Raw genomic sequence first — 144,179 nt, forward strand, 5'->3', positions numbered from 1 at the left:
AGTTCCTAGAGGCAGATAATATGAACATCTCCATTTCATAGGTGAAACTGAAGCACATCATCTAAAGATAATTACTGTTAGAAAATATTAGGTAATGGTGTCATTAGTGTGGGGTAAGGTGAGAGTTAAAAATAACATTCTAAGAAGAAATGAACATTGGAAATTGACTGTAAAAAAGGAAAACAGATTGCTTTTGTTTATGGGAAAATAAAGCAACTAGGGGCCAGGGATGAGAGAGGAGAAAATTAAGAAATACAATCCAAGGACAGAAGAACCACGAAAGTAAAATAGATCCCATACTAATCATTAAAATGAACGTGGCCTTGGAGCATAAAATAAACTGAACCAAGCCTAAAACAAATTAGTTTATGGGCAAGTAACATTCTGAATTTCCATACCAGCTTACTATATCTCTCTTTCAGAATTTATCACAGTCTATCTTGTATTACAGGTGACAATGCTATAATCTCCCCTACCAAATATTTAGTTCCCTGATAGCAGGAAATATCTGGTTCACCTTTTAGTACATATAGGACCTAGTATAGTTTTTTGATCAAGGCGTTGCTTTAAAATAAGCATTTATTAAATAAAGATGACAATCAAAACTCAATCATAGTACTGTATTTCAAAGTCACATTATTGAAATTTTCATGTTTATGACTTAAAAACATAAAATATGAAAGTGAAAATGTGGCCCAGTGCAGAGCAGAACGTCAAACTTGGGTCATCTGGTTCCAACTACAATTGGGAAGGTGGAAAGAGAAGTAAAGATTTTAAGGAAATATAAGACTCTCAGGTTCTACGAGAAGTAATCTTTTCAAAGACTTCAACTCACATCTGTTGGGTCAAAATAAAAACTGAACTTTAAATGAGGTCAGGTTGAAAAGAAGTACGGAAAATTGAAAGGGTCACTTTGTAATGTGGAAAAAGTTGGTCTGGATCATAAAATAGAATTAGCTGAATGCACATTTGAGTTTCTTGATTTTAAGATTGATTATATGATCATTGGGCGCCCTCTAGTGAATTAATTTTAAAAATTATTTTTGCCCTTGAAGCTGAAAAAAGATCTGAAGCTGAAAATCAACATTTTAATTACAAAAGAAACAGGATTATATTTTATATTATATTTGTTTTATCAAAAATTTTCAACCATAAAAGCAAAGAAACAAAATACAGCATTCTTTTAAAAAGTATATTCTACTCCCACTCCACCTCAAAAATGAAAGAACTACTAGGCTTATTAAATTAAATTTAATTTAAATTTGCTAATTCAATCAAAAACTAAAAAAACAAATCCCGTCCTTCATTTACTTAAAATAAAAGCAATCCTGGCAACAAAAGGAAAAATAAACAAGTGAAACTACATCAAACTGAAAAGCTACTGCACAGCAAAGGAAACTATTAACAAAATAAAAAGGCAACCTACCAAATGAGAGAAAATATTTGCAAATCATATATCTGATAAAGAGTTTATATCCAAAATGTACAAAAAACTCATATGACTCAACACCAGAAAAAGAAATCCAATTAAAAAATGGGCAGAGGACCTGAATAGGCATTTCTCCAAAGAGGAAATACAGATGGCCAACAGACATACAAAAAGATGCTCAACATCACTAGTCATCAGAGAAATGCAAATAAAAGCCACAATGAGATACCACCTCACTCCTGCCAGAACGGAAATCACAAATAAATCAATAAACAAGTATTGGTAAGGATGTGGAGAAGAGGGAACCCTTGTGCACTGTTGGTGGGATTGCAAATTGGTGCAGCCACTATGGAAAACAGTATGAAGATCCCTCAAAAAATTAAAAATAGAACTACCTTATGACCCAGCAATTCTACTCCTGAGTGTTTATCCAAAGAAATCCAAAACACTAATTTGAAAAAAGTATATGCACCCCTATGTTTATTGCAGCACTATTCACAATAGCCAAGATATGGAAACAGCCAAAATGCCCACCAAAAGACAACTGGAAGAGAAATTGTGGTACATTTACACAATGGAGTATTAGTTGGCCATAAAAAAAGAATGAAATATTACCATTTGCAACAACATGGATGGACCTAGAGGTCATTATGCTAAGTGAGTCAGACAGAGAAAGATAAATACTGCATGATATCACAATATTAAAAAAAAAAAAAAAAAGCTCATACAGAGAACAGATTGGTGGTTGCCAGAAACAGTGGGGGTGGGTAGAGAATGAGGGATCAAACCATATAAACTTCCATTTATAAATGTCATAGGGATGTAATGCACAGCATGATGACTGTTAAAAGTTGCTAACAAAGTTGCTGAAAGTTCTCACAAGAAAATTTGTAACTACGGTGGCAGACAGATGTTAATTACACATAATGTGATCATTTCACTATATATACAAATATCGAATCATTGTTGTACATCTGAAACTAATATACAGTTATATGTCAATTATACCTCAATTTTTAAAAAGAAAGAAAAGAATACAGATAAAAAAAGAAATCCTGGAATATTTTTGTTTGAATTTACTTGTTATCAGTTTTAAAGTGCTTGGGCAGTCTTATCTTTTTATTTTAATGTTTCATAGTAAAATGAAGTTTCTCATTGGAAAAAATTGGAAATAGCCAGGTAAGAAGTGTGCTTGATGAATCGGGGCAGAACGAACAAAGCTCCACTCGAACTTGTTTTTGAAAACTACTTGCAACCTTTCCTTAATAGTTGATTCAATTTGGGCTGTTTAAAAAACATAATTTCATACTTAAGAGAAAGGTTACAAAAATTGTACAAAGATTTCTGGAATATGCTTCCCTCAGATTTCCCAAATATTATCATTTTACTATATTTGTTATTTGCTTTATTCGCTCATATACATTTTTTTCTGAATTGTTTAAAAGTTCGGACATGATGTCCCTTTCAATACTTTATATATAACCACAGTACAAGGTTCAAAATCAGAAAATTAGCACTGATTATTATTATTATTTAATCTATATACTTTATTCATATCTCACCAGTTGTCCCAGTAATGTCCCCTTCAACGAGAAAATCCAAGATTAAGAGGTGGTCTCAGTAGCCATGTCTCTCTAGTCTCCCTTAAATTGCAACCTTCACTCAGTTTTTTTTTGCATTTCATAACTGGCATTTTAAGAGTGCAGGCATATCATTTTGTTGAATGTCCCTCAATTTGAGTTTGTCTGATGTTTTTTCATGGTTACATTCAGGTTATGCACCTTTAGCAGAAATGCAAAAGAAGTGATGCTAAGTTCTTCTCAATGCATTATACATACTATAGAGAAGCAGAGGCTGTCGATTGGTCTCATTACTGGCAATATTAACTTTAACTATTTGATCATTTCTCTACTATAAAGTTATTATTTTACTCTTTATAATGACTAAGTACACTGCAGGTAGATATTTTTAGATAATGTAAATAATCTGTTCTCTAAAAACTTTCACCAATATTTTTACAATCCATTGATGAGTCTTTCCTCAATCTCTTACTGTTATAGTGATTACCACTACTTCCATTATTCCCTTTACATTTATTAGTTGGCATTCTACAGTAACAAAGAGCTTTCCCCCTCCCCATTTGGTTGTTGTTTTATAATTTATATCAATAGGGACTCATGTATCTTACTTTATTCAATAGTTTATCATTTATCAGTCTTTTTCTTCATTGTCATGCTTAAACTGTCTCGGGTTGGCCAATGAGAGCTATTACAAGCTGGCTCCTGAGCTCTTTTGGTGTGCTCCATCATTCTCTGAGCACTTCCTGACTTTCTGGCACAACAGCTGTTCTAAGTGCATACTGTTATTTGCCTGCCCCAGCCTTGGGGGTGGGGGCGGTATGGTGCTTCTCCAGTGAGCTCTGCTTCCTTTGGTAGAGAATGGCAGTTAGAAAACAACATCTGGGCACTAAAGTGCCATTGTTCCTAGGGTGTCTCAACAGACAGAGCTGGAAAATAAATATATGTACATACGCACATGCACACAAATATAGATAGATATAGATTAGATGTTAGATAGATAGATTTTCCTTACTCTTTTTTTAAGAGACATATAGCATTCCATTGTGTGGTCTACCATAGTTTATTCAGTTACTGTTCTATGAATTGGTAGAATGTTCTCAATGTTTTTCAATTACACACAATGCATCAATGAATAACCTTGTGCATATGTATTTTTATGTAATGGAGGTAAGGTTGTATCCTCAGGGTAAATTCCTGGATGAAGGATTACTGGGTCAAAGAAAAATGCATATGTAATTACATTAGTTATTGCCAAACACCACTCCATAACGGGCGCACCAATTTGCATTCCTGCTAGCAATATATGAGAGTTTCTGTTTCCCCACAGCCTAACCATGAGAGTGTGTTGATAGATTTTTTTTTAATTTTTGCCAGTCATAGTAGTGAAAATGGCATTTCAATGTAGACTTAATTGGCATTTCTCTTATCATGAATGAGGTTGAACATCTTTTCATATGCTTACAGGCCACTGTTATATCTTTTTTGTGAACTGTCTGTTCATGTTTTTTTGACCACTTTACTGGGGTTTTCTGTCTTAAAAATAAAATTTAAATGCGTATTTTGGGGGCACATTCAAAATGCCAGACACAGTTTTAGGGGCTGCAGATAGAATGGTGAACGAAATCATTTGCAATATGTTTATTCAGCATAATTATATCTGAAATTAAAATACAAACAAGGTTTAAATTCTTGGTTGAGGACTGCTATGCAAGGTTGAAATAATTTCCAAAAAATCAAAATCCTATAGATCCATTCACATTACCCAAATATATTTTAAGTAAAGATCTACTTATAACTTCTCATAGAAATGCCAAAAGAATAATGTCAAGAAACTTAGCAATTGCTTTGGGCAACAATATGTTAGAAGGCTAGCAGAATCACAAAAAAGAAAACTTTCAAGAAAACATGGAAAAGAGTAACACGATTTTTTATTTTTTTTTTTATTTTCTTCTACAGTTATATATCTTCAGAATGATTCATTTAGCAGATGGGTCTGGACAGACAGGAGGTTTCTCTCAATGTGTAACACACTGCAGTTTTCCACAATGGTGGCATCAAGCTTTTTATAACTTTTTCACCTTCACCTGCCTCTTCATTATCCCTCTTCTCATCATGTTAATCTGCAATGCAAAAATCATCTTCACCCTGACCCACGTCCTTCATCAGGATCCCAACAGTATGTATTCCTTAGATTTGATGTCAATTGTGAGTAAACAGTTTTCAAACAACAATACTCAAAGCAATGTGGCGCTTACTATGTGCCAGATACTGTTCTAAGCAGTTTGTATATATTAACTCATTTAACATTAACAGTCACCCCAGGAAGGGATACTTTTATTATCTCTAATTTACAAATGAGGTAATTTTATATTTCCTGATGTTCTAAATTTGCATCATGGATTTAAAGATGAAAGGACAGTTACCCCACTTACCCAATATAAGCAATGGCAAATTGTTCCCATTGGGCCATCACAACACTATAATCAAACACCTGATTTCTAGAATCCAGCAAAGTACAACTTGTTAAATGGTAGCCAATATACTTGTTAAAGTTAAGCTGTTCTGTTTCACATCAAATACCTTATATCCATATAACATAACTATGCACATTTGTATGTATGTGTGTGTGTGTGTGTGTGTGTGTTGGATGTGTGAAATATTGTGCAATATGTAATTGACTATTCCATCTGAAACTTCACCAATGTAGTTGTGCCTTTTTTTGCTTCAGTAACCTGATGTATTCTCAAAAACTAAAATTTATGACTTTATAAAGTAAACAGGGTTACGTTGGCAGGATAACAAAGATGCAGAGAATTCGACTCAGCCCAACATCAGTCCACTCTCTTAAACTTATATTTAAAGAATTTGAGTATTCCCACATTTCAAATCCGGATTAGTTTGGTGGAAACTTAATTTTAAGAGCACTATCATGTTCAATATTTTCTATTTATTATATGACATATTGGAAAACTTAAAATATAAATGTGCTTTTCCAACAAATTATCATTATTAAAAACATTGGAAATTTGCTTCCATTATACTCATTAGGTTGAATTAGTATAGTGATTCTCTATTCCTTTCTGTCCGTTTTGGTTTTGTAATAAAATTGGTTTTTAACACTTACTCTTTTCTCTTTCTAACAGAAGTACAGCTGAATCAGTCTAAGAATAATATACCAAGAGCTCGGCTGAGGACCCTGAAGATGACAGTTGCATTTGCCACTTCATTTACTGTCTGCTGGACTCCCTACTATGTCCTAGGAATTTGGTATTGGTTTGATCCTGAAATGTTAAACAGGGTGTCAGATCCAGTAAATCACTTCTTCTTTCTCTTTGCTTTTTTAAATCCATGCTTTGATCCACTAATATATGGATATTTCTCTCTGTAATTGTTAGGCTATATAAAAAGTCTTGTAAAAAGAACAGGGTAATGAATTGCCCTATTTGGGAATAAACACAAAGTTTGCAGGATATTTACTTATAAACAAAGCAGAGGGTAAGGTTATGTTATCATCCTTACTCTTTTAAAAATCACATTGTCAGAGAATAAATTACAAAGAAAACTTCAGGAAAAATAATGAAATACTTCCCTTTAATCATAAGCTCTGAATTAATCGGTGCCTTTTCTGAGCTCCTTATATGAGTTTCTTATCACTTTCCTCTTGTGTAACAATATGTCAGTATTTAAAATAGCCATGGCCAAAGGCAAAATATGCCAAAAAGCAAGGTTAGGATACACTCACAGTGTTAATCTCAGCAATCCCTGAAGAGTTTTTCTCCAAAATGGCTTAGCAGCAATTATAATCTTATGCTATAATAATACATAGAGCATAGAGATAGTATTTCCCTTGCCCATAGATCTATGTTCCCTCCTCTGGCAAAAATAAAAAATAAAAATAAAAATAAATGCAACAAATCCATATTTTTCTGTGGTCCAAAAGCATTCTGATGTTTGGAGTATTCCGCAACCATCCTACATCTGCTCCATCAACCCGACAAGACTTATAAGTAGTTCTTCATCCCATTCCTTATAGGTATAGATTGTGAAGTGCCTCTGTATATAAAGGGGAGCTTTAGCGTGGTTCAGATATGGACAGGGGTTAGAATATTCCTCTAGGCTGTACAATCTATGGAGTTTGTGGTAATTCAGTGTAATAATAATAAAATTGTTTTAAAATACAATCAAGGAAAAACCTATACTTATTATGTTTTATACAAAACATACCCTCTGTTTTAACGAGGGATTTTTTTTCTATCTCCTGATCTAAATTCACAAACCACAAATCACGAAAAAGTAAACAGAAAATGAACCAAACGCAAAAGCTAAAAGATACTTGATATGTAAAAGGAATTCTGAAAAACACAGCTTGCATACATACATGTCAAAGACGACGGCAGAAGAAAAACTCTCTGTATATGTGTAACTAACACCTACTGATAATCACATTAAGTGCTATGATTTCCAAAATATGTCGCACAATACCACTTTTAATTCAGTCCTGTTTCTACCCATTCCATGAAAAAGGGGAGAGGATGAAAATAATGGTACTCTAATATCCATTAAATGAGAAAATCATATAAGGTATTTAAAAGAAATTCAACAATTTTTTAAAAATAGGTAAAATACTATTATATTCATCTGAGATATGTAGTGCCACTTAAAAGATGAAATGTAATTTCCAAATATTCCAGGGCATGTGGAATTGTGGAATATAATTGCTAATTAGAGTAACGGTAGGTCTTTCCTTATTTTTCTCTTCTCATTTCAGTTTTTCAGTGTTGTACTATGTGGTGTTTTTTCCCACATCCTACTAATCTTTCAATTCTGTCTCCATTGGTCCTGTTTCTATCATCATTTAGCTCCTTCCTTCTACTCTTTCATGCATATCTTGTTTTTTACTGAACTCATACCTATAGTTAACCAATCAATGCCCCAACTTTACAGTTGAATTGGACAAGGCTCATAATTTATAATGTACAAAAATGCTCAAAGTTAACTTAAAGGCATGTATATTTTATATTTCTGATAGATGAAACAGGAGTATAGATAAGTCATAACAAAACCAATCTTCTCCAAGTTTCTTTATCATATCCGTATTCCTAAACTGATAACAATCCTTATTTCTGGATTTAAAGGCAAAAATAACACACAAGATACAGTCTAAGGGCTATACTAAAATATGTGTTCAATGAACATATATCAGTTTGGCTTTTATATGTTCAATAAACTGTTCTAGTTAGATATGTTCTCCGGCATTTTTGATACATTAAGTAAAGGGCTATTCAAACTTGATACAGGGGTCTTTTATCTATGATCCATGCACAAAACTATATTTCAGTGCAACATTTTTTCTTCCATTCATATTTGTATTATTTTACACATTTAAAAACATTATTCTGAAGGGAGTTTATAGGCCAAACCGGACTGCCAAAGGATCCCCGTATCACAAGCAAAGGTTAAGAATCCCAATTCTTGTATATTTATAAGGAAATTCATTACAATAAAAATGTATAAGAATGTATTTATTTGTTTATATACATGCATAATAATGTTAATATTGAAACTACTGTTTCCATTTAATTATCTACAATTTTCAAACTTAGAAACTCTCTTAAGGCTCAATATGTAATGAAAAATTTTGCAAACATAAGTACATAATATGAATATTGTGGTCCATAAATTATAATATGCATATGGATATAATTAAACTAAAATTCATAGCCCAAGTGGTAAATGTGGCTTTTAAATTAAAAATATACACAACTCGACAGAGAGTATTTAATATTTGATATTCCAGTCATTTACTCTATTTCTGATCATAATAAAAGATGAGGATTCCTTGTAAAAAAGGATATATTCTGCAGAGTGAATCCAATATATAATAAAATTAAGATTTCTATCATTTAACATATAAAACTCGTTTAAAATTCTATTTACTCTTGCTACTCAATTTAGGAAAGAAATTTCTTGAACTAATGACAATGAATTGAAGAAAGATTGCACTAATTCAATTTTGGCCTAAGAAACAGATATAATAGCTGGAAAAAAAATACTGTGGGGGAGGGAAGTACCACAAACACTATCTTTTAGGCAGCATAAATCAGTGTAAGTAAGTTAGGAATTTCCTTAAATTGACCTGGTCTCAGAATTTATTTGGTCATCACAAAGAGATATTTGTGGGCAATTAAAATGTATTTAGAAGTTCATCTATCATATATTTAGCCTAGTTTCCAATGTTGAACCAATTAATTGAGCTTGTCTAATTACTATAAATTATGTCTATAGAAAACTAAATAAGGTTCAGTTTAATCACTATTTCAGATCAATTAATTTAAATGTTCAATTTAATTATTATAGTTATTAACTTTTAAAAATCAAGTTTAAAACAATTAGTCTAATTTTAAAAGTTATAGAATATATAAAGTGCATGCATAGGAACAACAGAATATATGTAAAATGTGTTAATATAGTTATCTTTCAGTGATAATTTTTAAAATTTTCTTTCTTGTGAATTCCTGTAATTCCAAATTTCCAAAATTAACATTTCTTTTGTAATAAGGAAAACATATAATAAATGTTATATGTGTTGGTGTTTGTATGACTTATTTTATGCATCATTGTTTCTATTAGAATGGTTTCTGCTGTAAAAGAAATATCAGACTAGAAGTGGCATTTTTTCATTTCATGTTACAGGAAGTATAGAAGTAAGCACGTAGAGTTTGTTAATACAGAACTTTGAGTTATTTTCTCTGCTTCTGCTAGGTTTTATTTTAGTGATTAGAAATTAGCTGTCACCGATTGGGAGTCTCAAAGGCAGAAAGAAAGGGTGGCTTCCCCTTGTGCACCTCTCTTTCCCATAATTTCAGCATTTCCTCTTCAATTGGCTAGAACACTTGACCATCCCTGAACACATGACCACCCTTAAACTAATAACTAGCAAAGGAGAAGGGGGTTACCTCAAATACTGTAAAGGTATGATTTATCTTGTGGAGGCAGTGTACAATTTCTCTAAACATTTAGCCACCTGATATAATAGTGGTACCTTGGTTTTTTAATGTAATCCATTCCGGAAGACCGTTCGAGTTCTGAAACATTCAAAAACCGAGGCGTGCTTTCCCCATAGAAAGTAATGCAAAATGGATTAATCCATTCCATACCTTTAAAATCAACCCCTACAACTGCAAATTTATCATGAATTTTACTATCTAATGATACTACAGATCCATAAAATTTACGGCGTTCGTAAACCAAAATGTTCATCAATGGAGACATTCAAAAACAGGTACTACTGCAACTGAAAAAAACTGTCGTTTTTTTCTCACTGTGTGTGTGTGTGTGTGTGTGTGTGTGTGTGTGTGTGTGAGAGAGAGAAAGAGAGAGAGAGAGAGAGAGAGAGAGAGAGAGAGAGCGCGCAGTACTTGCCACAATCATCAATTCTCAAAATAAATTGAGACTATGTATAGCACAAAGTTTAAGTTGTACATAATTTAAATACAAAGCATAAAGACTAAATATACTTCTTGGAACATAGTAATTGCACAGTAAATATAGCCCTAAAGGGAAAGAACAGATTTTATTGTTTTCCACAATCTAAATTCAAACATTTTAATCTCTAGTAGTTGGAATGTTCATTCGATGCATAGAGGGCAGCTCAATTACTGACTTTTTTTGGAAACCCTTGGTCCTTGTTTTTGGTTTGTTTGTCTGTTTTTATAATTATTCCACTGGGTAAGAAATTTGCATAACTTTTTAACATTCTGGCTATCACTTTAGATACAGAGAATAATTGTCCAGTAAACTAATAATTAAATATGTGGCAACCTGAAGCAGATTTCCCATGAAGCTAAGGAAACTTAACTTCAAAGCTTCTCCACTTACTCTGCCCCCTACTGAGGCCCTGGAAAAATAGTCTTTATATGGTCATGTTTTTATAAAATTCACAAAAGTAAAATATTACAATTAGTTAAGACTATCTCTTTCTACTTTTACTTCCTCTCTGTCATACTTCTCCTCTCAGATGAAGTGGTGTTGGAATGGCCATAAATATCTTTGTGATCCAGGCAAGGGACTATTGAATTAGGAATATATATTTATATTGAATCCAGTGGGATACTATGTGGTTCTTGGTCACTTTCATGAATAGTTAAGTCACTGCTAATCCTCACAGTAAGGTTCTAGACAAAGATCTAGATAAAATATTGCTATACCCCCCCCCCCCCGCCCTATATTGGCTTAGACAGGAAAGTATAGGGCTTCGGTCATATCATGATATGGTTGTGTCTAGACAGATGGTGTCAGAACTATGTGGGCAGTGGCGGGAAAGTAAGGTATACAATGTTCAGAACCTAGTCTATGGAAACTCTTCCAATCTTTAGCATATACACCCTAAAATGATTCCCAACAAGTCACACTCTTGTATAATTCTCTTTCTGAGTGCAGTTTGTTCAAGCCAACACCCAAGATTCATCCTCAATATGCCTCCCCAATGTCGTACATCCAATCCATCAACAAATCCAGTTGATTTAATCTGAAAAATATTTTCCAAATTTGTCCTTTCTCTACCTCCATTGTCATTCACCTAGTATAATCCATCATCACCTCTTTCAACCTGATTAGAGCCACAAACATCTTAGTAAATGTTTTTTGCTCTCCTGTTCTCCATCAAGCAACCAGAATGCTCTTTTTAAAATATAATTAAAATGTCACTCCCTTGCTGAATCCGTAATGACTCTCTACCACACTTAAAACAAAATCTAAATTTCTTACTTAGGTGTTATAGAGGTACTTTGAATAATCAATCCTGGCTTCAGGCTGAGGCTTTGAGACATTGCAAATGTAATGTTTTTTTCTTCTGGGAAAGGAAATGGAATTAATATAGTATCATAATAACAAACCTACACTGCAGTTTAGAGAATAGATGTGTGTGTGTGTGTGTGTGTGTGTGTGTGTGTAATATACATTTTTATTTTGAGTATTTATAATTTTGTATATATATTTACATACATGTACTAAGAGAAGTAAAATATGTAAAGCCCTGTAAAATTCTGTATGATATCTCTCTGTATGCATAAATAATAAAAGTTTGTTGTCTTAATGTTTCTATTAGGTAATGGAGGAAAGTATTACCTTTATCAGTTAGGATGCTTTAAACTACAAGAATGGGAAACAGAATAAAAAATGGAAGAACCTTCTTCAGTAATCTACCTATAAGACTATCTCTCAGTTTTATTATCCAGAATTGCCTAACATACCAGTGCCTAAACCAGTACACTGCAAGGAGACTGGGATTATGACTATTTCAGACCACTGATAATTCAGTATCTAGGGTTAGGGATAAATCCAGCTTCCCATGAAGCTCATGGCAGCGCTATATCTGAACAAAATTGTGATGCTATTAGCAAGAAAAAAGGGAGATCTACTCATAAGAAAAAAGGGGGGTACAATGTCTATCAAATTGCTTTCCAGCAACTTGAAATACTAAAGAGAAGTTGTGATTAGATGTCATCAATAACTATTTTTCCTTTCTAGTGGAAGTATTAAAAGTGATGGGGTATTTCCCTCTTTGAAACAATCACCACATCTATCCATGAAACATGGTAGCGGGCAAATGTATCATGAATTCCCTAAGACTTGGAAAGAGAACTGACTCTGGGTGGTAAGCACACAATGTGATATATAGATGATGTATTATAGAATTGTACACTTTAAACCTATGTAATTTTACTAACCATTGTCACCCCAATACATTTAATTTTTTTAAAAAATAAACAAAAATCACTAGCAGAGGGCTGAAGAGTCATGTAAGCAATTTGTTATTATTATTATTATTTAATATTATCTTTAGTTGATAATAATCTACAGACAAACTTTTGAGTTGCAGTCTAAAATTGTTATTTCACTGATTATTATAATAAAAACAGATACCCTATTTCTACCTTATTGGAGATGATGACCTGGACTCAGTGTCTAGTCCCACACCTTTGCTTCCCATCCCTACCATCTTGCGTTAAAGCCTCACGAACCGCACTGGTGATGCTACTGTACAGATTAAAAATACCTGCTAGTAGCTCACTGCCTGGAATATAAAATCCAGCCTCCCACCCAAAGCCAAATGATGAGAGCATTGTGAGAGATGACTCCTTCAACACCTTCTTTAGTGAGACTGGTATTGTCAAATATGTCCCCACAAGAATGTTTGTAGAGCTAGAACCAATTGTAAGTGATGAAGTTCGCCCTAGGATGCCATCACTGGCAAAAAAAAAGGTGTTAAAAATACCTGTGCCTCTAGGCACTACACCATTGAAAAGGAAATCACTCACCTAGTGTTAAACAGGATTCAGAAGCTAGCTGACCAAAGTACAGGTCTTCAGGCTGTTGGTTGGTTGTAAAACCAGTTTCTATTTTGCCTTTCCGCTGAGAGTTGTTATAGGAAGTGAGTTCTCCATTTATCCAGCTTCTTAGTTTTTCTTAGGTGTAGCTAAGGTCTTCAATTCCATCTTCTCTGCAGCACTCCAACTGTGCTGTTATATTAGATAATGGGGCCATCTGTAATATTTGTGTAGAAACCGTGATATCAAACAACCAGTACACAATAATCTTAACCATATTATCAACCAGAGTGTATGCGGAGTCAGATTTTATGGTACCTTGAATATCTATATGACAGTATTCCATACCAACTCTTATGCAGGGACTCTAGTCCCGCTCCCCGCACAAGAATACAGGATATGGTGAAGCCAAAAAGGAACAACAACGGAGCCATATACTGGTTCATGCCACTATATTCTCACTGGCGGCTGGGTTGGAGATACAGGAAGCGGGATCCACATGATCCACCATCCACCATCCATTTCTCTGCCAAACAACCCCCGTTGCTAGCTGCAATCCGCCATCCACTTGCTAGCCCCACTGCCAGCATAGCCACGGCAGTTATATTAGTGGCTAATGGCAAACCGGTAACAGCTGATGGCCACCCAGCCACAGCGGATGGCCATCTGATTACAGATTATGGCCATCTAATAACTGAGCCAGCACCTTTCCACGTGAGGCCGAGAGCCTGGAAACTACTCGCTGGGACTCTGTCCCCACTCCAACTTTTCTCTATAGCCATATCTACTTCACTCTGAACACATATCCCAGTTACCTTTGCTGGGGAAACTAACCACGGACATTGTAGTTCACATTCTGTGCTTTAACAGATATGCCAGGTGATTCTGGTGAGTGCTAAAGTTTGATGCTCCCTGGGCTAGAAGATCTGGCTGTCAAACCAAACAAAGATGAGGAAACAAGCCAAAGATGAGAAGGTAGATGATCTGAACATTGTTTCAGGCAAGAAGATCTAAAATGCAACAGCATAGTTTAGATGGCAACTGAGTTTGATGGTGAACAGTGACTGTGGCAGAACTGGGATCTCTGGAATAGGGCTCCGAATGTGCTCTTTCATAAAGGGACTGAGGTGCTTTTACCCTCGGTTAGGACACATCCTGATGAATTTACAGTATATATTCTAGAAAGCCATGAGGACTGGATGCCCCACTTAGGGATTTTCAGTTTTGTCATCTGTTTTCTATCATTATTAGCAGAAGGTAAAACTTGGGAGCATAATTTATTATATTTTATCTTTACTCACTGTTGCTTAAGTAGTTAAATCAAACAACAAAGTGTCTTGGAAATTATATTTCAATTGTTAATCTATGATACTTTGTCTTCTTATTGCTCTATAGGTAGTTTTTAAAAATACGTCAGGAAAATGGAGCATGCACATATTCTAATTCATAGTCCACTTAACAGGATATCACAGTAATCCCCCTTATCTACAGAAGATACGGTACAGGACTCCCATGATGCTTGAAACCACGAATAGTTCTGAACCATGTATATACTATGTTTATTCCTATACATACATACCTATTAATATAATAAAGTTTAAGCTACTCTTGTATTTTAGGGTCACTATTAAGTAAAAGATTATTTGAGCACAAGCACTGCACTACTGGGACAACTGATCTGATGGGTAGCAGATACAGCATGGATGTGCTGGAAAAGGGATGATTCACATCCACGGAGGGACAGAGCAGGACAGTGCTGGATTTCATCATGCTACTCAGAATGATGCACAATTTAAAATGTATGAATTGTTTATTTCTGGAATTTTCCATTTAATGTTTTCAGATCACCATTGACCACTGAAACAACAGAAAGCAAAATCACAGATGGGGAAGGGGCTACTGTATTCACATTTTGAAAAGGTTTATTTACTTCACAAAGGAATTTTCTTTGGGTTCTTCTAAATAGTTAGCTTGCTTTAAGGCAATTCAACTGTTACTGCAATACCTTTGGGCAAAGGAGCCCATCTCAACACTTAGGAAGTCAACTAATTTCCAACTAAGTTCTTGAAGGCCAGGCCTCAGGATTCAGTACTTCCTATTCTTTTTGATAGTCATGAAACAGTTGTTTCAGTTGTTGGGATCTGGGCATGATATATTAGAAAAATCCTCAATGAGAAAGAAAACTGGATCCTCGTCCTGGCTCTGCACCTACAATGATGTGAATTTATCCAAGACATTTAACCTCTTTGAGTCATCCTCTTTAAAACAATGGGGTTGTATATTTAGATGACTATTAAATATGTGTGCTAATAGCCAATAATTTAGGAGTATGAAGTAAAAAAAAATGCATGTAAATATGCTCTGTAATTATAAAACACAGTATAGATGTTGTGGGCAATCTTTCTAATTTGTGATGCAAACTGTTTGATTTACAGAAATCCAATATGCACTTAAATTTTCAGGAAGATATTCATTACAATGTACACCTATATAATAATAAAAATGGGGCAATTTTAAACGCATTGTGTTATCCTGGATTGAAACCAGAAAAGGAAAAAAAAGGTATTAGTGGGGACACCAGTGAAATCTGAATAATGTGAGTGGTTAATAGTATTGTACCAATATTATTATTAACTTTTATTTTGACAAATGTGTCATGTTTCGTAAGATGTTATCATTATGGCAAGCTGAGTGAAGGGTATAAAGAATTTCTCTGTCTTATCTTTTCAAGTTTTCTGTAAATCTTAATTTATTCCAAAATAAAGATTTTGAAATATAATTGTGCTATGCCTTTAGAATGTAACTATGCACTCATATATGCACTCATATGTGTGTGTGTGCGTGTGCGTGTGTGTGTGCTTGTGTGTGTGTATACATATATAGCACCGGAACAACAGAAATGAAGGAAGGAGACAGTTTATCTTTGACAGATCAAAGTGGAGAAGGGAAAGGAGCCAGGAAATCAAGCCCACATATTTTTAAACACTACACAAAAGCAATAGAACAAGGAGCTCTCTCTGAAGTTAGAAAAGTTTTCATGAAACCCATGAGAAAGAAAAAATGAATTTGAACTAAGAAAGTAAAAATCTGCTTTGCCATTAATCAGATATAGACAGTAGACACAGGTAAAATCAGCTGTAGTTAACAAAAAAATATTTTTCTCAAGAATATGCTATAAGGTGGCACAACTTCCCCCTCCACACACACACACACACACACTTAGAATAACTGAGAAAATATAGGGACTTGGGCCCATGGCGAAAGGAATGCTGGATGGACAGGAGGAACAGTGGATAAGCTGATCACAAGAAAGTCACCATACCATCACTCCTGAGACACACACACACACACACACACACACACACACAAAAGAAAAAGAGAGAAAAAGCAACAGCTGCTGATTATTTTCGCCCTACTAACTATTTAGTTATGCATAGATGAAACCACTGTTCCACATGCGCAGTTGATCAATGCTTAACGACTAGACTGCCTTCCCAAGATGGCGAAAATGAGCAGTCCGCCAAATCCTCCACAGTGCAGGCCTGAACATAGTTAGCAGGCAACATAGCAGGTAAAGAAAGCCCACCTTTTTCAAAAAGCCCACCACTTTCAAAAAGCCCACTTTCGCGTGGAAGCCACTTTATCCCCAGCTTATAAAAGCAGCCAAGCAAAGCCAGTCTCCTAGTTAGAATGTACTGCCTCCCTTGTGATTGAGTATAAACTTAATAAAATTAATCTGGAAATTTTTCTGGGGTTTCCTATCAATTTCTATCTTGGAAAACCCAAGAACTACAACATTGGTAACATAACTACTGCTTTTTTACTCACAGAGAACCCTTTTCTCTACAACCATAGACTATCAAAAACTTTCTCTTTGAAATCCCTTTATTAAGATCAAAATATCCGAGATGCTGCTTAAGATGGCAGAGTAAGTAAACACTGTGCTTACCTTCTCTCACGGCCACATCAAAATTAGGACTAAACTCACCATCATTGAGAATCGCATGAAATCTTGCAGAACTGAATGAAGCCCTATAACTAAGGACATGCAGAAGTAGCCACATGGAGAGTGGTAGGAGGGGCAGAGACTAGGAGGGGCAGAGACTGGTCCCACACCTGTGTGTGACCATTAAAAATCAGGGGGGATATCTCAGCTGTGGAGCTCCCCCCTGAGGAGCGAGGGTGCCCAGCCCCTCCCCAGCCCAGGGTTTCAGTGCCAGGGAGAAAAGACCCCATAATTTGTGGTCGTGAAAACCAGCAGAGATTGTGGCCGAGTAAGACACAGGGCAGCTGGAGTCCAGGTGCTCCTCCTAAAGGGACCATGCACAGACTTACTCACCAATGGCATCCTAGCTCTCAGCTCCAGCACTAGGGCAGCAGCTGGAGAGGTGACAGGGACATACGGGATGGGGAACTGAGTTGTCTGGCTGCAGAACAAGTGCTGGAGGGGTAGCTTTTCAACAAATGGAAAAGCTGGTGAAAACCACTATGTCTTTGTTGAGCCCTCCCCCTTCCCAGCGTGCAGAAGCAGGTGGCCACTTAGCTGAATCTCCATCCAGCTGACTAACGTTGTTCGTTCTCCACGACTGGTAATTCTGAGACCCTGCCCTACCCAACTTTCAGGTTGCTACCTAAGCCGCTTCCACTGGGTTTTTCATAAAAAGCTCCTGCTTTGGCTCATGCTGAAAGACTTTCCTACAGTTTCTCAAAGGTCTGAGGAACCCAGAAAGCAGTATCTGGCTTGAGCATGTCCTATATCTCTAGCAGCAGCCCTAAGCCCAGAACTAGCGGCAGCCGGTCTTGGTTCATGGCTTGGCCTCTTGAGGCACTTCCAAGCAGGACGCAGGCCGCAAACATTTTTGCATTTTTTTATGGCTGATGGGACAAGTGACCCCAGGTGGGACAAAGGCTGCAACTGAACTTGACCTGCAGCAGGTCACCTCCCACGTGGCTCTGGGGCTGGCATGCCAAGTAGCCAACTTTGAAAAGAGCTGGTGCATCGCCCAGCCGCCTCCAAGGATGACACACCCAAAGGGTGGATTGGGCAGGCACCAGAACCCTGCTGAGATAGATCCAATTCTGTAGGGTTAGCCCCTACACCACAACTCCTCCACTGTGGTCAAGAACAGTCCTCACAACCAATGAGCCCCAGGGTCAATCCTTACCAATGATGTGCAAACAGCAACCAAGGCTCAACTCTAAGGGGAGGGCACACACAACCCACACAAGGACACACCTGGAGTACGCAGCTCAGGTGACCAGGAAGACTGTGCCACTGAGCTCCACAGCACACCTGTTACATAAGGCCATACTACAAAGACTAGCAGTCCTACCTAATACATAAAAAAAAACACAGGGAGGCAGCCAAAATGGGGAGACAAAGAAACATGTCCCAAGTAAAAGAACAGAACAAACTACAGAAAAAGAACTAAACAAAAAGGAGACAAGCAATCTACCAGAAACAGAGTTCCAAACACTGGTTATAAGGATGCTCAATGATCTCAGGGACAACTTCAAAGAGATAGGAAACATAAAAATGGACATAGAAAACATTAAAAAGAACCAGTCAGAAATAAAGACTACAATGATGAAAATGAAGAATACATTACATGGAATCCGTAGTAGATTAGATGAAGCAGAGGATCAAATCAGCGATTTAGAAGACAAGGTAGCAGAACACACCCAATCAGAACACTAAATAAATAAATAAATAAATAAATAAATAAATAAAAATAAAGACTCCAAAAAGATGAGGATAGTTTAAGGGGCCTCCGGGACAACATCAAGTATACCAACATTTGCATCATAGGGTACCAGAAGGAGAAGAGAGAGAGCAAGGAATTGCAAACCTATTTGAAGAAATAATAATGGAAAACTTCCCTAACCTGGCAAAGGAAATAGATATACAAGCCCAGGAAGTGTAGAAAATCCCAAACAAGATGAACCCAAAGAGGCCCACACCAAGACACATCAGAAGTAAAATGACGAAGGTTAAAGACAAAGAGAGAATCTAAAAAGCAGCCAGAGAAAAGCAGTTGGTTACCTACAAAGGAGCTCCCATAAGTCTATCAGCTGTTTTCTCAACAGAAACTTTGCAGGCCAGAAGAGATTGGCAGGAAATATTTAAAGTGATGAAAAGCAAGGACCTACAACCAAGGTTATTCAACCCAACAAAGCTATCATTTAGAATTGAAGGATAGATAAAGAGCTTCCCAGACAAGAAAAATCTAAAGGTGTTCATCACCAGTAAACTAGTATTACAAGGAAACTTAGAGGGACATATTTAAGACAAAAATAATAATAATTAATTAATTAATTAATAAAACAAAATGGCAATAACTACATACCTATTAACAATTACTTTCAATGTAAATAAATTAAATGCGCCAATCAAAAGATGGGGGACTGTGTGGATAAGAGAATAAGACCCTTACAGACGCTGACTACAGAAACTTACTTCAGACCAAAAGACACACACAGACTGAAAGTAAAGGGATAGAAAAGTTATTTAATGAAAATAAAAATAAAAATAAACAAAACTGGGGTAGCAATACTTATACCAGAAAAAAAAGACTTTACAACAAAAGACAAAGAAGGACCCAGTAATCCCACTTCTGGGTGTTTATCCAAAGAAACCCAAATTGTGACTTCAAAGGGACGTGTTCATCCATGTTTATTTTGGCATTATTTACAGTAGCCAAGATATGAAGGCAACCTGGGTGTCCCTGAATGAATGTAGAGGTGGTACACATATACAATGGACTATTACTCAGCTGTAAAAAAGAATGAAATCTTGCCATCTGTGACAACATGGATGAACCTAGAGGGTATTGTCTGAGTGTAGTTAGACAGTGAAAGACAAATGTTATATGTTTTCACTTATAAGTGGAATCTAAAGAACAAAATAAGTGAAACAGAAACAAATTCATAGATACAGAGAATATTTTTATGGTTTCCAGATGGGAGGGGGTTTGAGGGTAGGTAAAAAAAGGGGAAGGGATTAAGAAGCACAAATTGATTTTTACACAGTTGTCCTGGGGGTGTAGGATATAGCATAGGGAGTATAGTAAATAATACTGTAATAACTACATATGGTGTCAGATGGGTACTAGATTTGTTGGAGTGATAGATGGTAGGGAGGTTGGGAGCAGGGTGAAAAAGGTGAAGGGATTAAGAAATACAAATTGGTAGTTATAAAATAGTCATGGGGATGCACAGCATAGGGAATATAATCAATAACGTGGTAATAACTATGTATAGTGCTGGGGGGGGGGTAGTAGTTAAGGCGATCACTTCTTCAATTATATAAATGTCTAACCACTATGCTGAACACCTGAAGTTAATATAAAATAATATTGAATGTCAACTATAATTGAAAAAGTCTAAAAGGGGAGAAAAGTTAATGGAGAATAAGAGGTTCAAAGTTTCAGGTATAAAACAAGTATGTCCTGAGGATGTAATATACAACGTAGGAAATACAGTCAGTAATATTGTGATAGCGTGGTACGGTGTCAGATTGTTGCTGGACTTATCATGGTGATCACTTCTTTAGCAGAGGGAATATAACCAATAATATGTTAATAACTATGTATAGTGCCAGGTGGGTACTGTTGAATAACTATGACATACACCTGAAACTAATATAATACTGTATGCTACCTATATTTTAATAAAAACCTTTAAAAAATTGAAATATCCCACTCTTGGCTAGAAGATCTAAGTAATTATGATGCAAAGAAATAGCCTCTACTTCCAATCCAGGGGCAGAACTTCAGAAAAGTGTTTGTGGAAACATCTATTTTAACCTTTTAGTTTTCAAGAAGAAAAGCATCCTGGGTCCATGTTGCAGTCCAGACCTAACGTAGACCCCTTTACATACAGCCTTGCTTCCTTTTGCGCCTATTAAAACATTTTAAAACTTCATTTTAATTCCTCCTAAACATTTGGTGAGGCAGTTCATGGTTCTTCTGGAATGTTGGAATACCTTGCAATGGGTAGAAACTGACTTTCTTGGGATACAGTTTTGTTCTTGGTGGACCTAGGCTTATTGGACTAGGAAGACTGCCTCACATTAAAAGTTCAGGAACATTAATGTCACATAAAAATGAGCAACCAAAAAGTATCAGGTTTATGTCCTATACAGTTATTATAAGAAAAAAAAGAGTAAGGAACATAACATCATCATTACAGATAATGAAAGTATGCCTGAAAGATGTGCCACAAAAACATATCAAAACTGTAAGTTACTATTTTGAAACTAGCTAAATTAGATTAAGAAAATGATACACAGTATGAAAGAACATGATTCGGAATCAGAAAACCTCAATTAACTCAATGAGGGATCCTTTCACAGTGTATACATATATCAAATCATCACATTGTACATGTTAAATATCTTAGTTTTGTCAATTATACTGCAATAAAGCTGGGAGAAATCAGAAAAACTCAGAAATGAGGTGACAGAAACAGGAAAATTAGTCACAGAAATAAACTAAAGGGAACACAAAAGCTAGTAAACACAATAGATTGATATTTTCTGTAAAGAAATCTTCTGTAAAGAATCCTTAGGTTGATGTTTCTCTAGTAGTTTTAGTTTTCTGACGATCATTCTCTAATAATTCTTTAGGAAGGGTTCATGGTAACAATAGTCTCATCAAATGTTGGTATCATATCAAGCATTGATAATAGTTTATACCCATTGTACATGAGAGTTGATTTGCTAGATATAAATTCCTTGGCCCACACTTTTTTCCTTGAGTATTCTAAATGTTATTCTATTTTCTTCTGTCAAAAATTTTCACTGTCAAAGTCTGGTGATATTCCAATTTTCTTTTCCATTTTACAAATGTGACAAAACATTAAAATCTGTTAAATCCAGGTATTTGTTATATTGTATGTTTGAAATTATTCACAACATATTTCATCAAATCTAAGATGACCTCCATTTTAAGAACATCATTGTTTTCTGTATTAATAAAACAAATGCATTCTAATTTCAGGGATGTTAAAATGTGAAGAAATGTGGGTCTTAGATGAAATACAGTATATTCATTTTATATTGCTGTATAACAAATTACCATAAACATAGTGGGTTAAAACCACATAAATTTATTAGCTCACGATTTTGCAGGTCAGAATTGGGGGCACAGCACAGCTGGGTTCTCTGCCCGGAGCCTCACAAGGTTGAAATCAATGTATCAGTCAATTGTGTTCTGATCTGGAGCTTGGGTTCTTCTTCCAAGCTCATAGAGGTTGTTCACCAAATTTAGTTCCTTGCAGCTGTAGGCCAAGGTCTCCATTTCCTTTTTGACTGCTAGCTGGGGGCGACTCTCAGCTCCTAGAGGCCATTCTCATTTGTTTCCATGCATTCTCTTCCCTCTTCAAAGCCAGCAAGGGAAAATCTCTCTCACATCAAATTCCCCTTCCAGGAAAAACCCAGTCTGTTTTAAAGGTAGAGTGGCAATATACAAATGAAAAAATAAATATACACCAGAAGGTGATACCGTGTTTCTCCGAAAGTAAGACCTAGCCAGACCATCGGCTCTAATGCGTCTTTTGGAGTAAAAATTAACATAAGACCTGATATTATATTAATTATATTATACCCAGTCTTATAGTAAAATAAGACCAGATCTTATATTAATTTCTGCTCCAAAAGACGCATTAGAGCTGATGGTCCAGCGAGGTCTAATTTTCGGGGAAACATGGTAGATGCTAAAAAAGAAAATAAAAGAAGTTTACACTTGCATTTCCTTCTGTCTAGAATACTCTTCTGCTAGAATATCTAGCAGGGCTCACACCATTTACATTTTGGCTCGAATGTCACTTTCTCAAAGAGCCTGTCTGTGACTATCAAAAATTGTCTTCCTCCTCATCCCCAAATCACTTCCGATCTCCTTGCCCGTTTTCAATTTCATTATATTTACTTTCTGAAATTATAATTTCATTCATTTTCCATTTTTTGGCTTCCCATATGAGACTGACAAAATCAGGGATCACTGTATGTCTATCGCCTGATTATTGTCTAATCATTAGCTCCTAGAGTTTAATAGGCAGTTAATATTTAGGAAGGAAAGAAATGAGGGGGCGAAATTGGAAGGAAATACAGAAATTGGCATTATCTGTGTGGTGGGACAAAGATATTCATATTTATTAACTTTAGAATAAAGAGTAAAGACAGGGACACACCTAGTGCTAGAGCAGAACCTTGAAAGAATGGGACATAGACCAAGGTCATTTTAGTGGTTATATAGAAAAGGTACACAACTGGATTGAGAAATCTGAAAGATGCCATAAGTGAACAGCATTGTTTCCAGGTATTTGGAGATGTATAATTTTGAAAAGAGAATGGAAAGGCACAAAGGATAATGCAGTTTTGCCTCGACCCTCTCTCTACACTAGAGGAAGAAGTTCTAATTAAGTAAAAACATCATGCATGGCAAAAGGACTATAATGTAAATATACAAAGTCAAAGCATATGCTATTTTTTTTAATCCTACACCTGTTTCTTCAAATAGTTATTTAGAATGAAAGACAAATCCTAATGTAATTGTGTCCCACTAACTTTTGTTTTCTAAGAAAGGTGAAAGGGCAGTCAATGGAAAGAGAATTAGATGAGAAGTTCCTAGAGATGTGTTCTGGTACTTAACCTGACAGTGAATAGCTCTGTGACCAGCTCTTTGACCTTGACCAAGTCACTTACACTGACTGGAAGTTCCTTTCCTCCACCCAAAAAGTGAAGAGGCAAACTGATGACATGTCATTTATAGCTCTAAATATCACATGATTCTATTAAACCTGTGACAGTGCCTGACATGTAGTATACGACCAAAATTACCTGTTAAACGTACGTCTTAAAATGAAATTTCAGATGGAAATCTGGAGCTATCTATTACTAGTCTTCGGTTATTTATTTACGAAATGAAGAGGTTTCCTCTTCTCGCTACAAAATTCAAGAATTTTGCTACGCAGCCCCATCATTTCGTTGGCCACTGGAATGCTCTGTGCTTCGCCGAAGAGCCAGAGTTGACCACGCATAACTTTACTGTTTTGATTTCACTTGCGGATCCGGGCCACACCAGTGCCGTTCACTGCAGCCACCTGCTGCAAAGCCCGCTCCGAGACCACACCCAAACCGGAAATCACGACGTCCCGGGGGTTGACGGGAAGGCGCGGCCAGCCTGCGCGCTCCCCCGGCCCGCCCCCTCCGGTGATGTCACTGCCCGCCCCTTGACCCCCGCGGTCCCGCCCCCTTCCCTGTACCCGGAGGCGGCGACTTCACTGGACCATGGAGAGATCTGAACCGGTGGTCGCACCTCAGCGGGAAGAGGCGTCCTGCTCTTCATGGGGAGCCGGCAGGTGAGAGGAAGCGTGTGGGAGCGAAGAAGCGAGGGATGGCGGGGACCCGGTCGCTAGCTTTCTGCTTTTCTCCCCGTCGGGCGGGTAGAGAGCTCTCGTGAGGCCGCGGGGCCAGGCAGAGCCGGCCCAGGGAGGCGAGGGGAGCGCGCGAAGTGGGTGTGGCGGCCTGGGCTCCGACCTGTGCGGCTCCCGGCTTCTCTGAGGAAAAAGTCCACTTCTCATCGGTTTCAGCGCTTTCTCAATTTCGGTCGGGGTCTGCCATCCTCCTTCCTCCCAGTTACCGGACGGGATGGGTGCCGGGGGGAGGGCTCCAGCCGAGAGTTCTGGCCCGGGTCCTTTGACGTGAGCTTTCCCAGACCTGGTGCCTAACACCTTCCCTCCTTTCGGTAAAATGAAAGCTAAAAGTTCTGTGCGTGATCCTCCATTGAATTTCTCTTTTGAAAACTATTACCAGAGGGAACTTGGTAATAATGAATCAGTGGCAGTCAGAACACCCTGAGGTCCTCTGTTGAGCACAGTTAAAAAAAAAAAAAAAAATTCAGGGAAAAGCAGCACGAGTTACTCATTCTTATTTCCCAGTTGGGGTTCTGGTTCTAAACGTCTTTTCCACTGCTGCAAAATTATGGGGTGGGTGGGATGTTCGTATAGTTCCTGTTTCAACACCTCATAATAAATAAAGGAGATGTTACATCCTGCCCATTACCAGAATACAGTATGCTAAAGGTGATGGATATGTGATTTTGAGCTAAAGTAAGACTTCCATAAACCTGTAACTTTTTCACCAGCTTCAGATTGAAAGGGATGATTTTTGTACCATGATATTGCCTGCTGTCGTCAACACTGCCGGATTCACTTGGGGAATATTATGCAGTACAGAGTCTCCCCTTATGTAAAGCGTTTTTGATTAACATACAGACCTTATTATAAAAAATGGTTTTTGAAACATTCCAGTAAGGCAGAACTTTCTGAAAAGTATACTCGTGACAGACATTTTAAGTGATATAGCTGAGTAGAATGTATCTCTTCTCATTTTTACTTATTAAGAGCTTTACCCACTAGGCTATTGTCTTCCATGCAGGGAAGACAGCAAGTGAAAGTACTAGGGGTAAGAAAATTGTGTGAGACGAAATTTTTTTATTTTCATATTTTGTTACAATGCCAAAACAGGGTATTATAGTGTATGCGTGTGCTTTTATTAGATAACTGATCTCTTAAACACAGCTATTTTCTGTTTTGCTTTCATGATTACAATCAGGAATATTTTTAATAGTTACCCATTTAATTGGCTAGAAGCTGGTATCATTTGAGCTACCATTCAGTGTTTGGTAAGATAAATGATAACATTTTGATTATATTTACAAGTTCTTTGGCTTGTATATCAATACGAGGCCTAGAAAACTGGATTCTAAAACTGAATTTCTTTCTATCACATTGTTTTTAGAATCCTGTAATTGATAATTAGAACTTCCCAGAACCTGAAATAGATTACCGTGTTTCCCCGAAAATAAGACCTAGCCAGACCATCAGCTCTAATGCATCCTTTGGAGCAAAAATTAATGTAAGACCTGGTGTTATATTATCTTATATAAGACCTGGTATTATATTATATTAGACCCAGTCTGATATATTAAATTAATATATTACATTAAAATAAGACTGGATCTTATATTAATGTTTGCTCCAAAAGACGTATTAGAGCTAATGGTCCGGCTAGATCTTATTTTTGGGGAAACACGATGTTACACTTTTATTAAGATGATATTGATGTTAACTGTCATGGTGGCTCAGGCCCAAATGCCTCTGGCTGATTCGTGTGCCAGGGAACCATCTCTGTTTCCCAGTGTTTATCGTATTAACATTTTTCTTTCTACGCCATGCTGTGGAGATATTGGGATGGGCTGCAGTAAATGATATATATCATTATAAGTATGTCTTGTCATACTAGTATGTTTAACTTTTTAATTTTTAAAACTCATTCAACATATTTTTGGGGTGTTTTTGATATGCCTAGTATGAGAGGCGGTAGGCAGTATTGAGTGTTGGTCCACAGCTAGACTGCTGAGGTTCAGATTCTGACTCTGCCATTTACCTGCCCTGTCTTCCAGCCGGTTATTTAACGTTTGTCACCCTCGTTTTTCCCCCCCTTTGTTCAGTGGAGATGGTAATAGTGCCTATATCATAAAGTTATTGTAAGGGTTAACTGAGTTATAACATCTAAAGCATTAAAACAATATGAGCATAGTGTTATTATTAAATGCTAGGTACTGTTTTAGGTATATGGAATACAATAGTGAATTTTTTTTTACAGTAATGAATTCTTAATGGATCATACATTCTATAGGGGAAAGCAGACAGTTAATACACAGTTAATGATAAGTGATTTGAAGAAAATACAGCAGGTGAAATATTATGATGGTTTGGCCTTAGATTATGCTGATTGAAATAGTGAGAAGTGATCAGATTTAAGATCTCTTTTGAAGAGCTAACAGGACCCAGAGATGGAGAAAATGAAGGAAAAAGTTAAGATCCCTAGATATTTGGGCCTGAGCAAGTACATGGTAGTACTTGCTTGGGCTTGTAATATTTGTGATACTAACTGAACATCAGAATATAGATACTGCTTTGGCAGATGTGTAAAAGCTGGAGGTTACAGGAAAGACCAAACATGGAGTAATAAGTTTAGATATTATCAGTATATTGGTAAATTCCAGGGACCAAATAAGATTATCTAGGAATACTGTATATTAGAGGTTTATGGGGCACTCCAACAAAATTGTTAAACTATAGATTCATCAGAATATATGTAGCAATGATAAAACAACACCTGAGAAAATAACCATGGGCTATAATTTTGCAGTACACACAGAAAGCATAGGCAATCAGTGAATTTAATTTTGACCTATTTTTAAAATCCTAGAAAAGTGGTGGATAGTAAAATATGTATCTGATTTGTAAAACCTCTCTTAGTAACTGGTGAATCTGATCCCATGTGTAATTGAATGTTACATTACAGGATGTGAATATTGAATAACCATACTTGCCCTTATAAATTGTGTTTTATTTTTTCAGTACAAATAAAAATTTGCCCATCATGTCAACAGAATCTGTGGAGATTGATGATGCATTATACAGGTAAGAACCTTATGGAAACTGACGTACTGTCCCCATTCTTTATTCTCAAATGATGGAGTAGTCTCTTTGAAGAAATACCATTAGGCCTATACAGAATTTTGTAAATATAGCCTAAGAGTTGCTCTCAAGTTAAAATTAGCGCTTCTGTGATTTTTTCTTTTTTTTTTTTTTTGACTATAGTCTGAAAGCTAGAATATTTAAATCTCAGTTGCTTTAGGTGCTATGACTAAATGATTTTGCTATCTACTACAAAATATATTTGTATTTTTGGACAGGAGTACTCTTCTTTTTGGACAGGAGTACATATTTATGTTCTTAATAGTGCAAGAATCTCATGAAAAGCAATCCATTTCACTTTATACAGTAGCATCTAGAGAATGTGTTTACTTCAGTGTAATCCCGTTAACATTGTGTGTTTGCACTGTATAAACAGTGGAGAAGTACTGTGTGATTGAAGAGCTGTGATTTGAATGGAATTTAGTGGAACTTTTTTAACCATACTTTTTCATGAAATCAAAATACTTTTTTCAAAATTAAAGAGAAATTAAAAACACATACATTCCTATCTCTCCTAAGACATTTTTGTAATATTTCAAGTTGTTTGTATGTAAGATAATATCATCTCAGTTTAAAAGTTTTTAGATTTTCTTTCATATAATCATGAAAAATAGATTTTATGTAGGTGGAATTTGGAAAAATAGGCTCATTATGTATTTTGAATTCCTCTATATTTTTTTTTAATGTGGGATGTAGAGTCATTTTTGAGTACTTTAGGAGGAGTTGATATGTTGATTTCAAATCTGTTTTGTGTTACACATTTGGAAAAAGTGGTAAAAGACTAAGTTAATTTTGCTTATGTAAAAATTATTTTATCATATGGTCTCCTGATTATAAATATACTTCAGAAGTCACCTTAAGTTTGGACTCTTATTCTGTAAGTTTGGACTCGTATTCTGTAATTATGATGTTCTTAATGTACTTTTGGTCATATTCTTTGATTAACAAATGGCAGCTCCTTGAGGTAGCATTGGCTAATTTTATTAATTATTTAGTTAAAATCCTGTGAAACTTTTATATCTCTCCAACTCTGTAATTGCTGATTAATAAACACAATTTTCAATAAACCAGAGATTAAATTTTCCTTTTTCAGTGCTATGCAAGTAGACTGCAATTTGCTTGACTGAAAGTTACAGAATGTAGCGGTTCAGATATTGCTGGATCATAAGGTAGTTCTATTTTTAATATTTTGAGGACTATCCATACTGGTTTCTATTGCATCTGGACCATTTTACATTCCCACCAACCGTGCACAAGGATTCCAGTTTCTCCAGATCCTCACCAACAGTTGTTATTTTCTGTGGGTTTTTGTTGTTTTATAATGGCCATCCTAACAGATGTGATATCTCATTGTAGTTTTGCATTTCTCTGATAATTAGTGATGTTGAGCACCTTTTCATATTTCTGTTGGCCATTTGTGTGTCATCTTTGAAGAACTCTATTTAAGTCCTTGCTCATTTTTTAATCAGGTTGTTTGGGGAATTTTTGTGGGGTTTTGTTGTTGTTGTTATTCAATTATAGCTTCTTATATATTTTGTTATTAACCCTTTATCAGATATATGGTTTGCAAATATTTTCTCCCATTCTGTAGTTTGCCTTTTCACTTTTTTTATCACTTCTTTTGCTACTCAGAAGCTTTTTAGTTTGAAGTAGCCCCACTTGTCTATTTTTGCTTTTGTTGCTTGTGCTTTTGGTGTCATAACCAGGAAATCCTTGCCAAAACCAATGTTAAGGAACTTTTCTTCTAGGAGTATTATAATTTTCTTCCAGGAGTATTATAGTTCAGGAGTTATGTTTAAGTCCTTAACCCATTTTGAGTTGATTTTGTGTGTAGTATAAGATAAAGTTCCAATTTCATCTTCTGCATGCAGATACCTAGTTTTCCCACCATTTGTTAGTACCTTTTCTCTGAATACACTGGCCATGCTAGACTATTTTCATAACAAACATAGTTTATACTTTTATGCCTCAGTTGTCTTCCTAGAGTTCCTTTTTGTGTCTCAAAAGTACCTTCTACTTAAGTTTAAAGAATCACTGAAATGTCTGTTCTGATACTTTACATGATTTACTTTTCCTCCTTTCTGCTCAGTCTAAAACACATTATTATTGTTGCTATTAAAGTACCTAAAAAAAAAAGTACTCATCATATTGTCTCAGTAGTATATTTTTACATATATGTTGACTCTGTCAAACTGTGAGTTTCTCAAACTTCAGGACTATGGCACATTGTCTAATGCTTAAAGATTCTCATTAAAAGATTATTGAATGACTAGAGCAAGACAGAGGGTTCAGATTGACTTGTGGTCTTGAACCCTAGATAGATGGCAGTTAAATGAATCGGCAGGAAACAAAACTAGAAGAATCAAAAGATATGACAGGAAAGTCTGAAAAGGGTCCATGTGGTACTTACATTAGGAGATACTGATATTAAAAAGGTATTTACATATTTCATCCTGAGGCAAAACAGTATCAGGGTAAGGTACAGTATTCCCCTCTACAGGAATATGGTAGGAGAAAGTACAGTAAGACAGTCTTACATCTGGAAAATTCTGATAACTGGAAGAATAGAAAAACAAAAGTTTCTCTTTTCTCTGGAATTGGCACATTTTGAGCAAATAAGCATGTTTTTAACAGACCAAATATACATAAATTCATTTTAACCTAAAAGTTAAAGAGGAAGTATAACTTTTTGGCATTTTATATGTTGATATTTGTAAGGTCAATCCTTTAAATATTGTTTATTTCCTACTAGATGCTGTAATTGAAATCTGATTAATATTTACTAGGTATACAAGTTTTCTCAAATACGAAAACTTAGTCTCAGGTTATAATTACTTCTAAACAGGCTTTCCTACAAAACTAAAACTCTCTAAAAATCTACAAGTCTTAAATATTGGTTAAGTTTCTAATATTTGTAAATATATCTAAATAGGAAATATTTTTAGAGCACTTTTAAGCAGTCTAGTTGAACAAAATGTCTTTCTGAATACATTTCACTTTTTTATTATTAGTGCTCAATCGTCACCTCATAATTACTGATCAACTAAATCTGAAATTGTTCTCAGAATCTAAAGTGTTTTTTTTGTTTGGGAGTGGGGGGACCACTTCTAACAGCATTCTGAGCCATGTCTCTTTACTGTTACATTTTTAGTACCTACAAATTTTTGAGTGAATTAGACCCAAGCCAATTCTGTAGGTCTGTCCATTTATTTCTTTCCCTCTGAGGATGTGTCTGAGCTTGCTGATCCCAAGTTTTATCTGAAGAAATGAATGAGTCCCAATTTAGGACTCCTGTCTTGATTTTGTAAACTATCCTTTGAACAAAGAACTCTTCACTGGAAGTAATTTGGGCTGATTCAGGTAATGATAAAATATGGTACTTGATACCTCTTTTTCTGTATTCTTTGCCCTAAATTCTTCTCTTCCTAATTCCTCATGTGTAAATGAGAATAATATGCCATAGCTTAAGAATATTATCTTAGTCTTAAAGATTCTATTTATAAAAACTGTTAATATAAAATAGTTTTTGGCATGAAATCTCACTCGGCACCATTGGATCCCTTTTTCTTCTTCTTCCTGTTCCCAAGCTTAATTAATTGCTCTCATACCCATTCAGTAACCTAAGCAAGAAACCTTGGTTTCATTTTAGATTTTTTTCCCTATTTGTCATCCTTCAAATTCAACTAATTTTTTTAATCCTTCCAGTTCTTTCTAAACAACTCCTAATTCCAATTCTTTCATTCCCTCTCTCTGCACTCATCATCTCTCATTTAACTATTGTAATATTCTCTTTTGTGATCTTTTTAGAGCTACTCTTATCTCTAACCCATCTTGCATACTTTACTCAAAGTATTCTTTTGACATTTATCTCAGAGCACATGACTTCTCAGTTTAAAAGTTTTTAAATTGTTCCCTATTGTCTGCATTGGTGAGGCCAAACTATATAATAAGCATTCAAGCCCCCTTTCGAATACAGCATAACATAGTGGCTGAGCATATAAACTTTGGTATGAGATCTGAATTTGAATCATCCTCCATCATTTATGAGTGTGATCTTAAGTTACTTAACCTCTTAAGTCTAACCTTTATATTCATTCATTTTTTTTCATAATTCATTCAAGAAATACTTAATGAGAAAAAGGTATACAAATTAATCATAAAGAAAAGGGCCTAAGAGCTCAATAATTTCTAGTTTTATTTACCATGTGTTATGGCGATACCTTTTTTTTCTTTTGGGGTATTAGTATTATTTATTTATTTGTTTGTTTGTTTGTTTGTTTGTTTTTAATTGAAGTTTATTGTGGTGACAGTTGTTAGTAAAGTTACATAGATTTCAGGTGTACAATTCTGTAATACATCATCTATATATCACATTGTGTGTTCACCACCCAGAGTCAGATCTCTTTCCATCACCATATATTTGATCTCCTTTACCCTTTTTAGCCTCCCTTGTTACTTCTTACCAGTTAACCCTCCAACATCATATTTTTTAGTCTTGTCAAACTTTATGTATATATTCTCAGGGATTTGATTTTGCCCTACTTATCAGCTTAATGCTAAGCTGTTGTTCAGTGGATTATGACAGAATATGTGAAAACTTTAGGTTTCAGAGACAAAAAATTTTGTTATTACATAGCAAGTAGTGTGACCATCAGCATGGTGCCCCCAAGTCCCATGGGGACAATGCCCTGGACTGTGATGGGTGCTTTGCATGAGTACATAGTATGCTTATGTCACAGCTGAGGAATACTGAATTTGGGGGACCCAGCGTTTTATGGCAAGCAGTAAAAAAGTTTGCTCTTTGTCTTAGAAAGAGACTTGCCTCATCCCTCAAGGTTATGTGCTACAAACACAACCCTGAGAAAAGACCCGAGTACCTGAGCAATCAGGACCTTCCTCGCTAGGCATATCTAAAAAGACCTGTTGGTGTGTGAAAGACCATGAAGTAATGTCTCCCAACAGAATACATATTTTTCACAATTTCATTGAGGTATTATTGGCATATAGTATACTGTACATATTTAATGTGTACAGTTAACATGTTTTCACATGTATATATATATATATATATATATATATATATACTCATTATATCATCACCACAATTTAGGTAATGAACACATCTATCACACCCAAACATTTTCTTTCTGCCCCTTTGTAATCCCTTCCTCCCGTCTCTCTCCAGCTACCATTTCCCAAGGCAACCAATCTTCTTTTTAATGGAATCATACAGCATTTACACTTTTTAAGGGGTCTGGCTTTTTTCACTCAGTGATTTTGAAGTGAGTTATCTGTGTATATTGTCGTATCAGCAATTTGTTCCTTTTTATTGCTGAGTTGTATTCTAGTATATGGATATAATTCATTTTTTTTAACTGTTAACTATTGATGGGCATTTGGGTTTTTTCCAGGTTTTGGCTATTACAAATAAGACTGCCATGATAATTTATATATACGTTTTAGGGTAGAGATATGCTTTCATTGACTCTATTGGATAAATATCTAGAAATGAATGCTTGTATTATATGGTAAGTGTATTTTTAACTTTTAAGAAACTCCAAAATGTTTTCCAAAGTGGTTGCACCATTTTACATTCCCACTAGTAGTGTATGAGGGGTCTAGTGCCCCCATGTTCGCTTAGTACCTGGTATGGTCAGTCATTTTAAGTTTAGGCATTCTAGTATGTGTATAGTGGTATTACATTGTGGTTTTAATTTGCATTTCCCTAATGAATAATGGTCCTAAGCATCTTTTCATGAGCCTATATGGCATCTCTCTTTTTTTGGTGAAGTGTCTCTATAAATCTTTGTCTTTCTTTTTTTATTAGATTGTCTTATTGAGATCTATATGTACTCTGTGTACATGTTTTTTGTTATATATGATTCGAAATATTTTTTCCTAGTTAGTGGCTTGACTTTTTCTTTTCATAACAATGTCTTTTGCAGAACAAAATTTCAAATTCTGCTGATACAATTTTTTATATATAATTCATACTTTTTTGTACTATTTAAAAAATGTTTGCGAAACTCAAGGACTGTAGCATTTTCTCTGATGTTATCTTCTTGAAGTTTCATAGTATTAACTTTAGGTCTATGAGCCATTTCAAGTTAATTTTCATATATGGTGTGAGGTAAGGGCCAAGGTTTATTTTTTTTCATATAGCTCTCCAATGTTCCACCACCATTTTTTGAAGATCATCCATCCCCGTTGAATTCCCTGGGTTTCTTTGACAGAATTCAATAGACTATCTGTGGCTTTATTTCTGGAAGCTTCTATTTCAGTTATCTATATATCTCTTTACACCAGTCCCACTGTAGCTTTATCATAAATCTTGGAATTTAGGAGTATAATTCCTCCAACTTTGATCTGCTTTTACAAAGTTGGTGTGACTCTTTTCTTCTAGGTCCTTTGAATTTCCAAAAACATTTTAGAATCAGCTTGTTGATTCTTTAGAAAAAAATAAAAAATCTTCCTGATATTTGTTTGAGATTGTGTTGAATATGTAGTTCAATTTGGGGAATACTGATATTTTAACAATATTGAATTTTAAGATCCATTAACAGGGTATGTCTCAATTTCTTTTCTCTCTCCTAGATCTTGCACAACTGTTATCAAATTTATCCTTAAGTAATTTGTATTTTTTATACTATTGTAAGTGGTAATTTTTAAATTTCAATTTCCAATTATTTATTACTTCTAAATTGGAGCACAGTTGATTTTTGCATATTGATTTTTTATCCTGCAATCTTGCTAAACTCACTTATTCTAATTTTTTTTGTAAATTCTACAGGATTTTCTACACAGTCATGTTGTTTGAAAATAAAGAAGTTTTACTTCCTGTTTTCCAGTCTGGAAGCCTTTTATTTCTCTGTCTTGCCTTACTACACTGGCTGGAATTTCCAATACAGTATCGAATGGAAGCAGTGAATGTGGACAGCATCACGTTTCCTGATCTTAGACAGAAAACGTTCATTCTTCCATGGTGAAGTATGATGTTAGTTGTAGGCTTTTCATAGATACTCTTTATTAGGTTGAGGAGGTACCCTTCTATAACTAGTTTTGTTGTTTTTTTTAAAATCAAAATGAATGTCAGGTTGTCAAACACTTTTTCTGCATTCACTGAGGTGTTCATGTGGTTTTTCTTTACTCTTTTAATGTAGTAAATTACAATGGTGGCTTTATTATACCACCCTTGCATTTTATGGGATAAAACCTATTTGGTCGTGATTTTTTTTTTACATATATATGTATATATAAATTCTTTTAAGAATTTTTGCATCTTTATGAGGTGTGGAGTATTTTTTGATTGGTTTTGCCAGGGTTTGGTATTAGGGTAATGCAGATCGCACAAAATGAATGAGTTGAGAAGTATTTCTTCAAATTTCTAGAAAGTTTGCATAGGAATTGGCATTATTTCTTCTTTAAATTTTTGTTAGAATTCACAGTGAAGCTGTCTGTCTTTGGAGTTTTCTTTGTTGGAAAGCTTTGAACTACAAAATCAGTATCTAATAGATATAGGCGTATTCATATAATATATTTCTTCTTGAGTGAGCTTTGATAGTTTGTGTCTTTCAGGAAATATGTTCATTTATCTTAGCGGTTGAATTTAGTGGCTTTAAGTTGTTTGTAGTATTCCCTGAATATCCTTTGTAATCTCTATAGAATATAAAAGGATATTCCTCGCTTATTTCTGATATTGGTAATTTTTCTGTCTTTTTTTTCCTGACTTTCTGGCTAGAGGTCTTCTCAGAGAACAAGCGTTTAGTTTAATTGATGGAAATGTCATTATACGGCACATGACTGTATACTTCTATTTCTCCTATTCCCGGATTTAGTTATTATTGCCCTACATTTTGCTTCTGCATGTGTTATGAACGCACAATATATTGTGGGTTTTTTGTTTTGTTTTGATAATTGTTTTATTTTTCAATTGCTCTTGAAAAATATATTGTTTTTGGCTTAAATACTCTACCTTTAAAAGATGTTTTAAAGTAAGAGGAAAAAGTCTTTGTTTTATCCATCCTTTTGTCATTTCTGGTATTCCCTATTTCTTTCTGTAAATTAAAATGTCCATCTGGTATCATTTTCCTTTTTCCTAAGGATTTACTTTAATATTTCTTACAGTGAAGGCCTGGCAGCAATGAATTCTTTCAGCTTTTGTATGTCTGAAGAAGTCTTTACTTTCTTTTTTGAAATTGAATATAGAATTTTAGTGTTTTGTTTGTTTGTTTGTTTGGTTTTTTCCAGTACTTTATAAATGTTGTGCCACTGTTTTCTGATTTGTACTGCTTCCTGGGAGAAAGTCAGCTGTCATTCTTACCTTTTCTAATATGCCCTATTTTCTGTTATTACTTTTAATATTTTCTCTTCATCCCTAGTTTTAAAAAATGGTGATGTGCTTTGATGTCGCATTTTTCATACTTTTTGTTCTTAGGCTGTCTACATTGTGCTCTGTGAATTTGTTGTATTCCTGAAAAAATATTAGCCATTAGTTCTTCAAATATATTATTCTCTCCCCCTTCTCCACTCTCAGGAACTTCAATTTCACATATATTCGATCAAGTTAAGTTGTTCCACATCTCACTTATGCTCTACTTATTTTCAGTCTGCTATTTTCAGTTATGCTCAACTTACTTTCATTCTTTTTTTGTGTGTGTGTGTGTGTTTCATTTTGGTAAGTTTCTATTGCTGTGTCTTCAAATTTGCTTCTGCAGTGTTGAATGTATTAATTCCATCCAGGTTATTTTCAGCTTAGATTTTATAGTTTTCATCTCTAGACGTTTTGCTTTTCATGCTTTCTACTTCCTTCTTAAGAATATGGATTATAATTATAATTGTTTTAATGTCTTTTTCTAAAAATTCTGTCTTCTATGTCACTTGTAAATATGTTCTATTGTTGATTTTTCTATTTATTGTAATTTATGTTTTCCTGCTGTTTTGCATACCTGGTAATTTTTTAATGTATGTCAGACCTTGTGAATTTTACTTTTTTGAGTGCTGGATAATTTTGAATTCCTTGAAAGTTTGAGCTTTGTTCAGGAACTCAGTTAAGTTACTTGGAGATTTAAGTCTGGGACTAATTTTTCCCCAATATTGATATAATACCCTTCGAGTGATATTATTATTCAGGTGGTTATCTCTCCAGCTTGAGGTTGTTTCCTCAATGCAAGTGCTGATCTTAACTCAGCCTATGAATGACTCAAGGAGAACCTTCTACAGATCTCTGGCGCTCTCTGTCTTCATCTCTTTGCTTGCAAATTCTAGCCTCCTTGAATACACATCCATGTCTTTTCTATTCAGAGAGACCACTGGGCCTTTTTGGGTTTCCCTTCCTGCACTGCAGCCTGGAAACTCTCCAAGCAGTAGCTAGGGCAGTCATGAAGCTCATGTTGTTTTCCTTCTCTGAGATTACTGTTCTGAGTTGCCTATTGTCCAGTGTCTGAAGTCTGTTGTTTCATTTATATTTTTCAGTTTTCAGTTGCTTAAAGTGGGAGTAGGATAAACCTGATCCCTGTTACTTCACCATAGCCAGTAGTGGAAGTCATATGTGTGTGTGTGTGTGTGTATATATATATATATATATATTATATATATATTATATGTCACATATCTCTTATATGCCGTTGTTTTTCATGCTTCCCTTTTTTCTGGTATAGAATGCTTTTCCTTCTTGATAAACTTTTTAACTCCAGTTAAGTCTTTAGAATTTAACTTGGATGAACCTCATTTGGGAAGTTTTATATAACCTCCACTGATAGAGGTAATTATTTCCTCTTATCTATTTCAGGTTCCCTTAGTTTCTGGTACTTCTGTGTATGGTACTTAAGAATGAATTATTTCTCTCTCCCAATAATATGTCACAGGCATTCTGCTAAGTATTTTATATGTTTTATCTAATTGAAACCTCATAGTAGCCATATGAGGTTATTGCTGTTATCTCCACAGATTGCCAGTGCCTGGCTTGAAATAGATATTTTAATAAATTTATGAATGCATGACGAAGGCAATTGAAGTACTTCCAGAAGAAAGTGATCAGAGTGTTGAGGGGGACTCAAAATGATGTAATTTTGGAATTGTTTAAGGAACTGGAGATGTTTAGCCTGGAGAAAGAAGACTCTGGAACCTGAATACCATCTTCAAATGTTTGGAGGGCTGTCACATCGAAGAGGGATTAGATGAGTTCCTTATGGCCCCAAGGAGGTAAAATTAGGACTAGTAGGTGAAAACTATAGGGAGATATTGTGCTTTCATGAAAGAGAGCATCTTTAATAATTAAGGCTCTCTGAAAGTAGAGTAGATAGCTTGGTGATTTCATTTTACTAGATACAATCACTAATATGTTGCCTGTCTACTTAATAGAGTCAGCTGTAATGCAGTCATGCTGGACTTGAAGTTATACTTTAGGCTCTTTAAATCTCATCGCTATTACTTACTAATAGTATGAAATTCATAGTAGATGATCTAAGCCTCAATTGCAAGAGTATCTGACATTCACAAAATAGGCACTTAATGAGTACCCTTTCCCTTGGTGGCCAAACATTGAAAAGGTAGTTTCAGTTTTCACAGGTCGTTTAGGTAACAAGAATCTGTCTGAGATTATGCGATTCTTTGGAAAACCTTGGTTCTTATATCTTTATTCTTTTGTCTGTATGTTCTTTTTCATTTATAACCACTTTTGTGCCGTGGCTATTCATTATTTGTCTAAATAATCTTAAAAATAATTCATGAGGACAAGTCTGAGATAAAAAACATATTTTTTAATGTAGGTCTCGTAACTGTGAACATAGAATAATTCAAGTCCTCTGCTTCGTGAAACATAAAAGTGTTATTCCTGTTCTTGTGTGCCAATTCATTTCTTTCATTAATTTAGCATATTTTGTGTGTGTGTCTATAATATGCCAGGCACTGTTAGTCACTGGGGATAAAATAGTAAATAAGGCATAGGCCCTTGCTCTAAAGAATCTTCAATCTCCTCGGAAAAATAGACAAATAGTGAAAATATACTGTGATAAGTGTTACAATACATTGAATGTAGGTTGTTATGGATGCACATAAAAAATGATCCAACACTGTCTTGAGAAAGGTTAGGGGTATCAGTGTAAGCATCATGGGGAGAAACTAATATATAAGCTGAGACCTAACGACCAGTAGGAGTTATCAAGCGTACAATATTGGGGGAGAGGAATACTGCAGAAAAATGTCTACCAGGTAAAGAGAACATCCAATGTTTGGAGAAATGAAAACCTTTAGTATACCTAGAACATGGAATTTGGAGGAGGGATGACAAAAGATGGGACGAGAGTCAAGCAGAGATTAGATTATGAAGGGCATGTGACTAATGTTAGAATTTGGACTTTATCATAGCGAAATAGGAAACCACTGGAGTTTTTAAAGCAGGAGACTGATTTGACCAGATTTGTACTTCAGAAAGATGATTCATCTTAATAGGAAGCTAATAGGTAAGATGTGAAACTGAAAAACCAAGTACAAACAGGTTATTGAAAAATAAGGGGGTAGATATTAGAAGAAATAACTAGAAGAATCAAGAGTGCTTTTCCTTGGGAGGTGGTAATTGGGGTAAAGAAGAGAAGGTCGGGAAACTGATTTTTTTTTTTCCTCCTGTAAATCACGGTAGTGTGAATTGAGTTTGTAATCTACATGCAGTGTAGCATAGTGGTTACGAGTAAGGATACTAAGACCAGACTACCTGTGTTGAATCTTTTCTCCACTATGTATAAGTTACTTAATTTCCCTGTGCTTAAGTTTTCCTCTCTGTAAAAATGGGAATAATAATAGTTTAAAATTTTTATGAGAATTTTTATGAGGATTCAATGAGTTAATACAAGTAAAACACTAAGACACTCTGTGGTGCATAGTAAACATTTAGTAAGTGTTAGCGGTTAGTCTTACATATCAGCACTATTCAGGTACTTATATACGAGGAGAACAGACAAATTTATAGTCATAGTGGGGGATTTTTTAAATGTTGCTTTTAGTAATCAAGAGAACAAGCAGACAAAAAAATCAACAGGTATGGATTTCATCAACATGATTATTAAAATTAAACTAAAGCATACATAAAGAATGTTCTATGTAACAACTATAGAGTACACATTCTTTTCAAGAACACATGGAACATTTGTAAAATTAACCAAAGAAATACTCAAATATTAAAGAGTGAAATCGTATAGATTGTGATGTCTCTTCACAGTGTATTTAAGCTACAAGTCAACACAAAAGATAACTAGAAAACTCCCCATAAAATTAGAAATTTAAAAATATACTTCAGATTAACCCATAAGTCAAAAACGAATCATAATTAAAATTGGAAAATAATGAAAGTACTGTATCAAAATTTAGGATGCTGTTTAAAATCAGTTAAAGTTTTATATGTGTATTTTAGGAAAAAAACTAGAAAATTAATAAGTTTTTATTTCAGGAAACTAGGGGGTGAAAAATAGAAGGGTAGAATTTATTAGCATAGGAAACATTTCAAAGGCCAAGTTCACAGACACTAGGCTAAAGTTCAGGCCTGATATGTTAACTTTTCCCTGCAGGTTAAGGATGTGAAACTACTTTGATACACTGCCAGAAAGGGAGAGTAAGTTGGTACATCCACTTTGGAAAACAGTTTATCATTACCTAATAAAGTTAATCCTGCATTTCCTCTCCTAGATATATTATAGAAACTACTACACGTGTGTACCAGGAGACATAAGAATGCTCATAGACTCATTATTGGCAACTGTTCAAAACTGTATAATATCTAAATTATGGTATCTTATTACAATAGAATGGTAGCAGATATGAAAAATTAATGAACAACTGCATGCGTTGATAAATCTCATAAGTATAATTTCATTCAAAAGAATCAAGACACAGAAAAAGACATTCAAAATGATTCCATTTATATAAAGTTTCAAAACAGACAAATATATTTTTCAGGGATACACAAATAAGGCTGGTGATACACATACATACTATAGTAGATGTTCAATAAATATTTAATGAACAAATGAATAGTTTTTATCTCTGAAACAGAATGGTGAATATGGTAAATACCAATTTAAACGGAAAATTTTGAGTTTTATATTTTGCAGGGAATAAGGAAGGCAATAAAGATAGCTTGTATTTATAAAGTTTCTTCTGACTAAGCAAGAAATCCTGTTTTAGGCTTTTTATTGAATATGAATAGCTGAAGTATGGAAATTAGATAAACATCTACATATTAAAAAGACACGCATTAAACGTGTGTGTGTGTGTGTGTGTGTGTGTGTGTGTGAATTTCAAAAGAAATACTTGCAGCCCAAGGGTTTCTGGAATTATTTGTTATTTATATTGAACTCATCTGTCAAATGATTCTCTTAAGAATCCATTGGAATGTCCATTGGATTGAAAAACTGGTGTAGTATCAAGTGTATCACTGTTCTGTCAAATAAACTCTTATTAGTGACTTGATTATTGTATCTGACTTTCAAAAATTGTCAATGTGTATTTTTTGAAATTCCCATCCTGATACTACCTTGTGGCTGTTAGGATGGATGACTTAACAAGATCCTTTATGTACTTTATCAGTTTTATATACTTTAGCAGTTTTGATGACTGCTTAATTTTAAGTCATCTGAACTCCAAGTAGGGAACCAATTTTTTGCTTCAGAGATCCTGTTTTACAGTGAGAGACTCAAAGTGGAAATGGCAAACTCAAATGCCTGTAGTGGCCGCTGAGGTCATAAATGAGAGAAGCAGGATGGGAACTGTTGAAAGTCTAGAGCACATAGTCCTCCCTGTGTAAATAGGGGAACTCCTGTTCAACTCCATCTGTCTGTTGCCATTAAGGAATGTGGAGCTTGGTGCCAAATCCTCTCAATTTTCAAAATATGTCATATATTTAGCAATCAATCCAGGAAATTTAAACAGTTTACAAGTGATCCAAAAGCCTAAAACAAGCCTGTGGGCAGGATCTAGTTGCCAGGCTATTAGTTTGCAAACAACTTTAAAGGGATATATAATTTTGATGAAATTATTGTTTTTTATTGTGTTTTTACATACAGTCGACAGAGGTATGTTCTTGGAGACACAGCAATGCAGAAGATGGCCAAGTCCCATGTTTTCTTAAGTGGTATGGGTGGTCTTGGTTTGGAAATTGGTAAGCAGTATTTTTATTCATAATTTAGTAAGACACTTTTGAGCAATATAATATAAAGATTTAACTCCTCCATGTATTGTTTCTGTAAAGGAAATTATGTAGATACAAAATCTTGATTAGATTTAGTTCTCATTGTTTTATCAAAACTACTTCTTGATACTGTAACAGTCTACCACAAGGAATCAGTAATGACTCTCTTGCTTCTTTTTTTGTGTGATGTTAATAGCCATTAATGATCATTCTCTGTATCCATTAATTCGTTATGATAGAACACTCGTACATATATTTGTAATAATGTACCTGGAAGAATACACTAAAATTTTAAGTGATTATCTCAGTGTGGTGTGATTATGGAAATTTTTTTCTTTTTTGTTCATCTGTATTTTCTAAAGGATTTGTATTTTTTAAGTAGTAAAAAAGTTAAAATTTACTTGTCAGAGATAGGACCAAACTTCATGAAGATATAGCTAATATATGTTCTAATAATAAACTATTTCTTTTTCTTTTTCCTTTATAGCAAAGAATCTTACTCTTGCAGGAATTAAGGTGAGAAAAATGTCCTTGGTAAAAAGGATTGTTTGTTATGAACTCTTTTTTCGGTTTTTACTCTCAGTAGTGGCGATATTGTTTATACTTTGGCCGAATTATTGCTTCTTCATTTAGTAGCAATATTGTTTTAATGCTGTACTTTCCTTTAAAAAAAAAAACATTTTGTTCTAGAAAATTTCAAAATTATACAAAAGTAGAATAGCCCATATACCCATCATGCAGCTCTAGTTACCAGCTTATAGACAAATTTGTTCCATGTATCCACTGGCCCCCAACCACCAAATTATTTTGATGTGTCAGACATCCTATTATATCATCCTTAAATACTTTAGTAAATAGCTCTAAAAGATAAGGATTCCTTTTGAAAATATAACACTATACCACTTTCACACCTAAAATAATGTTCTCAGTGTCATTGTGTTAGTTACCTATTGCTGCAAAATAAATTACCCCGAAACTTAGCAACTTAAGCAACAGCATTATCTCAGGCACACCTTAGCTGGTTCCTCTCTTTGAGGGTCTCTAACAAGCTCCAGGCAAGATACTGACAGGGCCTGGAATCATCTCTAGGCTAGGGGAAAGATCTTCCCAGTGTCGCTCAGGATTCAGTGGCAAGGTTGTGTCACTTCACATTCCCAGCTTAGTTCCTTGTTGCATATTGGTCAGAGGTCAGTTGCTTCCCAAGTGGCCCTCTCTATAGGGCATTTTGCTTCATCAGCGTAAGCTAGCAGTAAGACAAGAAAGGGAATGTGCCAGCCAGAGAACTCACAGTGTTTTGTAACCTAATCTCAGAAGTGATATTCTGCCACCTATGCTGTGTTCCTTAAAAGCTAGTCACTAGGTCCAGTTTACACTCAAGGGGAGGGGATTACACAAAGGCCTGAATACCAGAAAATGAGACTCATTGGGGGCCATCTTAGAAGCCTTCCTACCTCAGTCATCTAATTAGAGTTCAGATTTTCCCAATTATCTTATGTGATTTTTTAAAACTTTGTTTTGTTCTAATCGGGATCCAAGTAAAGTCCATACACTAAACTTGGTTTCTTTTAATCTAAAGGTTTCCCTTCACTGATTTTTCTTTTTCTCCTTACAATTTACTTATTAAAAAACCAGGTCATTTGTCACATGTACCTCTACCTCTGTATTTCCTGTAAACTGGTAGTTGTGTCCAGAGAATCAGATTCAGATTTGATTCTTTTCGTGCTACTACTTCACAGGTGATGTTGTGTTCTATCAGGAGGAAATAAATACGTGTTGACTTTTTGTGATTATTACTGACTATTAATGATTATTGCCTAGATTCATATTTTATTAGGAGCAGTAATTTTTTTATTAGTTTCAGCTATACAAAGCAACGTAATAGTTAAACATTTAAACCCCTCATAAAGTGATAACCCCCCCAACCTATTACGCCTCTGACATCTTATGTAACTGTTAAAACAGTATCAACTATCTTCCCTATGAGGTACTCCACATCCTATGACTATATATACCTACATATTTAGTTATAGTTAACATTCAATATTATTCTACTTCAGCTTCAGGAGTATAGTGCATTGGTCAGACATCTACACAGTCGATGATGTGATCCCCCTGATAAGTACAGTGCCCATCTAACAACTTAAGTGATCTTTACAACATTGTTGATTATATTCCCCATACTGTGTTAACTATCAGTTTCTATTTCTCAGTGCCTTCACCTTTTTCACCCTGCTCCCAACCCCATTCCCATCTATCACCTTGATAGAGCTAGTGCCTATCTGATACCATACCTAGTTATTACAATATTATTGACTATATTCCTAATGCTATACTCTACATTCCCATGACTACTGTATAACAACCAGTTTGTACTTCTTAATCTCCTCCCCTTTCACCCATCCTTAACCACCCCTCCCATCTTGAAGAAGTCCCTTTAAGATTCCTTGTGGGCCGGCCCGGTGGCTCAGGCGGTTAGAGCTCCATGCTCCTAACTCCAAAGGCTGCCGGTTCGATTCCCACATGGGACAGTGGGCTCTCAACCACAAGGCTGCCAGTTCGATTCCTCAAGGTCCCCCAAGGGATGGTGGGCTCCGCCCCCTGCAACTAAGATTGAACACTGCACCTTGAGCTGAGCTGCCGCTGAGCTCCCGGATGGCTCAGTTGGTTGGAGTGCGTCCTCTCAACCACAAGGTTGCCGGTTCGACTCCCGCAAGGGATGGTTGGCTGCGCCCCTTGCAACTAGCAACGGCAACTGGACCTGGAGCTGAGCTGCGTCCTCCACAACTAAGACTGAAAGAACAACAACTTGAAGCTGAACAGCACCCTCCACAACTAAGATTGAAAGAACAACAACTTGACTTGGAAAAAAGGCCTAGAAGTACACACTGTTCCCCAATAAAGTCCTGTTCCCCTTCCCCAATAAAAAAATCTTAAAAAAAAAAAAAAAAAAAGATTCCTTGTAATACTGGTTTGGTGGTGATGAACTCCTTCAGCTTTTTCTTGTCTGGGAAGCTCCTTATCTGTCCTTCAGTTCTAAATGACAGCCTTGCTGGTTAAAGCAGTCTTGGTTGTATGTCATTGGTTTTCATCACTTGGAATATTTCCTGCCACTCCCTTCTTGCCTGCGAAGTTTCTGTTGAGAAACTTCTTATAGGGGCTTCCTTGCAGGTAACTTAACCGCTTTTCTCTTGCTCAAGCTTTTAAGATTCTCTCTTTGTATTAGGTTGGTGCAAAAGTAGTTGCACGTTTTACATTTTTTTAACCTCTTAAACTGCAATTACTTTTGCACCAACCTAATATTTAACCTTTGGCATTTTAATTTTGATGTGTCTTGGTGTGGGCCTCTTTGGGTTTACCATGTTTGTGACTCTCTGTGCTTCCTGGGCTTGTATGTCCATTTCCTTCACCAGGTTAGGGAAGTTTTCTGTCATTATTTCTTCAAGTAGGTTTTCAATTCCTTGTTCTCTCTCTTCTCCTTCTAGTACCCCTGTAATGCGAATGTTGGTACACTTGATATTGTCCCAGAAGCCCCTTAAACGCTCCTCAATTTTTTGGATGCTTCTTTCTTTTAGCTGTTCTGGTTGGGTATTTTCTGCTACCTTGTCTTCCACATCGCTGTTTGGATCTTCTGCTTCATCTAATCTTCTGTTGAGTCCCTGTAATATACTCTATGTTTCCATTATTGTGTCCTTTATTTCTGACTGGTTCTTTTTTATGGTTTCCATTTCCATTTGTATGCTTCCTATCTCTCTGTTGAAGTTCTCCCTGAGATCATTGAGCATTCTTATAACCAGTGTTTGGAACTCAGCGTCTGATAGATTGCTTATCTCCGTTTTGCTTAGTTCTTTTTCTGGAACTTTGTTCTATTCTTTTATTTGGGACTTGTTTCTTTGTCTCCTCATTTTGGCTACCTCCCTGTCTTTATTTCTATGTATTCGGTAGGGCTGCTATGTTTTGCAGTCTTAAAGTGGCCTTATGTAGTAGGTGTGCTATAGGGTTCAGTGGCGCAGTCATTCTGGTCACCTGAGCCACGGGCTCCAGGTGTGTCCCTTGTCTGGGTTGTGTGCTCCCTCCTCTTGTAGTTGAGACTTGGTTGATAATCACACATCATTGTGAGAGATTGACCCTTGGGCTCACTAGTTGTGAGGACTGGCCTTGACTACACTGGAAGAGTTGTTCTAGGGGCTGATTCTACGGAGCAGGATCTGCCTCAGCAGGACTCTGATGCCTGCCCAATCCAAGAAGCAGTTATATTCTGATTCTCTCTCTTCTTCATTTATTAGCTGGAATCGTATTTTAGAAAGAAAATTTTCCATTGCATTTTTGGTTCCACTAAAGTGCATTTTGTACATACATGAGCAGCAGGATAAATACTTGATTTTTTTCCCCAGTTTATTTACCAGTTTTCAAAATCAGTAGTATTCTATCATACCTCAACAGTGGCCAGTGAATTTGTGTGTGTGAACATCATGATAAACTCATGGATTTAAACATACGTGTTATTTTTTGACCCATTGTAGCTGTTATTCACATTTTGCTCAAATTATTTTATCTTTGCCTGCTGGGATTTTCTTCCAAGTTCTTGAGTCCTTTTGACACACCCCCATAGTCTTCGATTGTCACTGATTGTAAAGTCTTTTCAGTCTACAGAGCTAGAACATTCACTATGAGTAAACTCAGAAATTTCTGAGTTTCAAGTTTAGGTTTGTAGGGTATTTACTTCTTTGATTTTATATTTGTATCTCTTACTATAAAGTTTGGGTCTTAACAACATGAACCTAATTACTTATTTGCTTTATCCTATATTCTGTTCTACCTTTCTATGACATAATTTCAGAATAACAATTCTAATAAATAAAAATATAATTACTATTGAAAACAATTTAAGATTCTTTGTAAGTCACTTTAAATCATTCCTCTGGGTAGTTATGCGACAAATTAACTAAATAGTTTTGTCCATTTATTTATTTTGCTTTGGATGTTTAGGGATTGCTTTTTTAATTTAATTTAGTTTTACTATTATGTGAGAACAAAATTCAAAATCAAATTTATAAAACAGCGTAGATTCGGGTAAGTCTAGCTTCTCTGTATCCTATTTCCTCCTTTCTTTATTAGGTCACCCCTCTCTTTTTATTGTTTTTAAATGTAAGTAAATGCAGACATATAAACATGAAAATCTGTACATATGTGTGTACATGTTTATTCCCATCTGCTTTTCTTAAAGTGCCATGCTTTCCTTGTTTTTTTCCTCATTTAACAGCGTAGCGTGGGATTACCCCATAGTGATAAATAAATGTATTTCATTCTATTTTTATAGCTGCATTGATATACTTTTCATTGATATGGCATTTATTATTATACCCAGTTCCCCAGTTCCTCATTGTTTTGATTATTTCTGCTCTTTTGCTATTATACATAGTGCTGCAGTTAAGACTCTTGTACATATGTCTTTTTATGTTATTCCCAGTGTGTCTTTGGGTTAGATTCTTAAAGGTGGGATTGCTGTGTCAAAGGATAAATGCACATGTCATTTTGCTGTAAATTGGCAAATTCCTTTCCATTGAGGTTGTGCTGCTTCACATTCCCACAGTAACATATGGGAATGTCTGATTCACCTCATTCTGACCAATAGAGTATATTGTCAAACTTTTGGATTTATGCTATTCTGATGAATGAGAAAGGTTATTTAATTCTAGACCTTACATATTTTTTTACAGCGCCAAATGCATTTCTTTTTCAGTATAATCCATGTTCATATACCTTGCCCCCTTTTTAAAATAAGATTTGTAGCCTGTAAGTTGCAAACCTTTTTTTCCAGTTAGTTACCTTTCTTACTTTGAACATGGAGCATTTGGAAATGTTTATGTGAATTTTTAAAATTTTTGTATGTTGATTTATATAGCATGCTACTTTCCTCAATTTAAATTCATTTGCTGCTCAAAGTAGTTTTCACAGTAAGTTTTTTGGATTTCCAAATGTATATAGTCATTTCATTTAACTTTATATCCTTTCCTATTCTTAAGCCTTTAATTACTTTCTGTTGTCTAATTACACAGGATAATGCTTTTAATACAATGTAAATAGTATTGGAGATAGTGAACATCCTTGTCTTATTCTTGACTTTAACATATATTTTCCTCTTTTTTGAAGGCACTTACCATTCATGATGCAGAAAAATGCCAAGCATGGGACCTGGGAACCAACTTCTTTCTCTGTGAAGATGATGTTGTTAATATGAGAAACAGGTGACAAGATATTTTGATGTATTATGATAGGATTTTTTTATTTGATTATTTATTTTTGTCGCATGTTTAATACATTCACATTGCTCCCTAGGAAAATTGTTAAAGGGAGTCTCTTATTTCTGGACCATTAAAAGATTTACGGAGCTTAGAACTATGAGGGTGCACTTTGAGATTGTGTGTCTTACTATGGAATATCAGTAGTATGCTACATCTAAAAATCGTATCATTATCTATAAATATAAATAAATCTTAGCTTCTTTCTTCCTCTACAGTTTATTAAATTTCCATTGAAATTTTGTAACATTCAGTTTCTTCTAATGTCATTCTTCTTGGACACTTTGCTGTCTGAGATTGAGTATGTTGAATGAAAGAATAGTAAAGATCGATTATTTATTTATTTTTATTAATCTTAGGGCTGAAGCTGTTCTTCAACATATTGCAGAACTAAATCCATACGTTCATGTCACAGCATCTTCTGTTTCTTTAACTGAAACCACTGATCTCTCCTTCTTGGATAAATACCAGGTTGGTACTCCATTTTATATTAGATATTATTGGCAGATTCCAAGGCAAATTGTTAAATATTAATATAACTAATTTAACCTAGTCTATTAAGCAGAACAAAAAAAATCAGGTTAAAAGACTTGCTTTAGAATAATACATTTCAAATGCTCCATTTTAGGGAAAGGACCGAGGAACTTCTGACAAAGCTATTGTATCAGTCAGCTATAATATTTTCATAGTAATGTGCATAAATAACTACCCAAGACTCAGTGGTTTATGGCAACATGCATTTCATTCTTTGTTATACATTTGCATATCAGCTGGAGTTCTGCTATTCCAGACTGAAGTTTAACTCGAGTCTGGGTTCTGCTCCATGAACTTTGACTCAAGTCTGCCTTCTGCTTGGCACAATAAGGGTGCACTTTGGGATTGTGTGTCTTACTATAAAATACAACAGGGTGCTACATCTCAAGATTCTATAATTATCTAAATATAAATAAATCTTAACTTCTTTTAGCACAAATGCACCATTTTGGGCCTGTGGTTTTTCTCTTTAACAGTTCTGAAACTATCTGGAGAAGACAGTTTCAGATCCACAGGTTAAGGCCTCAGTCCCACAAGAATACCTTCTCTACCCGCTTTCTGATGCCAATCAGAAGTCCAGGTTGTTACTTGTGCTTTTGAGGACTAGCCATAAATCAGAGGTTCCCACACCCCCTCCCCTGCTCTGGTTCAATTAATTTGCCAGGATGGCTCACAGAACTAAGGAAAACAGTTTACTTACTAAAGTACCAGTTCATTATAAAAAGCCATAACTCAGGAACAGCCAGGTGGAAGAGATGCATAAGGCAAGGTATGGGGAAGAGGGTACAGAGCTTCTATGCTCTCTCCAGGTATGCCACCTTCTCAGCGCCTCCACATGTTCACGAACCCAGAAGCTCTCTGAGCCACTATTTCAGGGATTTTTATGTAGACTTCATTATGCAAACATGAATGGTTAAGTTATTGGCCATTAGTGATTAAGTCAATCTCCATGCCCTTCCCCTCCCTAGAGGTTTGGGAGATAGGGCTAAAAGTTTTGACCCTCTGATCACAAGGTTGGTTCCCTGGCAACCAGCTCCAATCCGTAGAGGCTTTCCAAAAGTCACCACATTAACATAAACTCAGGTATGGGTGAAAGAGACTTATTACATATAAAGAAAGACGTTCATTTCACCTTTGTCACTCTGGAGTTGTTTCAGGAACTGCAACAAACCTAAATATTACAACAAAATATGCCCCTATCCCCCCTTTTTTTTTTTCCTGTCCCTCTTATATAAGAAATTACAAGAGTTTTAGGAGCTATGTGCCAGGAACAGTGGATGATGACCAAAATATGAATTTCTTAAAATAATCATACCTATTTAAAAATCAGTGTAGACTTCCATTCTGGACTGGATAACTTGAAATCTATCCTGCTACAAAGTTAATAACCTTCTTATAATAGAAGTGCTTGATAAACTTTCTTGTAAATGACTACTTGAGTGCTAAATAATATAAGGGAAGTGCTCAGAGACCAAAAATGAATAGGTAGCTAAAAGAAGACCAGTAAACTGTTGGCTTTTGTGGTCACTTTCAGGGATGAGGTTGCCTGTCTCAACCATATTTCTTAGGAATTAATGGTCACACAGAAACAGAAGATACAAAATAGGTCTACATGAGATTAAGAAATGGAATTGAGATCTACCCCATCTTTGTAAAGCTGAAATCTCAGAGAGCTACACCCTCAGTGAAAGGGTGGATAAGAATAATCATTGCCTATCAGAACAAGAAGCCTGTCTTTTTCCTCTTGAGCTGTGGATGAAAAATAAAGATCTTCCCTGGGAATTCATAACCATATAAATTTAGAGTTCAACTTTATAAACCTTTGTAGTAAAGTTTCCCAAGCTGAGAACTTAACGTAAAAAGTAGTACTAAACTGGTGATACCCTGGAATACCACACAGAAACAAAACTAAATAGACCTAAAGAAACATACCTTTGACTAGGCTACAGTATATTTCAATTTATAAATCCCCTTCGAAGATGAGTTCACAATACAAAAGAACAAGACAAGAAAAAGTTCAGCATGATCAAGAGTCAGTGGATGTAGCAAACAATAGAATTAAACCTTCAAGAGTTTCGGATAATGGAATTATTGGATATATACTATAAAATATAGATATTCAAACTAAATCTTTAAAAAAGTGATTAAATATACAATATGAAAATAAGACATTGGAAACAATCAAGCAGGTGTGATTAAAGAAGAAAATAGAACTTCAGAAATGAAAATATAGTCTTAAAAATTAAAATTCAATGAAAAGATTAAACAGTGGATAGATACAGCTAGAGTAGGAATTAGTGGATTGAAAGATAGAGCTGAGGAAATTATTGAGATTACTGCACCCAGAAATAAGAAAAAATAAGAAAGAAAAAGTAAATGAGAGTTTGAATGAAATGTTCCAATTCATGAGATTGAATTTCTGGAAGGAGAGGATTAGGAAAAGCTATTCAAATAAATTATGGCTGAGACTTTTATAGTTTTGACGAAACACAAATTAGATTCAGTTTATGTTCAGTCTGGGGATTAATTTTACCCTATTTACTAGCTAAGTTAACCTGTTACTGTTTGATGAATGCTGGCAGAATGCAGGAGATTCTGGGTTACAGACTTAACACGTTGCGTACGGCGGGGTTTAAATCCCTCATACCCCTCTGTTCTAGCAGGTTTTTAAAAGAAACTACTTTAAAATGCACTCTTCTCTTTAAAGCGTAAATGCTTCTATGTCATTTATTATTTTTCTATGGAATTTTTTAGGATTTACTCACCTATGATGTTAGTAATCCCTCCTGGTGTGATACTGCAGAAAGCAGCTTCCTTTGTGCAGTGGGACACGGCAAAAATTGCATATGTATTGAGTTTCACTTCTCACTTTTTTTATGTGCACACTTTACACACCCGTGTGTGATATTTTTTCTTTCCTCTTCCTACTATGGGCTCCAGATGGTAGCATTGTTGCATAGCAATGCATGATACGTCGAACATAGCAATGCATGGTAGCATTGTTGAGTAACTATGGCCAATAATATGAAAATAATTCCTTTCAACTTCCTATAACTTTGCATTGACGAGGTTACAATATGTATTTCATGAGGTATCACCGAAGAGTTAAATAAAATAATTCGGTGTTTTTCCAAAAATAACATAATTCAAAATTGCCTAAGGGATACTAAGGTTCCAAATGTTATAAACAAATCACTACAGTTCTGGAAAACTCTGTTTATTCATACATCCACTGTTGTGAATGTAACACGTGAAACGACTCATGGGTGGAAAAATGTATCCGATTCAAAATCACTATTTTTTTAGAAAAGAAAAATAATATGAATTCTAAAAAGTACATATGATGCAGACTTTATTCATTAACGACATTTGCCCGTTAGATATTAATGAAACACAAATAATTCAATAAAATATGCAAAGTAAAAAGTCAACAGTAAAAACGAGAATTCTCATTATCCATCCTTAATGCATGGCTCAGAAAAAAACGAAGATTCTCGTGATCCGTACGCAACGTGTTAAGGACTTTACTATTCAGAGCATGGTAAGAAGTAGGAGCATCATATTTGCCTTGTTTTTTCTTTTGCCCTCCACCAGATCCCACTAGTGAAGTGCAGAGGGCACATGTAATGGGTTCCTTTAGAGGAGAGGAACACTGAGATTGGGGCACCTACTGCTTTATAGCAAGCAGTAAACATGCTTGCGCTTTATCCCAGAGGAGAGACATTACCTCATTTCTCAGGTTACATGAGGCAAATACAATCCTGAGAAATGACCCTAGTAAAAATATGGCCAGAGCCCTGCATTCATGGCATACCTAGTGAGATGTATAAAAAATGAGAGATCTATGAAGGGATATCTCCCTGTAGGAAGCACACCATATTCTGAGCTAGATAAATTAAACTAAATCCACACTTGGCTAAAACTAAGTTATATAAGTCATGGAAACCAGCAGCAAGGAAAGCTCTGGATTGAGAGTCTAGCTCTGCTTTTGCTGATTGATGGACAAATGACCCTGAGAAAGTATTGTAAATCTTGCAAAGACCTTTATAAGTCTAACTTATGATAAAACCTGATTATAAAATCTTCTCTACTTATTTTACAGGGTAATGATAAAAAAAAAAGTAGGCATTAAAAATTATAATAATTTGCTTATTACAGAACTTGTTGGTTTCCCTAATAAAATTGTCATAAAGTAAAAGTAGTTATATTGTGAGTCTGTTGAATCTCTGAAGTAAAAGAAAGCTAAGCCAACTAATGTATCTCTTTAAAAATGCAATTGTTACCCCTTTAAGTTAGCATTAAATTAATATTCTGATAAGTGTATTAGTATTTTCGTGGCAGTAACATACAAAATCTGCAACCATTTGAAGTATATAAATACCATGTAGGAAATTAAGTTTTGCTTCTAATTATGTGGTCCATAATGGTAATTTAATTTAATATGGGTAGGTTTTCCCCTGTGTTGTTGTTACTTTTGTTATTTCATACCTCTGAAGATATTAACCTTAGAATGGAATACAATAGGATACTATTTTTTTTACAAGGAAAACAGTATGTTTTTAGCATAATGCAAACTGAAATGCTTCTGATTTAGAAGTTGTACATTAAAATAATTGTATATTCTCCAAACTTTATTTTTGTCTTTTCAACAGTGTGTGGTATTGACTGAGATTAGACTTCCATTGCAGAAGAAAATCAATGACTTTTGTCGCTCTCGGTGCCCTCCAATTAAGGTAATAGCATCACTTAATAATGACATGTAGTTAACCAAAGGAAGAACACTTTCACTTTTAGAATTTTTTCTTTTCGGGTTATATATGCGTAGGAAAGTCTTTTTCCATAAGGGCAGTCACAGTATTATTTTTCTCTCTAATTTTGATATCATATTTATTTCCTATTTTTAAAACTATGATCAAAATTTGGTTTATAGGCAAATTGCCAAAGCTAAGGAAGAATGAAGATTAGGAATAGAAAAGATAATAAATACTGAATTCATCATCTAACTTTAAATGTGATGATGGTGGTTTTTAAGAGGTACATTGGTTCTTTTAACAACTATTAATTGAGCGTCTACTGTGTACTAGAAACGGTTCTAGGCACTAGGAATACATTAGTGAACAGGACATGCACGTTTTCCTACTCATGAAAATTACCTTCTAGTAGGGAACATATACAGTAAACAAGGAAATGAATACATAGTTTCAAGTCCTATGAAGAAAAAAGCTAGGTAAAGAATAGAGTATTATTTCTGCATGATGTTAGGGGGGTGCCCCAAGCTCAGTGTTCCTCTCCTCTAAAGGAACCCACTACATGTGCCCTCTGCACTTCACTAGTGGGATTTGGTGGAGGGCAAGAGAAAAACAAGGCAAATGTGATGCTCTTACTTTTTGTTATTTAAAAATCATAGAATGTATAATGATGATGAATTGATGTTACCTCTAATTTTGTAACCCTGGATATCTAGTCCCACATACCAATATCCTTGATTCCTGAACCAATTTACAGACAAATAAATTATCCTGTTCATGATTAACTTTATATCCCAAATGATATATTTAATTAGAAATGGAATTGACATCAAAGGGCCCAAGGTAGTTGAGCTTTATTATTTCTTTATATAAATAGATACGCTGAACTTGTTTTTATCATTTCACAGTTCATCAGTGCAGATATACATGGGATTTGGTCACAGTTGTTTTGTGATTTTGGTGATGAATTTGAAGTTTTAGATAGAACAGGAGAAGAACCAAGAGAAATCTTCATTTCAAATATAACGCAAGTATGATTGTACATGTATATTATTTTATATATATGTGATTGATTTTTTTAAGTTGATGTGCATGCTGTTTTTTAAAAGGTGGTATTAGCAAAATATTGTAAGATGCAATATTTTTCAGTTTTACGAGAATTTAAGGAAATTCATAATGAAATGTTTTAATTCTTGATTGCATTCTGTTAAAGGTAAATTGAAGTTAGAATATTAAGAATATTCCTGATTCTTTCTAACATTATTTAATAATTGATAGATCAACATTTGCTTATGTTGTAAGTTTTGATTTTAATTTTGTCCTGTGTCGTGTTCCTATGGGACATGAATTGTGACTCAGGAGTTGCTGAATTGTTTATTGTGTCAGGTCATAGATGTACTAAGTCGCCTGGCCCAACACTGTGGATGCACAGTTAAAGGTCATCATAGACCAAAGCTTTTCTGATTTGTTATATTTCTAAAACAATTATTTGGAGGAGGAAGAAAATTTAGAATTAATTAATCTTCTAATCAAAAAGTCTGATTTTCTAACCACATTCTTTTGATACTATGTAAGCTTAATTTTTTATTCGCTAAAAGAATTGGAAAAATCATGATTCATTTTTACCCTTTTTATCTGAAATCATTAACTTTATTTTCACTCTTTATAATCAATTAACATTAAAGATCAAAAGCCAATATAAGGGAATGATAATATACTTTGACCTAACAGTATTTGTGCTCTCTTTATGCTTTACGTTTAAACCCAATGTAATGTTGCGTTTCTCACCCCTTTTTAAGAAAAATTCATTGAAAAAGTCTGTGTATCTCTGTACTTACAGAATGGTTTATTATTCAATCTTTTACCTTCTGTAGTTGTTTTTAGTTTGTTCCTGAGAATATTATACAGTTGGAATAAGCTCCTAGGGAGCGTGTGGATCCTTGTATTGCATTGGTATTTTCTTTTATTGAATAGTGCAGGAAATACAGAGGTTATCCATAAAGAATTAGAAAATATAAATGGTCCCATTTAACTTATCTGCAAGAAATTATTTCTCCTTAGTAAAGTCCTTATGAATTCTATTCCTCTTGAAATAATTGCACACACATTACATTCATTTTATCAACAATGTGTGTAATCGTGATTTTATTATTCTTATCCAAATCATTAAGCAGCAAGAGAATTTTTAGAATCTATGCAATTATGAAAGAGAGAAAGATAATTCCATTAGATTTCATGTAGATTAAATTATCACCTTAGTCAAGCAGTGTGTAGGATTACATGCAATTAGGAAATTTCCAGGCCTTTGACCTGTCTCATCCATCCTCCTCGGTGACATAAGCCAATTTGTTTCTATTTTTATCCTGATAAGCTGGGCTACACAATATTTCTTTGCTTTAAAGTGTTGAGCAAGCTTTAAAATACCAGTTCCCTGGCCTTAAATCTCCATCCTGCTTTCTCACCTCTTTTTAATCTTCAAAGTTAGACTCTCATCTTTTATGTACATAGAGTTTCTTATAACATGACTTTAAAACATACGTCGATAACTTCAATCTATAAAATATTTGAGCTCCTATGTGGAATCTCTGTGTCCCCCAAACATAGAAATTATACTTTAAATATTTATAATAAAATAATAAGTTGGTCACTATTTTGTGACAATTCTTTAATGGCTTGCTTTTACTGAGGGAGAAAAAGAATGGCTTGGAATTTTGGTGGTTTTGAGAATTTTATAATTACATGGTACTTTTTATGTGAGACTGGGAACTTGTATGAAAGGGAATACATGAACTTCTTTAATAGTACATTACTCTTATTTTTAGGCTAATCCTGGCATTGTCACTTGCCTTGAAAATCGTCCTCACAAACTTGAGACAGGACAGTTCTTAACATTTAGAGAAATTAATGGAATGACAGGCTTAAACAGATCTACACGACAAATAACTGGTAAGCTGATGTGTTTTATTAATTCATTTATACTTATTCACTATTCAACACATTTGTAGTTCAGATACTATACTCAGTGTTGAGAGGACAACATCAACTCAGACAGACATGATCCAGTTCTTGGCCTCAGAACATTCAATACAGGTGAGGCGATATTAACATTAAGCAGTGATGGTGTAACAGGCATTCTGGGAGCTCTAAACTTAGCAAGGAATCCTACCCAGTTTTGGTGCAGCAGCAATACAGACAAGGTATCTTGATTAAAATTTGAAGACAGTGTTGGCTTAGGAAGGTGGTGAAAAGATTATTTTATACAGAAACAAATACTAAGACGAGACAAAATTCAAGGAACTAAAAGATATAATATGGCAGGGCTGGCAGTGGGAGTTGAGATAGCAAGTGCCTTAAGACATTTAGGAGGACGCTTTATATCTCATATGGTAGGTAAAAGAAGATTCCAACATGAGCAACTTATTTATTCATGTAGGGAATGCAAAAAAGGGAGTAGGTTTTGGAGAAAAGGTAATGAGTACAGTTTAGGCTTTTGGACTGAGGTGGCAGTAAAGTATTCAAGTGGAGATACATGGTTTTGTTCAGTTGCTTGGATAAAAGAAATGAATGGATGCTACTGCAGGCAAATTTGTGGGTTTGTTAGAAAGACATAGAAGGAATCTGTTTTTTCAGTGGACTAAGATGAGATCATTGCACAGAGGAGAGGAAAGGTGCCAAGGCCAGAGATTTGAGGAGAATGAACATCTTAAAAAATAGAAAGATTATTAGGCATCATTTACGACCCATTTAAAGTTGAAGATAATGAATTCATCGCAGTGTAAGTCTGCATGGTTTGTGATTTTTCCTCCAGCCATGTTTTAAGACTTTGCTAGACATCTGTAACTCAAAGATGGCAAGTTTATACCTATTCAGTTGACATGTGTCAGTTTTATCTTTAGGGCGTTTGGAAGTATAATTATGTAATTAGTGTACAGGCTAGTAAATGGATTACTATTTTTTTCTTTCAATGACTACAAAATGGATCCTTAGGAGAGGAAAACTCAGTTCCTCTCATGAACTATAGAAAAACAACTTTGGATCTGTATTTAAGTATCTTTGGCTAAAAAAGAAAAAAGCTATTGAATTTTGTTTCCCACTCTATATCTAAATATGTAAAATACACGTTCAGATCATTGATATTAAAGAATTTGTATCTGTTTTTGCAGAAAATGACTCAGCTAATCGTTTAGGATTAATTTGTTATTTTGGGGTCCATGCGATAATGGATTATGGTGATGGATCAGACTTGAGAATACATATAAAAGGAGGAGCCACTGGGTATCACAGAGTGAAAAGAAACAAAATTCACATTTTGTCCCAAAAATTCTTTGGGCAGAGAGAGAATATTTAAATAGAGTGGCTGTTTATGAAATTTTTTTTTCTTAACATTTATTATTTGGTACTTAACTACTCTAAGATAATTTTCTGTTATTTGCAAAACATTTTTAAATAACTGAAACATGTGTATTGTAGATATATGTGTGTGTGTGTGTGCGTGTGTGTATGAATATATGTTTAAATAGAGTTGAAAATGAGTATTCTTTCAGACCTCCACTCTCCAGAGGTAACAGCAGCTGTTTGATGTTTATTTTGCTGACCGTTTTTCTCTACTTAATATATAAGACGCTGTACACCTAAATCTGAAGCTGAATAATACTGAATGTCAGCTATAATTAAATATATATATATATATATATATATATATATATATATACACACATCTGTGTGTGTGTGTGTGTATGTATGTATATATGTATGTATATATAGTGCCATGGGATGTGGAGTACAGCATAGGGAATAGTGTCGAATTGTAACAGCTATATACTATATAAGAAGGATAGTACATAGGGGGAGGGAGGTTAACACTTTATGAGGAGTATAAATGTCTATTACATTGTTTTGTACACTTGAAACTAATGTCTGTGTGTGTGTGTGTGTGTGTGTATATATCTCCATCCTGTGGGAAGAAAGGGCTTACTGTTTATTTATTTATTTTTTTAATAAGCAAATGGTTCAAAAACAATAAAAGCCAAATGTTTACAGTGACAACTTCTGCCCACCTGTGGCTCCCACTCAGTTATCACCCATTTACTGTTCTTAGTTTGTGTCTTTCCAGGCTTTCCTTCTGCTTTTTTACAGAAGTGGAGCTTATTATATATACATCTGCCCTTTGCCTTTTCATGAAGCAAAATATTTGGATATTTTTATATCAGTAATTACAGAGCATTCTTTTTGGTTTGTTCCTATAAATTTTCTTTTATGGATGCATAGCATTTCCTGATGTGGAATGAGTTGTATCATAGTATAATTTTAATTTGCATTTTACCTATTATGAATGAGATTAAGGATCTTTTCTTAAGTTTTAGAGCTATTTGTTTTTTTCTTTAATATGAATCATCTATCCTTTGCTCATTTTCCTGTTGACCTGTTGATTATTTTCTTAGCCATTTCTTGGAACTCTTAAAATATTGGGCATATTTGTCCAGTTTTTTTATATAAATTACAAATAACTTTTTTCTAGTTTAGCATGTGACTGCTTGTGATTGGTTTTTACTGTGTATATATAATATCAAATTTTTAAATGTTTTTTATGGTTTTTATTTTGAGTCATAATTAGAAAAGCCTTCCTCACTACAATGTTTTAAAGAAATTTTTCTCCCATGCTTTTATAATATTTTTGGCTTTTTTTTTTTTTTTTACATTTAAAACTTTTACTCATTTGGGATAGATTCTTTGCTAGGTAGCATTTTTCCCCAAAGATTTATAGAATCATATTATCATTTCCTCACTGTTTTGAGGTGCCATCTTAATTGTAGCCTCTGTGAGTCTACTTCTGAATTTTCTAATTTTTGTGTTTATGTGCCTGTCTATTCATGAGCCACTACCACGCTATATTAAATATTTAATAAGCACCTCTCATTACTTTTTTTTTCCTTTCAGTTTTCTTGGCCGTTTTTAAGTCCTTGAGTTCCAGTTGGAAAAATAATTTGTCTATCCCCCCCATACTTCCTCCTACTCCCACACACCCCAAGAAACAAATTTATATGGAGACCTTCTTAATTTTATAAATTAGAGGAAATTAACATTTTTATGATGATGAATCTTCAAATTTAAATACCTATATCAATATGTGACCATTTTTTGTTTTTTTGTTTTCTTTTAGTGGTATCACCATTTTCTTTTAGCATTGGTGATACTACAGAACTGGAACCTTACTTACATGGAGGCATAGCTGTCCAAGTTAAGACACCTAAAACATTTTACTTTGTAAGTATTTTTTTACTGCTTAAAAAATATTTCTTTACAGAATAAGAATGGCAAAACAGAAAAAAAAAGCAATAAATACTCAGTTAAACAAACAGTTAATTTAAAGCCTGAACAGATTTTGTTTTTTTAATTTGCACTCACTTTGAGGGAAATAGTATCAATCTAAGGAATTAAACTGATGTCAATGAAAAATTTACAACTAGAATACTATATGCATATAATTGAGGTATGTAAATTTCGTCAAAGGAACTATACCTTTGTAATCATCAAAGATCTGATCATACTTTTTACAGTTATTTACTAAGACAAAAGTTAAAACTAATACATTTTTGAAAATTGAAGTATTGAAACAGTGTATGTTTTATTCAGTTACTTACATTTTAAAGGTAAAGGGAATATTTTTTATTTATCATACTTGTTAATCTAGGTTTTTAAATTTTAATTTCAAGAAACAATGCATATGTTGGAAATATGAAATAATTCCTGTAAACTGACATTTAAAGGAGAATGTAAGTATCTACAGAGAGAGGATGTAGAGGCTAGTTGTATTAAGAAACTACAGTCTCCTGCTGCTTAAATCCTTAGGCCACTTCTCTATATGAACTAAAAGATACAATCTTTATTTCTCTTGCAAGTTTTCAAGATTTTAACTTAATTGCCTTTTCTGTTCCAGAACAGTTATTAGCTATTGTCCTCTACAATGCTTTGTTCAAGCCAAAGTTAGAAAGTTAGAACAAAACAACAGATTAAAATAACTACAGCTAGTCAAATGTGCCCCTGCTTTACTTCCTCTTGCCACTGTCCCCAATTTTTTAATTAGTTTATGCTTCAGGTAAAATTGAGATTGGGTGGGTGTTTGGGGATTTTTGTTTCTTGGGGGTTGGTTGATTTTTTGTTTTGTTTTTGCCTTTGTGTGTTCTTTGCTTCACACAGAAAGTTTTAACTTTGCATAGTGAAGTCTTGTCATGCATAACAAGCCTTGATAACTTGATATCAGAAAAATATGGTTGCTTTTCAATTAAAAGAGTAGATTTTTTTCAAGTGTACAGATGTTTTTATCGATTCTTCCTAAATTTATTTTGTGGCTCAGGTTGTCTAATTGCGTTTAACATTTAAAAAGTAATAATGTGTGGTAATAAGAGAAAGGGGTAACGGAGAATGGTAGCTATTTTATATTTTCAGTTAAAACTTGTTAGTTCAACCATATTTATTTCAGACCTTTGGGAAAGAGCCATTGCTTTTAGTGTTCTGTATGGTTTATAGTTTGTCAAGTAATCACTCGCACTGGAGTAATTGTTTTGTTTTGTTTCTATTAGGAATCATTGGAGAGGCAGGTAAAACACCCAAAGTGCCTTATTGCGGATCTTAGCAAACCTGAGGTAACTACTTTGTAGGTTTAAGAGAGGCAGCAGAGTGTGGGATGGAGATTGATAAGAGATTATAAAGTTAAAATGGAGTAACTGTGTATGTATCTTTCTATCAGATTTCCTTAATAAAGGTTGTATTCACATGTGTAAAGTTGACTCCCAAGAATTAAAATGGGAATTTATATTATGGAAAAATATTAGAATAATAAGGAAAAGTTTTACTATTATAATGATACACCAGCTTTGAAAGTTAAAAGGCAATTTCAATAATTTATGCAAAGGTGACCTTATTAAACGATTTTCTGAACCATATAGTTTTATTATATTATAGTATATAATAAAATACATCCCAGAAAACCTTCGAAGCATTTATTCTGTTTTTTTGTAATCACTGGATATAATTTTGTAGCAATGAATATAGTTGATAGGAAAATAGTTATATTAAGTTTCCAAATTTGTAAATGTTGATAAGGAAAAAGAATTAGATCATCTTGTACAACTGTTTCATTGCTGTTGTTCAGTTGATTTTACTATACGTTTTATATAAAGAACCTAGTAAAAACTAGTCATACCATCTGTAATTGAGACTTAGATCTATTGTTTAAATATTGCTTTATTGCCTTGATGTCAAGTCATTTAACTTCTCCAAGCCTCAGCTTCCTCCTCTGTTAAATAGAGATAATAACAGTATTAAGCTAATTCATTTATTGTAAGGATTAAGTTAAATAATATTTTTAAAGCATTAGCACAGTGTCTGACACATATCACATTGACCAATTTTTAATATTCTAAATAGGCACCTTTAGAGATTCATACAGCTATGCTTGCCTTGGACCAGTTTCAAGAGAACTATAGTCGCAAGCCAAATATTGGGTAATGTCTTTTGTTTGAAATAACTTTTTTCCTTATTATAAAAGCAGTACTTCAGAAATTATAGGTTAAAAAATTTAGAGTGACTAAGCCTCTTATAATTGCTATACCAATAGATACACCAAACTATATAACTTTTTATTATGATCTGGTTTTTTTTCTTGTGGGAATAGAGACATGAATTTATAAAACTGGAATTATATTAAATAAAGAATTTTCCCATTTTGAAGTCTTAAAAAGCTACAATTTCTGAAATACAATAAAACATCTGAGAATTAATGACTTATGAATCCACTATGTAATATTTTACCCTTTAGCTTATTAAGTCAAAAGTACTGTTGCAAAAGATTTTTGCCTTATATATTTAAAACTAAAGCTTATTTATATACTATCCTTAGGTGAGTATGATTTTGAAGTAATGTATTTATAAGCCAGTTACATTTAAGTCAGTGAAGCACTTTGTGCTACCTGTTGGCAAAATTCCACATTTTTAAATATATTTCTTAAACTTAGATTTGAGTGTGACTTACTGTTTATAGCAGTACAGAAAATTGAAATTGGGGTGCATTGTTTTGAATCCTAGATGCCAAAAAGATTCAGAAGAACTGTTGAAACTAGCAACACATATAAGTGAAACCTTGGAAGAGAAGGTAAATATTCAAAGTTACAGCCATCAAAAAATGTATAACATAAATGTTTTGTATGTTAATATTCTCTTATCCTTCAAACCCCAGCTTTGCTACTTACTTACTCTAATAGTAGGCAAGTTACTTGACTTTGTTCTGCTTTAATTTATAAGTCTATAAAATGCAGTTACCTACCTCATAGGGTTGTTGTGAACATTAAATGATTTGATTTTGTAAAGTAGGTAGAACAGTATGTGGCATATAGTCATTACAATTTACTGCTGTTATATTTTTAGTATTAGTATTATCTCTTCTAATTCACTTTGTTAACCAACGAAAACTCACTATATAAAGTCATCAAATTTCCTATAAATTGTCTCTTATAAATTATATATTCATATCTCCTAATTGTATTTTGCATATCGTGTGTGGACATACCACCTAGAAAATGTTTTGTTTTGTTTTAATGTTATGGTGCCAGTATCTGCTGGCCAACAGTTTCATTTTAGCTGATATAAACATATCAATGTTTGTGTATTTATTTGAAACTTGTTATTATTGTATAAAAATGAAGGAGAAATGAAAGTGTGAGCAATAGTAGTAAGAATAAGATGAGCTCATATTTCATGTAATTAAAGAAGAAAATAATAAATGTGTTGAAAACAATGAATTACTAGTCATAAGTGAAAGATTTTTTTATTGTATACGGATTAGGAAAATGTATGAGAGGTCAAGAACAGTAAGATTTCACTCATGGGATACAAAACAACAAAAAAACAAACAAAACAAACATAAACAAACACAAAAACAGACTCATAGATACAGGCCACAGAATGGTGGTTACCAGAGAGGAAGGGAGGTGGGGGGAGGGCAAAGAGGGTAAAGGGAGTCAAATACAGGTGATGGAAGGAGACTAGATTTTGGGTCGGGAGCACACAATAGAGTATACAGATGTCATATTGTAAAGTCGTACACCTGAAGTTTATTTATAAGTGTACCTCAATAAATTTAATATAAAAATGCAATAGAAATAGCCAAAAACTATAAAGTTAAAAAGTATGAAAAGTTAGATATAGGTCGTTGAAATCTGATGAAAAGGAAGAATTAGGGATTTATCAATTTTATTGAGATAAAACTTAAAAGTCAATTTCACCCTTTTCAGGTGTACAGTTATACAAAATTCTATATACAATTAATTCAACTGTACACAATAAATTCAAAGTTTCCAATTATGTATCTACTGGCACAATCAAAATATAAAACATTTCCACAATGACAAAAGTTCCCTCATACCTCTTTAAAATATCGTCTCCTTTTCCTCCAGCCAAACCATGGTAACCACTATAGTTTTGCCTTTTCCAGAATGTCATAAACGGAATCATGCAATATGTATGTAGCCTTTTGAGTCCGGCTTCTTTTACTAGATATAATGAATTTAAGTTTCATCCATGTTGTTGCATGTTCATTCCTTTTTATTGCGGAGTAGTATTCTGATGTTTGTAATAATCCACGGTTTGTTTGTCCTTGCATCATGTTGTAGGCATTTGAGTTGTTTTCAGTTTTGGAAATTATGAATAAAGCTGCTACAAACATGTGCATACAGATTTTGGTGTGGACATACATTTTCATTTATCTTTGGTAGACGCCTAATAGTGTATTACAGAGTCATAGGATAGATACATACGTTTAACTTTATAAGAAACTACCAAATTGTTTTACAGAATAGCTGTACCATTTTGCATTTCCACCAGAAATGGTATGAGAGTTTGAGTTCTGCATTGTCTCCATAACTTTGATTATGTTTATTTGTTTTTAGCTGTTAAGTGTCTTCAAATCTTTGCCTGTTTTTTAATTATGTCATTTACTTTCTTTTTCTTTTTTTTTTTATTAGTATTGAATATTTTCTTTTTGATTCAGACAGTTCTTTATATATTTTGGATGTCAGTCCTTTATCAGATACATGTTTTACAGTATTCTCTTCCAACCTGTGAGTTGTGTTTTCATTTTGTTACAGTGTCTTTTAAAAAGCAGGTTTTTAGTTTTGAAGAAGTTCAATTTATCAATTTTTCTTTCCATGTTTTTTTTAACCCAAGGTCACAGTTTTGTCCGATGTTTTCTTCTAGAAGTTAATAGTTTAGTGAATTTCATTTTTTTATAGCATACAAAATATAGATCAGGTATACATAACTACATTTTGAATTCATTATGTACAGTTTAGTACTTTTGTGAATTCATTTTTTTACACCTTGCCAGGTATAAATCAAGGTTAATTTTTATGTATATAAATATCCAGTAATCTAGCCCAGTTATTGAAAAGACATTTCTTTCCTCATTATTTTTTTTTTTTGACATCTGTCAACAATTTATTGATCATATATGTGTAGGGCTATTTCTGAACTCTCCATTATCTTCCATTGATTGTTTCTATTCTTTTGCTACCCTGTTTCTCCGAAAATAAGACCTAGCCGGACAATCAGCTCTAAGGCGTCTTTTGGAGAAAAATTAATATAAGACCCAGTATTATATTATATTATATTATATTATATTATATTATATTATATTATATTATATCTTATATTAAAGACCCAATCTTATAGTAAAATAAGACCGGGTCTTATATTAATTTTTGCTCCAAAAGACACATTAGAGCTGATTGTCCAGCTAGGTCTTTTTTTCAGGGAAACACAGTAGCATCATCGTATTGTGATTACTTTAGCAGTATAATAAGTCTGGAAATTAGTTTTGGGTCTCTCTCATATTTCTCAGAGCCCAGAATTACAGTATTCCTGAATTTTCAATTTTTAAATTTACATGTTTTAAATTTTTTCTATAGCCTTTATACTTGAAAGGCAGCTGGGATGGATATAAAATTCTAGTCCCTTACTTTCTTTGGTGATATTTTGTTTTACATCTTATTGTTGAGAAATATCATGCCAGCTTATTTTTCTTACTCTTAATAAGTAATCTGGTCTTTTTGCTTTGAGACCCTGTAATTTTTTTCTGCTGTATATTTTTTCATCTGTAAAGTCTTAATAGTTTTACTAAGTTATGTCTCAGCATTGATTATTTAGTCAAATTTCCCAGGTCCACTTTGATACATAGGTTTAGATTTTCTATTCTCTATTTATTCCATTCTTTGCAGGGTGGGGAGGGAGGTGTGACGAATAGATGATTTTGGTTCTTAGTTATTAAGTTTCTGATTCAAGGTGGAGTTTTTTATGTTTGTTTTCTCATATCTCCAAGTATTTGTTAAGGTTATATAATTCACTCAATCAAATTTCCTTTACCTTGTGATTAGTTTGGGGGAGACATTTTCAGTAGCTGAAATGTTTTTATTCTAATTTTCTGTTTCTTTCTTACATTAGCTTTGTATGGTAAACTGGTTTTTTGCTCATTTTTTTGGACAGGGCAGGGGTTTGGGGTGCTTTTTAGATTTGTATTTCTAGAACCCCTCTTCTCTCCAGATACCGAAATGATATTCTTTAATGGATGGATGGTTGGTTGGTTGGTTGGTTGGTTGGTTGGTTGGTTGGTTTTGGGAGGTACATATGTATGATGTGTCTTGTGGATTTCTGATTTCTGTCAAATCCTTAATTTTCCTCTCTTCTTTCTTTACTCTTCTCTGTCAAAGGGTATATCCACTTTCTAGTTACATCATTCTCTCCCAGAGGCATTCTTTCACCATAGCCATTGCTGAGATTGGCCATATTTCACACATGTTCAGTAATTTTCACTCTTACTGTGGGACCTTCTGTTTTCTCAGGATGATTTTGTTCTTACACATATCCTGCTTTGTGCAGGTTTGTAGCAATATGAAATCCAGAAATAGTTCTGTTGGAGTTTGGTATTTATTTTTCTATTTATAGATAATTTTAAGTTAATAATATTCTCTGTTTTCTACTAATACTGAAGCCCTGCCACTGACTTATTTCACTTCTTGTGGATATGTATCTTCTGTAGATTTAGGCCATTGTCATTGTCTTAGAGCTTCTGTTAACATTCTTGTTTTCAATATTATCACTGCCACCAATATCCGCATTCAAAATGGTACAGATTAAATGAAATCATAATCTGAGTTGAGTTCAGTGCTAAATAGTTGAAAAATAATGAGAAATGGAAATTTGAAATGGAGTGAGTGGAATAGTGACTAGACAGTAACGTCATTCTGTGTCACCGATACCTTTGAGAATGTAATAAAAGCTACCCTCTTCTCCCCCTAAATGCAGAAGTATTATTTTACACAAGAGTTCAGGAGATGAATTGAGCCCTACTTTACTCTTAAGGTTAAGATTAAGACTAATATTGAAAGAATGGGAAGAGAAAGAGAAGATAGTTTTAAGATCTTTGTCACAGATAAGAAAAATATCTAAAATAATATCTCTAAAATCCAATTCTCTAATATTTCCTTAAAAATACTAATCTTATTTTGAGAAACATTTCAGTTTTAGTATGCTAATGAGAATTTTGTAATCATTAGCTCTTACATTAGATTATTATGCAAAAGTGCCATTATGCTCTTAATTTTTTTTCTAAACTGCCTTTTTTTACAATGTATTGCTTCATTATTTTTCACACTTTATTTACTACTTTGAGTACAAACTGATAGCTACTTCTCATTTTTATGGATCATTTTATTTTTCTTTCCATTTATCTAGGTTCAAGATTTTTCCAGTTTTCATTAAAACAATTTTTTTGAAATTCTGGTTGTTTATAAATATTGACATATATCACAGAACTGTTCTTTAACAAAAACTGTGAATGTTAGATATTCCAGTTAATTCTAAATGGTGCCCTAGTGTAGCATAAAAAGCCAGAGAGTAAAAATGGCAGGTACTGGTAAAGAGAAATACTGCTTAGGATTACTGGTGTGCAATTGGGTGTTTTATTTGAGATTGGAACTCTTTTAGAACTTAAAAACTATTTATTGAGAAATTGAGTAACTTTTTTGAGTTAAGCTCTAATTCTCATATTTAAGTCATTGAAACTTTGAGTGTAGTATGTAAATACTGCTAATAATATTGTCTCTTATGGCTTGTGTTTCAGCCTGAAGTAAATGCTGACATTGTGCGTTGGCTCTCTTGGACAGCTCAAGGCTTTTTACCCCCACTTGCTGCAGCAGTAGGAGGTGTTGCCAGCCAAGAAGTGTTGAAAGCTGTGACAGGAAAGTTTTCTCCTTTGTGCCAGTGGGTTAGTTCTGTATTTTAATATTTATTATATTTAAGGTTAAATTAGCCACCCATACAATGAATGTCTGTTATGAGTTACAGTATTACTATATTGTAAAAGCAACCTTAAAATATTTTTTGATGCATGAGGAAAATGTGTCATGCCACCAAAACTAAACTCTATAATTGAAAGTGATAAAGATCACACGTTGAGGCTATTGGACTGTAACGCAAATTGCATTCTAGGATATATTTCCTCATTTGTGACAGTGAGGGAATGAATTTTATATCAATCTTTAGTCTCCTCTTATTAACTTAGCACTCATGGATTCTCAGGACTCTTGAACTTGTTCCATGGATTCTTTGGCATCATGAATCTTTAGAATCCCTTCCTAGTATACACTTCTAAAGGTAGAAAGCATGGGAGGGGTAGATTTTAGAACTATATAGGGTAAAAAACTCGCAAGATGGAATATAAATCCCCATTTCTGTTACCAGAAGGAATAATTGGCAGAGAGTATCCAAGGATACTCTTTAGGCCCTTTTTTTTTTTGAAACACGTTAAACATTTATCATTTTTTTATTTTTGAAGAAATGCCCACATAATGCCATTTTGGTGCTGAATTATTTGGTTTATTTTAATACAGAGTACAAGTTCATTTGTAAAAGTCTGAATTAGATACAGCTGTTAACAGCATGAGAAATAATATGAATAATGTTATTAATATAGATTCTGTGTTATAACTAAATAATAACCATTTGGTCATGTTCCAGTTTAGCCACATAAGTAGCTTATGTGAAATTGGGAGACTTAGTTCTTTTTTTCATTAGCTTAAACTAATTCTGTTTGATATTTTTTAAAATGCTAAAATTGCGGCTTCCTAGATCATCTCCTCTATATAGTGTGTAATTATAAGTGCCATATAACGTATCCAAGCTGGAAAATAAATACACACTAGGCACTTTCTCATCAAAGACTTATCAAAGACTTATCAAATTGCTGTGCAGCCCAAAAAAGTCATTTTTCTCCTGCCTTCTAAGTTCTTTTAGCTGGGCTTATAAATAAATTAACATGAGACAGAATAACAGGAGACAATGTCTAAAATTTATTACAAATGTACATGTGGGGATTCCATAAGAATATGAGACCCCATTGGGCAGTTGAGGCTTATATGCCATCTGAACAAAGGAGAGGGAGGCAGGGGTCTGGAATTTCAAAGGGAAAGCAGACAATTTACATACAGATGAGAAAGAGCAAACATGTGATAAACAAATTCTTGCTGGGTCACCCAGAAACAGTTGGACACAAAGGGAAGTTCAACAAATAGGTTTTGCTAGATTTCTCCCTATCTGCCACATTTAGTTTATATTGTAATAAGGAGATACTTCCTTCCTTTAAGTAGGTTTTTCTATCTGAAATCCTTTCAGCAGGTAAAGGGGAAGGATTAAGTTTCTTTCTGAATCTTTTATTCTTAATAACCAGCTTAAAATCAACATCCCAAAAGGCATATTTTGAGGTGGCAAAAATTTGGTCCCCTTCATTACTTATTCAAATGTAGCTGAAATTGCATGAGGCTTCCACAATTTTTAATGTAGTTATAAAAATAGATTTGGAAGTAAGATTGCTTTTTGTTTGTTAAAATTAAAATATATCATCTTTAAGATGGCTAAGTGACATGAATTAAGTTATATCTTGGGACAGATTCTTCAGGTTTAATCATTGTTTTAATAAAAGAATACAGGAAGGTATGTTGTATAAAAAAACAAGTGTATTTTAATGTTATTTATTTGGAATTGGTATTTTTATCATTGTTTTCCTTAATTATTAACTAACTTCAGAAGAGAACTCCTTTTCCTAGTAATTTGCATTTCATATGTAATTTGTGTTTTTATCCTCTACTTTAAGTTATACATTGAAGCAGCCGATATTGTCGAATCCTTAGACAAACCTGAACGTGAAGAATTTCTCCCACGGTAATACTGAAATTTCTGTTGTTTTTTTCTTATTTGTATGTTTATAAAAGGCAACTAGATTAAAGGAATTTTTGTTTAAATATGCATTTGTTTTAAATGTCTTTTCTCCTAGCTCATTTACTACTGCAGTCATTTCTTCTCTATTTAGAGGTTACATGTCATAATACACCATGTTTCTTTACCACTTTATAAATAATGAGTGTAAAGTTCTAAATTATACATTTTCATGAGAATGTTTAGCATTCAAAACACCATTCTGATGTTAGATGAAAACAGTTGCTATCTGCAACTTTTATTTATATCAGTGTTTAACTTTTTTGAGTCACAAATACAAATCTCTGAATATCTGATAAAAGCTTATGAATTCATTCTTCCCAAAATTCACATAGCCCAAAGTTCTGCTTTCAGTTTAAAGTACATTAAGTTTGTATTAACAATAATGAAACTAATCTTTATAATGTTTTTAATGTCTTTCTGTTTTGTTGGTATCTGTTATTTTCTTCAGAGGAGATAGATATGATGCCTTACGAGCCTGCATTGGAGACACTTTGTGTCAGAAGCTACAAAATTTGAATATCTTCTTAGTAAGTACGAATAATGATGAGAATAAATAGCACATTCAAACTATTGTGTATCATCAGGTTAATTTATTAAAGCAAATTTGAGTCTAAGTGAGTACAATTCCTAATGCAGTAGATACATAGTAAATGTTTAAAACAAGGATTTGCAAACTGGCCTGCAGACCACATTCATCTTGCTGCCTGATTTTATAAATAAAGTTTCATTGGAACACGGCCAAGCCCATTCATTTATGTATTGTCTTTGGCTTCTTTTATTCTGTAATAGTGGAGTCAAATGGTTGTGACAGAGACCATAAGGCCTGTAAAGCTGAAAATATTTGCTGTCTGGCCTTTACGGAGAAAGTTTGCCAACCCCTGATCTAAAGTATTAATACATTTAAAAGATGATATGAATATGATAGTTTGAACATGAAATGATTTTCTAAAAATATATTAAAAATTGGTTAGATTTTCATTTATTGTTTTCCTCACCAGATGAGGAAATATGTAGGTAGAGTCTATCTTTCTTAAATATCCAAGGAATCTTTTCCATTAACATGTTGCACTGATATTTTGTGCTGTTTGTTTCTATCTTATATAAAAAATGAGTTCAATGTTTGGCTTTTGTTTGGAATTTTAAGGAAATGTAAGTATTGTGTGTGTTTTTTAATTTACATATTTTTTTCTTTAATTGAGATAACAAATAATGGAATCAGAAACCAGTTAAATACTTTAAAACAAATCACAAATGTTCAAATTATTTTTTAAAATATGTATTTATTATAACTTCGTACTTGATGAAAATTAAGATGAAATTGCTCTTAAGGAAATACAGTTCTGATTTTTCTTAATGTGTTGTATTTTTCTCCTCCATAGGTAGGATGTGGAGCCATAGGCTGTGAAATGTTAAAAAATTTTGCTTTACTTGGTGTTGGCACAAGCAAAGAGAAGGGAATGGTAAGATATAAATCTTTGAGAGTTAAAAGTTTATATTTCCTTTTCTTCAAATTTTGAACTGAATTTGTCTAAATAGGAGTAGATTTGAAATATTGATTTTTGAGGATAGATCATTAAGCTAGAAATTAGAAGATTCTGATTCTACTCTGACTACTTTTCAAAAGTGATGTGACCTTATGGCAAATTACTTAATTCTCTGCTCCTAAATTTCTTTCTCGAAATTGCAAAACTTATATCTGTACTACCAACTTCATGGTGTTATGGCTAAGATTAAATGTGAAAACTGTAAAGCACATTAATATTGTCATTTTATTAGATACTACTTATTATTAAGTAATTATTTAAGATGGAAAAAGCTAACATTAGAAAACTGAAGAATACTCAGATATAATTTCAGTTGGTGATTATCAAAAGAAGAAGGAATATTGTAAACTTGGGTGTACAATTAAAATTCTTAAGACTATAAATGTGTGAGTTAATTGGGAAGCTATGTTATATATTTAAATAAAAATATATTTCACTTTAAGATGTAAACTAGCTTCCCAGAGTAGTGATTTCATAGATGTATCATGGTTACTAAAAGTGAGTAATTATCACTAAAACTTATATGGTAGTTCACATGTTATAGTTAATTAAACTGGGTTTATTTTTTCGCTTAAATAGCATGTTTGTTACTATTGCAATTGTGAGCAAATGTTCTACATTTATATTATTCCTGCTCCTAATTTCTAAATTGTGTTCCACAAACCTCTGTTAATTCTGGTGGTTTTAAAAGATAATTCTCAAAAAAAAAAAAAAAAAAGAATTGTTGGTTATATAAGTTTGATAATCACCTGGATACTTTAACTTCTTGGAAATTCACAATGCATATTAGCATATAAAGATCAGAAAAAGAACTACAGTAAACAGACTTACTGACTTCAGGTAACAAAACAAGGTAAGTTAGTATAGACAGATTTTTTTTCCTACTGCAAACACATAGATTTGCTATATAAATTTTTATAAGTGTTTGTACAAACTATCTGCAGAAAAGGAAAGAGGAATCTCCGGGTTCTGGAAGCCTAAGGAGAAATTCCTGAGTTAAAATCTATGGTGACTCACAAGCATTTCTATCTTTTTTTTTTTTTTTAAGATTTTTTATTTATTTATTGGGGAAGGGGAACAGGACTTTACTGGGGAACAGTGTGTGCTTCCAGTACTTTTTTCCAAGTCAAGTTGTTGTCCTTTCAATCTTAGTTGTGGAGGGTGCCGTTCAGCTTCAAGTTGTGCTTTCCGTCTTAGTTGTGGAGGGCGCAGCTCAGCTCCAGGTCCAGTTGCCGTTGCTAGTTGGAAGGGGTTCAGCCCACCATCCCTTGCAGGAGTCGAACCCAGCAACCTTGTGGTTGAGAGGACGCACTCCAACCAACTGAGCCAGCCGGGAGCTCAGCAGCAGCTCAGCTCAAGGTGCCTTGTTCAATCTAAGTTGCAGGGGGCGCTGCCCACCATCCCTTGCGGAACTCAAGGAATTGAACTGGTAGCCTTGTGGTTGAGAGCCTACTGGCCCATGTGGGAATCGAACTGGCAGCCTTCGGAGTTAGGAGCATGGAGCTCTAACCGCCTAAGCCACCAGGCCGGCCCACATTTCTATCTTGAATATGTGTCTAAAACATTAAATAAAGAGGTCACTCATAAGAAATTAAAGCTCAGAGCATGTACCACAGTGGAGTATGGAGTCCAAACTTATGTCATAAAAATTTCAAGCGTAGAAATGAACATAGCAAATTTAGGATTATTGAAACCTCCAAATCTCTGACTAAAACAAATGCAGAACATCATCATAGTGATACATACACACCCAGAGTACATAAGACTGTGCAGGAAAATCAACATTCATTCAAGATGGTTCACAATAAAAAATGATGATCCTCTAGAAAAAGGATACCTACCACGTGGAAGAAGAATCAGCCAAGGTAAATGAAAAAATTTTCCCTCTAAGAAGTATAGATAACAGGAGCGCTACAGGTAATAGAACAAACTAAAATAAAATTAGAAATGACTGTAAAGATAGAAAGAGGAATAGAAACATGAAGGGGGGAAAGGCACTGAAATTCTTACAAAGAGCCAAACAAGAACTTCTGTATAGTTAGTGAGCTTAAAAATCAGATATAGCTGAAGCAAGAATTTATGAATAGAAGATACATATGTAAGTACCCAGAATGTAGCACAGGAAGATATATTTGTAATGAAAGAGAATGAATTTGCTTGGTCCAACATAAGTGTAGTAAAATTTCAAGAGAGAATAAAGATAATGGAGAAGAAGCACTGTATTCCAAGCATAATGACAGAAGTTGACAGAGTTGAAGAGACAAGTGTATTCAGATTCAAAAGGTAAACTAGTCCCAAGCAAATCAAAGGCAAAGCTAGAAAGAAAGATTACCTAGTAGACTTCTCGTCAACAAGAAATGCATACCTGAAGATAGGGGAGCCAATCTTCGTAGTACAAGGGCAAATCCAGATTTCTGTATTCAGCTACATTATCTTTAAAGACAAGCAAAATGATGAAAGATTACCACTTACTGGTTCTCACTGAAAGAACTATTAGATAACATGAGCAATATATAAAGCAAGGGTAAGTAGAGACATTTGTCAACATTCTTAGATTGATTTTTAAATTTTTTAATTAAAATATTGTCTGATTTGTGAGTGGAATGCTTAATAAGAAGTAAAACCTTCCTTGATAACATGAAAAAGAGAAGGTAGAATTCATATATCTTCTAATTGTTCAGGAGGAAAATATTTTGATTAACTTTAGCTTTGAAGTCACAAGTTCATGTTAAAAATTTTAGTATATAGATGTTTAACTTCCAAACCAGTTCAGTTGTGGGGAAGATGAAGTTGGAATCAAGAAAATTTGATCAATCCAGTAGAAGACAAAAGAATGTGGAGGGGATAAAAAGTTGGCTTGGGGGAGGTGGGGGAAAAACAAGCCTTATATCAGTAATCACAATAATTATATATTAATTTTTTTGATAAAAGATATTTTCTATTTGGCTTTTTTTCTATTTAAAAAAGATACCCTCTAGCACATAATTACATAGAAATGTTGAAAACAAAAGAAACAGTTATATAAGGGAAATAACTAAAAGAAAGTGAATGAATATGTTTGTGAACCAATCAACGTCTAACAACTGGAACACACTGAGAAATACTGCTTTTAGTCAAATCTTGTATACAAATACTAGCTTAAGTGATTAAGAAAGAAGAGCTAGCTCCTCTATGAGTAATCTATTACATGTTTCTAAAATATAATAGTAAGGTTTTCGCCTCTATTTTGTTATAAATAGAAAAAATGTGTTAAGCAGGAATTGCAGTTGGTTTCAACTGTTTTGTTTGACATGTTCCTATGCTAAACATTAAGTATAGATATAAAAAGAGTAGTATTGGTAATCATTTGGAATACTTCTATTCATATAACTTTTACCAGCCAAAATAATTCAGAATAAATTGTGGGGATTATTTTAGTCATCCTGAGAAAACCAAAATAGATTTAAACTTATTTGTTATGTAATTTCAGGCATTTTCTTTTCTTGATAATAGGTTACAGTTACAGATCCAGACTTGATTGAAAAATCCAACCTGAATAGACAGTTCTTATTTCGTCCTCATCATATACAGGTATGTTGTTTTTCTGTTTCAATTTTAGATCATCTGTTGTGTTATACAAAAGAGACTTTACTTTTTATAAGTAAAAAATGACAAGCATAATGTTATTGACAAGCATAATATTATTCTTTATTAGAATCTCTCAAATTATCAAATAATGGGAATGATTATGGGGAAACTATATACTTATTTTTTAATGTAAAATAATGGTTTTGGTATTGATTTTTGGGTATGAAAAGCTGAGTGGTTAATCATGGGCAGTATTTTTTTTTGTTTTGTGATCACCACAGTGAGTCTACGTGTATAATTTTAGAAACTAAGGATATATGTAGAAACAAGTTCTCTAATTTGAAATGTTAAAAGATCACAAATTTTTCCTGTTTGTCTTTTTGTCTTTATTACAAAACAGGTAAAGTTTAGCACTTAGAATTTTGTGCTCTTTTGATCTTGTTTGACTATTTAACATCACTTTTTATTGTAAAATAATGCTTGTTATCAGTCTCTTATAGATCAAAATATTTAAGTCAAGAAAAGAAGTAGTTTAGTCAGTCAAGCAAATTTGCTTTTACTTTTTTTCACTATATTTTTAAACAACTCATAGTTAACTAAGCTTAACTAATGTCATGAACAGAACAGTAACTAAAGCAGGTGGCATGGTTAACCTAATTGCCTCACCTTTCCAAATATAAAGAACTAAGTAACAGAGTCTCTCCTAACTAAAATATATGTCACAATATTCATTTACTTTGTGTATTTTACTTATAGAAGAACTATGAAGTCCTGTTTATTCTTGTTTTACTGAGGTCTAACAAAGTTTTTGCTTTGTATGTACACTGACAGCATTGAGAAGTAAAAACATATCATTTTAATAATGTGAGAAGAAACAGAAATACCAGTAAAAGTAGATGCGTGTATTCAGAGTGGTCTATAGATATTTAGTGTCAGAGCCAGTACTCCCAAATGAACTTTGATGACACTTGAAATGACACTAAGAATGAATTATGTTTAGAGTACTCTTTTTATTATAAAACTAAAATATATAATAATTTAAAAAAATATTTCCATCCAGAAATAGTAATATTTTTAAAAGATTTCATTCCCAAATTAGATTTCCATAACTGTTAGAGTTCATTTTCTGTGGAATTTGGATTTCTTATATTTTACTGAATGTGGGTATTTTTCTAGGCACTTACTCAGTTCAAACCTCATACCTAGGGGAAAAAATATACTTTTATTTTAATTGGACTTTTAACTAATATTTTAAGAACTAAAGGACTTAGCTATAAAAGAGAGGTTGTTTAGATTTCACTGGGTAAATTATTTACACTAATATGCACTACTAAATGTAGTATAACTACAGTGAATGTAATTTCCACAAACTAAAAATTGGTCTCATTACTCTCACCTCATATATATATTTGAGTGATAAGAATATGTAAGTTCAATCATAGCCTGTATTTTCTGCTTATCACTTATTTCTTCTGTTTTTGATATTTGTTTAGAAACCTAAAAGCTATACTGCTGCTGATGCAACTCTGAAAATAAATCCTCAAATAAAGATAGATGCACACTTGCACAAAGTATGTCCAGCCACTGAGACTATTTATAATGATGAGTTCTATACTAAACAAGATATAATTATTACAGCATTAGATAATGTGGAAGCCCGGAGATACGTAGACAGGTATGTTCTTGAAATTCAAGTTCATAAAGAATTGCCTTTCGTTTTCGCTTCTATTTCCCATGCCTGTTTGTTTAAAAGTTACTGAATTTTTTTATTATTCTTTATGGTCCTATTGTAGGACTCTTCAAACCCTCTGATAATTTCCCATTATACCTAGGATAAAATTCAAAATCTCTAAATGACCTAAAGGTTTTTAGTAGAGTATCTGCCCTTTGTCCACTACTATAGTTTAAAATTTACCTGTTTCTTTCCTGGCTCCCCTTATTCCAGCTACACATTACACATTTCTTTTTTCAGGTCTTATAGGGTATCCACATTTTTGCAACTATGTTTTTTTTAAAGGATGTTAAAGAAGTGTAATTACCACACTGCCCAGCAATGTAAGATGATAGAGAAAAAAGAGAGCAGGGCAGAACTCTCAGGGTTATATTGAGAAAATGATGAGTAAATCATTTCTGGGGTGGGTATCAAGTCAGAGTACTCTAGCTTTTTTTTTTTTTTTTTATTCTCAGTGACTTGCACATATTCTCCATCAGCCTCAGGAAATTATCTTGTTCGAGAACTCTTGACCCCAAATTTCCCTACTTAACTCTTCACCTATTTTTTTTTTTTTTCCTCATCCTTTAGTTGCAGCCTAAATGTCTTTCTTCAAACAGGCATTTTTTAAACCCCAATTCTAAATTAGAATCTACTGTGGTAATCTTTTATAGTATCTAAGCTTTTTCCTTCATAGACATTCATACACATATTTATGTAATGTTTGTTTCCTCATTAAATAATTTCTTTAGGGACCATTTATTTTCCCATCACTGTATCCTCAACACCCAATACAGAATGTCATTCAGTAAATATTTGTTAAATAAGTAGATGAATGAATGATTATAATGTATACCCCTTACATAGTTTTTCTTACGTCATTATATGACTATTTATTGTTAGGGTGCTAGAGCAGATATATTAACAGAGGAAAATTTACCAATTGAGAGTGTAATGGAAAGTTTGTAATCTTGGGCAGAGGAAGGGAAGAAAAACTTTAAAAAATTAAAGTGTGTAGAATATAGGTATTGTCAATATTAAGAAGATATATTATTTGGGATAAAGAAAACATTGAAAAGATATAATGGGATAGAATTTGTAGCTCGAAAATAACCAAAGAGGAAATAGGAAGCAAGAGAAGAAAGGATAACACAGTTAACAGTTAACCTAGTGGAAAACAAGTTGAAGCCCCAAATTTGGTAGTAGTAGCAGAAGGTAGAGACAAAAATTACTAGACTGAACAACAGATTTCGTTGGGGGACAGAGGCGCAAATGATGAATAAGTTGTTTGCTGATAAATGTATCTGTTTCCAAATATTACAGTCAAGAAATGATCAATGTGTGAAGTGGTTGGTAGAAAGTGGTACGATTTCCTCCACTTATATTGTTATTGCTCACTTTTATGTTAATTACCTATTACCTTTTCAAATAGCCGTTGCTTAGCAAATCTGCGGCCCCTCCTGGATTCTGGAACAATGGGCACTAAGGGACACACTGAAGTTATTGTACCTCATTTGACTGAGTCCTATAATAGTCATGTAAGTGAACCAGTTTTTTAAAGTAATTGTCTCTCTTCTTTCTATCTCATAATTTTTTTGTCTTCATCAGTCAACCACTTTGATTTAGCTTCCCCAATCTTTCTGTTTTGGAATCTTATTCTTATGTCTACTGTGTATTTCTCAGAGCTGCTTGATTAGTTCTATAACAACCTTTCTACTGGTTACTGCCCTAAAATCTTACTAAAGAATCAGTTTCTCCATGGGAGGATAAAACCATCTATATACATAATAGTATATGTAAATGATATAGATATATCTTTTTTAACCCCCACAATTAATTTTGAGATGCTGCCAGAGTTGAAAATCACTGATCTAAGAAATAATTGTAGGCTTTAGGATTTAAATAAAAAACATCAACTGAAGTAAAATTAAAAGAAGTATACTTCTTTTACAATTGTAAATATACCTTTATTTAATGAAAATATTTAGCTTAGTAAAATTTCAAAATTTGTATAAAACTTGTTTCCCCAACTACTCTCATGAAATCACAAGTTTATATAATAAAAAAATATAGTGGACAAAATTGGTAAGTTTAATTTGAAGTTAATTAGATGGAAGAAATCATGATATGTTGGATGTCATTGGAAATTTTTCAGAGAAGGGAATGTTACAGAATTCCAAAAATTCCCTTGATTCTCTCATTATACTATATCTTTCCCAAACCTTCTTCTCCTGTATGCTCTCATTTCATACTCAAAAACCAGAATTTAGTACTCTTGTGGCTTCCCTCTTTGGCTTGTATTTCATAGTATTTCATAGATCAACAAACTAAACATAATCTTCAAGTAAAAAGAAACGAAGTGAGTTATTTTAGATTGGGTAAACCAATAAGCCTAGGCCAGATGTAGCCTGTAATATAATATGGATTTCTTCTTGGTACTTTTTCACATGAGATAACATAAGTATTTGCTGTTTATTTAATACACACTTTCTGTAAAAAACTACCAAGCATCAAGGACATAATCATACTCCTGAATTTTTTTTTCCATGGAGAAACTCATGGTATGCTGAGCACTGTATTGGGGATTCTTGAATTACTTTTCAAAGTAGAGACTGTTGTAGTTTTAAATGTAACCTTGATTCTTTGAGGAAAAAAATGAATTATATATGGTAGTCTACCATGAGTACTACATGGTACTAAATGAACGCACAGATAATAAGTGATAATAGAATTCATGTTGGTTGTTACGTTATTAACAAATAGGTTAAGTGTGAAAAGAATCAACTTTTCTTCTTAGTGCCTAGGAAAGAAGATATAAAAATGTTGGATTTATTTTATTTTTGAATTTAGTTTTTTAATGGTCTTAAATTTAAAACACTCAAGTAAATTCAGTCGATAAAAAATTGTCATTGCTTCTCTTAAACCATCTATTGTCATATGTTATAAATTAGCGGGATCCCCCAGAAGAGGAAATACCATTTTGTACTCTAAAATCCTTTCCAGCTGCTATCGAGCATACTATACAGTGGGCAAGAGATAAGGTAAAACAGATCTTTTTTCAAGGAATTTTTTTCTTAGTAGAAAAGAAACTATTTCCAACTTTTAAGTAGACTTCTGTTTGTAACTTTTCCCCCTCTTTTCTCTTATAGTTTGAAAGTTCCTTTTCCCACAAACCTTCATTGTTTAACAAATTTTGGCAAACCTATCCATCTGCAGAAGAAGTCTTGCAGGTAAAAATCAATACATTTTAATAGAGACTTAACACTATGTATCTGGTTTATCTCATTTTCAAATTGCCTACAAATGGTTCATTTTACCTCCTCAGAAAGGCATTATAGCATTATTATTGTTCGTAGAAAGTACATGAGGAATCTTGAAAGTAGCAGGTCACAAATGACCATTTTTTTTAGTTTGATTGAACTATATGGAATTGCCAATATTTGACCATGTTTGATCCACAAAACAGCAATTCATATAGTTCAACATAATAAGGATGTTATAATAATTGTAAGAGAGCTACAAATAATAAAACAGCTTGTTAACCTGAGTTCTAGTGAAACTTTCACTAGTAGACAGTAATATCTCAGATTTATTACTCTCTTGGTGAGGGCACTTCAAAGATATTTTCTTACTTTAATCCTATACTAAAAAATGCCAACTTTTTAGTACAAAATGTTATTCTTGCACGTCTTATAGTAAGTACATGTTTAATAATAATGTAATTATATAGCTAGCAAGACATGAGGATCCCTTGCGAGACAAGAACCTTTAAAGTTAAAATTTCATGTGATATCTCTTCCCATTTCCCCTCGAAGAAAGAAAAGGAAGAGGGAAAGGAGAAAGGCAAGGACAAGGAGCTTGAGGTGAAAAAAAATAAAATCATAAGACACATGAGATGGCACTTCAAACTTTGGCCTTTGGCTAATACTTCTGGGAATGTGTGTATGTATGTTTAATTGGAAACATTTGTTTTGTTTCTCTCATTTTAGAAGATACAAACTGGACACAGTTTAGAAGGCTGTTTTCAAGTTATTAAGTTACTTAGCAGAAGACCTAGAAGTTGGTCCCAGTGTGTAGAATTAGCAAGATTAAAGTTTGAAAAATATTTTAACCATAAGGTAAGTGTGGATTATAAAAAAATTAAGAAAAATTCTGATTTAATTACCAGTTGCTCATTTAATTACCAGTTAATTTCATTGGCTCATTTAATTACCAATTAATTTCATTGAGCTGAAATGCCTACTTTTTTCTTTCAGGAAGCTTTTCAGAAATAAGTAGTAAATTAAGTGAAAACAAGTGCTGGGCACTCCACTGATTTCTCTTTGAATGTTACTGATTAAAGGATGCGTTTAAACTTCACTCATTGGCTTGATAGTTGTGCATTTAACTGATCTTGTCTTTCTGTGTGCAAAATTGATTTTTAGATAGAGGTTCCTTCTGGAGAATAAGGAATATATCTCATCAATAGTCTTAAAGTAGTTTGTTGTTCAGAGTAAAGCAAGAGACTGAGAAAATAAAGATATTCAGTCAGAAATTTTGTTGGAATTTTGCCTTCTCCACCCATATCTGATAATCACATTTGTGTCTCTTTCCTCATTTGTAAAATGGGGATAATAAATTGGTACCTAATTCATAAGTGATAGGTCGGCCGTTAAAGAAACACACATGGTCAGACAAATTAAGAAAGTTTTTATTGTTAGAGAGAAAAGTATATCGGACTGAGCAAAGACCGCTACAGTCCGGGCTGCATGCCTAAAGGAGACTTGCAGCCCTGAGGGAGGGGGTGAGGAGGGTTTTATAGGGGCTGTGCTGACAGGGTAGTATTGTTTGAACAGAAAATGCTGGCTGCCTGTAAGCCAGTAGCTGTTTTGTGGCATTTTCTGTTATTGCAAGTTTGGCTCTGTCTGCAGGTGCAGGCCAGCAGACATTTTGTTGTTTTCTTGCAGACATGGCTCTGTCTGTAAGTTAAGGTCTCTGAGACCTAACTTTCAGAAACCTAACAATAAGGTATTGATGAAGATCAAATAAGTTAACACAGGTAAAGCATGTAGAACAGAACCTGGCGGATAAATGCTCACTGAATATAGTTGTTCTTACCTCCAATTACTTACAATTGCTAGGATATGCCCTGCACTCTCTTTAGTCTCTCCCGCTCTTCAGGCTTTTACCTATTAAAATATAAAATAAGTTCATCTTTTTAAAAAAGCTTCTTGATTACGCTTATCCTTGCTTTTCCCTTCCTTTTTGGCTCTGTTTCTTGGAAAAGGGGTCTGTGCTCACCTTTGGCAAGTTCTCATCCAGTAAGGTGTCTTCTTTCCCCACTGCTATTCAAATTATTCTTCCTGTGATTACCATGACCTCTTGTTTCAAAATCTTAAGAACTCTTTGTAGTCCTTATCTTCTGCAGGTTTTTCTGAAACTTTTTATTATGGAAAAATTCAATAACTGAAATGTAGAGAAAATAGTATAATGAACCCTCATGTAATAATCCTCATGTATCTGTCATTCAGGCTTAACAATTATCAACTCATAGATAATCTTATTTTCATCTATAACCCCACCCGATATGCCCTTCCCCAGATGGTTTGAAGCAAAGGGTATTTTTGAGAAGGGAAAGTGGAATAGTAACATGAATAGAAGGAAGGAATTTTTATGGGTGTTAAAAAAACTAAGGAAAGGATTTCTGTAGATGCAAATAGTAACATAGGATGCTAATTTTAGAAAATGTGTTTAATTTTCAGTGTGGTAGTCATAATGTCTGCTTTTCCTATCAGCTTTGCAAACAGTTGTTTGGAATACAGTACTGCTTTAGACTCAGTTCAAGGGTTATTTTGTACAGTTTTAACATTCCAAAGGTTTGAGGAGTAAGACCTGCAAGGCAGTTCCTTTGGGATGGCAGCTCAGACTCCATTTTGAAGTATCTCCGTTTGTATTATTTTTTTCAGTGCCACACAAACTATAAGTGTTGATTTTAAAATAACAGTACAGATTATTCCAGGTATGGGGGGCAGTGATGGAATGGACAGATGGAGTACAGAAGTAGCTAGGAGACGTCACTGTATATTTTTTTATGCATTTTAATTTTTTTTAACTTCATTTTTTTCTTTAGGCTCTTCAGCTTCTTCACTGTTTCCCTCTGGATACTCGATTAAAAGATGGCAGTAAGTATAAGCAAGTGTTGAAAAGAAAATTTAATCTAATTACTACTGGCTGCCTACAATTAAAATAATATTTGTATCTTTTGTTAGGTTTGTTTTGGCAATCACCAAAGAGACCCCCCTGTCCAATAAAATTTGATTTCAATGAGCCTTTGTAAGTATTTATATCCAGTTTTATATGCATTCTGCGTTGTAAACATTTTAACTGTGTATAGGTTTACATTACTGGGTTAAAATCTCAGACTCTTTAATGTTGAATTATTGCATCCTTGTTAATCTAAGAGTTAACACAGTCTGGCCAACCACGCCAGTCACAACCCTTCTTTCTACACAATCTGTTTATTTACTCTCTCTGGTAAATAACCTCATTACTTTATCTTTTCTAGAGTGAAACGAAAGTACACATCTTCCATAAAAAGTAAATGATAACAGTTGTTTTTCTATTTAGTGAAGCCAGTATATAAGAAACTTTAGTTATATGGGGGTAAAAATGATGACTACTACTAAACAGCTCCCTGAATAATGTCAAATTAATTTTCAAAAGAGTTGATCTTTGAGTGAATACCTGTACATCTATCTATATTATATATATATGCTTTATTTACACACACACACACACACACACACACACACACAAATACATTTCAATTTAGCACTTTAACAGTTTAGCTTGTTAACCTTCTATCTGTGTTTATTTTAGGCTTCCAGTCACCTTATTCTGACTGCTTCTCCTATCAAACTTTCCTTTCTTTGTTTTTAAACAAACTCATTTGCTTAGTTTGAACCTGATACACACTTTTTAAAACCAAATGTATAATATTTTCTTACGACTTAAAATGAATTTTCTTTCACTAGTCTTAATTTTTGTTCTTCTGGCTACTCATATCCCCAGAGTCGTTATGATCACTAACTGAATATTAGTGCTTATGAGGATAAACTTCTAATGTTTAATGTTTTTTATAGCTTCTGCAATACTTTGGTCAAGATGAGAATTTCATTGCCTAACTTTAAAAAAGATAATAATCCTTTGACAAAAATTCTGTGGTCATTTTGTTCAACATTTTAAAGACTGTAGTTTCTAATGAATTAAACATCTTTGAAACTATGCATTTACACTATTTTATTTTTTTAATTTCAAAAGGCACTTCAGTTTCCTTCTGAATGCTGCAAAATTATATGCTGCAATCTATTGCATTCCATTTACAAAAGAGGTAAGATACTCTTCAAGCTTAGAAAGTTATACAAAGCCAGGCTTGAATTAGATGACATCAGCTAATTTTATCATCAAAATTTTATATCTTAGAATTGTTCTTTGATAAAAGCTTTTTCTTTTGCTGTATTGTTACCCGTTCTAACATACTGTGTTTCTCAAAAATAAGACCTAGCCAGACCGTCAGCTCTAATGTGTCTTTTGGAGCAAAAATTAATATAAGACCCGGTCTTATATTAATTTATTTTACCTTATTTTAATATAAGACCGGGTCTTATATAATATAATATATAAGACTCAGTCTTATTTTACTATAATATGAGACCGAGTCTAATATAATATAAGACTGGGTCTTACATTAATTTTTGGTCTTATTTTCGGGGAAACATGGTAGCAGAAGCTAAATCTTGTTGCAACATTACTTGGTAGAAGAAAGTAAAATTTTTCTTTATAAATGTAAGTAGTGAAACAAATATTTGTAAAAGTAGTTGTACTTTATTTTTAAAACATTTATAACTTATTAACTTGAATTATTATAATTACTCGGGAAAACCAAACTGGAAATCAGGTTAAATTGTCACTTTTTCGTGACAATAAGCAGATGACATGATTCTTTATATAGAAAACTCTGAAGACTCCACCAAAAAAACTATTAGAAACAATAAATAAATACAGTAAGTTGCAGGATACAAAATCAATGTACAGAAATCCATTATGTTCCTATATACTAACAATGAAATTTCAGAAAAAGAAGTGAAAAAACAATTCATTTTGCAATTGCAATAAAACCAGTAATTACTCTGAAAATCCAAAGGGAACTATTTTATAGCAATTTCAAAATATTCCTTAGAGATTCTCTGTTAACATCTGTTTGGCTTATTTTATGATATTAATGTATATGCTTTTCAGGAAATTTGAAAATGCTACCCCATTTTGACATTTGTTAACCTTTATCATCATACTCATTCTCTTAGACATCAGTTTCATTGACTGACATCTAAAGGATCTAATACAGATTTATTTGAGAGGCAGATTTGTATTAGTGAATTTTTCTTCACCATTACATATTAGAGCTAAATAAATTGTTATACTTTTACAATGGCTGAATAGGGAATGTGAAACAGATCCATGATTCACACTGGCTATTTTGGATCCAGATCCAAATGGATCTAGCTATTTTGAATCCTGATAAAAATGCCTATCGTAGATTAATTCTTTTTGGACTTAATGCACAGTAAAATATACCATAAATGTCTGGTAAAAATAGTGGCATATGGTCTGGTATTCTTTTTGTAAAAAGAGTGGCTATTTTGTGCTGAGTGTTATAAGGGACCTCAAAAGCAGTATGTCTCAGTTTTTTCCTAAGCAGCTTCTTAATAATGAATATGGATCTGATAGCCTTAAATTCATCCAAATTCTTCTTGAACCATTTAAATATTTTCCTGCTTCCGAAGATATGAATTCCATGTACTTACTTTATGTATTGAGTATATAATACATTTGTGCAGGGAACTCTGTTAAACAATGAAGAGATAGTCCCTGATCTCAAAGCACTCAGTCTGATACTCAAACCAGTCCTAAAACTACCTTTATAAAAATTTGTGGAAGGAACTAAGGTTTCAGGTTTGTTGACAAGTAAGTACTTTTTCATACATACCACCCCCTCCTCCCAGCGTTTATGGTTGATATTTCTATAGAAATAAAGATAAATGTCATAAATGGATATTGTCTAGTCAAATGATAAATTATTCAAATATTTTAGTATGATAAATTATCTTTTATAGGATGTTTTTAGCTTTAGTGAGAATTCAGAATTAAAAGAATAAATTTGTTCATAAAATTACTTTTTAAAAACAGGATTTATCAACAGATGGCCTCTTGAATATTCTTTCCAAAGTAAAGATTCAGGAATTCAAACCTTCCAACAAGGTATGTTTAGAAATTCTTTTATTTAGCAAATAGTTATTGAACTTCTACGTGTATCAAATCCTGTTCTAAACCTGGAGAATCCTACAGTGAATGAACAACGCAAAATCCTTGATTTTGTGGAAGTTATGTTTTAATGGGCCAGAGGTAGCCTAGGAAAAAAAATGCCAATAATTATATAATATTACAATGTGGGCATAAGTGCTAAGAAGAAAAAATAAAACAGGAGAAAGAAATAAAGGGTTATGGAGCTGGTGTAATTTCATATGGGATAAAAAGGGAAAGGTGTTTTTTGAGCTAAAGCTTGGAGGAAGTGAGGGAGGGAGCTATGCTCTTACCTGGTGAACGAACAATGCAGACAGTGAAATCAAGTGCAGGCTTTGAAAGGCCTTCAAAGACTTGAGTGAGTGGAGGAGACTTTGCAAGAGAAAAATGGTAGTGAGATTGGAAGGGCAGTTAGGATTATGATAAGTACTTAGTGTTTTATTATGAGATAAGCCAGTGAAGGGTTTTAAGCAGAGGACATAGTCTGACTTACATTTTAAAAGGTGACTCTGGCTATTATGTTATGAATGATTATATAAGACAAAAGAGAGGAATCAGGGAAAGCTGTTAGGAGATTATAGGCAAAAGATGGTGATGGTTTGAATAAAGTAATATGAGTAGGTAATAGTTGTGATAAGGGGTTGGATTTTGTGTATATTTTGCAGTAACTGAGAGGACTTGTAAGAGATTGGAATTGAAGTGTGAAAGAAAAAATGATTGTTAACTTTCTTATTGGAAATAAGAAACAAGCTTACTTAGTAGGTCTGAATGAAGGGAGAAGAAGATAAAGGAAGTTTGTGCAGAGAAAAGGTTTTAAATAATTGCCCAGGGGAATGTGAAGTCACTTAATTAAAAGATATAGTAGAATTGTGAGACAGCACTGAGGATCCACTTAATGGTAATCCACTTAGTGTATTTCCACTAAATGTGGCTGGAGAAAAAGCTGCTTGGGTGTTACTGTAGAATAGATGGAAAATTGGATATAACAAGGTAGGGATTTTGCCAAGCAAATATGTTGGAAAGAGAAAGAGATAGGGAGTAATAATAAAAATGGAACATGAAATTTAGACAGGGTAAATAGGACAGTTTGAAAATATTAAGTATTTTATTTACATATTCATTATGTACCTTTTTGTATGCACTCTAAAAATCATAAAACGCCCTTCTCTTCCTTTAACCTTTAGCTATACTGGAAAATGTGGAGTAATGTCTGCCTCCTTGTAAAATTCAAGAAAGTAGTAGTGTGTCTAGTCTTTCACTCTGCATTTTTATTTTAGGGAAAAGAAAATCTTGTAAGCAGTAGATACCAGCACATGATTTGCTGAATGGGATGTTCATGACTTGTAGCTTATTAAGAGTAAAAGTACAGAAAGGATAAACAGCATTTCTATATAAAGAAGGTTTCTAGCGCAAGTTTCTAATAAGCAAAACTGTTAGACATAAGCCAAGGAGACATACACCAGTAACTTACTAGTCTTTATTGTTCTTCAGTATGTTTTCTGGCCTGAGTTACTTTTTTTATCAAAGTTTTGGTGTAATAAACTATCCAGAGCAACTTAGCTGGTTTTGACATGAATTGTAAGCTTCCACAGCTCCCTGAAGCAACTCACACCGATGCTTCATGATCTGGCATTTCTAGTTAACGGGTGCTACAGCCAAAAGTTTCAGTGAGACATCCTAGCAAACAAAAGTTTCTGCTTTCTTGACTTCTTAATATTTCTTCAATATTTATAATAATATTTAGTCTGTACAAACATGAGTTAGGTGTGTTTTTAATAAGAAATAATATTTTAATTATTGATGATTTCTTAGTTTGAGAAAATTAACTTCACTACCCTCATGGAATGTCTAATACGAAGTAATTTCTTAAGGATAAATTACTTGTATGTGTTGCCCTGCATCTGTATTAAGGAAGACATATTCTGTAGGACAGAACTACTTGTCAGCAATCAATAAATACTTAAAAGATGCCCATATTATATATTTTATAGATATTTTACAATTTCTTTGGAGACAGACAGAAAATGGCTCTGCGCTAGTTAAAGCTATGCCGTTTGGTTTAAAGTAGATTTGTTAGAATCACAAACTATTGATTAATGTTAACTTTGTTAGTGTGGAATTTTAAAAGAGATCCATATGAACTCAGATCTCACAAGCTATTCAGTAAATATTTTTAACACCCACTATGAGCAAATTTGTCTTACACATATTGAGGTTCTCTCAAGAGAACAAGATAAAGATCCCTGAGAAAAAGATTATCATAGAATTTAGATGTCAGTTTTCGGAGTTAGAAAATAAAGAAAACAAACTATACTATTACCTACTAAGGGAAGATGTAAAATACATTGGACCATGATAATTAATAATCTGATTAAACTAGAAAGAGGAAATGTTTTCTCTGTGCCTTATTTGATAAAAACAGATATGGTAACCAAATTTAGGTACAGATTGTGATAACATTAATGAACATATATTCATATATTTAAAGGTTGTTCAAACAGATGAAACAGCAAGGAAACCAGACCATGTTCCTGTCAGCAGTGAAGATGAAAGGAATGCTGTTTTCCAACTAGAAAGGGCTATTTCATCTAACAAAGCTACCAAAAGTGAGCTTTACTAAAATGTTTTGAACTGGAGGGATTTTTATTTTTACTAAGCTTTACACCAAAAGCTTGTGGGATTAAATAGCAACAATAATAATGATAGTAGTTGATTTCTTGATCATATAAAAGGCACTGTTTATCTTTAACTGTGATTAAATTCATAATTTTCTCCACCATTGCCCTATCCTCAAAGGCTAAAAATGTAAGTCTGCATTGTTGTTCTGATTATTTTAGTCCTTGAAATTCTGTTATGTGATTCCTTTTTAACTTATGGCTAACATGATGAACAAAAAGTGGAGTCCTTGTGGAGACTAACCCTTAGACAAACCCAGTTAAGTCACTTTCGGATAAAAAACCATAGACAGATTTTTTTTTTTCTCTGCTTCTTAGTCCCCATAATTACACATAGAGAATACAAACTGACCTACATACATTCTTGATATCTTAAATCTGGGGGAACCAAACTTTTAATTCCTTAAAAGCATAGCTATTAGCTCATGTTTTTAGACCTGCTTACCACTTTTTTATTACATGAATCAGCAGTTGCTAAACTTTTGGGTTTTATGCACAGATCAGTAAAATTCAGGAATAACAACCTGGATTAGCCAACTATTTATTTTGCAAATAAAGGTAATTATCTCAGCTTAATATAGTTCTGGAAAAAAATGTACTGTCGTTTCTTACTTTCATATTTCATCACAGATCAAACTGCAGCTATCTACAGGATGATTTTGGGAACCACTGCTCTTTCAAAAAGATCCATATTTTTATTTGACCAATTTCTTAGTTATTAGTGGCAAAATGTTTCAGAATAGTATTTTTGGAATTCGTTTGCGATCAATACCAAATGTTGCCTTTTTATTGTAAAACACTTAATAGCAGATATAGTACATGGCTTTGTTACTTTTCTAAAGGCTTTTTTTAATATAGAAACTTCTCTAATTTAGTGGTATTAAAGCCATTATATGTCTTTCAATAACTGCAGTTTCCTGGATTTTTCAATCATTTAAAAACAAAACATGACTGAAATCTTTAATAGTAGTAAACCCACATTGCTTTTTATCTAGTAAAACCTTTACCACTTAATAGGACACTTTGTTTTTTCTGGTTGTTATGATCAGGTGACCTTCAGATGGCAGTCCTTACATTTGAAAAAGATGATGATCGTAGTGGACACCTAGATTTCATCACAGCTGCGTCAAATCTTCGTGCCAAAATGTATAGCATTGAGCCAGCTGACCGTTTCAAAACAAAGCGCATAGCTGGTAAAATTATACCTGCTATAGCAACATCCACTGCTGCAGTGTCTGGCTTGGTGAGTTTATTATTCTTTGAATGAGAATGCTTCTTTTTCATCACCTCTTTCCTCTTTTCTCCCATTATACTATCTCCAACCAATCCCTCAGAAATTTTAGAGAAGGAGGGATACATACTGATCTTATAATTTAAAATTTCAAAATATTTCTAAAAATAATCTACATTATGAGGTTTTACAGCTATACAAACATTTTAACATAAACATAAACTATCAAGATAGAGTCCAATTTTCCTACAGGCAATAATCCTCTTAATCATCTTTGTGTCCTCCGTGCTCTATTTTCTTGAATTAAATGAACTGCCCTAATCTTTACTGTTTGATTGTATTGGAGTTTAGTTCTTTGCCTTAATAAAAGTATAATTCTTGTTTGTGATCGGATTTCTTACAATTTCATCTGTCCTTTATGATTCAGAATCTTTAGGATGGCCCTAGTTATTATACTGTACTATATGTAGTGTTATTCTTAGAACCTGTGTAATTATCTGCTCTTATATCAAATCACTTAAGACTATTGTATTTCTTGAGTTCCAGTGTCTACTTTCAAGGTAGGAAGATTACATGGTCAAATTAATATATTTTTTAATAACTTCGTTCATGTATAGAACAGGTAGAGAGTTTGAAATATAAAATATGCTAAAAGTGAAGAGACTTACAAGAAATTTATATTACGCCAGTCCAATAGTAGCTTTTACTCTTTACAGGGAAATGCTTGAGAAGGATTTAGGAAAATCAAATAGATGCAATTAAAGTCATGAATAGTTTTAGGCTGTTTATATAATAAGATCACCTTCTTTTATCTAGGTTGCATTGGAGATGATCAAAGTAGCTGGTGGCTATCCCTTTGAAGCCTACAAAAATTGTTTCCTTAACTTAGCCCTTCCCATTATAGTGTTTACAGAGACATCTGAAGTAAGAAAAACTGAAATCAGGTACGCGTGAAGGTCTATTTCTCTTGCCTAATGAGACTGAAATAAAATTTCTACCTTCTAAAATGGAAAAATACTAGCTTCACATCTCTTTTTCTTCTATATGTGGAAAACCTTACCATCAATTCAAGACTGGGTCTAAATCCCATTTTCTTGAAGTATTTTTTACTAAACTAGCCATAGAACTCTCACAACACTTAATCTGCCACACTCTTTAGTGTTGTACTTCCTTATTGTTTCGTCTACATTACTCAGATGAATTAGAAGGCACTCTAGTGTTTGTTTAATAGATCATGTAATTTAGAATCTAATTCCAAAAGCTATGTGACAAGGCAAACGATTCCCCTGGACCTCCATTTTTCACTTTTCAGATTGGCAACAACCAAAAATTTGAAAACACCTTTCTTGGTAAAGTGTGAGAAAGCACTCTCATATATTACTGATGAGTGTATAAAATAGTGTAACTCATAATAAAGGGAATATAGCACTATATTTCAAATTGGCAGATACATTTACACTTAAATGATATATGTACAAGATACTCTGGCATTGTTTATCATAGCCAAAGATTGGAGCAATCCAAGTGTCTAGTAATAGGGTACTGGAACACCCATCCACGCAGTAAAATCCATGCAGCTTTTTAAAAAGAGAGAAAGGGAAAGAACTTTCTCACTAAGACATACTGATTTATAATGAAACACTTGGAAGGATCAACAAGGAACTGATTAAAGTGATTACCTGTGTTGGTGTGATGGGGAAATAAGATTATGGAATATTTTTGAAGTTGTATTTTCTTTCCCTTACATTATTATCTAGCTAAATTACAAATAATGGACTTCTGGAGGGTTTTATTATTACTTAAGGGAAGAAAATTAAAATGTTTTTCTGAATATTTTTCTACAACAGAAATGGAATATCATTTACAATTTGGGACAGATGGACTATACATGGAAAAGAAGATTTCACCCTCTTGGATTTCATAAATGCAGTCAAAGTGAGACACTTATTCACTGAGTTGCTTTGAGTCTATTACTTTGTATGCATAATTTCATTTGAGATTTTTATATAATGTTATTTAGCAGAAATTTGTTCCCTTTATACTGTTTGTAAAACTCTGTCACCCAACATTTTATATTTGGACAGAGCTTTGATTGTTTCTCTTTTGGGGATCCATTTTTAGGAGAAGTACGGAATTGAGCCAACAATGGTGGTACAAGGCGTCAAAATGCTTTATGTTCCTGTAATGCCTGGTCATGCAAAAAGATTGAAGTTAACGTAAGTATTAAGTATATGCAAAAGAGTCTCAAGAGTTGAAACATACAAGCTAAATGCACACTGGGAGATTAGAGGTAGAGGTTATCAAAATTCAGATAAAAGTATTTGATTTACTCCTAATGGCAGTAATAAAGACAGTGAATTTACCAAGCTCAGTGGGCTGCCTCTCAAGAGAGGTTCATAGGATTACGGTACCCTTGTGTAGTTATTGTAGTTCAGATTAGCTTTTCAGTCAGGAGGCTTAGAAAGCTGATTTAGTCAATACACCAAGTGAAAATAGATCCACCTCTCATGTGGAAACATAATGACCAGGATTATGAGACCGAAGTATAAAACAAAAATACCAAATTGTTATTTTCATTCATTTATTCAACAGATTTTTTTGAGTGTCTGCTATGTGCCAGGTACTTTTGTAAACATTAGGGATACAGCAATGAACAAAGCAAAGTCCCTGCCCTTCCTGAGGAGTTTGCGTAACAACATGTCAGATGGTGTTAAGTGCTAAGGAGAAAATAAAGCAAAGTAAGGGGATAAATTGGTATATTATGTTGAGTGGTCTATGTATTCCCTCTGCCTGTCACAAGAAATACCTGTTCAGATAATATTTGGGCAGAGACCTGAAAAAGAAAGGGAGCAAAAAAGACAGCATTTACAGTGGTCTGCAAGGCCCTGACTGGTCTGGTTCCTAGTTATCCCTCTAAGTTCCTCTCATACCATGTTTCCCCCAAAATAAGACCTAACCAGACAATCATCTCTAATGTGTCTTTTGGAGCAAAAATTAATGTGAGACCCAGTCTTATTTTACTATAAGACTGGGTATAATACAATATAATTAATATAACATAATACTGGGTCTTCTATTAATTTTTGCTCCAAAAGACACATTAGAGCTGATTGTCTGGTTAGGTCTTATTTTCGGGGAAACACGGTACTAATCTCGCTTTGCTCACAACATTCTAGCTACACTGGCCCCCTTCCTTTTCTGAACACTCCTGTCATGGTCCAGCATGAGAACTTTTCTCTAGTTGTTTACTCAGCTTGTAACTCTTTCTGAGATGGCAGCCTGGCTAACTCTCAGCTCTGGTCTTTGCACCTGTTGCAAAGGCCTCCCTGAGCCCTCCTTAATATTCCAACCCCAGCCTAGCATGTCCAATATCCTTTGCGCTACTTTTTTACGTAGGACTTATCACTGTCTTATAGGTCCTGTACATTTTATGTTTATTATTTATTATCTGTCTCCCCTCACTAGACTAGTAGCTTCACAAGGGCAGGAATCTTTATTTGATCTGGTAACTGATATATTTCAGGAGCCTAGACCAATGCCTGGCATGTAATAGGCATCAATAAATATTTGTCATGTGAATAAATGAATCTGCATGATGGTGCTTTAACTATAATTATCAATTAATGAGGTTATTCACTATTTTTTATTATAACCCAGTCTAAATTCTCTCTAAAAAAACATTATATTAGCTAAGGCATTAATTTGCCTTATATTGTTTTTGTTTGTTTGTTTGTTTTCATTCCAGTCCCTAAGTATCTTTTGGATAAATTAAGGGTAGTATTTAGAATTCCTTTACTGTATACTACCTAGATGAGATTGGAATGTGTGTCATGAACTGTATTGATTAGTGGAATTTAAAATTTGCTGCAAATAATTCTCAAAATGCTTTATAGAGTTGGCCAACATTTGAAATCTCCAACGTGGTAGTTCTGTGAATATTTCTTATTTTATTACATTGTTTATTTAACAGATATTTATTGAGTACCTATGAAGTGGCTAGACAAGATTGGCTTTAAGGACCTGGGTTCACATCCTTGCCTAGCTACTTACTTGTTTTGTCATATTGAATAGCTTATTGAACTCTTTGAAACTTAATTTCCTACCCACAAATAGGGATGATTATGCCCATAACTATTGAGCACTAAAATAATAGTAAGGGCTAGTGGTGTAATGTCAAGAAAGAAATAGTCAGTAAATGTCACTCCAATTAAAAATTTTGTTATCATACATCTTTGTCAGGTAGCCCTTTCCCTCAAGGAGTTTACAGTCTATTAAAGGAAAGTGACATGTTAATCATTAAAATGTAATTGAATAATTATAATAAAGGTTTTTACAGAGTACTATGGGCACTGCTAACTCAAAGCTTTAGCTTAGGGTAGGTTTCATTGACGCTACCTTTGAAAATGGATTATATCAAGCAAAAGTGGTAGATTGTGCAAAGGCATGCAGCTAATAATAAAAAACATGCATGATCTATTTGGGAAATCAAGATTTTGGAATGACTTAAGGATGAGGTGGTGAGAATGAATGGTAGAAAGAATGAAAAATTATATATGGGACAAAATATCTTTGTAAAATAGAAAGAGCTATAAAGATTTTATAGTTCAGAGTCTGGCACAAGATAGGTACATGATATATGATACATTATTAGGCAGGAGAGTAACATCAAATTTATATTTTAAGAGGATTCTGGCAGCAGAGTAGATTGGAGGTAGCAGGAGACAACGGGCTAGAAGCTAATGCAATAATTTGGCATATGGATGATGACTTGAATTAAGACAGTAAAAGTGACAATAGCAAAACCTAAGTGGTTTTTTAGTAAGTAGGATAAACATGGGATATAAGGGAAACAAGAATGTCTTTTATTGTGACATTTTCAGCTTGCGTTTGAAGATTTAAATCTTGCTTGCTTTTTACTCTTTACAGAGAAATGCTTGAGAAGAATTTATGATGCCTCCAAACTTTATAAGGAGTATAGGAGAATTCATTTTTTGAAAACGTTGCTTTCAAAAATCATTTTGGGGTTTTTTTTGTGGTTTTTATATGTTAGGGTTTGTTTTGCTTTTTGTTTTTCTCTTTTAACACTTGGTTTGTGTTCTTTATCACTATCAGCAGTGGTCCAAATTGATTCACTGGTAGGTAAATGAGTGTCGAGTTCAGAGCTTTTAGCAAAAAAAAAAAAAAAAAAAAAAAAATGAATATATGAAAGTGGATGGAGTATTAGATTTAAAAATGAAATTAAAGTCTAGATATAAGTTCAGATTTTTCTGGGCAACAATTGACAGCCGAAAACTTTCATTTTACAGAATTTACCAAATTATTTGTCTTTGGTTATTTTTATTAGAATGCATAAACTTGTGAAACCTTCTACTGAAAAGAAATACGTGGATCTTACTGTGTCATTTGCTCCAGACACTGATGGAGATGAAGATTTGCCTGGACCTCCAGTAAGATACTACTTTAGTCACGACACTGATTAATAGAAGTTGTCTTAAAGTTACTCCAGGACTACTTGATTTTGGAAAGAATGCACTTAATTCAGAAGCTAAAAAATCAGCTCATAATACTATGGATTTCTCTTCAAGGAAGCCTTAATTTAAGGGAATTTCTAGTAGGAATCTACACTGAAGAATTAAACAACATTTTGGAACATTGTATATACTTGTCTAGTGATTCATATGTGGATATGATCACGAGCAACTTTGAACTGGAATGCCATTTTATAATGCTTACAACAAGTTTGTGTATTAACCTCTCTGTCTGAATAGAAGGAAAAAATATGTATCTGTGACCAGAAGAGATAACAGGTCAAGAAATTGAAAGTAACAAATGCAACTATCCAAAAAAATTAATCCTATTTTACGAATTTCTTATTTAGTATTTGAGGTCCATTTTTCTATACAAATAGCATTGGGCACCCTGTAACTCCTACGATTAGGTTTTGAGTTTAATACCAGTGGGAATTGGAGGGATGGTATCAGTTGATGGACAGTAAACATTTTTAAATTGTATGGTTATGGTTTACTGTCCTGTTACCTTTGCTAGTTTAACCAGAGTTTGTTACATCACTGTCTCCCAAAAATCAGGGTCTTTCTTGATAGCATCAGTGTTGTAAGCCATGAGCAGTAGGTCAGATGACACATGTTAACTCAGACTAAACGTTAACAGTATTATATGGACTCTGACAACCCTCTGAGAGAATCCATGAATGTGAACAGAGAAATGTGGCTGATCATTTGTTCTTCAATATGTCTTCTAATGTGGCAGTTTTATTTATTTGGAACTCTAAACCTGATTGTCATAGTACATAAGACTAAAAGGTTTTGTGAAGGGAGTATTTTTTAAAAGTAGGTGAAAAATAGAAATTAAAAAATCATCACTAGTTGAGTCTCGATGTTTTTTCTTCCAGCAACCTATTGGACAGAAAGAAATTAATATTTTATTTTAAAGAGGAATGTATTATTTTATTCTGCATTCCCAGAAAGGGAGTTGATGAAGATAAAAATTTATTTTTTTAGGTCTTTATTATTAGAAACTTTCTGTTTTCTGATATGAGCTATTACAGATGTTCATAAAAGTGCTTTCATTAAAATGATGTAAAGTACACTCAACACTGTAACTCAATGAAAACAGCAAGTGTTCCTTTTGTTTCTAAAACTATCTTGTATTCTAAAGCAGTTGGCATTTTATAACCACAGGAAGTTGTGTCTCTCTAGCTGCTTTTCTTCTCTTGTCTTCAGACCATTAATAGGTACTTTGATAAATTAAAAACTAAATTCACATCAGTATTGCTCCAATTTGGTATCTTCTTATATACCATCTACTTAACTTTCCTTTATATTTCATTTACAAATAGTTAAATTACTTTGTCAAACAGCTATATTATTCTTTTGTAGAAGTATCATCCAGCTGGGAAAATGTATTTAAAGACTAGAGGGTGAATTTGTATGATTAAAAGATCATCTGTACATTGGGAGGTGGGAGGAAGTGAACAGGATGAGTTTAAAGAAAATGGCTACCTTTGAAATAAGCAATTAATTATTGGTTCACCGTATCCTACCGTCTCGCATTGTGCATATTGCAAGTGTAATGCTTAAAATTAATATTATTTAAAATTGAATCCAGGAATATCAGGTTTCTATGACTTGGAACTTTATAGACTAGGAATAGTAAAAGGACTTTTCTCTAAGAAGCCTTTTTCCCACTTTCACTTTGTTTTGTGCTCCATGACACTGATATTTTCCAGGTAGCCATTCAACTGTGATCTAATAGCTTGCTTATCATTCGATCTAAATCTCCACATCTCCTCACAAGTGAGTTTAGAAGTAGTCTATCAATTCTTATGGATATTAGTGCTTTAGTACATACAAACAAAATCAACAAACATTAAGTTCATTTTGGATTGTACCTGAAACCATTGTCATTGCTTTTTTTTTTCTGTAGGTAATGGGTATTGCCATTAATTTCTTCTGTTTTGTTCTAGTAAGCTGGAAAGCCTAGGTGAAATTAATGATAATTTTTTTCATTGTTTTGTTTATTACTGTTCCATGATTGAAATACCAGGTGCAAAAATTAATGATTTGATTTTGTACGGTACCACTGAGTAATTTTTTACTTATTAAAAATAAATTAAGAAATTTGACAATATATTTGTAAGTCCTGTTCCATAGTTGACTCCAGAGATTCCAATTTTACTATTTATTTTGTGGGTAATACTGCTTTGGTGTTTTCCTGATTTTCAAGTTTTGCAGTCATGTAGATACAACAGTCACTGGATGTGGAGGCACTTATTTCAAAGTGCTTTGGCTCCTGAAAATTCTGTTAAAACAATTAGGGTGGAAATGGTGGTAACCATGTAAAACAGACAATCTGATAAATCCCAGACTGTTGGTTGGGGATTTCTAAGTCCATTTATTTTGGTGTTCAGAGCAGTTATGTTAACTTATCTGTAAGTTCTTCTAAATTGTCCCAGAGATAGGACTTGGAAATAGGTGTGTATCTTTGTTTGAGTCCACTATTTTATAATTAACAAACTGAAGACAGAAAGACAATTAAATGTTCTCTTGAGATTTTGAGGAAAAATCCCTTGACCTAGTAATTCAACCATAATGAATATTATCAAAATTTCATTATAATTATATATATAATTATATATGTAATTGTAAATGTATAATTATTTAATATACAATCATTAGACATGAGTTTGACTATTTTACTTTAAACAACTTCAAAAACAGGGAATTGTGATCTTGGGGGTCATAGTAAGTAATCAGTAAGTAATCTGTCTGTGTCCATTTTTCTCTTGCCATGTCCTAGCTTTGTTTTTTAAATTGAAAAACAAATATTCAAAAAATATATATTCAAAAGAGTACATAAAATATACATATGCTGTTTAAGGAATCATTCTATATGTACTTGTATAAGACCAGGTCTCAGATGAATAGAACATTGAGAGCAGCCTAGAAAACTGCCGGTTGTAGTCCCTTCCCAATCACAAACAGCTACCCCCACATACCATCTGGCAATAATACTGCCCTACCTTTTGTGATAACTATGTCTTTGTTACTGTGTTTCCCGGAAAATAAGACCTAGCCAGACAATCAGCTCTAATGTGTCTTTTGGAGCAAAAATTAATATAAGACCCGGTCTTATTTTACTATAAGACCGGGTCTTATATAGTATAGTATAGTATAGTATAGTATAGTATAGTATAGTATAGTATAGTATAGTATAGTATAGTATAATATAGTATAATACCCAGTCTTATATTAATTTTTGTTCCAAAAGACGCATTAGAGCTGGTTATCTGGCTAGGTCTTATTTTCGGGGAAACACGGTGTAGTGGTACCACCTATGTATGTACCTAAACAATACCATTTACTTTTTGATAGTTTTTGAACTTTATGTAAATGGAATCATATAATACTATCCTTTGTTGCTGCTTCTTTTGTTAAACAAGAAATTCATCTATGTTGTTGCCTGTAGCTTATACTTCAACTTCATTGTTGTATAATTTACCTTTGCATTAGCATACCACAATTTATTCATTTTATTGACGGTAGACAATTCGGATGTTTTTAGTTTGGAGCAATCATAGTTTCGCAGTGAACATTATTGTATGTATCTCCTAGTGCAAGTAAGGTATATACATAGGATTCAAATTGCTTGGTCATTGGGTATTCGTATCTTAAATCTTACTAGATAATAACAAGAGTTTTTACTGAGCCATAGAGATGTCCACATCTTGCTCAACACTGGTGTTAACAGATTTTGTAAAATTTTGCCAGTCTGGTGGATGCATGGTTGTATCTCATTGAAGATTTATTCTGCATTTCCCTAATTACCAGTGAAATTGAGGACCTTTTCATAAATTTATTGGCCACTTTGATTTTCTTTTTTGTAAAGTGTTTTTTCAAGTTGTTGCCCATTTTTCTGTTGTATTTGCAGTTTTTTCCTCATTTATTTGTGAAACATCTTTATAAATCCTGTTCTTTGTTAGCTATACAGTTGAAAATACCTTCTCCCACTCTGGTTGCCCACTCTCCTTTCTCTCTCTTTATGATGTTCTTTGATAAACAGAATTTGTTAATAGCTACTGAGAAGTTTTTGTGAGTTGCTTAAAACATTGTTCTGTACCCAAAGGTCATGAAGATACTCCTTTATATTGTCTCTAAAAGCTTTAGTTTTACCTTGTCATTCAAGTTTTTAATTCACAAGGAATTAATTTTGTATTCTGAGAAGTGCCTCACCACGATTTACTAAAGTCCGTTCTTTTCTGCACTGTCACTCCTACACTGCCACCAAAGTCACATATCATCTCTTTTCTGAATTTTTTGTTCCTTTTCTATATATACTGTGCTTGTATTTATTGCCTTCATCACTGTAGTTGATATATTGTTTTCGATATTTAGCAGAACTAGTTCTCCCAACTTATTTTTCTGTAAGAACGCCATGGTTATTCTTAGCCCTTTGTATTTTCAGTTCTCAAAATTTCTATTTGTAAATATGAAAATCTGCCACTCTTGTAGTTTCCAATTGTCTTGCTGAAATTTTCAATCTTTTATCTACCTGAACATGAAAAACATTATCTTATAGTCTTGTTTAATAATTCCCCAATGTGAAATTATCCTCTGGGTCTGTTTTTCTTTTTTTTTCTTACTAATCCTCATTATTTTATATTTTTATGGTCTTATCTTTAATTTTATGCCAATTTTACATTTGAAAAATTGGAGAAGAAATTTCATGCCCAGCATGGTATTTTCATCCTCCACAGAGTTTTTTTCATATGCTCTAGCAGACACTTGGGCACTCATGTCAGGATCAGTTTGAGAGACTGAGATTTTTTGAGTCATCCATGTGACTCAGAGCTGAGCTATAGACTATACTGATGCACTTTGTTCGTGTTAGCCCTTACTCCTACACCCATCAGGGTTGCAAAGAATGGGTTAAGGTTACCACCACCACCATCACAACTTTTTGCCTGGCACTAGACTATGCCTTTGAATCCCTAGTCTCTTAGCTCTGCTCAGCAACTTCTCATTGGCGTCTTACAAATCTGCAAAAGCTGCCAGGGCACAAGTGGTCCCAAATGAAGGGTTCTCCTTTATGAATTTCTGTTTTCCCCCAGATATTAGCCTGAAAATTATTCACTAACTTAGCTCTCTGATGCCCTCCAACTTTTTAAAATATATTTTGTCCAACTTTTCTAAATGTTCTCAAGTGAAAATATTAAACCAAATTACCTCATCCACTTTATAACTTAACTGCTGATTATGCGTAAAATATTGATTTTTTTGTATTGCTTCTGTATTTGGAAACTTACTAAATGTAGTGATTCTTGTAAATTATTTGCAAATTCTTTTGATAGCTTATATAAACTTCAAGTAGGGAAAGTGTTTAGTCTTTTGTAAGATCCAAATTTTGTTTTTGTTAATCTTCTCTAGTGTATGTTTCTATTCCATTACTTTCTGCTCTGATCACTATTACTTACTTTATTATATTTCCTTTGGGTTTTTTTACTGTTCTTGTTCCTAACTTCTTGAGATGGATGCTTACCTCATTCATTTTCAGCCTGTCTTCCAACATACATTTAAAAATAATAAATGTCTATATTACTGTAGTATAATATAGTTATATTACCTTATACTCTAATCACTGTTGTAGCCATATTCTGTAAGTGTATATAAGTGTATATATACGTGTGTGTGTGTGTGTGTGTGTGTGTGCATATAATTCAGTTAAAATGTTTTCTATTTTTCATTAGGAGTTCCTTTTGGACTCTTGGGTTTTTTAGGACAGTGTTTCTTAATTTCCAGCAGTTTGGATTTGGGGACTTTTTAAATCCAGTTTGATAATCTTTGTCTTTTAACTAGAACACTTATGCCATTTACATGTACTGTAATTACTGATGTATTTAGATTTATTTCTGCCATTTTATGGGTTGTTTTATATCTAGCTTATTCTGTGATTCTTTTTCTGTAATTTCTTGCCTTTTTAAATTTGTATTTACTTTATTTCACTTATGCCAGTTATTAACTGATTGTCTCCCAACTCTAGATATTTTTCTGTATTCTGGAACTTTACAAACTATATTTCTCCTTTACCATTTGGCTTTTTTTAGGTTCCATGAACAGGGGGCTCTAGAAGAAGATTGGAATGCTGGACAAAGGGAGGAGACTTTTACCCTTGCCATTTGCATCACTTCAGCAGTGGCTTTTCTTCCAGTAGTTGTGGTTGGTTTCCAGGCACTAGCTTTCCTCTGACACTCTGCAGGGTATCTCATCTAGGCTTCCAGGTTCTAATAATTTCACCCTCTTCTCTTTAATAGTTGTATCCCTTGCTAACGTTTTCAGTTCTCCCAAAACCTGTTTAACCAGTTCCTTAGGTTAACTTAATATAAATGATATAGTTTCTCTTTTCCTGAGCTAATATGCTTTTTTTTTCTCTTTACTAGTTTAGTGGCTTTTATCTTTTGATGATTACCCTATTTTATGTGATGCATAATCGTATTAAGTGAAACTAAAGTTAATCATTATCTTTACCTTTGGGCAGATTATAGGTTCCAAATATGGCTACAGCAATTCCAATTTCACATACTCTTCTAGAAGCTTGTCACAACCCCCAGATCCCCTCAAGAGACAAAAATCTGTTTCCATTCCCATTGAACCCAAACAAAAATTTATGACAGCCTTCAACTAATATAACAGAACGCAGCATATGTAATTCGGTATGACTTTCAAGGTTAAGTCATGTAAGGCTATATGGCTTTCACTTGACTCTTTCACTCTCTTGCTTGCTGTCTCCCTCTTGGAAAGCTCATCCTTGTAATCCAGATATCACCCTGTGAGGCAGCCTAAACTAGCTCACTGGAGAGCAATTGAGCTCCCAGCCTACAGCCAGCATCAGGTGTCAGTCATGTGAGTAAGCAAGCTTTCAGATGATACCCAGCCTCAGACTTACTGGAGCAGAGACAAGCCATCCCTGCTGTGCCTGCCAAATTCCTGACCCACAGAATCCATGAACATGGATTGTTTATGCAACAAAGTTTTGGGATTGTTTATTATGCAGACATATTAATAGACAATTCTGTAATTCCCAACTTGCATACTATATGGTCATGTATTTTATCTCTGTTACATACTTTAAAGTCTTTTAATTCCACAAGACTTTTATTTTGTTTATGTAGTCAATGTATTTACCCACACACGTGTCACTTTCTTTGCTCTATTCTATTTTATATCTCAGGCTTACCATCTGAGGTAAATGTCTTTCTACCTGAAATATTTTCTTTAAAATTTCATTTTGTGAGAGTCTGCTGGTGGCATACTTGCTCATGATATTTTTGTATGAAAATATATTTATTTTGCCCCCAATCCTGCAAAGATATTTTTGCTGAATGTAAAATACTAATTTTCTCTTTATTATCTTTCAGCACATTGGAGATATTTTTCTATACTCTTATGACTTCCCCCCATTGCTGTTGAGTCAGCTGTCAGGCTAAATATTGCACCTTTAAAAGAAATCTCTATCTGCTTTCATTTCATGCAGTTTAATATGTGTCTGGGTATAAATTTATTAATCCTGTTTGGGATTTATTCCACTCTTTGTATCTAGATTTGTGCCTTCTGTTGGTTCTGAGAAATTCTCAGCTATTGCTCCTCCACATATTGCCCCTGCCCCCATTCTCTTATCTTCTATGGGGCTTCTCATTAAGTATGGTAGATTTACTCTGCCTTTCATGTTTATCACCCTCTTTTTTCCAAAAGATTTTTATTAAGATATAGCCAACATACAATATTATATTAGCTTCAGGTGTACATTATAGTTATTCAACATTTATATACCTAAAGAAGTGATCACCATGATAAGTCCAGCAACCTTCTGACACTGTACCACGCTATCACAATATTATTGCCTATATTTCCTATGCTGTTCATTACATCCCTACGACTTATTTGTTTTATACCTGGAAATTTGAACCTCTGATTCTCCTTCACCTTCCCTCCTTTTTTTAATTTTTCAATTTCAATTGACATTCAATATTATATTTCAAATGTACAGCCTAGTGGTTAGACATTTATATAGTTTAAGAAGTGATCCCCTGACTGATAACCACCTGGCACTATACAGAGTTATTACCATATTGACTATATTCCAGCTTTGGGCTTTGATTTCTGTCTCCCCTATCCATTCCTTTTCACTTTATTGCAGTCAACCACACTGCCTCACAATCTTCAGGAGTCCGTTTTTTAAAGCACTGTATTAAGCACTGTATTTTGTATTAAGCACTGTATTTTCTTGTAGAGTGCAAGAATTCACTCAACATTTTGAGACGGTAACAAATTGGAACTTTATAGTCTCTTGTTTCTTATCTGTATTTGGATTTACTCAGTTGTAAGGCCCTTGGGAATGAGATACAGATTAGATAGATCTTTTGTAGTCATTGCATCAGTTAACACTTGATATCACAGATTTTAAAGAAGTAGGCTGCAAACTTTGTTGTGGGTAGCAAACTTTACTGTGATTGCGGTAAAAAGGCAGATTTCTAAACTTACCCTCAGAAATTAACTCAATAAGTCTGAGGGAGGCTTAGCATTCTGCTTGTCTTCAGGAATCCCAAGTAACTCATTGAATTAGTTTGCTAGGGCTGCCATATCAAATTCCACAGACTGAGTTGCTTAAGCAATATAAATTTGTTTTCTCACAGTTCTGGAGGCTAAAAGTCTGAAATCAAGGTATCAGCTTAACTGAATTTTTTCTGAGGCCTTTTGTTGGCTTGTAGATGGTCATCTTCTCCCTCTGTCTCACGTGGCTTTTCCTGTGTCCTAATCTCATCTTCTTATAAAAACACATCTTTATAAGATGTTGAAGATAAGTGGACCTTAAGAATCCATTCTAATCCCATCATTTTTTAGATAAGAAAACCAAAGAAGTCAAACATCAAAATAATTAGAACCAGGAGTAAAGTATAAGCCATATCTTTGGTTCTTAGTTGATTGTACAAGTGATTCCCAAATTGAATGACCATCAGAATCAGTTTAGAAGGTTTTTAAGAAAAACTTTTGTGAAAAAATACCTGAGATTTTAATTCAGTACATCTCATGTGTGGCTGAGGAATCAGTACTTTTAAGGAATTCTGAGTGATTATAATCAGTCTCATACTGTGTGTTACTTTTTAAATGGTGACTATTGCCTTTTACGATCCTGTAGATTACTATTTTTACAAAAGGAAGTATGAGTTGGTTTTGAGCCAGCAAACAGAAAACATCAGAGAAAAACATGGAAATGGATTAATTTCCAGTGACGAAAAATGTGGCATAGATTATTTCCATTGGAAAAAGCCTTCTCCTAGGACATTTATTTCATGTCTGGTTTCTAGCTGGATAATTAGAATGACTAATATTAGATAAATTGGTCAAATCAGATTTCAACAAAACCTAGTGAGGCTTTTATATTTTTGGAATGACTAGAATTTAGAACTACATAATCTGCTGTGGAAATTATATAAAGGGAAATGTATTTAACTGAAGCCTAGGAAAAATAAAAATTTCATCTAGAAAGGACCATGTTTTCGTCTTACATCAGTGCATGGAAATGAGTATTTGAGGTCTGACAATTGAGTTCGAGAACTTGTTGCAACAATGGTGCTAACCCTTTTTGATATCGGAGGGATTATTCATTATGAATTTATACCAACTAGACAATTAACCAAGTTTACTACTTGGAAGTGCCGAAAAGGCTACATGAAAAAGACGAAAGTAACCTGAACTTTTAGCCAACAATTCATGGTTCTTGCGTCATGACAATGCACCAACTCACACGGCACTGTCTGTGAGAGAGTTTTTAGACAGTAAACAAATAACTATTGGAACACCTTCCCTACTCACCTGACCTGGCCCCCAGTGACTTCTTTCTTTACCCAAAGATAAAGGAAATATTGAAAGGGAGACCTTTTGATGACATTCAGGACGTTAAGGGTAATACGATGACAGCTCTGATGGCCATTCCAGAAGAAAGAGTTCCAAAATTGCTTTGACTAGGTCTGACATAGGTGCATAACTTCCCCAGGGGAGTACTTCAAAGGTGACCATAGTGATTTTCAACAGTGAAATATGTAGCACTTTTCTAGGATGAGTTCGCAAACTTAATTGTCCCACCTCGTATCTACGAGTTACCCTTACAGCCGTATTGCATGGTTTCCAAGTGTATTGGTTTAAATTTGATACGACAATGAATTCTATGCTACAATGTTTAATTCTGGTGTCCACGTAAGTGACTTGGTAATGAGGATGAGGAAAATAGAGGTGATTTTCTTTAAAAGTAAGATCTTTCTTTTAGAAATAATAAATTACCAAAATGCATGAAGATAATTTTTGCATTTTATTCCATATAATATGTAGATTCCCCTTGCCCCACTTCTTCTGCCCCGCCAACCCACTCCAGTTCAAGCCGTTGTTTCTCAGTCTAGTTGTATAGGACACAGCTCCCTGGCCCATGCTGGTATTATGAGCCTTGCGCTCCCCCGAGCTGAGGCAGTCAGTCACCAGTCGTCAGTCAGCTGCTCAAGGCAGCCTGCTGCCGGCCACTCACAGTAGCCCGCAGCAGCACTAGGCAGCCTGGGGCAGCACATGGCAGCCCAGCTCCGGGGAGAACCGTTGTTCACAATCTTAGCTGTAAAGGGCGCAGCTCACTGGCCCATGTGGGAATCAAACCAGGAGCTTTGGTTAGGAGCACGGAGCTCCAACCACCTGAGCCACCGGGCTGGCCCCATGTAGATTTTCCTTCAACTTCTCTCTTCCTTCTGTGGTGAGTTGTTGGCCTGGAAATTGTGGTTGGAAAAGCTGAAAGATCCAATATCACGGAACAGGGCAGTTCTTGATCTTCAACATGAATTGATTTTCCTGCTTGTACTTAGGACACTGGTGGTGTATTTAATAAGTGTCAGTTCATCAAATACTATTTAGATGCTTTTTTAGTTTTTGTTTTATCCTTCACTTGTAACTTGGTTCCTAATAAATTTTTCTATAGGGAGCATTTTTTCCTTCCTGGTTAGCTTAATATCAGTTACCTACCCTATCATATTTTGAAGTGGCTTTTAGTTTATACTGCTAATTTCTGAAGTTGGAAAAATCAATTGAGGAAATAATATTTAACCATCTGCTTCCATCATTGCTTTTGGCTTCTGGTGTCAGAGTGAAAGCTCAGTGTTGACATGGGTTAACAAGGATCAAAGAAAATCTCATTTTCTTTTTGATAATATTTTATTGGAAACACCTTAACTTTATCCAAGTCTCCAGATTTTAATCTTTAGGTGCTTTACAACTTCCATATCCCACTTCAAGGCAACTTAAAGCTAAGGGCTGTAGCATTACCAGTGTGCCCCAATCAGCTATGAATCCAATTTCCTGAAACAATTTTCGGGTTCCCCCAAAGTTTCCTTAAAATTTGAGCACTGTTTGTCAATATGGGTTTTGACCTTTTCGTAGTTTTTTCTTAGAAAGTCCTATTTCCACCCTCCTTCACTGTTTATTCTTCTATCATCTTTCTGCTTTTGAAAGAAAATACATTATTACTCTACAGAAGATAGTCTGATTATTTGAAGTCTCTTTCCATATGTCCCTCTAATTCCATCCGTGCATATATCATTCCCTAATCCTTACAGCAAGCAAATCTGAAACTCAGGGAGGTTAGTAATTTGTTACTGATCACAGAGCAAACTGAACCAGTTCAGCCACCAGAGTAATAGTAATCTGTATGTTTCAAAAAGTATTGACATTTTACATGAACAGCCCATTTTTGTTTTTTTCTTTCCATTTTCTCTTCTGACCCTCCTCTGAGGGTGGCCCCTAATCAAGATGCTGCATGAGAGCAGTGGCAGCATGAGCACCTAAAACCCTAAGAGAGAACTCATCCTCTGTCAGTTCTTGATCTATAGATTGAGCAAAATCCAAATCAAAACCCAGGAGGATTTTTCTGTAGATGATAAGTTGATTCTAAAACTTACATTGAAAGGCAAAGAAACCAGACTACTCCAAACAATTTTGAAAAGAACAAAGTTGGACTCATACCTCCAGATTTCAAGAATTACTGTAAGGATGCAGTAATAAAGATTTGCACAAATGTGCAAAGGCGATTTAATGAAGAAAGGATGATCTTTTTTTAACAAATGTTGCTGGAACAATTACATGCCTAAATACCAATAAAATTAACCTTGACCCATCCCTCACACCTTAAAAGTTAATTCCAAATGAATCATAGACCTAAATGTAAAACATGAAACTATAACACTTCCATAAGAAAGCATAGGAAAAATATCTTTGTGGTCTTGGGTTACGCAGAGTTCTCAGATACAACACCAAAAGTACAATCCACAGAAGCAAAAATTGATAATTTGTACTTCATCAAAATTTGAACTTCTGCTCTGCAAAAGACACTATTAAAAAAATGTAAAAAAAAAAACAGTATTTGCAAATCATATCTGACAAAGGACTTAAGTTCAGAATATGCACAGTTGTGTCAAATCTCAACCATATGAAAAGCCAATAAAACTATGGGCAAAAGATTTAAACATACTTTACCAAATTATTTAAATAAATTGGTACCTCCATGCAGTGAATGAAATACTATTCAGCCTTAAAAAAGAACAAGCTAGTAATACAACCCTTGTGTGAATCTAAACATGATGAGTGAAATAAATCAGCCTCAAATGGTTCCGTACTGTGATTCCATTTATGACATTCTGGAAAATGCAAAACTATAGGAATAGGAAACAGATCAGTCGTTGCCAGAGATTGTCAGTGAAAAGGGCTGACTACAAAGGAAGACCATTAGGGCATTTTTTTTTTTTGAGGTGATGGAATTTTCTTTATTTTGATTGTGGTTGTCAAAACTGATAGGACTATACACCAAAAAGTAAATTATATTGTATGTAAATTAAATAATTTTTGAAAGAAAAATATAGACCCTGTACATAAGACACATCACACTTGAAATTATTTATTCAATTCATAGCTTCTAGACCAAAAGCTGAAAGAAGTCAGGTCCTCGGATTAGTTCAATGTCATTTTGTTGTAACGTTCATGAGATGCCATAGGAACTTAACTCTTGTTTATATCAATTATGGTAAAATTGGTTTCGTTAAACGTCATTTTGCTTAAAGTCGCAGAACCTGTCAACAACTTAGAGGACTTGCTTTGCTTTATTCTCAACACTAAGACAGGCAGGTACCCTTCTCACCTTAACTGCTCTGAGATCCCATGTGAGGGAGCCTGAGCTAACCTCAAGGATTAGAGACCACATGAAGAGGGTATTTCAGCCAGGCCCAGTTGACCACCAGCACCAGATATTTGGGTGAGGCCAACTCTAACCATCCACCCCAGTCAAGCCACCAGCTGGTTACAGTCATGTAAGTGACACCAGGTAAGACTAGCAGAAGAACTACCCAACTGAACCCAATCCAAGTCGCTGATGTACAGAATCATGAGCAAATAAAACGTTTGTTGATTGAACCCCCATGTTTTGGGGGTGATTGGTTTGTTGCACAGCATTAGATAACTGACAATATCATCCATATAGGAGGAAAATTATATTGGATTCCTCCCGCCCTAATTTTTTTAAATTTTATTTTAGAGATGTTACAGGAAATCCTTTGGTCTCTGAAAAAAAAAAAAAAAAGCAGCACATATTAATAGCTCATTCCTAGAGGTTTCTACTAGGTGGTATTTTCCTGCATAAAACCCAAGTAATGTATTATGCTGGTCATACCTATAGTAATCGGTTCATCCATTGTGGTTATATTTTAAGCGAGATGTTCAGAAATTAGTGTACACAGCAGGTCAAAGATGAGAGTAAGATGGCTGAAGGAACAATAATTTATAGATGACAGAGAGATGGGGGTTTGTGTATTGTGTATGCTTTTAAATATTTGATGGGCTTTTTAAAAGTCTTGTTTCAAAGCCAGAAATTGGATTAATATGTAGAAGTTAAAGGAAGGAATGTTTCGGACTCTATCAAGGAAGAATTCTCTAATAAGACAGCTGACCAAAAGGGAGCTGTGCTGCCTCAAAAATCAGGGAGGTGACTATCATTAGAAATTTTCAAACAAGCTGAATGGACATATCTTAGAGATGTTTTCTGTACTGAGTGCGCAGGTAACTCCTGTACAGAGTACAGATCCAGTGTACTGGATCGTTTGTAAATTTCCTACAGACTCTGAGTTTTTTAAAATACATGGCATCACTAGATGCATAGTCGTGTTTTAAAACTTGGATGTTTTAAACTTGCAGTCCTTTTAATTAAGATTTTCCAGATAGCCAAACAAAGTTGTTTTCCCCCATAATCTGTTGGAACAGGGACTTATTTTGATAACTGAATCCAAACAAGCTGGAAATACTTTCTCCTGCTTATAGCTAGTGAAATTACCATGTACCAGGGATTATTTCAAAGGATGGAAAGAAATATCACACCCAGCCTGTCCTGCTCTGCCAAAACCTGGAGCATAAACAGGGCCAGTTTCATGGTCATGTGAACTGTGAGGTTTACAGGGCCCCACACTTGGTTTAATGGTCTGCTATCACTCTTAAAATTCTTAATCATTTATGAACAAAGTGCCCCATGAATTCTGTAGCCAGTCCTGACTGCTACTGTCTTTATCTGTAGCTCTTTACCACCCACTCCTCCTTGTTATCTCATGCTCTGATTTCTGCCTTTATGGTGGAATAAAACGTCTCCCAAATTGTCTACCGCATTCCCCGCAGTCTCCCCTTAATCCTCATCCATTTTAATCTGTCTAGAGCATCTGTTATTGTTGACAGACCACACCTTTAGATTCCCTGTTTGGTTTCCATGACTCTGTACCAGTATGGTTTTCTTCTTACCTCTGGACTTGTTTGATAAAGCCAAGTACAATAATGGAATGAAGTTAATAGTCATAACACATGCCTCAGGCTTTTTCTTCTGTAGAATGGGCCTAGACTCTATCTACCAGCATATATCGTTACTCCCTTATTTTCACAGGGTCAGGGACAAAATGATTCCCAAATGAATTGATTTCAACTACAGTCCCACCTTTGGTATTACAAATCATATATAGGGGTTTTTGTTGTTGTTTTGCTTTGCTTTGCTTTCCTTAATACAGCAGTGAGGTGAAAAACATACCCAGGGTTTCTTCAGTTGAATATATAAATGGTCGTAAATTTCCTCGAGTCTCATTCACGAAATAATCAATGACGCTGAAAAGGTTTGGGAGTGTTACCTGTACACAGAGAGAGTGAGAGAAGGGTCAGTGTCACTTGTGTAAAGATAGAGTGAGAGAAAGCTTCTGGAATTTCATGGAGATTACTGTGTAATTCCTGATCTCCAGAAAATCGTATCAATACCTCACTTCAATGGTTTATTGAATGGTTTTACCGACCCATGCATTTTAGTTCTCCTTTATAACCATATCTCATTCCCTGTTAAAGAGTTACTCTTTCTCAATGGATACATTTTAGTGGACAATACTCTGCTCTTCCCTAATTATCACATGAGGATGTGAGTCAGTTAGGCCAGAAAATGCTCCGTTCCTGAAATTTGACCTTGAGTAGAGGTACAGGAAGGATAACAGATTCCTAATCAGATGGTTGTCACTATAACTAACTGCTTTCTAGTCCCTGAAGGTGTTCTAGCCTTCCAGTCATGCTATTTGCTTCCTGTGTTCTTAAAATAAATTTATTTTTGCTTAAGTTAGCTGTAGTTGGTTTCTTCTGCTTGAAACCAATAGAGAAATTAGCATTTTAATACCTCATTGTAACAGGATAATTTGCTTATTTGGGAGTAACTGAAATGTGTTGCTACCCTCAATATATGTATATAAGTAAAATCAGGTTAAAACTGAGTATCTCTGGTAACCTTGCAGAATAAAAATAATTCACAAAATGACAACCTTGTTGAGGGATAGGGATGGGGGACTGTGAAAGGTGAAATAATAATACAGGCCATTAGCTTTCCTTACACTGGGGACTGTTTGGACTAATGACAGATAAATGAACCCTAGTTCACCAATTGCAGAGACACATTCTTCTTCCCTGACTATTGCTTCCAGTCACTTGGTTATTTGGACTACCCTCCAGCAATCTAGTTCTCTGTTTCCTTCATTAGAATTTTGGAAAAATCTCAGTCAGGCATGGACATGAGAATGGAGATACTCTGGGAGACATTTATGGCAAAGGTTGAAGGGTGTATGAATCAGCAGCTGCCTTGCTCTTGCCAAAGGTCACTGCTGTACTCAAGGTTATGGTCAAAGCATAAGAAATTCAACCACACTGACCCTTTTTCTATCCGATCACCACAATGGGCCTGGGAGGCAGGCGAACTAGAAGCTCAGTTTTAGAGAAGATATTGTCAATGTCTTCAAGACCCATGGGTTCTATCTAAGTGATGTCACTTTCCTGATGCAATCTTCCCACCACTGCCACCAAAGACCACAAGGCTGTCTTCCCTTTTTCAGCATCCTGGACCATAGGCCACATTACTACATTCTCATTGGTTGAGACCAATGGAAGTACCAGTTTTCTGACCTGTGTCACCTCAGGGTAGTAATAAAGATTAAATCAGATTATGCATGTAAACTGCTAGCTCTGTGCCCTGTAATAAGTGGGGGTAAGAGAGGAGCTGCAGACAAGATGAAACCCTTTCTTCCCCATTAAGTTGCTTTAAGAAGGGCATTTCTAAACTTCTGCATGGCTGGTATGAGAGGACTAAGCATTCCCAGACTTTTTTTTTTTTTCCCCATTAGAAGTAAGCACATTTAAGTACTTAATTTGGAGGATGTAAAACAACTGCTTAACAGAAATATTTCTCTCTCCCTGAAACAACTATATAGATAAAGACAGAAAAAGAAAAGTGTAAAACGTTGTTAGCAGATTATCTTCTCTTCTGCCTCATCATCCACCTGCTCTTGCGTCTCATTTCTCACCCTGGCTATCTGCTACCTCTGGGGCTCCTTAACATGGCTGTTTCTCTCCAGCACTATCTTCCCAGGCAAGGAGTCTGCCTTTCCACCTTTCTGTGTATTCTACAAGGTAGATTTGGAAGGAAGCAGGGGAAAATTCATCAACAATGAGGAAATAACTACTTACAGGTTTTTCCAGTTCAATAGTGTAGTTTTTTCCTACGCTCATCACTTTGAAGTGCTTTATTCTTGGCATGCTAAAATAAAAAAATAAAAAGAAAGAAAAAGGTTAATCTCCATTTGCGTAACTATTGGGTCAAATCAAACTAAAGGGAGTGTAAAATATCACCTGTACAGTAAAACTTATATGTTTCAATAACTGTAGTTTGGAAAAAAAAAAAGGGAAAGGTAGTTCTCTGTTTGTTTTTGGGAGGTTATACGCTAGGGATATAGAAAACCTGGGTCACTGAGTGATTCAATGAGAAAAAATAACAGGGATAAATAAAGGAATCAAGAACTGAAAATCTTCCAGGCAGAAATTATTTTTTTTAAATGCCAGTAATTTCCAAAGTAGACAACATTATAAAATCCTAGGTGGGCATATACTAGTCAAATACATACTCTCTGTGCTAAAAGAGAAGTCGAAAGAATTCCTGAAAGCAAATTACTTCCTACTCCACCTCGTCACTTTTCCAGTCAGAAAGCCACCAGTAGCCTGCTGGCTTGTGTACGTCTGCTAACTCCAGGGCTTAGAGATCTGGCAAATGCTAGGTGTTAGGTGTTAGGTGAGAATGGAAGTACAGTAGAGAAATCAATGTGTCTTCCTCTTCTAGGGTCACATAGCATTCTAAGTTAATCCCACCCTGAACACTTGGTATTTTATTGACCAGGAACTGCTTGAGAACAAGAAGCACATTCTCTTCACTTTTGTAGTCCAGCATCAGGCGCACAATAAATATTTACCAAACTGAATTTTAAACTTTAGGAGTCTACCTCATAGTGCTATTTGCTAGAATTAATTTATGCTAAGACCATAAGTCACTGTCCATGCCTGTTAGTTTTGAACAGTATGTTTGCCTTGAATTCCCTTGATTCATATGGCATCAGGGTCAGGACCAAGACCTTTTTTAATGTTAAAAAGTGAACAGCATTTATTACACGGCCATTGGCTTGAAAGACAAACTAATTCAACATCTGTCCAATTTATAGAAGCTGGCTAAGGCAAAATTGTCTATCAGATTAAATTTGTCTACAGGGCCTCCTACCTTCTATTTCATCACTCCTCTCTCCATTTCCAGGTCACATTTCCCTAGGACTGAGCTATACTTCTATTCAAGGGACTCGCTCCTCATCTCCTGTTATCCAAATCTCTCAATTTGATATAATGTTGCAGAACAGCTAATAATGTTATTCCAATGGCTTATTCTGTATTTTCAAAACATGGGCTAAAACCTAACCAATTCTCTCCCCTCCTAAAAAAGAAAAAAAAAAGGGAACAGAAAGTATTTATTAATGCTGAACATTCAGGAATAAATTACAGACTGAAGGAAACAAACATTTTTGGATCAAAGAGGTCTTACAGGTATTCTCTTTTGGGGTGGTTGGTTCTGGCTTTATGTTGCCCCTATCATGAAAAGACCATTATAATCATACAGTTACTAATGAAAACTCTTACCAATTCCAATTAGAATTCCTGTATTCCTAAGAAATAAGTGATTATTATTCCTTGGAAGATGGATAGAAAGCTTGAAGGTCATGGCCTTTATCACCAGAAAGAGCTAGGTTCAAATTCTGGTTCTGTTTTATAAGCTCTCTGAGCCTTCATCTCTTCATCTATAACATGGAGATGGTAAGTAATGCTTTTCCTCACAAGACTGTTGTGGATTATGTTTGAAAAGTCCTGAGTACAGTGGCTGACACATTCAGACAGTAAATTGTAACTATTTTTTACTACTTTTAAAATATGTTGTTTTAACTTGGTAGTCTCTGTAAGTCTCAGCTTCTTCATTTGTAAAACATGGAAAATACTATCTGTGTCAGTTTTAACTGTGCCTGAAGGAAATGTTTGTCAAGCACTCAACATAGCACCCACAAATGGTACTGTAAGTGGGGACAATGATTGTTATTGTTAGTAGCCATCATACCATCATCACCATCATCATCATCATCATCATCATCATCATCATCCATGATAAAGTTGTGGGAGGAAAAGTAATGAAGGTTAGTTAACAGGGGCTCTTGGAACTTTTGACTAATAGGACCACTGAAGCAGAAAGGTAAAAAAAAATTCCACTGAAGTCACTTTGGTACCTTTGAGTCTCTTTTAGTACCTTTGTTTTTCTTTCATACTTTGTTTTGGCTTTCTAAGGGAATAAAGAGGGAGGGGAAACAACCAAGATTGATAAAATTTGCTATATTGAGGTTTCCTGATTACGACCCCCGAAAAAGAAATACCCTGTATTTAAAATAGAATGTGTGGCTTTAAGTGTGTTTAAAAGTACTTGTTCTTAGGTTTTGACCCCAATTTTTGCAAAGGAATGAATTTGAGGTAAATATTTTTTATTGCTTCTTTGGCTAATGGCTTTTCAGTGTTTACATTGCTAAGTTTCCACATAGTTGTAACAATTTTTAAAAAACCAAACCAAACCAAACCATGAAGTTTGTTGGAAGAATAGCTCTATCTTACGAATTCACACACCACTAGCTGGGTAAATGTGGAAGATATTTTACATCAAGAGAGGAATCATGTGATAATTTAGCATTGAATAATTTGCTTCTTCCTGAGAACTAGTCTTCTCTCTTACAGCTGATTTGTTAGCAGATGGAGATAATTTTACTTTCATGGTGTTTTGTAAACCAACTTGTCCTTTTCACTAGTGTTTTACCAGACACTCATCTAAACTTTCATAGCTGAACATTTCCCCTACAACCTGTAAGAGAATGAATCGGTTTGTGAGTAACACAGGTTTTTCCTAGATTTCTGCCAAATCTTTACATTAAGCTCTATAGGCTAACAAGCTAAATTTCCACTACTCTCTACAATTGCTATCCTTTAAAATTAAGTGGTCTGTTAAAAAGAGGATATTAAATTCAGGCATTCTAAAAGACCTATTTTGAGGCATTAGAGAACACTATAACAATACTTAACATTATAGATATATCTCGCTCAGAAGGGAAATTTGTACACTAATAGTTAAAAAGGATTTTAACCACTTTCATGTTATAAACGATGCCCCAAAGTCTAAATAAGCTCATACTGACTCCAGTGTTAGAATGTTCTAGTTTGACCATTCCACCTCCTTGCTTTCTAAATATGAACTTTTTTGGGGGGAAGGGTGATTAGTTTTATGAAATGTTATATTTTTATGACCATTGGCCTACAAAAGTATGACCTTCTAAATGAATTCAAACTGGCAGTGAGTATACTAAAACTCAAATTATGTAACTTTGAAATAAATTCCTTTGCCAGACTCTTTCTTATAAGTTTAAATACAATAAAATGTAACTAGAAATTGTGACATTAAATTCATATCCTAAGTATAGAAACTCCTTGCATTTGATCAAAAATCACATCTATGGCAGAAAACACTGTTATTTCTCATTGCTCACTTGTACAAAAAGTGCAATATAAAAGTTGGGCTAATTTAGACTACCTTAAAAGAGACCTGACTCTTACTGTGTGGAAAATCTACAGTCTTTTAAGAGCAATTAAGTCTTAGGATTTTCAAGCAATTAGATGCTTTCTTTTTTAAAAAAATCTGCAAGATAAATTTTAATTCAGTTTATATATTCTAATTTTTTAAACTGGAAGTAAACAGTTAAAGACATTCAATATTTTATGTGGTGCTAAATTTCTTAAACCCTGAGAAAAGAGAATCTCTTTGATCAAGCTATCCTAAACAGAAAAGTCCACTTTTCTTCCCGGAGTTCCTGGAGTTCTTCTGAGTTCACTAATATTCAATGGCCAATATAATTTTTATTTATGTTGGACTTGTTTCTAGATAGCCAATTCAATCATAAGTCAAATAAATTATAACCAAGTAATCTATGATATTCTACCGTGTTAGCTGAAAATCATTAACTCCAAATGTTAGCCCATAATAAACGAAAAAAATATTGACACCAAAAGTTTAAGTTGACATAGATATTCATTATGGAAAACACACACACACACACACACACACACACACACAGAGATTCTCTTACTTCACATATTCTCTTACTTCGCACACAGACCAGGATTTGATTTACCATGTAACATTCCTGCCATCCATTCAGTGTACATGACTAGTGTATAAAGACACATTAATACATTAATACAGAGTAACTGGCAAGTGAATGAAGCTAATTAGACCATGGATCACACTAGCAATGCAGCCATAATGCCATAATTCTAATTTTTTCCTGTAAGTCATTTGTTTTTCTTTTTACTGCCTTCCTTCATTGTCAACGTCTTTGTAATTAATCTATTTAGAATTATTAATGTTTATGGTGGATTGGTAGCTAGATTCACTGATAGATGTTATAGCTAAAACATTAATAGAATATTATCCTCAGAATAAATTCAAGAATCAAAGTTCTGTGTATGCTTTTATATAAAAGATAATCATTTATTGAATATTTTCATATGGGACAAAAACCTCTATATGTTAATTCTACTGTCAGTTGTGACAGTGTTAACTATGTCAGAGTCCCTGTTGAAATGCAAGTTTTCATAGACTCTGAGCGCTAGAGTGAAGCTTAAAGGATCCAATCACCCTAGTTACACAGAAAAATCAACTTTTGCATGTAAATGTTACTGACTTTATCAACATAAATCATTTTACCAGAAAGAAATTATTAACCTTGACAAGAGGCTCCTAAATAGTCTCTTTTATAGATACATCAGATTATGTCACTTCTTTACTCAGCAGTCCAGTGGCCTCTCATTCATTCAGAGTAAAACCTCTGTCCCCACAATGACCCGTAGGGTTAAGAGTGATCAGTCCCTATCCCCACATCTGGAACCTCATCTCCTACCACTTTCTCCTAGCTCACTGCAGAGTCAGAGGCCTCGTTTTGATTCTTGAACAAACCAAGCTTTCTCCTGCCCCTGGGCTTATGCACTTGGTGCCTGGAATGCTCTTGTCCCAGATACTAGCATGGATGGTTCCTTCTCTTCCTTCAGGTCTCTACTTAAATGTCAGTTAATAAAGTAGGCCTTCCCTTACCACTGCATATTAAAACAACAACAGCAACCAGAAACATTATCTCTCTTTATTACCTCTGAGAGTTCCCATCTCCTTCATCCTGCTTTATATTACTTCAATAGACCTTATTACCATTTATGCTATATACATGACATTTTTGGTTATATATTTATTTATAGTTTGTGTCTCCTTACAGGTATGTAAACTTCCTTAAATCAGGGATGTTGGTTTGTTCACTGCTATATCTTTAGCACCTAGAATATGATTTGGCCCATAGTAGTTGCTCAATAAATATTTGTTGAAATGAATGAATGAATGAATGAACAATAGAACTATACCCAGGACCAAAGTAATTTACTCATACTTCTTTCCTACAATATTAGTCTTGGCTCATTCTTTACTCCTGTTGCTATAACATCCCCTCCCTATTCTTGTGTTCATAGTTAGCTCTACCAAAACACATGGCAGGTGCTGATCTGAACTTTCATGACTTTGCTTTCTAAAGTGATATGCTTTTAACAATTCCATATGTTTTTTAATTAAACATACTCTATCTCCTGCCGGATAGTGATGGAGAAGTTTCTGCTGTCACTACCAGGCCTCAGGATCATATTTCCCAAAGAAGGATTCTTCTCAAGCATCTCAGTTGCTTCTTTTCGGGACACTGTATAAAAACATCTACAGAGGTGAGATAAAAACAGAATTTTTTTTAACTGATAAAGAGCATTACTTGAAATAAATGCTACTAAAATAACTTTAAGAACTGCAGTTGTTAACTTTTCTTAAAATTCCCAGCTTTATTATTATAATTACAATGATATAATTACTGTTAGTACAAGTCTGTGCCACTATGAGTATGCTTAGGCTTAAGACCTTCCTGCTCCCATCCCAAGTCTTTTTCTGTATCCAAAGAGGACCCAAAAAGTTATCTACTGATCAGTACATAATCACCATTACCATTTGAAACTCTAAGAATTAACAATGTATCTCTAGTCTCAGTTTATAATAGGCTCTTAGATAAATAATATTGTATTTGTTGGTGGTTTCTTTTCAGGGATACAAACTTGTACCCTTTCTCTTTTAAATAACTCATATTTAAAGGTATGTCTGAATTCACTCATTTTGGTATAATATGGCTTTTTTATGACATTGGTGGTGTTTTTATGTGTAAAAGTTTTAAGAAGGCACTTCTCATTTTTATAGTAAATATTGTAATCAATGAAATATATAGTCACAAAAATATCTGGCAGGCTATGCAATGCACCAAAATGCAATACAGCAAATATCTCTGAGTTGTGGGACAAGGTATGCTTTTGGTCTTCTTTTCATGTATCTGGAATAAATATATATTACTTGTTTTATTGAGCAAAAAGGAAAAAGAAGCAATCTGTGACTTTTAACCTATCAGCCTGTCAGTTGTCGCTGATTTCAGCTAACAGTTACGGTTAGCAGGTTTCACTGATTCTGGTACAGATAAAACATGCATCAGAAACTGATGTCACAGGTGGTACCAAGACAAGTTTCACTGACGGCAACTTGACCAAGATTCCAGGAGGAAAGGGCTCACATTTTTAGTCATACTTTTCAACACTATAAGAGTGAAAAATAAAAGTAAGATGTTACTGAATTCAGCCTGTTCTATGCCTCCTCATTTTTCCAAGAACACCTTACACACTTTACACAGGGCCTTGCTCAAACTACAAGCTCACTGACTGAACAACTGGATAGAACGTTCAGTTATTTTTAACTCTTTGGTATAATTTTCTGATAGAAAAATCAGTCAATCAGAGAGTTGCATGGTAAAAATATATTGTTTCCTTCCTTCCTCATAGCAGTTTCTATTTACGTTTGAGCTTTGGAAAGAATATCTATTTGGTCTAAAGGTGTGGGTGGAAGGGGATTTCCTGTGTGGTGAGAGGGTTGATTCAAATCTGCATTTTGCATTTTGTTGATCATGCCATAGAAGAGGAAATGTGCCATGTACTCAGAGATATGCTGTTTATCCACAAGACACCTTATTGTCTTTGGTGTAATGAGGTCAATGACTAACTCTCCTTGACAGTTAGAAATTAATAATAACAATCTAATAAACTGGAGTTCATGGTGCACTTACGCAGGCATAGGGTTGAGTACATCCACATAATCTTCAATTGGTTCCCTCTCTTTTTCCAGAGATGTGTTCGGTAGCCGCTCTGTCTCAATCCTCCTTTTCTTTTCTCTCTCTAAGACTTCATGCATTCTAATTACTTGCCCAGGAAGGAGTGATACATTTTGGGGAACTGACAGCTGAAACGAGTTAAATCAGGAGGCAAACAAGGAAGACAGCAAAATAACTAATCGATTTTAGCAAAGATGAGCCTATTCTGGTCCTAAGAAGTTTCAGTTACCTGACAGAGATGGGTGGTAGAATCACGAATAGAGGATCTGGCGTAGGGTAGGTGTCCTAGACGCCTCTGAACCAACGAGAGCCTGCACAGGGTGCCGGGTCTTCCTCCGAGAAATGTTCCTTTTGGTGTGACCCCAAAGCAAAGTACACCCACCTTGCACTACAGGCTAATTCAAGTGACAACAGACCTCTCGTTTTTTCATTCTGAATTTACCAGTTCTCCCTGCCAGGGAAGTCCCAGCTCACCTGCAAGGTATGCAGTTCTCCCACAAGTAACCCAGAATTAGTTCCACCAACCATCTGGCAACATGGGGTTGAGATGGCACTATTCATTAGATGACTGAGAATCAGCAATCAGAGGTCTATATTTTGGTGTGTGTGTGTGTGTATATTTCAAAGTTTCATTCACACATTAGGTTATCATACCACTCTACTTACTACTGTTTTTTTTTTTAACCTTGTCTAGAGATGTATTTTGGATTGAGTAACCTATATCCTCCTTATCTATATCGATATCCCTGATTGAGACCTCATTATGACCAGCTATGTGCTCTTAGAAGGTGTAATCTGAATGGTAGATTTTTTTTTTTTATGTGACACTATCTAGCCTGTATTTTCAGGCTCCTGTGTCTGATTAATACCTTGATCTCCAGAGTGGGTTGTATACTTTCCAGGGGATATATAAGAAAGTCCATTAAAGTGTGGGGAAAAAACACTAGAACCTCATTTTTTATTTACTTATTATCTAATTAATTCATATTATTGTTTATATTTTAGAATACATATGAGGTCGGACAATTAAGTTCATGAACTTTCCACCGTGCACTTACATGTATACGTGTACAAACACACAAAATTTGAAATAAAAATTTGCTAATAAATGCATACAATCGAAAAGGTTTAGAGACTATTCTTCTAGATAACTAAGCTAACTAGTAATCAGTAAGGGAATTTTCTTATATACCAATCCAGAAAAAGGTAATAGAATGAAGAAAAACTAATGAAATAGCTTCTCCTTATTAATTGTATACTATATCCCAAGCATTGGGTATTGCAAATGCTCACAGCAATGCTGTAAGATAGGAAGATAGGTAATAGCCCTATTTCACAAACGAGTGGGAAAAAAAACAAAAATACGTTCAGAATGATTAAATAACTATTTCAGGGTCATACAGCTAGTAAATTGTGAAACCAAAACTCAAATTCCATTTTCCTTAATTCAAAAGCATCGTCTCAGCTCTCTCAACTACAGTGTTTCTCAAATGCCTACTAAATTTCTCCTAACAATGGCATGTTGTCAATGTACACACAGAATGATCTGGGATCATTGTGCAAAAACAACATTTATGGAGCACAAAATGTAAGGCAACTTGTCTTCTCTTGGAAATTGACATACATTTTATTTTATATTCTGTAATATATGTATGTACATTTTAATTTAAAAATAATGCTTTTTATACTTTCCTCCAGGAAAAACTGAAAACAAAATTTGGGGGTCAAGACATCAGGTATAATTCGTGTACCAGGAAGATGCACTCCATGGTTTTTCCAGTGGTTTTACTGTCCTCCTTAACTGTATTTCAGATACAGTGGAATACTAGTACCGCAGAGGAAGAACTACCCTGACACACAGGCTGCATTTCTACAACAGAGGAAGAGAACACATAACACAAAGAGTTTCTCTCCCCCCCAAGTCAATATGTCTTTCACATTTTTATTGGCCCACTTTCTAAGCCTCCTATGACTTACCCATGTGGTAGCTGAACCAGCATCCATCATCTCAGTAACATGCAGTGCTTATTTCCTGTGACTGCAAAGCCTTTACTTAGGAACTGGCTTTGGGCAGAGTCTGTATTTAACTGACCCTAATAAATGCAGGAAGTTGTCTTATCCTCTAAAAGTGTTAGAGAGCATGGTGCTCTTTGGGTGGCTGGTTATCAAAGTACCTCATGTTTCTAAAACAGTTGTTACAGTGGCTTTACTTAAATAATGATAGTTATCTTGCTACAACAGTTAACCATAAGCAGTAGATCTTACTCTTGATCTCAGATAAGATGCCACAGAGTTGAACAGATAAGCATCCTTTTGTCTTAAGACTCACTAAACAAACATTTAAAAATGAGTTTTATTTTGGTGCTCCCTCCCTGTTATATTGCCTAAGTCACTCAGGAAACCCATGTCAGTTAGCATTTTATAAATGTGTATTAAATGAATAAGAATGGATTTGAAAAGTATTTTAGAGGATGATATGTAAGCTACAAACCTCTGAATATACAAGGGACCACTGTGTGAAAAGGATAAGATCAAAAAGTATATATCCCTCACCACCTAGCGTACTCGTGTTATTTGCTAGCTAGCACAGTGCCCTCTCTATTTTCTTCATCGCAATTACCACAATTTTAAGTTACCTTGTTTGTTTATTTATTTTATTTCTCCCTTTCTACCCACTTGATAAAAATTTAAATTTCATAAGTAAATATGAGGGTTTATATCTCTTTTTCAATTGCTATGTCTTCAACCCCTTTTACTCTACATGGTTCATAGTAAGTGTTCACTAAATATTTCTTGAATGAATGAAGCGATCAAAAATAACATCCTTCCTACCTCTGTTACTGTAAGAATGAAGCCTCTCCATTCTTCTCCACTTTCTGTGTTCTCTGTCTAAAGATGAAGACAAAAACAGATAAAGACAAAAAAGAAAATACACGAATGACTATGAACGTTAATGCTTTTATTAACTTCAAATAACCTCAGAATTTTATATGATTGTTTTATAAGACTCAAAATGTGTGAGCCATCAAAACCCAGCAAGACTGACAAAAATGCATATTCTTCTCCTGACTAACATTGGCTTAAAAAGTCAATTATAGTTGTTTAAACCACTTAGAATCAGTTGAAAGGAAGAAATAATTTTCCTTTTTGTGTGTTAATGTGTATTTGTTATGAAATATTTCAATACTGCTTTCCTTTGTCAGAAGACAGAAATATATAGTTTTAATCTGTTTGCTTACTGAACAAGTACACTTGTACAAATCTACTTAATTCAAAAAAATTTAAATGTTAGCACATTTATTTCTGCAGTATGTCAATTCAGGGTTACTTCCCCCATTGGTATTTAACATTGAGTGGCTTCATTCAAGTTTCAGGCAACCGGGTAGAATCAATGTAATTTAATTCTTAGAAACTTTCAAGTCTTAGCTCTAAAGACTACTACTATGGCCAACATATATTAAGTACTTATAAGTGACAGCCACTGTTCTAAGAACTTCGTGTGTATTAACTGATTTAATCTTCATGGCTATTTTTTATTTTTATTTTACAGATTTATTGATTTAACATATATTTATTGAGTGCCTTTTAGAATTAGACACAATCTAGGTAGTGGTCCACATTGGAGAACAAAACAAAAATCCTTGTTCTCATGGAGTTTAGGGTCTACCAAGGAATAATAAATAATAAATATAATAGTGAGTAAATTTTATAGTGTCAGAAGGAAATAAATGGGAAAACAAAATGTAGAGCAAGTTTAAAGATTGAGAATGCCCTTAGGGGAGGGAAAAATGGCTGCGATTTTAATAAAGTAGTCCAGGTAGGCCTCAATAAGAGGATTACATCTGACCAAACTTACTCCCAGGTGAAGAAACCAAGGCACAGAGAGGTTAAGTAACTTGCCTACGATCACATAGCTAATGAATAAATCAGCCAGTAATAAACCTAGGCATCTGACTCCAATCCTGTGCCCTTAACCACCACATCAGAATCATCTTGGGGTTTGCTTAAAATGTGGATTGTGGGCCTCAGGTTTATGGGGTGGGGCCTGGATTTCCAAAGTACAAGTGATTACTAGGACTCTAAGGCTTAATGACCAGTGTTTTCAAGGTCAAGTCCAACTACCTCTTATTCAATTGCAAGTTGTTCTCTTTGTTCTTGCTATAGTTGTTAGTTGACTTTAATTGGCTCACTCTGAAGGCTGTGTGTACAGTTGGTGAGTTTAACAAACAGATCTCTGCCCGTGTGGTGTTTAACTAGATTAATAAAATATTTCTCAAATTGTGTATATCTAATACACAGTTCTTGTTCAAATATTTCTAATTGTCTCAATAATGTTCTTTGGAGCTTCAGGGATTTTGTGTTGGTTGGTTGGTTGGTTGGTTTGCTTTTTCCTTTTCTGATTCAGAATCCAATCCAGATCACACATTGCACTTAGTTATGACTCTCTATAGTCTCATCTCTGTAGTTGGAACAGTCTTTCTTTGGCTTTCTTACACAAGTATTTTTTAAGAGTATAGGCAAATTGCCTTGCAGAATGTCTATCAATTTGTGAAATACGGGTTTGTCTAATTCAGTGGTTCCAAACCTATTTTCACATTAGACATGTCTCAGAATCATCTAGGAACTTGGTCCACACCAAGTTCTTGAATACCAGTTCAAGGACAGCTTTTAAAAAACACCAGGTGTGATCTCTGACTTTGTCAGAGGATGGAAGTTTCATGTGCTTGTATACTAAACAAGTGAACATGCCATTTCAAATCCCTCTTTAGAAAACGTAGTTCTTGGCAAAAGGCAAGACATATTGACAAAATATAAGACTTGTCACACCTTCTATAATTCCTCTTTACCTCAGCCACTGGGCTGTGAAGAGATAAATGCTATTTATAACCACAACTTGTTTCAGACAAATTGCTTCTCCGCACTCACCTTCAGTTGCACTTCTTCTTTTGGCAAAACAAGGGTGAATTTTGCACAATTCTTTTCAGTTGAATTCTTCTCAGTAAGGCATGTGAGGTCTATTATGTCTAACTTGTCAACATACTGCAAAGATTAAAGGAAATCTCATTAAATTATTTCATGGGTAACATACATTACTTTTAGTAGGAAGGAAAGTAAGTAATATCTTCTTTTCAACTGCTGTGTACTTTGCATGACATTGTGGTTTTCAATGTGTCACCCTCTGAACCCAGAGGGCATTTGGAAATGGATTATGTGGTGGTGAGCTGGAGCTGGCTCGTACAGGTTTGTAAAAGCCAATTTGTTAAATTTTCAGGAATATTGCTACCCAGTTTTTAAACACAGCCATTACTAAAAGTTACATTATATAAGCATATAAGTAAGTAAATTATATTAAAAACAAAGGTAAAATTCAAAATATCATTTTCTAATTATGTTACTATGTAGTATTCTCTGTGCTCTTAAGGTTATTTACATCTTCGTTTCTGTGTGGTGGAAATACTATACAATGGCATGCCCCCTGTACCTTCTTCCCACCTCCATGTTCAGTGAGGTCACACTGATAGGTTGAAATCAGTCATGGAGGGAGTATTTACACTTTGGAAATAAGCAAACCTTACAAATTAGGGCTTGGTTTGTTGTTTTGTTATTTGTCCCAGAGGTCAGCAATTTTTTTCTATAAAGGCCACGTAATAAATGTTTTAGGCTTTGTGGACCACATAAAGTCTCTGTTGCAAATTCTTCTTCTTTTTTTAAATTTTTTTACACTTTAGAAGTGTAAAAATAGTCTTAGTTCAGAGACTATACACAATTGGGCCACAAGTTAGATTTGGGTTAAGGGCCATAGTTTGCTGGCTTCTGGTCTAGACTTAAGAAAGTGAAAGAAAAATGTTAGTAATGCAGATGAAACTTTAAAATTTGTTGTGTCTGGAGCTTTTTCATTTTGAACAGAATGAAAAATTGACAAAATAGTCTTCTATAATTCAAAAACTGTTATCTCATTCAGCGAAGAAGTTGCTCATGTCATTAACAAATAGGTGAAGTTCTGACATACATAATTGTTGTTTTACTTTCCTCTTATTTGTTAATACAACAAAAATATTAGCCAACATTAATGCCAAATATCATATTTAGTGACAATAAATTTATTAGGGAAACAGATTGAAAATAACTCCATTTGCCATATCATGATTGAATTGTGATCACAGTTCTATAGATAAGTGTTCAGAAAAATCAGTGAAAGTATTCTATGAGAGTCAATTGCTTATGTGGATATTACAATAAAGAGTATTGTATATTTTATTTTTTAACTGTGTGCTACACATTTTTTATGTAGATAATATTTACAGTAAATTTATATACATATATTCATACATACAACTGTTATTGAACATTTTACCACATACCACTGGTTATGAGGATCCTATTAAGAAATACCTATCTTATCCCTTTAAGATAAAAATATTTCTTTAGAGCAATTAGTCTATATAGACTGACCTGTGTGCAACTAGTCAGGCTTGCTCTCCAATATTAGAAAGATTAGGACCACCTCTAGTAAGTATAGTAGGGTTTTTACAGTATAATTTTTTGCTAAATTAACCTTATTTTTTACTTCTTTATATTTCCTTTTTTTCCCCTCTTTGTTAGGCCCAATATAACTTATTTTATTATATTCTTGTAAGTCTCCTTATTTTTCTGACTAAGTAGGGCATAAAAATAATGAATAAAATTTTTTCCAGAGCTATTCCCATATAGACGAGGTTGAGAGTAAGTTTGGGTTGGCTTATTTATTTTCAGTGAACAAAGAGCAATTAAACATAGAAGGAGAGGTCTAAGGAAAGGAGAACAGTATTTAAAATTACACAAGAATCTTTTTCTGATGTATTGTCTAGATCAAGTTCAGCGAATTTTGCTGAGACAAAGGAGAAAGCAATAGAGGAAGAAATGGCCCAGTTAGATAGAGTGCCTGTAAACTACACAATTGATGAGAAAAAAGGAAGTCATATCTTTGTTTCTAATTGTAATGTTGAAAGAGCCTTAAAGGTAATCTGTCCAATCTAACTGCTATCTGATGCCTGTGTCTCCTCTGGGCTAACGCTCCATGTAGTCATCCAGCTTGTGTTTGAACATCTAAAACAACATGGAACTCTCGTCTACTATGCAGTTTTGCCTGCTAGCAAGTTTTTCCTTATATTAAGCTCCAGGCATTTTCCATCCATTGGTCCTCATCCCTTTTCTCTGCAATAACATTAAACAAATTCAGTGACTCTTTCACATGACTTCCTGAAATCCTTTCAAATACTGGAGCGGGGTGGGGTGGGGGTGGGGGATTGGGGGGGGAAATGCGCAAAAAAATGTATACACATGACTTGTATTCATCTTTTGTTATCAGTATATATTACAATTTTAATACAGTTTTTTCCTTTCTTAAAATGTGTATACATTTTTTTTTGGCACCCTCTATATTTAAAGGCAGTTTTAAACTCTTCTTTACTATGGGCTAAATGTCTACAGTTCTCATCTGTTCTAGCCCTGTACTTTCTCCTGAGACTATCACCCAAAAAATTTCCCCAAAAGTCTTCTGAATCCCCTTTTAACAAAACTGGTAGATGGGCAACTCTGCAGCATTTCATTTTGACAGCCTCTTCGTGGCATAGTGGTTAAGAATGCTGGCTAAGGAGCAGGACCTGGATTGTACCCCTTTCATGAGCTGTCTGATCTTGCACAATTTCGTAATCTTTAAACTTGACTATTCTCATCCAAAACTGGGGATTAAAGTAGTACCCACTCTACAGAGTTGTTTTGGGAATTAAATGAGATAATGCACATGAAATGCATGCATGCTTACTATGTGCCTTACATTTACTATCTCATTTAATCCTTTTGATAACCTTCTGAGATGAGCTACTGTTTTCATCCTAATTTCAGCGATTTGAAACTGAGTATGTTGGAAATCTTTCATTTGCTCCTCTAGCTTCACTTTTATCCCATCAACACCCAACACTGCACCAGGATCTGGACTTATATAGACAACATTATGGGTACCACTACCCTCTGACTTCCTGCTGGGTTGGCCTGCTGACCGCTGGCAGACCAGAGAGTGAGGAGAGCTAAGTCAGGTGTTCATTACCCTCTGCGATTGCTTCCTCAATTAAAGACCACACTCCTTGCAAGGTGGTCATCTTCACAATACTCCCCCCACTATTCTCTCACTCTTTCCGTTACTCCTAGGCATGGTGATGGGGCACTGTTACTAGCCTCACAGTTCTGTACTACCCTTTGTGGTTTCCCCACATCCTGTCCACTGCTTTGTGTATTGATTGCATCTTTATAAAACTGTCTTTAAATTGCCCAATTTGAGATGTCATCTCTCCTACCACTTCTTTGTCTGAGACTCTGAGACACAGAGAGACCAGGTTAGTAGCCCAAGATCCCAAGCTGACACACCACAGTCAGTAAGCTGTGCTGCCTCTTTCCATGTAGTGAGTGAGCAATAACTATGAACTCTCATTTACCAGTATTACACAAGGTTTAGACCACGTCTGCAAATTTGTATTGGCATCAGTGGGAAGTTGGAGGGCACAAAGATAAATTACTTTTGTTAAAATTTATTATGATATTTGAAATCTTGTCTATCCACAACTCGGGAGAAATATGACCATATTGTTTGTGTTTTCTTTTAAATGACTTCTGGTTAGTTTACCTAATGACACTAAAATGTCTGCAGGTAGAATATATTATTCAGGCTCTTTCCTGTTTTTTGTTTTGTTTTTCATTAGATCTGGACATGTAATGATTTTCTAAAGAGTGTGGGCTACTACACCCATGGGCCAAAATGTTTTATGTAAACAATTTACTGGATCATAAAATGTCTTAGAAGCATAGCATTCCAAGGTAGGCAAGCATTTGCTACTAAAATACTACATTTTATTTGTGGAAAAAATAAAATACAAATCAATTATTTGAAATTAGTATGAATAAATAAATCTCAGAATCTCTTTATTGTTATTCTCTTGCTTGAACTCTTAGAAGTCCTGTTTGGTGGGGTATGTTTGTCTTTCTAGAAAGATTAAATTATGACATATGGTATGTTATGAGGCTTTGGGGATCATCTAAGTTCCTTTCAGATTATAACTGCATGCCACAGCAAAATAAAAAGTGACAGAATAAGGCTATCACTTTGTATTATATAATTTGTATCCATATGTATAGCTAAAATTTTCAGTTTTCAACTAAGTTTTGTTATCAGGATCAGAAAAAAAGAGTCCGAAGTTAAAAATATGAGTTAATATCTTCTTCTGAATTGCCCAGAAAATTTTACTTATGGGTCTTGTAATTGATAGCCCTCACAGATACAAATGTTCTTATTTGAATTGGTTTTATTAGAACACCTTTACTCTTGGAAGGCAGAAATATACAACAAACTATATGATGGATGTATATTGGGAAAAAATTTAATCAGCTAAAGATGTTTAACTACTTACTATTGTACTTTTTCTGTCGTTATAAAAGAAAAGTGTAGTTCCTCTCAACTCTGTCCAATAGTGTTTGTACTCCTGTAGGAAAGAAATCATAAACGTCAGTGTGTAGTCAGCTATTTTTTTATTGTTATTTTCCTTTATAACTTTCTGAATTGTTGTGTGATATGAGAGTCTTCTTTATCTTGAGAAAATTCACCTAATTTTTACGGCTAAATTTTACACTTAATTTTTGAATAAATATTTCACAAATTTATTTTAGTATAAAGTTTGAGGTAAGGATATAATTTAATTTGTGTTTAAATAGATCATTTTCCACAACTTTCCTCATTGATTGAAGACACTTAACATTTTATGCATTTTCAGTAGTAGCTTGCACCTGTAAGAGGGGCCATTTAAGGGGCCAAGATAGGACACAGGACAAGCATTTAATATCTACCTTTCAGGACAGTTGAAAGGATTGAATAAATTAACACGTAAAGCACATAATACATGACTCATGCTTTGGGTTTCATAAATAGTATATATTTATATAGATCAAGGAAATGTTAGCAATGAATAATGATGCAAATAATTTAACACCATCAAAGCTGAGCTTTGGAGTCCAAATTTTATTCAAGTGATGAACATTTCATTATTAATACATTCACATTACTATGGGTTCTATAGAAATACAATTTTGTAAGTTTAAAAAATTTAAGTAACTTAGTCAGACTCTCATTCACTCAAGTGAAAGTTTATTTAAATAAGGGGAACTTACATTCTATGAAGATTGTCAGTATTACAAGAGAATGGCAAGGGGTCTTAAAGCATGAAATCCTTTCACATCTAAAGATTTACCTTCATACCCAGCTCTTTCCCAAAGTATGTTTAAAAATATTCCAGTCAGTTTCATGGACATGTTGACCATTCCTTCCTTTAGGGTTTAATAAACTGATTTTTTTTTTACCATATTGGTTTATCTGGACTTACGATTGAGGATTAATATAAAAAAGTCACATAAAGAAAATTTTTCCTTTTGCTTATAAATGTGAAGACACTTTTATATATTATGATATTTTGTGTCTCCTTAATACTGACATATCATTTATTCCTTTTTGACCAGCAAAATATTTGTCACCTCTTCAGAATTTATATACTTATTTTCTCAAACAATGGGAATTCTGTAATCCATTGCTTTTATTTGCCTTGGTTCCCAGGAAGCTCAAGATTAAATTCATTTTGATTTATAACATCTATCTTTCTCATATTCTTAGTAGAACTACTTTCTCCCTTTGTCTTCATGGCTGTTAAGGTTTTGTATTAGTTAGCTTTTGCTGTGTAACAAGCCACCCTAAAACTTAGTGGACTGAAACAACAAATATTTTCCATTTTTCATAATTCTGTGACTGCATGATGATTCTTTGGCTCTGGGTGTATTTGACTGTGGCTGAATGGTCTAGGGTGGCTTCTCTCACAAGTCTGGGGTCTTAGCTGGGAATGCAGAATGAATGGAAATGGTATAGTAAGAAATATATTTTGTCTTTGTCCCCCAGATTCTGGTATAGAGATCCTAAAGCCTGAGTGATAAGAACGTTTTTGTTACTCATAATCACCCCCTTTACATCATACCTGAGTTTATATTAATGAGGTGACTTAAAATGGGAGCCATGGAGAGTTTCAGGATGGATCTGGGCCCCAAAAGAACAAATGATTAGAGGGTTGGAACAGTCCCACCCACCAACCTCCAGGAAGGATGGGAGGGGGATGGGTCTAGAGATTAAGCTTTATAAAAACTCTTGAACAATGACATTTGATGAGTTTCCTAATTAGTGAACACATCCACATGCTGAGAGGGCGGTGCGCCCCATCTTCTCAGGAACAGAAGCACTTGTGTTTATACTCCTGTGGGACCCTTCCAGGCTTTGCCCGATGTACCTCTTCATCTGGCTGTTCATTTGTATTCCTTACCAGTACATGTAAGTAAAGAGTCTTCCTGAGTTTTGTGAGCCATTCTAGTAAATTGTTGGATTTTTCATGGGAAAGCCTGATTTATAGGCAGTTGGTTAGAAGTATGAGAGGCCAGGAACTTGCAGCTGGTTACTGAAGTGGCAGAGTGGGGGGCAGTCTTGTGGGACTGAGCCCTTAATTAAGCTGTGGGGTCTGTACTAAATTTGCATAGGTATTTAGTTTCAGAATTGTTCAACAACCACTTGGTGTCCAGAAAATAAGAGAATTGGCTGTTGGTGTTGGCAAACACCCAAGAGACAACTGGAGTCTCCCTCCATATGGTCTCATTCTCCAGCTAGCCTAAACTAATACTGGCAGAAGGATTTCCAGTAGCAAGAGAGAGCAAAACCCAATGTGTGAGTACTTTCTAATCCTCTGCTTTTGTCATATTTGCCAAACCGTGACCCAATCCAGATTCAAGTGGTAGAAAACTATACTCAACCTCTTTATGGAAGGAACAGAAAAGTCCCATTTCAAAGGGGAGTGCATGTAGTGGGGCTTGAAAAAATTGATAGTATTACTGCAGAATCTACCTCAGGGGCAGAGTTGGAACTTGGGGCAAGTTTTCTTTGTCCAAGCCCCATGGTCTTTCCATTCTGTCCTACCTCCCCCATTGAGAGCTGGCAAAAATGTATTGTAATGAACCTGCTGATACTTCCTGACCAAGAATGAATTACCATAGAAAAGAACAATTCAAAAGGGCGTAGGCTTGAAGGAATAGCCAATAGATGGTTCCCAAAGGAGCAGTTATAAAATTGGGCAAAGAGATTCTGCCTCTTGTCTGAAATCCAGATGCCCAATATGTACCTGACACATCTTAGAGTCTAGCAGTTTAATAAGGCAAGAAAACAAACCTTAACTTTAGCCCCATCAGAAGTCTTATCTTCTTTTCATATAGGATGCAAAGTATTACTGACATTGCAACCATCTTTTACCTGGTCTCTCTGATGCTTCCAGATGGCCTCCAATGTATTCTCTACAATGCTGCCAGAAAGTAGGACTGAGTATCTGATAGGTAAGTTTGGAGAGCTGTATGTTCAACTTAGCCCCTTCCCATCTTCTCCAACTCAGTCTACCAGGAGAGAGTAGCTGTTCTGCTTTGTTCCCTGCCATGTGGCAATGATCCTCCAAGAGAAGCAGGGTTATGGCTCTTAAACTAAGTCAGTGACTCAAGGCAGATCAAGCTTACCTAAATCTGGGGTAAAGTATTAGCACAGTTTTAGCCTTAAATCCAAACCACATATTGATAGATTTTATTAATGATAAAGGTAAACTAATTGATCAATAATAATAATAATAATTACTGTGTTTCCTGTGTGAGAGTTCACTGTTAAGGGACCAAGAATAAAAGTAGGGAAACCATCCTCCTCTTATTGCCTCAAAAAGTTGTTGAATGATTGAATGAAATAATGTATATAAATCACATAGGACCTGGAACATACCAAGTGTTCCACAAATGTTGGCCACTGAAAAGAAAAAAAAAAAAAGCATTGCGTCCTCACTTACATTATTAATAGGTACTGTGCATTTTTCATTATCCTTATAATACTTTTCCCGCATGGTGATTTGTATGTTTGTGTAACAGTGTGGCATCTAAAAATCTCTAAAATAGATCTCTTTCAATGGTATTATTAATGATAAGAAAAGGATATCTTGTAAACCAGAATAATGAAACCCACTGTCATTCCTATATAAATCACCCGTTCACATTATCTTAAGTAAAGAGATAAAAAAAAAAAACTGCATTGAGAAATATGGCTTGAGAAGTTAGCTAATACAGTCTCTAAGATCAAGCAGATGTTTTGTAAAAACCATGAAATTGTCTAGTCACTCTATTAAAAAATTCTCTTGAACTTTCTCAGATTTGACTTGGGATTAAATAACGAAACAATTCAAATTTATCTAGGCCGCTTTTAAAAAAAAAATCATCTCTTTTGTTAGGCTTTCACATCCTGCCTAAGTGGTAAGCCTCTCAGTGCAGGGGAAGTCAAGGCTGCACTGTATTTTGGAACTAGGATGGTGGTGAGGAGGAGATCAGAACATGGGTATATTGGCTAGAGAACTTAATCACAGGCTATATAGTTTTACTGATGTACAGCATCTAAGATCAAGTCCAAACTTGAGACTTTGATTCTTGGAGGGAAGGAAAGCAAGAGCATATCCTGAAGTCAAAGTCTACCACTCTGCTCATCTTTTTAATTAGCCTCGTTAGTATTAACCTACCATCTGACAGAAAAACTCAAATTACTAATAGCCAGTCAAGATTCATTGATTTCCTTCTGCATGTACATGCCGACATCCATTTGTGCTCCTAAGAAAACTTACAGAGGTGTTCAGTCAGACAGAATGATGTGCATTGATAGAGTTAACCAGGGGAAAATGGGAGTTTTGCTAAACAAACATAAAGATTCGTGGATAGAATTAAGAGGGATTTATTAAATGGGAGAAGAAACAAGAACAAAGGCATTGAATTGAAAGGAAAGGTAGCCTGGAGGAAAAAGAAGATTACAAATAGCAGTAAGCCCTGTGAACTCCAACTACAGCCACAAACCTAAGAACAGATGAAACTTAGAGTGGGTGTGCAGGGTCACAATGTTGATTTAGTTTCTGATAAGCTCTCATGATATCAGTATAATCTGAGACATCTATAAATATCACTCTCAATAATCAACATCTAGGTATATATTTGTGTCTATAGAATTATTTAAATATTTTAAATGAAATATATTTTTGAATGAAATACATTTAGCACACAGTTTCTTATTTTTAGCAATCATTTGTGCTGAATCACTGAAGTAAGAAAAGGGACTGATATGGGACTTTTGAATTTATTGCTAGCTTCATAATCATTAGATGACCTTAAGTTTAGAGTTTAAGGTCACTATCTCATTTTTATTCAATTAAACAAATGTTTTGAAAGTCTACTGAGCTTACTGTTGAGCTCAGTATGATCAAAAAATCTAATGATTAGACATCCCCAACCTTTGTAAACCCACAATCAAATGAAATTAGAACTTTAGTTTGAAAGGTAGCATGATGTCAGATGCTTTGCAATAAAATCCAAGGTAGGCTCCTGAATGGATGAGAAACCTTGACCGTAACCTCTGTGAGCCACAACTCACTCATCTGTGAAGGGGATAAAATAATTTCTAGCTAGAAGAGTTACTATAAGGATCAGAGTGACAGGACATTAAGAGTCTAGCATGATATCTGCCATATGTCAATACCTAAAGAAAATAGACCCATTATTATATAGTCCATTTGATCATCACAGCAAGCCATTAATTATGCAAGGGAGTAATTATCCATATTACAAAAGAGGAAACAGATTAAAAAATTTAAAGGAATTGCCCAAGTTCCATCGTTGGACTAACATTCCTATCTCTTAGCTCCCTAATGCTCTTTCTCATTGATGTAATTAATGAAAATGGGTTACAACGCCAAATCCAGTTAAATTCCTCTCCTTCCCCTGTCCCCAATAAAAAGCTCCCATTCTTTTCTTTTCTTTTCTTTTTTTTTTTTTTAATAAAGCACCTTTGCTAAGGGAAGCTGTTTGTTGTATAATGGTCTCCAAAGTGGAGCACATGAACCTCAGAGATATGCAAGATAATTCTACAGGGAAAGAAACTTTTAGAATATCTAATTATATTGCATTTATTTCATCTTTCTTAATTCCTTTTTTTTGCACATATCTAATAATTTGCTTGGAGTATTAGTACAGAAGTACACGTGTATAATTTATAAATAAGTTAATACTTTTATATTAGAGATCTTTGCTCAAAAATGTTTTCTTGAAAGGAGTGTGTTATTTTTAAAAATTGGAGATTACTAGCATAGAGGACTATGTTTGAGAGCACAACTGAAATAGCCCTGAGCTTTTTCTACATGAATTAGTGGCAATTAGAGGACTAATGAGAGAAATGTTATTTTGATACTATGATGATGACTACATTTGTATGTCCAGGCTAATAAGAAGACATATTACACACATAGTTTTTGATTTTTAGCACAGCAGAGATTGAAGAAACTGAGATGTTGCCCAAACTCTCTATTTTCAAACAGTTCTAGAAAAATGAGATTTCCCCTCATTTATAAGAACTGTGTTGCCTTTGGTATTTCATTGTGATATTTAATAACTCGTACTATCAAATAAATCTTTCTGGTTAATCCAAAATTCTAGTGCTGTGGTTTAAGTAAATTTTCCCACGTTACCGTTTCTGTGAAGGTTATGTACTTTTAATGAGTTTGGGATCCACTGAACTTCTGGAATTGCATTTTAAATAATGTATGTTGGCACATTTTCCTGGGGGCAAAGCCCCTTAAATTCTTAGATGTGCCTGTTGCCACGCAGCAGCCTACCCGTCTGTCTCCATGGACCTGTCCCTAAAGAAAGGAGAGTCTGTGAGACGGATCCTTTCAAGGACTTTGCTTCACCTTTGTGCTTGCACATTATGTCTCCCTGTTTGGACCCAGAAAGATGGCTGGTCAGCCAATGATGAATAAGATTCCCCACGGGAGGGCGAGGGGGTGGGGAGCAACTCAAGCCAGGCGCAGTTGAGTGGGGACCAACAGGAGAATCCACGGGGTCGATAGAGGTGAGCACAGCCCCCCATCTTCCCCCCCGCTAAGGAGAGCCTCTGCCTCTGTGGCTGCATTCCTTCCCACAACCTGCAGGGGAAGAGATTCAGTGCTGTGCTCTCCATCTATTCATATGCATACAGGTTTTGTCCCTTGGGGAAGTACATACATCCTGAGACTCAGGGTTCAGCTGCCTGCAGGCAAGGGTGATTGGCTTGAATCAGTTTCTTATTATGATGTGTAAGATTCACAGAATTTGAGATTGACAAGCTGTATCTCCTTTACTTCCCTTCCCAACTAATAAAAAAGCTAATGCGTAGGCCTGATATGATTTAGGGCCCCGTCCTTGAGGCTGCAGCCCCTTGGCCCCACTTACACTCTATTCATGGCTACTGTCTTTTCTTAACCCTGCACCGCCCTCCTCACTCGCCACAACCCTCGTCGTGCGGGACGCAACATGTGCCCTGTCACAAAAACAGCTAAGAAACACCTCTTAATATGTAATCTCTTTATAGACCAGGTTACTCCTCAGTTATATATTCCCTAGCTTAAATACTCTGAATTCCTTCAGTAGAGACTTCACTAACATTTTGCAGAGCCTCCCAACTTTCTGCAGCCCATTAGCTCCAAAGATGACCTTCTATATATCTTTGGCTCACCTTCCTTTCAATGGTTCCCTGGCACTTTTCAGCCACTTGCCTAGAAATCCCACTATTTTCCGTATCTTTATCTCATAGATTCTATTTCCAAGCACTTTGTCACTATGGCTCTCCTTTGAGCCATCTTACTTGTGAACTCAAACTGATTTTAGTATGTTAATAAGAATATGATAAATAATGAAATGGGAAGAGAATGAATCTAACCTTTGGCGTAAGCCAGGTGTTTTACATATATTATCCCTTTAATCCTTGAAACCACCCTATTAGTAGACATTATTGTCCTTCTCTTGCTCTCTTCTCCCTGACATACGAGTACAAGTAAAAGATGCTTTGCTATGAATGCAAGTGGAAACACAAGTTAATTTCATCAGAAATATTGATGCCTATAGTTTATTCTTTCCATTTCAAAGCATGCTATTTAAGAAAAGATACAGGAACAATCAGGTACAGGAGTCATCATTCCTTGCTCTGAAGGAAGGGAACTTTGTGTTTTATTCGTATTCTCCAGAACTGAGTGTGTTGCTTGGTGCACAGGAGGTGCATAGGAGGTTGCTTGAATGAATACATTGAGCACCTACTGTATCCCAGGCTTTGTACCTTGGGAGGCAAGTCTATTTTCTCCATTTTATAGTTGAGGAAATTGAGTCCCAAGGACATTGAGTAACTTGTATAAGATTACAAGCTGTGAGCAGCAAAACCATCAGGTAAAACTTTTCAAGCATTTAGGGTCAGAGAGGGGGAAAAATAGAGCATATTGGATCTCCCAAAAAACATTCCAATGTAATTGATAAATATTATTAATACATGTTTAGCACCCATTACAGAATACAAATTACCATGTCTTTACTCTCAAAGATTAAATTATCTGATTATGTATGCAAGACATATGTGCTATTATAGGTATTTCAAATACACATTTTTTCCTTAATATTAATAAATCCTCAGAAAATATATTTTTATTATCACTATTAAGCATGTCTTCTGGCATTTATCAAAACTTAATTTTTTTCTAGTTTCAGTTAATATCAAAATTTCATAAAATTTGACCCAAGTTATTGATTTTTTTTTCTTTAGTAACAGGTACTTAATGTTTATTTCTTCCATTCATTTTAATTATTTATCATTAATTATTCACAATTGCTATTTTAAAGCACTCATTTTAACTAATTATAAGTTTTCATTTTTACATTTTAAAAATATGGAATGCTTTGTGAATTTTCTTAGAGTGAATGTATTTATGTTTCATAGTATACAGACTACCCACAGAACATCCTAAGTATTATATTTTAAAGTCACTATCTTGAACAGTGTTTTTAGAACATATTATTGTACAGAATGTTAAACAGTATCAATTTTATCATTTTCAGAATTTTTTACAAACGTTTTCCACTTTAAAAAATAATTTGACCATTATTTATAAACTTCAAACCACTGAGAATAGAAGCAGAAGGTTTAATTTCAATTATAATATTTTATCTTAAAGATATACTGGTATGTCATCATGAAAGCATAGTGGTAAATTGCAGAGAAAAGACAGGAAACATTTCATTTTCTAAGCCCAAATCTTCTGTAATGTTTTAATGACCTCTTTGGAAATTTAGCTTATTGAATGTTTTAACATCAGTGACAATAAGAAACTTTTTATTATATACAATGCATATATATATAACATATGTTTAAGAAATACATTGTATTTAAATTGTGCAAAATTGTAATAATATTTCTGAGCTAAAGGAAGAGGGTTTAATCCCAACAGAAACATCACCATGAAATAAATGTTATATGAAGACAGAAGCTTCTAGTTTAACATTATCATCTTTGACTTACCTGGTGTTCTGACCGCTTGACTAATAAAAAACCTTCAAAGTATAAGGGCAGAGCAGTAATCTTTAACCTTTCTTGGAAGATCCTGCGAGGGGCTGGTTTTGGGGGCTTCTTAGCCATCATACCCTCTCGTTGGTGTGTGGTTTGGTTTCAACTGTATACAGTCTCAAACAAAATTAGATCTCCCTTGTGTGAGAGGAAAAGGCAACTGTTCAAAGAGGAAGTCCCAACTCGATTTTAAACCACCAACAGGACACACACAAACGCACACACACTTTTTTTTCTTTTTATGAGGTAAGAAAAAACAGGCAAAGACCAACTTTGAGAAAGCAATCTCTGGGTTACCTACATGTACTTAGAATTACAGTAGCAAAATAAACAGAAGATTAACATCACCAGAGGATGAAAGGAACTGATGTGGAGATTATGGGCATTAGAGAAGACATCAGGGTCACATTTGTTTTCTTCCACCTTTTTTTTTTTTCATTGCTGTCCATTTTTATCCCCAGGAAACATGAGTTGAATTAACTCCACGTCACTAAAAATTACTGCACAGGACAATGTTATTGGGACTATTTCTGTTGTACTTCGGGATCAAGCTTTGTTTAAATTTTTAGAAAAATGGAACTCTTTATCCCATGCCTATTTTGATAGTCCACTAAGTATAAAACACAGTTAAGAGAGAATGGAAGTTTTCACTATTTTGAGTTTGTGGGTTACCAGTGCATGTTTGGCGAAATATGCCTGGCAGAAAATTATACATTTTCATACATTAATTTTGTTCTTTTATGCTTTCTGAGCTGTGGATCACTGATACTGTGATGCATAGGTGGGGGTTCCTGTAGTTATTTAGTGAGATTTATAGAGCTACACTGGGGCAAAATATATGTGGGGAATTGTCCTTCAGAGACTGGATTTGGCTCAACATTATGAAAGGAATGATGGTGAGGACATTGGAAGGTATTCTGGTTTGTTTTGCAGGGGTTCTGAGAAGTTCCACCATTTCCTATTTCACCCTCAATATTTCAGAAAAACTTGATTTAGTATAGCTTGTTCTGAGCATTCTCTCCAGTTAGACCAGCCTATTCTCAGAAATCAAAGCAAGCCAGAAAGTCTGATCCTCCTTTCCTAATGGAGAGACCACATGGTTTTCTCCAGCAGTATGGATTCCCATATCTACTGGATCTACAGCAGTAGGTAAGGGAAGCCAAATTGTCTGCAGAGTGAGGCACAACAATAGAAACTGATTACAGTAAACTAGAGAGGAGTGTTCAGGTACATTATCAAAATAAAAACAGTTTGAAATAGAAATTGGGAGCTGAAGATTCAGAATTACTGCCTTGCCTTTATAGTAAGTTGAGATCTGCTTCCTATTACCCCAAACTAACATAATAAAATCTAAGTCCAACTTAATTTTTTTGAGATGCAACCACACCATTTTTTAGTTTCAATGTAATAAGAAAAATGAGTTGAATAACACAGGAAACCTCTCGATTTGATACGTGACCTAATCCACCTTCTTGGCATTTGGTAGCTGGTATAACACAGGGAGTAAGTTGAAAAGAGGTAGAAAACTGAGAAATGAGAAGACGCAGGGAGGGAGGAAAGATACTGGGAATCAGCAGTGGTTGTAATATGAGAAAAGTAATCACCGGCTTTATGGCCAAAGAGTTATAAGGGAGAAAAGAATGCCTCTTAATGTAAAAATTTGAGAAATAATTATTTTGAGAAATAATTATCTAGCTAATTATATCTTTCTTACCTTTTAAAAAATAAGCAAAATTAAAGAAAAACCAGTTCATCAAACTCTGTAGGTTGCTTTAGTTTGCTGATTTGCAAGTCAAATTAATCCTTAATATATCAAAGTTCAAATACTGTCTCCCTAAACAAAAAACAGAACACACACACACACACACACACACACACACACACACCTCAAAAACTACAAAATACAAAAATCTTGCTGAAACATTATTTGCCAGTTAGACCTGTCTGCAATTTCCAACTTTATTGTACCACTGCGTCATTACACCATTATAATGGAGATCCTTTTATGGATATCTCAAGTTTTAGGTGTTAAAGAATGAATTTGTAAGTAAGGAAATATTTACTTACAAGTAGAAAGTATTTAGGCATAGAGAGAAAAGCCAATTTTGCCACTCACCAGCTCGGAGACCTTGAACAAACTATTTAATGTCTCTGGGATCATAGCTTCCTCACTATGAAATGAGGGGATGGACTAAATGACTTCTTTTCTGAAGAGTTACAATAGGCTTCTAAACAGTCTACTTTTCACTCTTTTTCTTCTCTGCTTCATTTAAAATCAATCCGGTTAAGTCACTCCCCAGCTTAAAACACTTTAATGGAATCTCATTGCTTTTGAGATTCATTTTCTTCATTCAACACTAAATATTTATTGAGTACCAACAATATGCTCAAACATGACGCACAGGTCCTTCATAATAGGGCCCTTTTAAATTGAAACACCTATAGAAATACTCTCTTCTCTAGTAACTTTTTTTTTACTCCCACTATGTCTTTTGGGATAGAAAAAAAAAGGTGAGGAATCACTGCTCTAGAAATGATATTAGTAGCTCTGTCTGAATGGTTTAATTTGCTAACCTTATAATTTTCAGTATAAAGATTTGCTTCTAGGATGATAGTTCTGGAGATTCCAGCATTAGCATCAGCTACCCAATTTTTCAATTTGCTTTCTGACTGTACCTGCAGCAGCTGTCTCTTGGTGATCAGTTTTGCAGTGTTTCTTTGGGAATCATTCCAGAAAGCCCAGAATGCATTATTTTTTCATCCCTGCCAACAATTCTGTAGGCTGATAAATGCCTAGCAGATCCCTTTTTACCTAAATTAGCTATCATGAAATCTCTTCTATGTAACTGACCCCTCACCATTACAGTTCCCCTCTATAGGAATAAGTGAAAACTTATCCAAAATATTGAAGGTGCTCCATAATTTAGTTCTATTTTGCAAACATGAACACTTACAATATCTGACAATTTTTTTTCTGTGTCAACAGTCCATTTCTGCCTCATATCTAGGTTTGCAGTTTATCTTCTTATTTCTTTCACCTCGTAAATCTCTTACTGTTGGGTATTGCCTGCAAGGTACAGTTTTGGCATTTTATTGTTTACAATTATTTTTTGGCATTTGACTCTACAAATACCTTATATATCATGTCCTATACATATTTAAATTAAAAGTTTCTTATTTTTTCTTATTATAAATGGAAAACTTATACAAATTTTGCACAAAACAAAAAAGCATAAAGAAGAAAATGAAAATCACATGCTACGCTACCATCTGCCATTAGCAATGTGTGGATGGGAACCATCATTTTTTGGGCACTTTTTCTCTATTTGTATACATTTATGTAATCAGGGCAATACTATACATGCTGTTTCATAAATTGCATTTTCCATATAATGCACCTGGAGCACATTTCCATGTCAATAACTATAAATATACGTTATTTGAAATTTTGCCTAGTACCATCAAAGTAATTTAAGTCCTTGCCAGGATAATATTGCAATGCAGAACTATTTTATTAATCTTTTGAAAGTCTCAATTTGTTCTAAATGACAAAACCTCTTTTTTATGAGGTAATAATTACATTGACTAAAAGTAAACTATGAGATACAGAATGGAGACTCTAAGAATAGTGTATTTGCTGTGTTCTTGTTAAGAGAAACAATATATTTAATATAATATAATATAATGTAATACAATATAATACAACTGAGAATCACATGGTAGGTACAGAAGTAATTTAGGAAAGGTGATGGTCAGTCAATTTGTACAGCACTTTAGAATTAAAGATTCAAGGCAGACTATGAAGACCGATTGCATTGTAAAATTGTGGTTTTGTGAACGTTGCTGCCACCTATCTGCATACTGCGAGCACACTTTACAGTCCAGTAAGAGTCTTTCTGACTGGGGATAATTTTGTAAGAAAAGTCTACATAAAGTTAATATAGTTAACAAATGAGCCAACATTTGGCAGTAAAGAGTAAAAAAATAACAATTGAAATTTTATATGAAATGGTAAAACTTAAAATTATAAAAATAAGTTTCACATCAGCAAATTCTAGGATATAATCTCAATTATGTTACATAATTTCTAGAACAAATTGATTTTTGGAGTGTAATTTTTCTGACAAAGTCCTCTGATAGTAATTTGCTAACACTTTCACTTTTGACTTTTGCAGAATAATAGTTTTTTGCAAAAAAATTGAGAACTTCAGCTATTTCATTAATTCCACTTTGTGAAACGCAAGGTCCTGTTTTAATGTATGATTTTAATTTAACATATAGCCCCAGCACTCAATTCAGTTTCTTCACTGCATGTCCTGTATTAAGTAAGCAAGAAATTATGGCCAAACCCTGACTAATGGTCACAAGGTATGGTTTTCGTTAAGTTGAAGATAACAGCATGCCCTCAATTGTGTTTCATCTCCTGAGCCCTAAAGCTGAACGACTCCCCAGCCACATACCCTGAAAACAGACTGAAGGACAGGGAAGCTGACCTCAAGACCTGAAATAATGATTTATGGCCCTTACCTCATTCTTGACTGATCAGCAAGACCCATGACCCCAAAGCCCTTACTCATGCCAACTTGTGCTTTTTGCTCCATAAAGCCCCCTGTCTGTAAACCATCAAGGAGTTTGGGTTTTTCCAGCACAAGCTGCCTGTTCCCCATTGTGTAGCACTGTACAATACACGCCACTTTCTTTCACAGCAACTGGTTGTTAGTGTAATTGGCTATCTGCAGTGCTGGATGGACAAACTCTTTACTTGGTTATATTTGCCCCATCATTTTACTATGAAAAGCTGAACGAGACGTGTTAGTAAACATCTGCACATACTCCATCTAGGTTCACTAATTGTTAACATTTTGCCATATTTGCTTTAATTTCATCTCTATGTTTTTACTGATCCGTTTCAAAGTACTTACCAACATCACATTTTACTTCTCTGTACTTTAATATAATATGTATATCCCAAGACATAAGAACATAAAAGAGTAAGAACATTCTTTCACATAAAACAATAACATTAAAATATCTACAAAATTTCACAATTCCGTAATGTCATTTAATAATCAATTGCTATTTTAGTTTTCTATTGTTGCTTAATGCTCTTTATAGCTTCTTAGTTTTGAACCAGACTCTGATCAAAATTCACATTGCATTTGGTTGATATGTTTCTCTCTCTTTCTCCTTTGTTTTCACTAACATTCTTAATTTTTTAAGTCAGTTTTATTGAGGCATAATTTACCTCAAAAGTCACCTTTTTTTTTTTTTTTTTTTTTTAAGGAACACAGTTCTAAGAGTTTTGACAAATAGATATAGTCCTGTAACTACCATCATAATCAAAACCTAGACAATTTCCACTACCACAAAAAGTTCCCTCAGGGCCCTTTGCAGTCAGTGTTTTCTCCTCACCACCTCATCCCTGGTCAACCACAGATCTCATTTCTGTTCATGTAGTTTTATGTAGTCACATACATGAAATAACACAGCAGATAGATAGCATTTGATGTCTGGCTTCTTTCACTTAGTATAATGTTTTTGAGATTTATCTGTGTTGTTGCATGTCTCAGTTGTTTGTTTTTATTACTGAGGCGTGTTCCACTGTGTGGATGTACTGCAATTTGTTTATTCATTCACCAGTTGATGGGCATATTGCCAGTGTAGGTCCATGATGAATAAAGATACTGTAAACATTTGTATTCAATTCTTTGTGTAGATATGTGTTTTTATTTGTTTGGAGTAAATACCGAAGTGTGGGATTGCCAGGTTGTATGTTAAATGTATGTTTAACTTTACCATTTTGCATTCCTACCAGCAAGGTATGAGATTTCCAGTTGCTG

The 144,179-nt window shown here is 34.4% G+C and overlaps 3 protein-coding genes and 1 long non-coding RNA gene across 5 annotated transcripts in view; 2 read left to right on the forward strand and 2 right to left on the reverse strand.

Moving 5' to 3' along the window:
- GNRHR (gonadotropin releasing hormone receptor) overlaps window positions 1-9,432 on the forward strand; it is a 15,499-nt gene extending 6,067 nt beyond the window's left edge. The window contains exons 2-3 of the mRNA XM_019748045.2: window positions 4,966-5,185; window positions 6,153-9,432. Of these exons, the coding sequence (XP_019603604.2) occupies window positions 4,966-5,185; window positions 6,153-6,397 (465 nt within the window). The 3' untranslated portion in view covers window positions 6,398-9,432. The remainder of the gene's footprint in view (window positions 1-4,965; window positions 5,186-6,152) is intronic.
- Window positions 9,433-22,422: 12,990 nt separating this feature from the next.
- On the reverse strand, window positions 22,423-24,476 carry LOC141569965 (uncharacterized). Its single transcript, XR_012493703.1, has 2 exons — window positions 24,175-24,476; window positions 22,423-22,777 (listed from the first exon to the last, which is right to left on the reverse strand). It is a non-coding gene; the product is annotated as an uncharacterized LOC141569965 (long non-coding RNA).
- Window positions 24,477-24,547: 71 nt separating this feature from the next.
- Window positions 24,548-97,678, forward strand: UBA6 (ubiquitin like modifier activating enzyme 6). The gene is made up of 33 exons (XM_019748064.2): window positions 24,548-24,695; window positions 27,765-27,827; window positions 41,936-42,030; window positions 42,548-42,576; window positions 48,211-48,305; window positions 48,719-48,830; window positions 53,546-53,626; window positions 54,550-54,672; window positions 56,464-56,587; window positions 59,802-59,905; window positions 61,222-61,284; window positions 62,069-62,145; window positions 62,726-62,792; window positions 67,812-67,955; window positions 69,840-69,907; window positions 70,413-70,491; window positions 71,344-71,424; window positions 75,001-75,078; window positions 76,569-76,750; window positions 78,219-78,324; window positions 79,738-79,827; window positions 79,936-80,016; window positions 80,776-80,904; window positions 82,896-82,947; window positions 83,035-83,098; window positions 84,086-84,155; window positions 86,012-86,083; window positions 88,614-88,731; window positions 89,850-90,043; window positions 90,848-90,975; window positions 91,879-91,966; window positions 92,153-92,247; window positions 95,376-97,678. Exons 1-33 carry the CDS (start codon window positions 24,625-24,627, stop codon window positions 95,509-95,511), a joined length of 3,159 nt encoding a protein of 1,052 aa, XP_019603623.2. The 5' UTR covers window positions 24,548-24,624; the 3' UTR covers window positions 95,512-97,678.
- An 11,099-nt stretch (window positions 97,679-108,777) lies between these two features.
- On the reverse strand, window positions 108,778-138,511 carry STAP1 (signal transducing adaptor family member 1). Of its 2 annotated transcripts, XM_019748072.2 has the most exons (9): window positions 138,295-138,510; window positions 129,248-129,319; window positions 124,734-124,847; window positions 122,640-122,696; window positions 119,763-119,935; window positions 118,199-118,327; window positions 112,648-112,717; window positions 110,687-110,783; window positions 108,778-109,185 (listed from the first exon to the last, which is right to left on the reverse strand). In XM_019748072.2, the coding sequence occupies exons 1-9, from the start codon at window positions 138,412-138,414 to the stop codon at window positions 109,151-109,153; spliced, it is 867 nt and encodes a 288-aa protein (XP_019603631.1). In that variant the 5' UTR covers window positions 138,415-138,510; the 3' UTR covers window positions 108,778-109,150. The 2 variants fall into 2 exon arrangements, with proteins under 2 accessions (XP_019603631.1, XP_019603632.1); XM_019748073.2 differs by lacking the exon at window positions 129,248-129,319 and having other exon boundaries at window positions 138,295-138,511.
- Window positions 138,512-144,179: the final 5,668 nt, after the last annotated feature.

Source organism: Rhinolophus sinicus, linkage group LG02, assembly GCF_036562045.2.
Source record: "Rhinolophus sinicus isolate RSC01 linkage group LG02, ASM3656204v1, whole genome shotgun sequence".
Classification (NCBI taxonomy): Eukaryota; Metazoa; Chordata; class Mammalia; order Chiroptera; family Rhinolophidae; genus Rhinolophus; species Rhinolophus sinicus.

What these genes read in the sequence shown, in the direction of transcription:
- STAP1 (XM_019748072.2), bottom strand. Translation starts at nt 138,414, where the DNA reads ATGATGGCTAAGAAGCCCCCAAAACCAGCCCCTCGCAGGATCTTCCAA. An exon ending in CTATTGAACTGGAAAAACCT is followed by an intron (nt 110,784 to 112,647) that starts GTAAGTAGTTAT and finishes CTCTGTGTACAG; the next exon opens with GTAACACTCCCAAACCTTTT. An exon ending in TTCAACTGAAGAAACCCTGG is followed by an intron (nt 109,186 to 110,686) that starts GTATGTTTTTCA and finishes TTTTTTTTTCAG; the next exon opens with AGACCAAAGGATTTCCTGTA.
- UBA6 (XM_019748064.2), top strand. Translation starts at nt 24,625, where the DNA reads ATGGAGAGATCTGAACCGGTGGTCGCACCTCAGCGGGAAGAGGCGTCC. An exon ending in CACCTAAAACATTTTACTTT is followed by an intron (nt 59,906 to 61,221) that starts GTAAGTATTTTT and finishes TGTTTCTATTAG; the next exon opens with GAATCATTGGAGAGGCAGGT. An exon ending in ATTTCATAAATGCAGTCAAA is followed by an intron (nt 91,967 to 92,152) that starts GTGAGACACTTA and finishes ATCCATTTTTAG; the next exon opens with GAGAAGTACGGAATTGAGCC.